Below are 144,179 nucleotides of genomic sequence, written 5' to 3'. Positions count from 1 at the left end.
AAGTATAACAAGACAGCCCCCACAATCATTTTATCATCAATTTCTCTCAGCCAATCATCAGCCATTTGTGTAAGTGCTGTGCTTGTTGAGTGTCCTTCTCTATATGCGTGCTGAAAGTCTGTTGTCAATTTGTTTACTATGAAATAGCATTGTATCTGGTCAAACACAATTTTTTCCAGAGGTTTACCAAGAGTTAGTAACAGGCTGATTGGTCAGCTATTTGAGCCAGTAAAGGGGGCTTTACTATTCTTGGGTAGCGGAATGACTTTAGCTTCCCTCCAGGCCTGAGGGCACACACTTTCTAGTAGGCTTAAATTGAAGATGTGGCAAATAGGAATGGCAATATCGTCCACTATTATCCTCAGTAATTTTCCATCCAGATTGTCAGACCCCGGTGGCTTGTCTTTAATGATAGACAACAACAAAAAAATGTCACCTCTTCCACACTAACTTTATGGAATTGAGAAGTACAATTCTTGTCTTTCATATTTTGGTCAGATATACTTGGATGTGTAGTGTCAGCGTTTGTTGCTGGCATTTCATCCCTAAGTTTGTTTATCTTGCCAGTGAAAAAGTAATTAAAGTAGTTGGCAATATCAGTGGGTTTTGTGATAAATGAGCCATCTGATTCAATGAATGATGGAGCTTTTTCCCCAGTGGTGCTCCAAAGCTTTTTACTATCATTCTTTATATAATTTATCTTTGTTTCATAGTATAGTTAAAAAAGTATAATATTTAGCTTAGTCACATGATTTCTTAATTTGCTGTACGTTTGCCAATCAGTTGGGCTGCCAGACGTATTTGCCATACCTTTTGCCTCATACCTCTCAACAATACATTTATTTAATTCCTCATCAATCCAAGGGGATTTAACAGTTGTTACAGTCATTTTATTAATGGGTGCGTGCTTATTAGTAACTGGACAAAGCAATTTCATAAATGTGTCAAGTGCAGCGTCTGGTGGCTCCTCATTACACACCACAGACCAGCAAATATTCTTTACATCATCAACATATGAATCACTACAAAACTTATTGTATGACCTTTTATACACTATATTAGGCCCAGCCTTTGGAACGTTGGTTTTCCTAGATATGGCTATTATATTGTGATCACTACATCCTATGGATTTGGATACTGCTTTAAAGCAAATTTCTGCAGCATTAGTAAAGTTGTGATCAATACATATTGATGATTTCATTCCTGTTGTCACGACTTCCGCCAATGTCGGCTCCTCTTCTTGTTCGGGCGGCGTTCGGCGGTCGATGTCACCGGCTTTCTAGCCATCGCCGCTCCATTTTTCATGTATCCATTTGTTTTGTCTTGTTCCCTGCACACCTGGTTTTCATTCTCCAATCAATCTACATGTATTTATTCCTCTGTTCCCCATCATGTCTTTGTGAAAGATTGCTTGTGTTACGTGTCTATTGTTGACGCACCAGACTAGTTTGTTTTTTCATGGTATTTTCACGTAGATGTTTATTGTTAAACATAATTCTTGTGACTGTTTTGCGTGTTTTGCACTTTTGCCTCAATAAAGTGTGCGCCTGTTCACAAATCTCTGCTCTCCTGCACCTGACTTCGCTACCAGTACGCACACACGACACCTGTGCTGTTTGTAAATACCTTGGTAGGTTGACTGACAACCTGAGCCAGGCTGCAAGCACTGATTACAGTTTGACGTTTTTTCTTGAGTGGGCAGCTTGATGAGAGCCAGTCAATATTTAAATCACCCCAAAAATATACTTCTCTGTTGTTATCACATACATTATCAAGCATTTCACACATATTATCCAGATACTGACTGTTAGTACATGGTGGTCTATAGCAGCTACCCACAAGAATGGCCTTTAGGTGAGGCAGATGAACCTGTAGCCATATTACTTCAACAGTATCAAACATTAGATTGTCTCTAAGCTTTACAGGAATGTGGTTCTTTATTTAGACCGCAACACCACCCCCGTTGGCATTTCTGTCTTTTCGGTAAATGTTATAACCATGTATTGCTACCACTGTATCATCAAAGGTATTATCTAAGTGAGTTTCAGAGATAGAATATGAATGTCATCTTTTACATGCAAGTTATTGACTTCATAGACCTTTTTCTCAGGCTGCATGTGTTAATATGGGCTATTTTTAGCACTTTTCTTGGTTGCTTGATTGTTTTCAATGCTTTATTGGGAAGCTTATCAGAAGTAGACTTGATAATGCAGGGTGAGCTGCACAAAGTGGTCTTCCTACAAAGGCACACCGCCTAAGTAACTCTGGTTCATACGCTCATGATTACTGCATCCAATAGCTGAATGATTAACAGAGGTATAAAGGGCAATTAGGGGGACATAAATTAGGTTACTTACATTGTGTCTGCCAACGCCCCTAGGATAATGTAAATTTGATGCAGCATTATGGCAACCCATTGTCACAATGGTAGGGATTAACTGAGCTGGTCTTGGGTCATTTATAAGTCATTGTTTCAACGCAGCCTTGAAATGTGTGCCAAGAAGGGCAATAGGGAGCACATTATCACAAAACATTATCCTAAACATAACCCATCAATTTAGTCAATAGGCCTACTGTTGCTGTTTAATATGAGTGTTTTAGCATGGAATATCCTTATATTTGTACATGACTTATAGTGTTTGAATTACAAATCACTTAATTAAGGCCTAATATATGTGTCACGTCCTGACCAGTATAGGGGTTATTTGTTATTGTAGTTTGGTCAGGACGTGGCAGGGGGTATTTGTTTTATGTGGTTCGGGGTGGTTGTGTGTTTAGTAGGGTGTTTGATTTAGTATTCCGGGTTTTGGGCACTGTTCTATGTTTACTTGATTGGGGTTGAACCCTCAATTGGAGGCAGGTGCTTTCTCGTTGCCTCTGATTGAGGGTTCTATAAATAGGTATGTGTTTGTTTTAGTATTTGTGGGAGATTGTGCTGTGTATAACTCGGTGCCTTACCGGCCTGTTATTAGTCGTTGTGTTTTTGTTGTGTACGTGTTTATTTTGGTTTACCTTCTTTGTCCGTTAAATAAAAAGAAGATGAGTGCACATTTCCCTGCTGCGTCTTGGTCCGCTTTACCCTACAGCAACCGTGACAATATGGCTAATAAGACATTATACAGATCTTATAAGCTACTTATATACATACTTATAAACTACAAATTAGTGGCTAATATGTGTACCTTTAAATAAAATGCTACCGTGCACTTTCGTACACATGAAGAGGAGAGTCTATTAATTGCAGGGCTCATGTCTGGCGTGCGGTGGTCTAAGGCCCAGAGATTGGCCTCAGAAAAAGGTTGGGAACCCCTTGCTAACACGGGCCTTAATGAGGTAGAGTAAAGTCCCATTTCGGATATTACTCCAACCAGAACCTTTAACTTTGAATGTTTATCACTGAGTACAGTATACTTTGGAGGAGAAGACAACCCAGCAAACCAAAATTGGTTCTGTGAAGGTTCCCAGAACATTTGTTAGGTCACGGCAAATGCTCTCACACAAAAAAAATCCAGTCGTAGTGATAGTTGTATCTCCATCTCTACATGCAAAGACTCAATCATGGACACTTACTGACACTTGTGGCTGCTTCACGTGATGTATTGTTGTCTCTACCTTTTGCCCTTTGTGCTGTTGTCTGTGCCTAACAATGTTTGTTTTCCAACATCCTCAGGACATGGATAGACTTCCAATTTCAACTTCAGTTTTAAACGACCTGGCTGCTCTCTTCCTCCTGCTGTAAGGTGGGTTTCACAACATGCTTTTAGAGAAAATCCTTTATTCTCTAAATCCATCCTTTGGACCCATTATCAAATCATCCACACATGGCTATTAATAGGACAGGAGCTGAGCAGCCTCATCAGGGCAGTCTGCTAGGGAATTAGGCTGGCTGGCGAGAGGAGTCCCTCACACTACCTAGCCAACCTGTTACTGTTATCAAAGACAAGGCAGCCGCAAAGATTTGTCTTTGTCCCCCAATCATCAAGACCAAGACCAGCACAGTCATATTCATGACACTTTATCTGCACTACAAAGTGCAACATGAACCAAAAATATAAACGCAGCAATCATGAATTTCAAAGATATTTCTGAGTTATAGTTAATATAAGGAAATCAGTCAATTGAAATTAATTAATTCGGCCCTGATCTATTGATTTCACATGACTGGGAATACAGATATGCATCTGTTGGTCACAGGAATCTTTAAAACAAAGTTAGGGTGTGGATCAGAAAACCAGTCAGTACCTGGTGTGATCACCATTTACCTCATGCAACACGACACATCTCCATCTAAAATATAGTTTATCAGGCTGTTGATTGTGGCCTGTGGAATGTTGTCCCACTCCTCTTCAATGGCTGTGTGAAGATGCTGGATATTGGAAGGAACTGGAACATGCTGTCATACACGTCGACCCAGAGCATCCCAAAGATGCTCAATGGGTTACATGTCTGGTGGGTATGTAGGCCATGGAAAAACTGGGACATGTTTAGCTTCCAGGAATTGTGTACATATCCTTGCGACATGGGTCTGTTCACAACGTTGACATCAGCTGGTTGTACGTACTGCCAAGTTCTCTAAAATGACGTTGGAGGTGGCTTATGGTAGAGAAATTAACATTTAATTATCTGGCACCAGCTCTGGTGGACATTCCTGCAGTCAGCATTCCAATTGCACACTCCCTCAAAACTTGAGACATCTGTTGCATAGTGTTGTGTGGCCTTTTATTGTCCCCACTACAAGGTGCACATGTGTACTGATCATGCTGTTTAATCAGTTTGATGGCTGAGAGGTAGTTTCCTGTGTCTCTACTTACTTGACCAGGTGGTATGGTAATGGAGTGAACACCCAGGCTGATCATCCTGGCAGATGGCCTCCGCTTGTTTGTTGACCTGGATGGTGTGTGAGTGTTCACTACTCCAAAAGGAGGTATCTGACAGAACCAATGCTGCTCCATCTCTTCTCGGTCTCTGGCTCACCTGACTCCCTCCTAATGTGGGCTCATCCCTGGGTGGTGAATAGTCATGACCTGGTCCTGGACAGTCATCAGTGATAATCAACGCAATAATATCAAACAAAAGGAGCTGTTGAAAAGGGTCACAGGTGTGTTTGTACAGTAGGTGCCTGTATTAAACAAATTAATGTACTCTCATTGAACTGTGAATGTATTGGTGGGGGCTGTTTCCATGGTTTAATCACAGCAGGTCAGACACCCCACTCCAACTCTCTAATCCCATGTCATAATGTCATGATGTCCCACTGGATGGCCAATCTTTGACATGACTGGCAAAGACTTGGGAATAAATGTATTTATTGGGTTGACTTTAACAGTACAAAATGTACATCTTAAAACTTTTAAAGATATTCCTCCGGTACTTTTGTATACTTTTAACCAGTAGTTCTGAAAGTAGCGCCCATGAGCCAAAAGTGGTCCCCAAAAATGGTGTACAAAAATGTGCAGATATGTGCACCACTTCATTGCTCTCTCTCTTTGCTGTGTGTGCATCTTCCTAGCTGGCACTCAAATGGTGAGGGGCTGAAGCTCATTGGCTGACACTCAAATTGTTGGGGGGGCTCGCCCACATGGGGGAATATGTAGGGAAAATGGCGCTGCACAGCTTTAAGAAAACAGTCGCTTTCAAAATAGGAATTTCATGGCTAATTGAGGTAAGACCGAAATTCATCTCATAGATTATGCATGTACAGACTACACATCCAGCCCAAAGTGGGAGGTTTAAAAAATACTTACTAGTCGCCTATGTATCGGAGCATGTCTTTAAGTAGCAGAGATTGTGTGTGTGTGTGTGTGTGTGTGTGTGTGTGTGTGTGTGTGTGTGTGTGTGTGTGTGGTGTGTGTGTGTGTGTGTGTGTGTGTGTGTGTGTGTGTGTGTGTGTGTGTGTGTGTGTGTGGTGGGGGCCCACTCACTGTTCAGAGCCAGTGTAATTAAATCATAAAGAACACTCCCTGGGACAGGCTCGTTAATCAAACCACAAGCTCCATCCCTCTGCTTTTATTCTCCAGGTCTGTTTCACTCATAATTTCTCCAAAAGGCTCTGCGAAAGCCACAAAACTCAATATTATCATTATGTCAAAGGCAGACGGACAGTGGCAAGAGCAAAGGGGCAAAATATTGTTTGTTTGTTCTTGTTTTCCAAGCCTCTTAAGTAGCCTCACACTGGCTTTAACTAGCACAACCGGAAAAATGTCCAAAAGCAAAGCTTCCCTTAATTAACAAAATTCTATGAACTTTCATATCCCAACAGGATTCTTCTTTGGAGTGTGTGTGCTCTTCTTTGATTGACTTTGAATCTTCCCTTGAGAAAGGGACAGGTCATTGATGAGATTGTGTATCCTGGCTATGAAAGGCAATGTGGTTCTGGAGAGATGGAAGGTTTCTGATTGTGTGCCTGTTCACTTTAATTAGCGTGTCACTGTGAATAAAACAAATCTATATTCATTAGGGCCAGAGTGGTGTGTGTGTGTTCATCAAGGCCAGAGTGGTAAAACTCAGCACAGGATCTAATAGGACACATCGTTAGATCACCTACTTCACCGCAACTTGACCCATATGGAAAATAATAATGAAAATCAAATAAGAATTTTATAGGGCAGAAGAAGATTATTTGTACAAAAATCTAATAATTACTCTAATAAGGATCTGGTAAGATTTGTATGTTTGCACTCCCCCTTTTGCCCTCAGAACAGCCTCAATTTGTCAGGGCATGGACTCTGCAAGGTGTCGAAAGCGTTCCACAGGGATGCTGACCATATTGACTCCAATGCTTCGCACAGTTGTCTCAAGTTGGCTGGATGTCCTTTGGGTGGTGGACCATTCTTGGTAAACACGGGAAACTATTGAGAGTGAAAAATCCAGCAGCGTTGCAGTTCTTGACACACTCAAATTGGTGTCCCTGGCACCTACTACCATACACCATTCAACGATACTTAAATCTTTTGTCTTGCCCATTTACCCTCTGAATGGCACACATACACAATCCATGTCTCAATTGTCTCAAGGCTTAAAAATCTGCAGTGGGCTAAATCAGGGCCACAGACTGATTCTTGGTAGTCTTAAACAAATCTACTTTAAAACAAAAGTATACACCTCACACATGGTTATGGGCTTAAAATAATTACAACTGTACCATGTCCGATATAGAGTTGAAATGTATTACATTTTGAGTTTGCATCCCAGTATTACACTTTATATAAATCACAGAAGACTGAAATATAACTAAACTGTTGACATTGAAACACTGGATTTTTGTCCATTTTTGTTAATTATGAAAAATATGAATAACATTCCACCCATGAGGCCAAAGAAGGAGCTTTTAGTCATGGACTGCAGGAAAGGGCTACCCTGTTTCCTCCCCTTCATCTACACTGATTGAAGTGGATTTAACAAGTGACATCAATAAGGGATCATAGCTTTCACCTGGATTCACCTGGTCAGTCTAAGTCATGGAAAGAGCAGGTGTTCCTGTTTTGTACACTCACTGTATGTCAGTGGTGTATTTGTATATGTCTTGACTTATATGCCTCATATGACGTACACAATTGAATACATTATTGTGGTGAATTACCTACAAAGATATGGTATGACATATTTGAGACAAAATATATTAATTATATGAGTCATCCTCTATGATATTATAAGAACAGTGTATGGTCTGAGAACGTAACCTCTTCAAAGTAAATGCTTTCCTTATAGGTTTCACATTCTTTTAGAGTTAGGATTAAGTCAACATATACAAAACCATGACAATTACTATGTATATACATTTTAATATATGTGTTTCTGTGGTTAAGGCTAAGCAGCACCTCCTACTGGCAGTGGCACCCCCAGAAATGTTCCATAGGTGTACGAGATGGGGCCACTGAAAATCTTGGGGCGGCGCACCAAAACCAAAAGCCATAACTGAATTTCAGGAATTCTATTATGCTGTTGTAGTATATAGGCTAGTTGAAAACTATGTCAATATGAAAGTTAAGGAATCGCATACTGATATACTTTGGTTTCTTATTTTACAGTTAATGTTACTAATTATCTGATGTGCATAGACTAATACCAGTACATTTAATGTTTTGAGTCCCACAACAATCCTGTTTTAATGTGTTATGTATCTGTATATACATGTGTTAGGCAATTCATTGTTCTTCAAATAGGCTAGTTGTCCTTTTGCTTAAATAGACAAATATACAGCTTTAATTTGAAGGAGTACATTGATTGTAAGGAACAAAACATTTACTGGGAACAAGCCTACTCATGTTTAAAAACACCACACATAGGCCTCCAATTATTTTTAATACAGCCTTATTCGGCTGTTGCTGTGTCTTTTTGTAAATGAAAATATTATATTATATATATCCAAAAATGGCAAGGGTCACAGTATTGTCCCAAATCTCATTAAAGAGAGAACCCTCTCTATAACTGTTCAATGTGTCAGAAAGGGAATCAACAAGGGTAACAGCCGTGCCCAAACTGAGTTGTGGGGACTGTAAAATATCTGACATGTTTTATCTCACCAAAAACATTGGTGAATGTTACGAGGCCAACAAACTTTAGATCTATTTGGGCTAATAGACCTCTTGCCTCTACAGCTCTGTCACCATTTCTCTCTTCAGATATTTCTTTCAGTTGACGTATGATGGCTGGCAGTCTGTCCCTCACTGTCTTGCAAGCATTGTACCTCCATGCCCACCATGTCTCTATCAGCCTTTGTAACTCTCTCGGGGCCCCCTGAAACATCTCCCTCTGCCACTAGCCACCTTTGGTGCACATATGACCCTGACACAAAGACATACAGTTTCTGCAAAAGAGAAAAGAAACAATAGGCTTCAGGGATGCATTTCACACTGTCAACTAATACTACATTTAAGCAATGTGCATTGCAGTGAACATAAAAAGCTAATGGGGCCTCTGATTTAATACGTGGTTGCACACCTGTGTTCATTCCACTCATGACAGAGGCACCATCATATGCTTGCCATACTAGGTGATTTCTGTAGTCAAGGCCATACTTTTGCAGTATTTGTACAATTTGTTGTGAAAGTGCTGCAGCATTCAGGCGCTCTGCTGCTTCAAAGGTGAGGAAACTTTCACATATTGACCCATTGTAATAGTATCGAATTACAAAGGACATCTGTTCCTTCTTGCTAATGTCTTTGGTCTCGTTGACCATAATGCTGAAAGCCTCACTTTGTTCAACTTCACTAGTTATGCGGACCATTTCAGACAAGCAATCAATTATTTTGTTTTGTGTGCTATGCCCAAGGTATGCTGCATTTCTTTGACTTGTCATTTTTCTTTTGACTGTGTGATCATGCTTGGCTAGCAGTTCCATAAAAGAGAGGACATTTACTTTATTCTGACCTTCCGTTTCTTTATGTGCTCTCTGTGCAACGTTTTGTGTAGCTGTGAGGAGCAGGGTTTCTCCAACGGCTTTAATGTACTCTCTATTTTCCCTCACTAATTTATTATATTCTGCATTTAAGGAGGCTGAGAGAGAGCATTTGCTTGCATTCAACTTTTCATATTCTGCCCATGCTAACCCAGCATTAGTATGTGATTCTGATTTGGCATGGCCTACAAAACCCCCATCTTTGTAAGTTGCTTTTTTCAAATTTAATTTATAATAACCCCTCTTCAGATGTAAACACTGAATCACCTGAGGAGGGAAGACTGAAGTGCCGGCAGGCATAGCAGTGGGCAGATTCTTTACTCAGAGTACTCCAGCCATTTATGCGTACTGTATCACTCTTTCATGAAGCTCCGTCTTCTATTCCCCTGAAGGGTCCGAGGGAAAAACTTCAGATGTGGCTGTTTGGGCCTCTCTGCTCTTGACTGGCATATATCTAGGATGAAACAATAATAACAATAATAATAATAATAATAACATGAGTAGTTAGCCACTGTCCATAGTAATTACCGATTCCATTTGTAATATTTGCCTATAGATAATTCTATTCAGACTATTCAAACTCAACTACCAATAAACATGAATCAGAAGACTTTATGTGATTATGTAATGACTCATAACTCAATGATGACACGCTATAACCATACATTTATCCAGATAACGTTAGTCTCTAGCCATCCATTTCATTATCAGGGGCACTGTCACACTGTCATAACTTCACCTGTTGGTCCAGGAACGGGTTGAATAGCTCTAGCTGAGTCCCTCCTCGCTTGGTTGTCAACCTCTGTGACTGTTGTTGCTGCCTTTTCCGCGCTTTCGTGCCATGCTGCTGTCTGTTGTTCTTCACTGTGCTCTGTCATTGATGCTGCCTGGGCCTGTTCATCGCTGTCATGTTCTGCCTCTGTTCTGTCATGCTCTCTTGCTGCCTCTGCCTGTTCATTGGCTTTGACTGCATCCTCACAAATGTTAACCCTCTGCTGCTGCTCCCCTGTCGGCTGCGTCTCCCCTGTACTACTTTTCTTCTTAAAGCAAGGAGATATCCGTGGACTTTCTCTTCATTGCCTGCAAATTGACATAGCTACCGTGACTAATCGTAGCTAGTAAGCTAACGCTATACCAGCTCATAATGTCAGCTAGCTAGATGCTCTGGCAGTCCTACGTTCATCAAGTGGTTTGAAAATCGTTCTAGAGAGCTACGATAACTAACTATGCTGCAGAGTAACCTTAAGGCATAAACGAGCTAGCAAAATCCCCCCAATGCCTAATTTAGCTATCTAACTTTGCTAGCTCGTTAACTAACGTAAGCCAGCTAGCTAGCTAGGTAATTCGACACCGTCAAAAAACTAACAGTTTACTGAATACATCTTTTTTTTTTACTATAAGTAGTAATGTATGACTTACTTACCCTTTAGCAGTCTGGTGGTCTCAACTCAACTCTGCAGGCAGCTGCTAGCTAAGCTAGCTTCCGATGATGCCACCAGAGACATGAGGCTGAGCTCAGCAGCAGCAGGTCGGGGGAGGGGTGACAGGGGTTGGAGTGTGACGCAATGACGGGTGGTCAAAAGCAGCTGGCTATGCATTTATTTTCTTTCAGATGAACTGTTATGAAAAATATGCATTATTGATTTAAATGAATAGTACCTAATGTAAAATATCAGATAGAAGCATATTATGCATACTCAAAAGCATATTATGCATATGCGACTCGCGAGGCCAGTGGCCCCCCCTGACCACCCCTTGGCAGCGCCACTGCCTACTGGACAGTTGATATAGCTATGCATCTGGTCTCTCATCCAGGGTTTTAAATAAAGCCCTGCTTTGCTTTGTTTTTCTCACTGACTACTACCAATGTGCTATCATGACAATGATTGTTGAGAAATCTGAAAGCAGATTCACTGCTGCTATCAAAGTCATTCCTCCTCCTCCTCTTCTCTCCTCCCGTCCTCCTCCTCTCCTCCTTCTGCTCTCCTCCTCCTGTCCCCCTCTCTTCTCTTCCTGTCCTCCTCTCCATTCCTCCTCCTCTTCCCCCCCTACCCCTCCTCCAGTCCACCTCCTCTCCTCCTTCTCCCCCTTCTTCTGCTTTTCCCTTACTCCTCCTGATCCTGCTCCTCCTTCCAGCGGACTTCGCTTATTTTTTTCAACATGTCACATTGTATGTTTCAATGTCATCAGACAGTGGTACGTAAGTGCTTTGAAATGTGGAAGTCCCATGTACATGAGACCTTAGAAGGCATACCTTAAATATCTCTTTTATGTTTTTTATATAATACATGCCACATTTCTATTATGCCTAAATGTTAACCACCCATATAATTTAGATATTACGAAATCTTCTATGAATCTTGTTAAGTGTATTTGCTGCCATATGTATTACTTACAAGTAACAGGTAGAACATACACAAATTCTTCTATATCTTTTCCATATTGGGAAACCATTTTGAAATGTATTGTGTCCATCATCCATCATCTTTCATTTGAACAACTCTCCTCCAATGGCCAATTTGGTTGAAGAGGATGGATGAGAAGATATTTGTTTAGCTGTGCAGTCGTTGTTTTCGGTATATGATAAATCCATTGTGTTGACAACACATGGTGAAGTCAACAATTACTCAAGTTCTTACATATCAAATCAACATGTTTTAAACCACAATGCTCAAAATCATATGAAAATATGTTAAGATCAGCTCAGAAATCTGGAATCAAATCTTCTCTCTGTCCATAACTTGAACTTTGTGCATGGTCCATAATATGACATTAATTGAAGTATTTTGATCTACTTCAGCTCATGTAAATTCCAGATAGACAGGGATAATATGAGATGCAAATTGGTGTCGATTGAACACCAAGGCAATCGTTTGTTTTAATGTGTATGTGCATGTGCGTATAGATGTAGAGAGTTTGTGTGTGCATAAAGGGAACTCTAATCCTAGGCTTAATAAGAGTTGTGTCTTATTTTATACCAGCACACTGTAATCCTAAAATGGAGCGTTACTCCCTCTGTGTGAGTACACATATGTGTGCGTGCACAGAGCTTGCTGGGATCCAGAGACAGAGCTTGCTGGTGTCCAGTGGTGAGTTTCCATCCTGAATACCATGCCTATCATTGTTAATTCTGGATACTCCATTTCTGTAAATGTTCTCCTGCAGAGGTGATAGTCATTTCAATATATTTGCACACCAAACAGCAGAGCACCATAATCTGGCACTGTGTTATCACGGTTTTAAGACTTTACAATATTTGGCCCTTGGGGCGGCAGGTAGCCTAATGGTTAGAGTGTTGGGCCAGTAACCAAAAGGTTGCTCGATCAAATCCCTGAGCTGACAACGTAAAAATCTGTTGTTCTGCCCCTGAAAAAGGCAGTTAACCCATTGTTCCTAAGCCGTCAATGTAAATAAGAACTTATTCTTAACTGACTTCCCTAGTTAAATAAAATGTTTAGCCTCAATAAAAAATACTCTGACCTTGTTCTTGTGTGTGTGTTCTGCAGGTGTTTGTGTTTGAATCTGTTTAGGATGCATTTCCTCTGTCTGGCTGTCACAAGCGAAAGTCTTGCACTGAATTCCCTCCAAACACCCAAGATGCTCCAACCTCCTGTCTTTCCTGGGAATTCCCATGGCAACCCAGCCAGCTGGCATGAATGGGCATAGCTGGACCAGGAACTGGAGCTCATTCATATACAATGTATCTAGCTATTCCACTAATCTGTTTATTTATCTATTTGTTTATCTATGTGTTCGCAGATTCACCTTTTCTTTTGAATCTGGGCCATGGGGACATGGAAGGCTTTTAAAAATGTAGTTCAGAATGTTCTTTTTGTGTTGATCACCCATGTCTGTCTCTATCCCATAATATTATCCCTTAAATCGAATCTCTCTCTGTGCTTTGTGGGAGTTATAGGTCAAAGTCGTCATTTCCCCTCATTTGACAGCTTAACTTGAACTGTAAACAGTTTTATATTTGCATTGCATAAAACACAATGGAAGGCTGTACTGTCATTTCATTGTATGTCAGTCGATAATCTATACACAACGTCTATGAATAGACATAATGGAACTAGTAATATAAATGATTTGTCTTTATTAACCTGTGGGTGCATAGAGAGCAATAGTAATGGCGTTTTTTGTTGTTGCAGGCAAAAACGGAGGCTAACTCTGCCATTGCTCATTGGTCAAAGCCTATGGTGAAATTAATGTTTTTTTTTTGGATAAACAACAAAGATAAGTTATCTTTTATACATTTTGTTCATCAGCTAATGTCCCTTTTTTCTATTTAGAAGCATTTATGTAATCAAAACAAGCACATACATGCTTCATAATTCATAAAAGTCATGTAACTGGCTGATATTATCTCATAGAACAAAACTTATAAGATGTCCTAAGCCTTTGTTAAACCTCATTCATTTCCCCATAGGCTTTGACCAATGAGCCATGGCTAACTCAGCTGGCGAGCTCTACACATGTGGAACAGGTATTAGAGATGACCACTTGAGAGCTGTTAAGCAATGGATTTTTTTCCTTATATATGAAGTAAAGGACTTGCTTTTCAGAACAACATAATCATAATTTCTTGCAAACAGCTCCTTCAGAAGTTTATTTGCAGAGTTAAAGCAAAAACAACTAGTCCATATAGAAAGAAATCCCCTTTGATACGGCAGTCTCTGCTATCACATGTAAAAGGTAGTCTATTGAATGCAACGCAACTTATGATAACATACACTGAGTGTACAAAACATTAGGAACACATTCCATGACATAGATTGACCAGGTGAATCCAGGTGAAAGCTAAGATACCTTATTGATGTCACTTATTCAATCCACTTCAGTCAGTATAGATAAATGGGATGAGACAGGTTAAAGAAGTATTTTTAAGCCTTGAGACAATTGGGACATGGAGTGTGTATGTGTGCCACTCCGAGGGTGAATAGGTAAGACAAAAAATTGAAGTGCCTTTGAGGTATTGTAGTAGGTGCCCGGTGCACCGGTTTGAGTGTGTCAAGAACTGCAACGCTTCTGGGTTTTTCATACTCAACAGTTTCCTGTGTGTATCAACTATGGTCCACCACCCAAAGGACATCCAGACAACTTGACCCAACTGTGGGATGCATTGGAGTCTTTGACACCTTGTTGAGTCCATGCCTCGACGAATTGAGGCTGTTCAGAGGGCAAAAATGGGTGCAACTCAATATTTGGAAGGTGTTTATAATGTTTTGTACACTTAGTGTATAATAACACATTGTTTTGTAAGAAACAAACTGTACATAGTTAAGAATATTGCAATTAAACCTCAACTGAGAACCAAATAGATAATTTAGCACATTTGATATTGTGTAATAGAAATAACTCAACTATTACACTTAGAGAGTGTTCAATGTTCACCGTATTGAACATGGAATAAATAATAAATAATCAAAGTTGTTCAGACAGTGGATGTATAATACAGTGTAAATAACATTATTCAAGTGTTAATTTGTATTGTCTCTCAACTCAAACATTGTACTTGTAGTAGTGGTAGTAGAATATACTAGTAGTAATATAGGTGATTGGAATGGTTGGTAGTAGAATTAGTCCCACTATTTGTGGTAGTTGTAGCAAGAAAGAACAAATAATAATTGAGACAGCTGTATTTTTCAGGACATAATGCACTTAAGGTATATGCTGGACTAATCTCAGAATGCAACAACATAATAAACTTAATCAAATTAATAAAATGGAAACATCAAAAGAAACACACTCTACTTGTAGTCCCTTCAAGTGCTGTCTCTGTGTGTTTCTTTTACCAATTTTTCTCCCCAATTGGTAGTTACAGTCCAGTCACTGCAACTCCCGTACGGAAGGTCGAGAGCGTCCTCCAAAACACAACCCAGCCAAGCTACACTGCTTCTTGACAGAACGCCTGCTTAACACGGAAGCCAGCCACACCAATGTGTCTGAGGAAACAACGTACACCTGGCAACCGTGTCAGCGTGCATTGCATCACTCCATGTGTCTTCTGGTCACAGCCAGCTGCAACAGAGCCTAGACTTGAACCAGGTTTTCTAGTGGCACAGCTAGCACTGCAATGCAGTGCCTTAGACCACTGCGCCACTCAGGATGCCTGTCTCTGTGTGTTTTAAGGGCAGTATGTAGGGGGCAGTACGGTTGCCCCACTGGACTGACGTTGATGTGGTCTCCCGCAGGGCACAGATGTCAGTACAACATCTAGTTTTGACTTACATTTAGTTAAGTTGTCAACTAATGTGAATTCAATGTGAAATTAACCAAAAATGCCACCCTGTCATTCATTGGACCAATCAGTTTTCCATGTTGATTCAACGTCATCACATTTAATATTTTGGTTGAAATGACGTGGAAACATTGTTGTTTCAGCCATATTTTGCCCAGTGGGCTAATAAAATCTGTTAGTGTTTTCTCCTATGGTCATTGTCAGGCATAACAATAGGAGTGTCAAGACAGCACAAACAGATCTGGGTCCGGGGCCTCGTTTCCCAGTTGCGATCTACTGTAACTTAAGCATTATGATGATCGTATCAAATGTATTGTTATTTACAAACCAACATTTTAATTGCGTTTCCTAAACAATCGCGTAAAGAGAACGTTCGCTATGTGCGTCGTTAGACCATGTGTCGATAGTGATAGGATCCAAAGAAAAGCAGCGCTGCTCTCGAACAGTGGCTGTTCTAGACCATTTCAAGTGGGGGGGCCAAGCTGGGGCCAGTTGTACTGTTAGAGGGACCAGTTACATTAGACGTTATTGTTGTCAAATCATTTTCTTCACTGCATTGCAGGCATTAGCAGGCAAAAGACCATGTTCCGCGTTGCCACTGTCTAATAACGGATGTAAAAAAAAGAACGATAGCAAAAATGTGTTATGTAAGAATTATTTCATACTCCACATATAGGGGGCCACAAGGGGGTCTAAAATTGTTGTCACAGGGGCACTGGCCCCCCCTGCCCCCCCCCCCCCCCCTAAATTGACCCCACTGGGCACACACTGATTGAATCAATGTTGTTTCCAAGGAATTTCAATTAAATTATGCTGAACCATCTGTGCCCAGTGGGATTGAACATGAAATTACTTCAATATGATTGAAATAGGCTATATGGGCCGATATAGGCTATGTATCTTTTAATGCAGTCATCTCGGTTTTCAATTGAAGCACCATTTTATCCTTCACTTGTTTGTAAAATGTGCTAATACTTTGGTAACTTTGTATCTGTAGTCAGAACTTCGTTCTGAAGTTATTGTCAGTCACAGTCAGACAGACAGCCTAAACATCTTGATCTTCTATGAATAAAGTGACGCGGAAGGGCAAAAAAGTATCTAACGATGCACTTTGGCTGCTCTACAAGTGGTCTGGATCCCTCGTAGATGTGCAAAGTTTTACTAATGAAGGCTCTGGGAAAAACCTTCGCTATTAATGATACATCGCAAGAAGGTTCTAATGATGATCTTAACGCTACTAAGGCTCTGGGAAATTACACCCAGGCTAATTTTGTTGCTCTAGGTCAGTAGTCCTGGGGAAGTTTGCACTTCCATTACAGCAGTCAACTACAGTAGGTACCAGTGGCATACGTATCTAAGAATATTGTTGATTAACTGAACTCCTCAGGTATCTGCCCTGGTATCCTGAACCCAGCTGTCTGCCCAGTCTTGTCCAGGCTGTTCCTGCTTCTAGTATTCCTGTGGTACAGCCATTACAGAAGTCAATAAAGTTCCAGTGGCCAGATATAAAGGTGTTTTAACTGTTTTAACTCAGCAGTCAGGTGCTTGTGTCCATACAGTAACAGTATATCACTGGGGTCCAGATTAGTATATCAGGGGCGTTTTAATTGAACTCCTCCGGTATCTGTCCAGGTATCCTGAAGTCAGCTGTCTGCTGCGCTGTCTGGTCCAGGGTGTTCCTGGGGCTGGATGTGCAGGCGAAGCTGGCTCTGGTCTCCACCGTACAGCTGGTTCTCTGGAGGAACTGCAGGAAGTTCTCGTGGGCCGAGCCCTCGTGGCCGCTGGACAGGGCCAGCTCGACGGGTCGGGTGGAGTAGCAGCGCCGCAGCTTACACAGCTCCTCCCTGATCTGGCGGTTCAGCAGCCCATAAAAGAATGGGTTGACGGTAAAGGAGGAGTACGCTAGCCAGGTGACCGCCTCCTCTAGGTCAGGTGGGACCTTGGGTGGGTTGTTGATAGTCAGGTGCAGGTGGAAGGCGAAGTAAGGCAACCAGCAGAGCAGGAACTGGCCCACAATGACCACCAGGGTGAAGGCGGCCTTGCCCCCACCAAAGGGCCTTTTTTGGTGGAGCCTCCTGGGGGCGTTGCGGGTGGTGATGATAGTGGTCTGGCTGCTGATGGAATCTGAGCGGTGTTTAAGATGGCTGGCCGTCCAGGACGGTAACGGTCCATGCTGTCTAGCCGCCACGCGGGCCACTTTATAGACGTTACAGTACACAGCGAAGATGACTGCAGCGGGCAGGCAGAAACAGGCCACTGTGAAGAGGACAGAGAAGGTCCGGCGGTGGCCGCTGTGGCTCCAGTGGAGAGAGCAGTGGGCGGCGCTGATGGAGCTCAGGCTGCCGTAGCTGGGCCAGCCGAACACAGTGGCCAGCCCCAGGAGGGCTGAGGCTACCCAGACCAGGACCATGACGGCTGTGGCCAGCTTCAGGGTCATCTTTACCTCGTAGCGCATGGGGTGGACAATGTAGTAGTAACGCTCCACGCTGATGGCCGTGATGGTGAAGATGGAGGCTGTAATTCATATCAAATCAAACGTTATAAATCGCTACACACAGTACAACAATCAAGTGAAAGTGATAAAAGGAAACAGAAGACAAAAAATGAGAGATTAATATTTGAACATAAAAAACACAAATCTAAATCAAACAATTGATTGCTTAAAGTCATCAGAAATGGCATCCACTGTATAGTGCACTACTTTTAACCAAAGTCCTGGTGAGTAGTAGTGCACTATATACAGAATAATGTGCCATTTAGGATGCAGCCCCTTGTACTTTACCTGAGATGAGGAACACATTGAGGAAGACGTACACCTGGCACTCCAGCACTGTGAACACCACGCTGGCGAAGTACGGCGAGCTGGACACAATTCCCAAGGGCATGAGCAGCACGGCACACAGCAGGTCCACCGCACACAGGTGGCACACAAAGGCAAACTTCCTGAATTGAATGATTTTAACTTTATTAATCCCCAGAGAAGAAACAATATACACCCCTGTCACGTCCTGACCAATATTTAGGTATTATTTCTATTATATTTGGTCAGGACGTGGCAGAGGTATATTTGTTTTGTATTATGGGGTTTTGTGTGTGGTGTAGTGGGGTGTATTAGTTTGGTATAGGTTCTAGGTTTGTTTTTCTATGTGTAGTTTTGGGTGCTGGACTCTCAATTGGAGGCAGGTGTTTCTAGTTGCCTCTGATTGGGAGTCCCATAAGTAGGTGTTTGTTTGGTTTTCGTGGGTAGTTGTTTTTGCACTGCGTGTTGTGTGCCTGCAAAACTGTTCCTGTCGTGTATATTGTTTTCCAGTGGATGCGTTACTCCTTTTTTGAATTAAAACATGAGCATCCACATTCCCGCTGCAGTTTGGTCTATTCAACACGGCTCTTTTTGTGACAACCCCAAGTCCCACTCAGGTAAATTATCAGCATTATCATCATACTGCAGGCCCGTAACAAGTAACCATCATTGATTCTTGTTTTAACCCATGCCCTCAATCTAAGCATCGTACAGTTCAATCTAAGCATGGTACAGTTCTAGACAATCTTGTATCTATGCCAATTCAAGTTAGCCCTATGGTATTTTCAAATCAGGGGTTACCAACTAAGCATAGTTCGAGGCATAGACCTAATGGTTCCGTTCCAGGCAATCTTGTATCTGTTACAATTCAAGCCAACCCCATGGTATTTTCTGGTAAGGGGTTACCTGTTGAACATGGCATGTTTGTAATAGAAATCCCGCAGCACCCTATCCACTGGACTGATTCATATAAATGCCAGAAGTTTGATTTCTAAAATGTATTTGATTGTAACTCTGGCTTCTCAAACATTCTGGTTAGAACTGAATCTTGGCTTCTCAAACATTCTGGTTAGAACTGAATCTTGGCTAAAGAAGTCCATGCCGGACTCTGATGTGTATCTGACAGGTTATAACATTTTTAGATCTGATAGAGTTGGCAGAGGGGGTGTCACCATATACATAAAGAGCAATTAAAATGTGTCTGTATCCATCACCACCTCTGTCCCTAAGCAATTTGAATGTCTAGTCCTAAATGTGGAACTCTGACATTAGTGGGAATTTATTGCTCTTCCTCGGCCTCCATATGTGCTCTTAGCAAATTGTCTGACCTGCTGTCTAGCTGTCCAACTGTTCAATCTGAATTACTGATAGTGATTGATCTTAATCTAGATTTGTTGATGCCAGTATGTGATGGGCTGAAATATATTTGTATTGAGATAAATCTAACTGAGCTGATTACTAAACCAACTCGCACCGTCTTTAAATACCTAGAAAAATTGACTCAATTAGATATTATTCTAACAAATGCCCCTCATTAATTTACAGCCAATGGGATATTTGCCAATGAGTAAACAATTTAAATCTCACTCACGCATTATTACAAAGATACATTTTAGGAATTTTAATGAGCTACATTTGTTGTCTGAGCTGGGGTTGAGTGACTGGGGGGTTGTGTCAACTATCACTGACTTGGATCAGGCCCTTCATTTTTGTATTACCCTGTTTAACAATGTTGCAGATAAATGTGTGCCGTACATAAAACTAAGGGTAAAAGACCGATGTAATCTTTGGTTTACTCATGAATTGTCTGAGGAATTACAGGAAAGAAATTTAGCTTGGGCTAAGACTAGACGGACTGATTCTACATCTGATTGGCAGTCCTGCAGACATTTCAGAAATATGTGTCTATCCCTGGTAAAAAAATAAGCTAAATCAACACATTTCTTGAATTGTGTATCAGAGTGGTGGTAATCCAGGCAATTTCTGAAAAGTGGTCAAATCTTTGAAACAAAACACCACCTCCTCGTTGCCCTAGCAGGTTTTGAAATGCCTCTGGTCCCATTCTAAACAATTTGTGATGCTTTTAATATTAACCATTGTGCTTCAGCTGGCCACGCATTTGAAAGGATAATCTCATCCCATAGAGGGAGTCTTTTAGTCACCTCAGACTCACATACTTTATTTTCATTTCAACCCTTTGATGTCTATGATGTACTAAGTGCTTTGCTGAAGATTGATGTTAAAAAAAACATTGGGTCTGATTCACTTAATCCCTTGTTACTGCAGCTCTTCTGCCCCACATATTGCAGAACCACTGACCTATATTTTTTACTTGACAATTGATTTTGGTGTTATCCCTAAGATCTGGAAAGTGGCACATCCTCCCCCTACATAAAGGAGGAGATCCTTCTAACTACTGTCCAATTTCCAAAATATCTTGCCTTTCCAAAGTTTTAGAATCCCTGAATAACTTTTAGCTAATAACTTTTTTAACTTCTCACTCTATTCTTAATGTGCACCAATATGGTTTTAGACCTGGACATATCACAGTTACAGCTGCTACACTTGTTTTAGATGATGTGGTAAATTGCTTGGATCAAAACATTTATTGTGCTGGCTTATTTATAGACCTTTCCCAGGCCTTTGATACCACTGACCATCACATTCTTATTCAAAGGTTGACTGAAATAGGCCTGAATCAGGCTTCTTGCAAGTAGTTTGGAAACAATCTGACAGACAGGACTCAATGTGTGACCTCTGGTGTTAAGTCTAGTTTTCTGGATATTACAAAAGGTGTACTGCAGGGGTCGGTACTAGGATCGGTTTTCTTTACTAGTTACAATTGAAGTCGGAAGTTTACGTACACTTAGGTTGTCATTAAAACTCGTTTTTCAACCAATCCACAAATGTCTTGTTAACAAACTATAGTTTTGGCAAGTTGGTTAGGACATCTACTTTGTGCATGACACAAGTCATTTTGGAAAATTCCAGGAAATTATGTCATGGCTTTAGAATCTTCTGATAGGCTAATTGACATAATTTGAGTCCATTTGGAGGTGTACCTGTGGATGTATTTCGAGGCCTACCTTCAAACTCAGTGCCTCTTTGCTTGACATCATGGGAAACCCAAAAGAAATCTGCCAAGACCTCAGAAAAAAAATTGTAGACCTCCACAAGTCTGGTTCATCCTTGGGAGCAGTTTCCAAACGCCTGAGGTACCACATTCATCTGTACAAACAATACTACACAAGTATAAACACCATGGGACCACGCAGCCATCGCACCGCTCAGGAAGGAGACTCGTTCTGTCTCCTAGAGATGAACATACTTTGGTGCGAAAAGTGCAAATCAATTCCAGAACAACAGCAAAGGACCTTGTGAAGATGCTGGAGGAAACAGGTACAAAAGTATCTATATCCACAGTAAAACGAGTCCTATAACGACATAACCTGAAAGGCCGCTCAGCAAGGAAGAAGCCACTGCTCCAAAACGTCATAAAAACGCCAGACTACGGCTTGCAACTGCACATGGGGACAAAGATCGTACTTTTTGGAGAAATATCCTCTGATTTGATGAAACAAAAATAGAACTGTTTGGCCATAAAGACCATTGTTATGTTTGGAGGAAAAAGGGGGATGCCTGCAAGCCGAAGAACACCATCCCAACCGTGAAGCACAGGGGTAGCAGCATCATGTTGTGGGGGTGCTTTGATGCAGGAGGGACTTGTGCACTTCACAAAATAGATGGCATCATGAGGCAGGAAAATGATGTGGATATATTGAAGCAAAATCTCAAGACATCAGTCAGGAAGTTAAAGCTTGGTCGCAAATGGATCTTCCAAATGGACAATGACCCCAAGCATACTTCCAAAGTTGTGGCAAAATGGCTTAAGGACAACAAAAGTCAAGGTATTGGAGTGGCCATCACAAAGCCCTGACCTCAATTACATAGACAATTTGTGGGCAGAACTGAAAAAGCGTGTGTGAGCAAGGAGGCCGACAAACCTGACTGAGTTACATCAGCTCTGACAGGAGAAATGGGCCAAAATTAACCCAACTTATTGTGGGAAGCTTGTGGAAGGCTATCTATTCTGACATTTCACATTCTTAAAATAAAGTGGTGATCATAACTGACCTAAGACAGGGAAGTTTTACTAGGATTAAATGTGAGGAATTATGAAAAACTGAGTTTAAATGTATTTGGCTAAGGTGTACATAAACTTCCAACTTCAACTGTAAATAATGTTGGTCTATCTGTTAAAACGTGTCATATTCATCTGCATGCTGATGACACGGTTATGTATGCCATTGCCCCAACTGTCGAACAGGCTATTTTAGAGCTGCCATTTGTTTTATAACTCGTGACAGTTTTAATACTCACCACTGTCACCTGCATCAAAAGGTTGGCTGGTCCTCATTAAAGTCCTGTAGATCAATTCATTACTCCCTTTTTGTTTACAAAGCCCTTCTACACAAGCTTCCAACTTACCTAACTTCATTGCTAACGTGTAAAAAAATGAGATACCAAACCCATTCACAGGGTTGGTTAACTCTTCAGATTCCTCGGGTATCCACGGAATTAGGTAAATCCTTTTTAATTTAATGCCCCACATTTTTGGGATCACTTACAAAATGCATTACATTTGGATTCCCTGGTGCCACTAGGGCGTTTTAAAACCCTGATGTTAAATTTGTTCACTAAGGTGGGCAATTGTTTTGATTTAGAAACTTGTTTATGATGGCTGTGATGTTCGTGATGTTCAAATGTAAGATACTTCTTGATGTATCTTGTTATATACAGTGGCAAGAAAAAGCATGTGAGGTCTTTGGAATTACCTGGATTTCTGCATAAATTTGACATAAAATTTGATTTTATCTTCATCTAAGTCACAACAATAGACAAACACAGTGTGTTTAAACTAATAACACACAAATTATTGTATTTTTCTTGTCTATATTAAATACATAATTTAAACATTCACAGTGTAGTTTGGAAAAAGTATATGAACCCCTAGGCTAATGACTTCTCCAAAAGCTAATTGGAGTCAGGAGTCAACTAACCTGGAGTTGAATCAATGACACGAGATTGTAGATTTTGGTTAGAGCTGCATTGCCCAATAAAAAACATTAACAAAATGTTTGTTTGCTATTCACAAGAAGCATTGCCTGATGTGAACCATGCCTTGAACAAAAGAGATCTCAGAAGACCTAAGATTAAGAATTGATTCCTTGCATAAAGCTGAAAAGGGTTACAAAAGTATCTCTAAAAGTCAGTGCAATGTAAGACAAATTGTCTATAAATGGAGAAAGTTCAGCACTGTTGCTACTCTCCGTAGGAGTGTACTCAATGCTCAATGAGGTTAAGAAGAATCCTAGAGGGTCAGCTAAAGACTTACAGAAATCTTTGGAAATTGCTAACTTCTCTGATGAGTCTACAATACGTAAAACACTAAGCAAGAATTGTGTTCATGGGAGGACACCATGGAAGAAGCCACTGCTGTCAAAAAAAACATCGCTGCACGTCTGAAGTTCGCAAAGAGCACCTGGATGTTCCACAGCGCTACTGGCAAAATATTCTGTGGACAGATGAAACTAAATTTGTGTTGTTTGAAAGGAACACACAACACTATGTGTGGAGAAAAAAAGGCACAGCATACCAACATCAAAACCTCATCCCAACTGTAAAGTATGGTGGTGGGAGTATCATTGTTTAGGGCTGCTTTGCTACCTCAGGGCCTGGACAGCTTGCTATCGTTGGCGGGAAAATGAATTCCCAAGTTTATCAAGACATTTTGCAGAAGAATGTAAGGCTATCTGTCCGCCAACTGAAGCTCAACAGAAGTTAGGTGATGCAACAGGACAACAACCCAGAAAACAGAAGTAAATCAACAGAATGGCTTCAACAGAAGAAAATATGCCTTTTGGAGTGGCCCAGTCAGTCCTGACCTCAACCCGATTGAGATGCTGTGGCCTGACCTCAAGAGAGCGGTTCACACCAGACATCCCAAGAATATTGTGGAACAGAAACAGTTTTGTAAAAAGGAATGGTCCAAAATTCCTCCTAACCTTCGTGCAGGTCTGTTCCGCAACTATAGAAAATGTTTGGTTGAAGTTATTGCTGCCAAAGGAGGGTTAACCTGTTATTAAATCCAAGGGTTCACATACTTGTTCCAACCTGCACTGTGAATGTCTACCTGGTGTGTTCAATAAAGACATAAAAAATTACAATTGTCTGTGAGTTATTAGTTTAAGCAGACTGTGTTTGTCAATTGTTGTGATTTAGATGAAGATCAGATAACATTTTATGTCCAATTTATGCAGAAATCCAGGTAATTCTAAAGGGTTCACATACTTTTTATTCCCACTGTATATATACAGTACCAGTCAAAAGTTTGGACACACCTACTCATTGAAGAGTTTTTCTTTATTTTTACTTTTACTTTTTTCTAGTGAAGAAATCAAAATATATTTCATATTTGAGATTCTTCACACTTTACCTTGATGACAGCTTTGCACACTCTTAGCATTCTCTCTACCAGCTTCACCTGGAATGCTTTTCCAACAATCTTTAAGGACTTCCCACAAATGCGGAGCATTTGTTGGCTGCTTTTCCTTCACTCTGAGGTTCAACTCCTCTCAAACCATCTCAATTTGGTTGAGGTCGGGGGATTGTGTTGGCCAGGTCATCTGATGCAGCACTCCATCACTCTCCTTCTTGGTCAAAAAGTCCTTAAACAGCCTGAGGGTGTGTTGGGTCATTGTCCTGTTGAATAACAAATGATAGTCCCACTAAGCGCAAAACAGATAGGCTGGCATTTTGCTGCAGAATGCTGTGTTAGCCATGCTGGTTAAGTGTTACCTTGAATTCTAAATAAATCACTGACAGTGTCACCAGTAAATCACCCTCACACCATCACATCTCCTCCTCCATGCTTCACGGTGGGAACCACACATGCAGAGATCATCCGTTCACCTACTCTGCATCTCACAAAGACACGGCGATTGGAACCAAAAATCTCAAATTTGGACTCATAAGACCAAAGGACAGATTTCCACCGGTCTAATATCCATTGCTCGTGTTTCTTCGCCCATCCAAGTCTCTTCTTCTTATTGGTGTCCTTTAGTAGTGGTTTCTTTGCAGCAATTCGACCATGAAGGCCTGATTCATGCAGTCTCTCTCTGAACAGTTGATGTTGAGATGTGTCTGTTACTTGAGCTCTGTGAAGCATTTATTTGGGCTGCAATTTCTGAGGCTGGTAACTCTAATGAATTTATCCTCTTCAGCAGAGGTAACACTGGGTCTTTCTTTCCTGTGGCAGTCCTCATGAGAGTCAGTTTCATCATAGGGCTTGATGGTTTTTAGTACCTCACTCAAAGACACTCAAAGTTCCTGAAATTTTACGCATTGACTGACCTTCAAGTCTTAAAGTAATGATGGACTGTCATTTCTCTTTGCTCATTTGAGCTGTTCTTACCATAATATGGACTTGGTATTTTACCAAATAGGGCTATATTCTGTATACCAACCCTAACTTTTCACAACACAACTGAAACACATTAATAGCTTCTACAGGATCATTGTCCCCTTGCGAAACGGTTGAGTTAACGTGCACTAATGTGATTAAGGCATAGACATATCTGATATGGGCAGAAAGCTTAAATTCTTGTTAATCTAACTGCACTGTCCAATTTACAGTAGCTATTACAGTGAAATAATACCATGCTATTGTATAAGGAGAGTGCACAGTTATGTACTTGAAAATGTATCAATAAACCAATTAGGCACATTTAGGCAGACGTGATACATTTTGAACTGTACATGGTCTGCACATACACTGGTTCCATCTGTTGGCCAAAATCTAAATTGCGCCTAAACTGCAATAATACATTGTAGCCTTTCTCTTGCGTTTTAAAGATGATGAGCAGATTAGATCTTTTACCAGATCTAATGTGTTATATTCTCCTACATTAATTTCACATTTCCACAAACTTCAAAGTGTTTCCTTTCAAATGGTATCAAGAATATGCATATATTTGCTTCAGGTCCTGACCTACTTGGAGTTATATTTGGGTATGCCATTTTAGGCAAAATTTGAAAAAATGGTCCGATCCTTGAGAGGTTTTTAATAGCCTGTTTAAATGTCAAACGTCAATTAGTGACAGACTCATTACTTCCAAAGCAAAGTACATTTTTTGGCTCCTCGTCCTCAGCTAAAGAAGGTTGTAGCGCAGCCTCTGAATGTCATAGAGACAAACCAAATATATCCCATATGCATCAGAGTTGTGACTTTCCCCTGCATCTTACAGCTTGTTTTTAGCGTAAAGCATTGCGAACTTAAGTGTTGTTATAAATCGCTTTATACAATCAGGTCCATTAAATTTGTTTTCAAAATCTTTCTTTAACAAAAGCCACAGTACCCTCAAATACCTCAATTCAAGCCCTGGTTTTAACTTAACACACCAAGCTCTTCACTGACACTGAGATATTTAAGGAGTGCATGATGACTGAAGGAATTGGCTGACCAAATCTATGGATAGTAGACTATAATTGAATTTATAATTAATTAGGTGTTCTCAAATTAGCCTACTTTCAGCACCCATGTACTGTCCATTGCCACGGCTGCCACTTCATAGTAATGTATGTAGATTACTCAAATATGGGTTATTGTGAGGTCAATAATAACTCTGATAAATTGCTTCATTATGAGCAATGAAACATTGTTTTTATTAAAATCAATTATAGCAATAGCAACCTTACCTCCGGTCCTCCTTTTCATTTTTACAGCTTAACAAGATATCAGTAGGCCTAGTCTGTGCGCACAGATATTGCATTTTTCGACAAATTGACTTGCCTCCTAAAGTGCCACCGTACAGAGCAGTCATTGTTTAGGCAGCACAAAAGGGTTTACATCAGCAAGAGCAGGGCAGGCTGGGGCTCATGATTGGGAATGCCTGTCCATTGCAGTGTGTGATATACTGTAGTCTAGTTTTATATACACCATCCCAGCAGGGCAAAATCTTAAAAATATAACTTTGCCATGTGCTTCTCCAAGTATGCTCTTTGAATAGCCTTGGCCTAAGCCTATTTTATAGGCTAGCCTTTCTCAAACTTTTTGTGCCAGGGACACAATAGAGGTGTCAAGGTGTTTTCAACAGCTAGTCTGTTGCGATATTTTGATTTTGTTGCAGCAAGAGAGGAGACACTGGTCTCACATAAGTAGGTAGAATGAAGGGGGATTTATGTCTTCACTGCCATCTTGTAGATTTGCGGGTATTCTCCGCTGCTGAACAGCCAGAATGTGGATAGACACATCTCATTAAAATGAGCATCCAGGCCTTGGTCACAGGACAGCTCCAATAGTTTATCATTAAGAACCGGTGATAAGCTGTGACATGCTGACTAGACCGGGCAAGCTCGTGCGTCGTAGCTTGATATTGCTAGCTAGTTTGTCCTGCGATAAAATGTATTTAATTTTATTTAACTAGGCAAGTCAGTTAAGAACAAATTCTTATTTACAATGACGGCCTACCCTGGCCAAACCATAACCCGGTTGATGCTGGGCCAATTGTGCACCGCCCTATGGGACTCCCAATCACGTCCGGTTGCGACACCGCCTGGAATCGAACCAGGGTCTGTAGTGACGCCTCTAGCACTGAGATTCAGTGCCTTAGAGCGCTTGTTCACTTGGGAGCCTCATATAAACATTGGGTTGTTATTTTACCCGAAATGCACAAGGTCCTTTTTTTCTGGATCTTTGTAGAATTTAGATCCAAAATCGTGTGTTCTCTACTCCGCCAATGAATCTACAGATATCAGTCTTTTTCCTTCTTGTTCTTCTTCTTCCGTGGACTTTATATGGCAACCAACTTTAAGGTACATTACCACCTCCAACTAGACTGGAGTGTGGACCTCAGTTCATCTTTCAATCCCCCATGTGGGTATATGGTCCTAAAAACCAATGATGAGATGGGAACGGTGAGACTTGCAGCTTGTCAAGCGTCTACATTTGTTTTGCAATGCTTGCGCATGCAACGCGGGCGGTGTGGTCAGCTTGTCCCTTCAGTACTGGTGAACAGATTACGCATCCACTGCTTTCCCGGGTGTGGATCAGATTGTGAGTGGAAGTAGTCCTCGAGTTTTGTTCCGATGTGTCCCCATCAATTTACGCATGTGATCCATATCCACATCACCCACGTCAGCCAGAGTTGAGAATAGGGGGAACATATAAAAAATGCCTCTATACACGGTCTCTCCAGACACAGTTTTTCTTGAAACCGGCAATTTTTTTATTTGCTTGGGAAATGTGACTTGCGTGTTCCTGCATGGATAGGTTGAGCAGCTGTCTCGTCGGTAGGCCTACAGATCCCGATACAATGGTCCCATTGTAATCCATGTCCCTTTATGTACTCATTCAGAAAATTGAATATTTCACCTGCAGTTGTATTTTGAGGCAACTCTTTGCAACAATGAAATGATTCATATATGTAGTGAATATATACAAGAAGCATGCATTTCAAATGTCAGTCATCTCATCTAATTGGATTGCAAAGTGTGGGCTCTGTCTAAAACCTGCATGTGATTCAATATCATCTGCCACTGGATTCTACGTGTGACAGTGTCATTGGAAAGTGGGATTACACTGATCTTTGTAGCAGCAGTTGGGTCTAAAACCTCTTGGCAAGGATCCACGACTGAGGGCATGACCATCTTTTCAATTATAGTGAAAGGAGCCTGGAAAATGTTATGAGAGAGTAAGTACGAAGCCTTCAGTAAACTCTCGTTGTCTGTGAAATTATTGTGCAGCGTTTTTGTTTGGTTGGGCTACTCTTTTTTTGTAAAAAATATATATATCTGGTTTATACTTGAGATGTGGATACTTTGTTTCTAAATGTCTGCAGATTTTCGCTAACTTCATAGCATTGTTACTTTGGCAAGTCTGATATATCACACAGACTGGTTTTGGCAGGCAGGTCTCATTTGAAAAAAATCCAGAGAGAAAGAGAGCATGCAGGCTGCACAGCAGGGTTAGCTTGTGTGTGTGTGTTTTTGGTGTAGCTATACTTAGTCAGGGCAACACAATTTGCTTACTGTGTCATGCATAGTTCAGCGCATTGGGCAAGTAGGCCTACGGCAAGTATTTATTTGAGTCAAATATGCTGCAGAACACAACAACACAAAATACATAATATTCAAGACAAATATGCTGCAGACCTGCAAGCATTCCTCCACAGAACTGCGCTGGGGTTTGAGAAAGGCTGGTATAGGCTATAGGTAAGGCAGAGAATCAGGGATGAGGGGGATCATTGGGCACACATTAAATAATATACTTCTAATAATAAGCAACTTAACTCTCAAACCCTGAGCAATATGACATTTCATCTATTACAAATGACATGACCCTCCCTTGGACAAAAAAAAAATACAAATACTAAACCCTCCCCCTGACTGACTGAAATTGAAAAAGCATGACCCTCCCCCATTTTCCTCAGGGTAACTATTGTGTCAATTTTACCTCTCCCTTAGCCTATTTAATTAGGCTGAGGAGATGCACCTACTGTACTATAGTCATATTTTTGTACCTCTTGAGATGGTAAAACGTGTGCTTTTTATAACGGAATGTTAAAATGAGGTGAAATCAAAAGTAGTTTTTTTACTCACCGTCACAATTTAAATTATATCACTGCCGATGTTTCGGCTTGGTGGCCCCAAAAATGATCTACAGTAATTTAAGAAGTCGAATTAGGAACCACTTTGGCCACCCTGTAGACTAGATGTCATAGCCATGGATTTCTGGAATATTGTCAGGCATTACATGCATATGAGCAAAGATACAAATGTATGTACATGTATTTGAAATACATTTTACGTGATGTTAAATATATTGAAATGTATTTTTTTCTGTATGTGTTCATTAGAACAAATTGAACTTTAGCACTGATGTCTGGTGAAACAACTACAATAGATATAGATATAAATTCCAGAAGATACCACTCAATGATTTAATAGTATATGCAATAGAAACAAGGAGATTGTGCATACATTATCAGTGCATTAGAAAGTCATAGGGGACCCAAGTTCATTTTATGATGTACAGTGTATCTGTTTTCATGTATTTATAATCTGGTGTATTTTTTACCAGCCTGCCGGCCAAAACAAGATAGCCACAATGGAAACAAGTTGCTAAACTGTTTTGTGTTATTCTTCTTGATTATGCATTGTATTCACTTGTGTGTTATCCTTGATGATTAGCAATTGCGGTTGAATTATGTTTTTAAATGGTCAAATAAAAAAAGTACCAAAATACCTGAGGTGCGGGGCTTTGACCACCACCACCAGCACGGCTGTGTTAGCCAGCAGCGCCACCACGTTCAGGGTCACCATGAAGAATATCCCTGACAGGTCCTTGAAGCGTGTCTGGGAGTTGGGCAAGGTGCCCAGCTGTCTGCTAGGGGCTGAAGGGAGGGGCGCCCCCAGCCCCCACAACAGGCTCTCATTGGCTGTCGTATCATTGAGGTCAGGGGTCAGAGGTGAACCAGAGTGTTCCATAGTTCACAATGAGAGTTCCAGAACAGACATAATGAGCGTTCTATTAGACCTAGACTCCCCCATCTTTCACTGGTGTGGTGAGCCAGAGGACTCCTTCTGCTTAACCGTTAAGAGTCAAACGGTTAAACTACGTTTCCCTGTTGGAAGAAAAAGGAAGACGTCATCAATGGACTGGGTGTGTTTTTGGGGATACTTTTGTATTGACAGTAAATCATAATAAGCCAAGTTCTGTAGGCCATTTCACCTTGAAATACACATTGGCAAAAACAACACAAACAATGACATCATAATTCACCATTGCAAGAGAATGATGAGATTATCTCTGCATGCTAAGCCCTGTTCCGTTTTCATTATTGCAATGTCCCACTTAATACTGTCAAGGGATAATAACAACTATTTAACATCAAATCCACAGCGGAAGTGAAATTTTTCTATTGTTTATGAATATAATTTGCTTTCATTTTGTTGACACTTCACTGTAGGCCAATCCCTTGTGTTCACAAATATCCATAGATTTAACCCCTCTGTGTTGATACTGCCCATTAGTTTCAACACAGTTGATTGACACAGGTGTCTACTACTATCTACCCTAAATCTATAGAAAAGGACATCTGTAAAATTTCCCTTTGGATTGTGGGACTATTTATAAAAGAAAGGATGCTCTCTCTCGCTCCACCCCCCACCCCCCTCTCTCTCTCTCTCTGTAAGAGGATAGGAGGATAGGGACCTGATCAATAGGAATAATTCATGGAGGAGAGGACACTCTCTCCCTTTCTTTTATCCTCCATCCTTCTATCGTTCCCTAACCTTTTGAAATGGAAGATAATGAGCTTGCTTGTTTTAGCCATGCAGCTGCGGGGGACTGGCACTGTTGATTAGTATGTGCCCAGTGTCACCCTGACTGCATAGGGCCTGCATAGGGCCATCAAAGACACACACAACCTCTTACCAGAACAGACTTGATCTCCATCTCTATCAAATGCAATATAGTTCAATGAACACTGTGTTCAGCTTTCGGTAACAACAATGCACAACATAGGCCTCATCACATTAACATTTCACTTGCCCCTGTTTATCAGAACCGTATGTGCGTATTGAGTGTCTTCTTATGTACTGTAGCTCTGCATCTAAACCTTTTTAAGGTGTGACATATGTCAGAGGGACAATGATATCAAGTGTGTGGGTGACTTCAAAGCAACTTTATCCCCACACACATGGCTCACATATTATGCGCTGCTCCCCTTCATGTGTGTGCCATGAAGATAAGAGGGACACAACCACAAAAACCCCAACGGTTAATGTATTTCCTGTTCCTGTTTGTTTCACCTACACACACACACACACACACTGTCACCTGAATCACGGCTGTGCTAGGAGCATCATCAGTTTCCCAGAACCTATGACTATGCATGCTGTTCTGTTGTGTCCTATTTCCATGTGCTTGCTGGTAGACTAGTGCTGCTCTACTGATGCTCTCTCCCTCTTTAATCGGCTCTGGTGGCCGTCCAGCGGATTGGCAAGCCATGTTAGTAATGAGATTTATCCACAGTACAAAAAGGACGAGTCAGTGCATGTACGTTCTTGTGTGCGTTATGTAAGGATGTCCCCGTTTTCATCCTGTCCTAGTATCAAGCCTACATACAGCATATGGCATCTCCTTTAAAGGCTAAGTTAGGCTTCTGAACTGGCCATTTTAAGCCATGCAATAGCATTTGTTTCAATGTCACTTCTTTCTCAGGAAGATTACTTTTATAAAAGTCTATTAGTATTTTTTTCGGCAAAATGTATGGTTTTCTTAAATGTCTAGCCCAGGACAATTGAAAAAGGACTGTCAGTTTCAGGAGACCAAGAGGGTATTATGTACTTGAATGAGTGATCTAGTACAATTTGATTGAAATGAAAACATCTGCCACAAATAAATCACACCTCTTTATGCGAGACATCCTCTTGATGATCAGCGTACAACAGCCTTTAAGAGGTTGTTGTGCATCGATTAACAACTGTTAGATTCTGGGTTATTCTTGGAACATTGTTATACTCAGAAGTATAGTATATGAGGAGTGATAGAGACTGGTTTTTACATCAGAAGTGAATGGTTATCTGTAGGAGCCAGGTGGCTTTGGAATATGTTGGGTGGAGCGGGTGAAGTCACAGGATTGCTATAGGGGATACGGGTGGACATCTTTGGATTAGGCATCAAGGGGGTTGAGGTCAGGTCAGATCCCCTTAAGGGAGAAACAATGGTTTATTACTCTATTACTTCGTCTTCCTGTCGAACCATAAAATATGTAAGGATTGGAGAGAAGGAGGCGTGCCTAAATTGGAGCATATATACTTGTGGTGATGGAAACATGTTTTGTCTAATGCAGCTGTATTGACCCTCTGGGAAGAATTAAACTTGGTTAAGCTTTCATAATGTCCGTTGAGTTTCTTACTCTGGGAATTAGAACCTAACACACCCAACACACTGAGCTCCAGCTAAATAATAGGCTACCCAAGCTTATTTCAACATGTACGCTATCTTATCTTATTTCAACGTGGATATCTAAAATCAAATCACACAATAAGTGTTATCAACATAGGCACCACTATAAAGTGACAATAGTATTTATTTCAGGCACCAAATCTAGTTGGTTAACCTGGACTTGCTTACACACACAGGAAAGAAACGTTTTTGTTTTAAATGATTCAAATCAATGTTTTTATTATTAAATCATAACTCACCTGACATGAATTGTGAATGGATGTTTATCATGAAAACATAAAATCCTCCCGTCCAACTTCCACTCCTCTTGAGTTATGTAGGGTTAACTACGTGGATGGTCCAGGGGGTTTTCTGTTCCCAGGTGGACTGGAATTCCGTTATGTATCTTATGTATCCAGGCCTGCCATAAGGCTCTGAAGTCTGGGTCGGTGCCAACAGATGCTAAGACAACAGGTGTACCCTTCCCTAACCCTCCAGACCTCTTTCAGTACCCATCAACCTCTAGCTCTGACACCAGGGATGGCTCACTAAAGCTGGGCACTCTGCTCCTTCTGCTCCCCCTGTTCCTGGTCCTTGATTGATAAGTATCCCTGATGGATGGATGTCCTGTGGGAAGGACTCCTGGGTAGGACTGGTGAAGGTGTCAGAGGACAGGAGCGATAGACTGATAAGTGATGTGCAGACTAAGGAACTCAGAAACAGCACAGCTGGCTGGCTAGATGGGGGAGGGGCTAGGCATCGGTCAACGTTAGAATCACATCATCAACAGAGGATCATCGGTGAGGATGCTTTTGTGAAACTACGCCCACCCTCATAGTCCCTCCCACACTCTGTTTCACTCTCTCTTTCTCTCATCTCTCAGTCAGTATATGGCTGTGACTGTCACACATTGAATGCTATGCATCAGCCTAAACACACACTTCTCTGTCCTCCTCCTGTCCCTCCAGGACTCCCCTGGGTCCTAAGAGTACACACACACTCACGCACACACGCGCACACGTGCACACACACACACAGTTAGGGGTTCAACATGTTTTATTTTATTTGGATAAACAGTTGCAAACTGCAGTCAGTTAATAGCATCAGTGAAGACCAGACTGAATATTATGAGATGAGTGGGAATTGGAAAGACATTTATTTAACAGGCACAATCATTATAGTACAATGTGTTTTTAAGGCTACTATGTGAGTGAATATATCACAAATATAATCTATAATATATATAATCTACAGTACTCTTAAATCATTCCTAAGACCATGCCTCAGGACTACCTGGCCTGATGACTCCTTGCTGTCCCCAGTCACCTGGCCGTGCTGCTGCTCCAGTTTCAACTATTTTGCCTGCGGCTATGGAACCCTGACCTGTTCACCGGGTGTGCTACCTGTCCCAGACCTGCTGTTTTCAACTCTCTAGAGACAGCAGGAGCGGTAGAGATACTCTGAATGATCGGCTATGAAAAGCCAACTGACATTTACTCCTGAGGTGCTGACCTGTTGCACCCTCGACAACCACTGTGATTATTATTATTTTGATTTTTGAACATCTTGGCTATGTTCTGTTATAATCTCCACCCGGCACAGCCAGAAGAGGACTGGCCACCCCTCATAGCCTGGTTCCTCTTTAGGTTTCTTCCTAGGTTTTGGCCTTTCTAGGGAGTTTTTCCTAGCCACCGTGCTTCTACACCTGCATTGCTTGCTGTTTGGGGTTTTAGACTGGGTTTCTGTAACAGCACTTTGTGACATCAGCTGATGTAAGAAGGGCTTTATAAATACATTTTATTGATTGATTGATTGAAATTTGCTCTTTAATTATTTGTTATTTAAAACAAAATATATATATATATTTTTTACTTCAGTTTATTTTAGTAAATAGTTTCTTAGTTGATGCACGGGCACAGGATTTTGTCCTTCTCCACAAAGAAGAACCCTGCGCCGGCGGGGGAGGCAGAAGGACGGATGAACCATGCAGCTAGGGAGTCCTCAATGTAGGTCTCCATAGCCTTGGTCTCCGGACCCGACTGAGTGGTGCCTGGGAGAAGGTCAATACCGCAGTCATAGGGTCGGTGCGGCGGAAGCGAAGTGGCCCGGGCCTTACTGAACACCTCCCGGAGGTCCTGGCAACTTCCGAGCCCCCAGGAAGACGTCCCGGGGCAGGCTGCGCTGACTTCAGGCAATGAGCGTGGCAGAACGGGCTCCACCCCATGATGTCACCAGCAGACCAGTCAACAAGGATGATTGTGTCACTGGAGCCAAGAGAATCTCAATACCACGGGAACCTGAAGTGACTTAATGAGCAGGAATTAGATTGTCTCGCTGTGGTTCCCTGACACACGTAGGTTGATGGGGGTGATATTGACCCGGGCCTATAGAGCGCCCGTCCAGCGCTCTAACGTCCATGGGAATGGAGAGGGGCTGAGTGGGGATGCCCAGCTCAGATGCCAGAGTAGTGTCCATAAAGCTCTCATCAGCCCCAGAGTCGATGAGTACCCGGAGAGATTTCGATTGGTTCCCCCATAGCAAAATGGCATGAAAAGGGGTGCGATTAAGGGGAGAGGAAAAGTTCTCCATATGGCCCACCAGAGTTCTCGCTCCTACCGGTAAGCTTAGTCTTTTAGTGGACAGGTGGAGACGAAATGACCAGTAGTCCCGCAATTCAGGCAACTCTTAGTGTGAAACCTGTATAGCCGTTTGGCTGGAGACAGCCTAGCTCTGCGTAGTTGCATTGGCTCGGGAAGAGGTGAATCGGCAGACTTCAGAGACTCAAGGGATCACAGGTAGCCGCTGGTTCTCTTGGCAAAGGAGCCGTTGGGGACTTCAAGGGATCCCTCGGAGGCGAGGTGGAACCTTGGGCTGGCGAGTGAAATCGAATCTACTCTCCTTCCTTTGTTCCCATAGTCGCCCATCGATCTGAATGGTCAAGGTGATGAGCGAGTGGAGATGATGAGGGAACACTAATTGAGAAATGCCCAACAGGTGCACGACTCTCCATCGAATCGTTCTGGGGGAGGTAAGTGGGGTTCTCGGGAAACCGGGGTGGCGGCGCTGCTAACAGCCGGGTTACTGAGGGGCTGGGAGGTTACTATCGTGGTAGGCTGCCTAACAGGCAACCAGCGGAATTGCTCCAGCAATGTGTTCAACGCTCGGTCATGGCGTTCTGCCAAGGTCTGGAACCCTTCCATCAGACCACGAAGCAACTAATCGAGCTTTCCAGTGGTGGCTCCTTGGGAGGAGATGGCATTGTGGAGCTGGTCCAAGTCTGCTGGGCCAGTCATGGCCAGTTCCTACTGTCAAGGCTCAGGAGAAGTCCCAGATCCAGACAGTGTCGAAGTAACAAAAGTTTATTACTAGAACAGGGGGCAGGCAAAATGACAGTTCAAGGGCAGGCAGAGGTCGATATTCCAGATCAGAGTCCAAAAGATACAGAACGGCAGGCAGTCTCAGGGTCAGGGCAGGCAGAGGTCAATAGTCCAGTGTGATGTGACAAGGTACAGAATGACAGGCAGGTTCAGGATCAGGGCAGGCAGAAATGGTCAAAACTGGGAAAACTAGAAAACAGGAACTTGAAACAGACAGGAGCAAGGGGAAAAACGCTGGTAGGCTTGACAAACAAAATGAACTGGCAACAGACAAACAGAGAACACAATACACTGGGGATAATTGGGAAGATGGGCGACACCTGGAGGGGGCTGGAGACAAGCACAAAGACAGGTGAAACAGATCAGGGTGTGACATACACCTGTTGTATTCGGTGCATGTTACAAATAAAATTTGATTTGATTTGATAGTCAAAATCCTTCTGATCAAAAGTGACATCCCACAACTAAACTGCTACATACTGACATCTGTTGGAGGAACAAAACACTGCATTTACAGTACTTGCAATGTCAACAATTGTGTGATTCTAACCTGGTATATGGTTATGTTTTAATGGATCCCAAGTCTGTTCTTCAACAGTTTGTCTTCATTATTCAACTTTGTTCTGACGGCAGCTCAGATCGCACTGTAATCCTCACCAAATGTTATCCTCACTTGCTGTGGAAAATAATTTAAACATGTATTATCAATATATTTTATAATTTGAAATGAAAATAGGCTTTAATATGCGGTCTCCGAAAGAGGTGCCAGTTTAGTACAACTGCCCCAGAGTCCCGGTAAGAGGACTGATAACGACCAGCAGGAGACGGGGATCAAATCCACACTTCATTTCACACCCAAGACAGGCACACACCACACACATTTACAGAGGAGGGAACTAATGGTAATGGATTATATGAAAGAAGATAATTAGGAGCATATTACACAGTGGTAATAAGGTGACAGTGATGTGCTATGGTAACAGTAGTGTACACATATTAGGTTTGGGCGGTATCCAGATTTGAAACCTTCATATTGTGCCTGTGCCATTCCGGGATGTTCAGTATTACACAGTGTACAGAAGGGGCACCAATTTTTTTTCAAACTGAAAAAAAAGCCCCAAAAAACGTAACTTACCAGAATGCTAACAAAATGCTAACAAGTACTAAATCATTTCTCATACCGAATGCTAGGTAAATGCTCATAAAGTTATACAAGTATCTCAAAACGCAGTTTGCGGCATGCACAAAACAAATATTATCTTAATCTAGGAGGGAATGATCTCTGCTGCTGTTACCAGGAAGCTTGATCTTGCAAGCTAACGTTAGCCACTTAGCTAACATTAGCAAGTTAGTAAAACCCAGCTGGAGAGAATTGATTTGGCACATCTTAGATAGTTAACATATTAGTTATAAGATATGTAGCTGGAAAGCATTAGCAGTGTAACTTGATCGCCTCACTTAAGTTGTGCTGCAGAAATTACTCACCTCACGAAGCTACCATTTTGCTCCTTGTGCCTCTTTGTAAACAAACACACGTGACTGGCTCAAACCTGTGAAGATCGAAGTTGGAGACGAGAAGCAGGTACAGAGAGAGCATTTAATGAACAACGGGCATGAAACAGGACAGGAACAGCATCTGGACAGGGGCAAAAAAATGACATCAATGCTCACACAGGGAATAACGTGAGGAGCAGACAGATAAAGAGGGGGAAATCAACAAAGTAATGGAGTCCAGGTGAGTCCAATATTGCGCAGTGGCGCGTAATGATGGCCCTCGAGCGCCAGAGAGGGGGAGCGGGTGCAGGCGTGACTGTATCCCCCCCCTCTAGGGGCACCACCCGGCATCCCACCTGTTCGAGCTTGACGGGCCAGCCGAGGCATGGGCACTGGACAAGCTGGCTGGGGCATAGAAGCCCGACGAACCAGCAGAGACGTGGGACCCCTCTCGATCCGGCTGAGACGTGGGAGCCTGATGGCCGGCTGAAGAATGACGTAGGGTATGTACCTGCCAAGCCCACGAGGGCAAGAAAAATCTCTCAAGCTAGCTAGGGTGTGGAAGCACAACGAACTAGCAGTGGCACCCCTGGTTCCATCGACAACGGCACCCGGACCCGACATCACCAACAAAAAACAAGGCCTCCCAGATGCTTCCAATTTTGGTGTCAGCATTCTGTGAGAATCGACGCTGGAGATGAGAAGCAGGTACAGGGAGAACATTTAATGAACAACGGACATGAAAAAGGATAGAAACAGCTTCTCGACAGGGGAAAAATAACGACATCAATTCTGACACAGGGAATAACGTGAGGAGCAGACAGATAAAGAGGGGGTAATCAACAAAGTATTGGAGTCCAGGTGAGTCCAATATTGTGCAGCTGCGAGTAATGATGGTGACAGGTGTGCGTAATGAAGGGCCGCAGGAGCAGGCAAGACACAAACCGCTGTTTTGGGAAACTAGTACCGGTAAGCTTCATAATGAAAAAACAGGTAAAATGATGAACGCGATCTGCTTTATCTATTACATAGTGCACAAGTTGACTGCAGGTATTTATTTATTAAAAGTATTAATATTCAAAGCCCAAAAAAGGTCACTTACTAGAACACTAACAAAATGCTAACAAGTACTACGGAAACCTCATAGATAATGCTAACTAAATGCTAACGAGCGCATTGCAAACATGTTGTACAGTTTCTGATGTAAACTATAAAAGTATACAAGTAACTCAAAACTGCTACTAACAGTTTGCTGCACACACAAAACGAATATTAGCCAACAAGGCTCTTGATACAGGAGGGAATTCTCTGCTGCTACCAAATGAATGCTTGATTTTGGAAGAAGCTAAACACTTAGCCAGATAGCTAACTAGCTACAAAATTACTGCAGAGCATTTAGTCGATTTTAGACAGTTAACGTAATAGTTATAAGATATCTACCTGGCAAACATTTAATTGTGAATTCCATACTGTAATTAGATCACCTGGCACATGCTGCTCTACAGTGAGTGACTCACAAGGCTCCAGTCTCTCATCGTTGAGTAATTGTAAACAAACACCTTGTGACGTGACTGGGGACTATTGTAAGCTACATAATAATGTGACAAGTGAAATGAAGAAAGCAATGTTCTTTATTTCCTAACGTATTGCACAAGTTGACTGCAGGTATTTACTTAAAAAGTAGCTACAAATATTAAAAAGTATTAAAAAACAATGGCTTACATACATAGCTACATTGCTAAAGGGCGGCATTAACATGCCAACAAGCTAAGCATAGCACACAGAGGAGACAATATATACAATAGCTAAGGCAGTAGCTATACATTGGAAATTGCCTAGCGCACTGGGCTAGGCAATGGGTTAGTTGGCTAAATACAGTGCACGGAATATACAAAGCAACTAGAATCCGCAAGGCTAGCAATGTTGGCTAGTATGGCTAACAGCACACAGTAATATATACAACAGCAGCTAGCATGCTAGGCTACACAGTGAGGCATAGCACAGTGATATAGGCAGTATAACTTTAGCGGCTAGCAAAGTGCTAGTATGCTAGGTCGCTATTCTAATATGTAAACAGTAGGCCTTTAGGATATGACCATGGTGGCAGTCATCTTAGGTTATGCAACAATGGGCCATAGACAGGTTGTTACATATTAATAACTAACAATCCAGCTATACATGTACAACATATATAAATGACTGTGCCCTGTCCCAGTAGAGTTCACTTACATAGGTCAGTGGCGCACTAACACTAGTGTGTTGGGAGAGTCCAGGGGTGTAGCTCCCTCCAGTAACCACGAGCACAACCGTTCCTTGATTTTAACTGGCGGCTTTATTCTGTAGTTTTAGTAAGAATTATCACCTTCCGTGAGAACTATAAAGTAAATGAAAATACAGTTAAGCACACTCTTACAACCTTCTTGTCTTACGAGTGACTTATTAGCTTGGTATAACTCTGAAGTGCTTACATACATAAACAGTTTAGCCGGAGTCATAACGGTATCAGATTAAACACATGAATAAAGGAAAAATACCTCATTGGCTGCTTATTACAGAAGGGAAGAAATCAAATACATCACACTTATTATTCCTGGCATGAATTCACGCTTCATCCTTAATTATTATAACGTTACCATCCAAACATTCACACTTCAACCTTTACGAACTACACCCGAAGACATGAAAACTTAACTAACACAGCGCGGGATTGCCTTCACTCCAAAGGTGTGTTGCTACAATAATGATCCCTGTTAGAACAGTTATTAGCCACGTAGTTCTGCTTGTCTTATCATTTCCCCCGCATAGCAAACACGTAAACAATTCAAACAAAAAAACAACGACATAGACTTACAGGTTAATTGTCAGTTACAAGGGGAAAAGGTACCTGGGCTGTGGCCCAGCTGTTGGTGTGCAGAGCAGAGGTTTATGAGAGAGCTCCTCATTCCGCCACTGCTTGCTGAAGACTAAGGCCAGACTGGGCTGGACCGTGCTCTTATACTTATCCCGGTCCCACCTGCCTGTTGGACGGCCTGTTGCAGGTGGGCAGGGTCAAAGGTAGTGATGGGTGGTCAAATGTCAGAATCAGAGGTCACTGGGTGTGGCAAGTAACTGGAGAGCTCCAGAGGTGCAAACAGAGTAGCCTGTCAACAATGGAGTTGGGGGCAGGTAGGCTACTTGTTTCAAGAGTTAGAGAGGGCAGGGAGTTAGTGTTCAAGAGAGAGAATGTAAGGGTTTTCTACATCCAGAACTTTATGAACTCCCCACAGAGCTATGACTCTGACCGCAATGAGACAACCTGATTAAATAATCGTTGAATAACATAGACAGGAAATATGAAAGATACTAGGTACAGTACTTAGAAGGCCTCTCAGGATGTCAGGGGGGAGTTGAGGTTTCTGGATCTACACCTTAGCAATGTTACACCTCCTGCCCTACAGACTGTGTGTGCCCAGAGTCTCCCTGTCAAACAGCACACTTAGCATGGCTGAGATGTAATTTTTGAAGTCCATGATCTCTGAGATCCCCTTGTACAGGTTCCTCTGCACTCTAAGACCCCAGGAGGAAGATGTAGTTAGCATCCTGATAAAGTTCAAGACAAAACAAAAGTGTCCATTCTCAGAGTACATTGCAAAGTTGTTGTGACAGAGACAGACCTTGTTTTATTTTAGAGAGACTTTATTTGCATTGCTGTATTTTATGACCAGCAACAATTGGATATTGTGTATCTCCTTTCATCATAAGTACCACTATCCTGGTTATACCAGACTGTGCTTGCCATTGTTTTAGCTGTGGGTGCAGCATTCATTTTACATTTTAGTCATTTAGCAGACACTCTTACAGTAGTGAAGGCATACATTTCATACATTTTTTTTTTCTTCCCGTACTGGTCCCCTGTGGGAATTGAACCCACAACCCTGGTGTTGCGAACACCATGCTCTACCAACTGAGCCACAAGGGACCATTTGGTTTGGTTTAACCAGGCTAAAGTAACCCTTAAGTAGCCCAAATTTCAGGTTGTCTGTCAGAACCCAGGCAAACTATATACATACATTGCTTGGGAGGATACGTTTAGTGTGCATGTAGCAGCAACTACAATGTGGAATGGCCTGATGTTGTGACCTCACCTCTACCTCCTGTGACACCATCTGTGACACATGAACTGGCAAGTTGGCATAAGAGATGCTCTGTCCCTCACAGCTCTGTGGGATGACAACTTTGTTCACATTGTTCCCCGGCTGCCCCCGGGAGTGGTCAGAACAGTCCTCAGATCATGGGCTGTTTTTCTCATTTGGGTCATCAAGTAGTTAATCTCTGTCAAAGTATTAGAGAAGAGAGTAATACTCGTGAACTTTTGCTTAGACCCGAGGTTCAGACCTTTAGTCTAAAATGGCTAGCTTTTCGCATAGGCAAACCTGACATAAATAGACCCTATGCTAAGTACGACCAGCTGAGCACCTTGATTATATCCGGTAACAAATTCCAAATCAGCCAATTAAAATTATCAACGTAGTTGGATGTGATCAAACACTTTTTCACGAAAGCATCCTTAAAGGAAAATTCCACCCAAAAACTATATTTTGGTATTTGTTTGATTAGTCCATTGCTGACATAGACCCAACATGTTTTGCTAGTCAGCAATCAAGTTTTCAAGTTGCCTTTTGAATTTTTGTGTAACATCAGTAGCCTAGTCAAGGAAGCATTATGCAATATTGGCACACTCCACTTGTTAGACCAAGGGTAACGACAAAGTATCAGATAATAATCAACAACACCCATTTGACCAATCAGAATTGAGTATTTAGTCAAGCCATGTTATAAAGATAGGAAATAGCTCATCAGCAATCCCCCTAATTGATTCATCTTTTTTAGTGCATCTTTGCAAGATAACTGAGTACAATGACCATGGTGTTTCAAATATTTTCAGTATCTGGCATGATGAGAAGTATTTTTTTTTTTTTAAAGTTTAACACTAAAAAAGTATAAAGTTGAATATATCTAGTAAACCCCCCAAAAAGTGTATATTTTGGGCAACTTTGAATACCTTATTGAATAGGATTCAGTACTTCAATTAGAATGAGTGTAGTTTTAAATGTACCTTTCATCTGTTTCAGTTCCCTCTCTGCCAGCTGTCTGCATCTGCACTCATATTTCAGTTCTGCTTGGAGATGATCAATTTTCATCAGGAGAGTTGTGGTGTCGGTTCTCATTCCAGGACTTTGATCATCTTCTTCCCAGAAGGTGATTGGTTCACCCTGAGAGAGAAACAAAGTACAACACCATGGTGTAAAATACAGTACAGTTGAACTAGTACAGTACAGACACAATTAAAGTACATCAGCCATAAAAGGTATTGCACATGGGCAATAATCCTTACTGATACTGCAGGGTGAAAAAGGGGTTAGGGATTCCGTGAAGCAAATTAAATGACATGACATGACTAGCCTAGATTGTAACAGGGTGGTCATCTGCAGTAACTGTTTGTAATTGATCATCAATAAGATAACCTTTCTGTCACGTCCTGACAATAGAAAGCTTTTATTTTCTATGATAGAGTAGGTCAGGGTGTGAGAGGGGGTTTTGTCTAGTTTATTTATGTCTATGTTGGTTCTAGTTAATTTTTTCTATGTTGAGGTTTTTGTTTAGTTTATGTATTTCTATGTGGGGTTCTAGTTTCTGTATTTCTATGTTTTTTTGGGGGGGATGATCACCAATTAGAGGTAGCTGGTCATCGTTGTCTCTAATTGGGGATCATATTTAAGTTGTTGTTTTTCCCACTAGGTTTTGTGGGAGATTATTTTGAGGTAGTATATGTTTCACCTCTTCGTCACGGTTTGTTATTTTGTTTAGTAGTTTATTTGTATGTCTTGCATAGTTTCACAGTTTAAATAAAATGTGGAACGATACCCACACTGCGCCTTGGTCTTCATCATCAGACAGCAGTGACAGAATCTCCCACCACAAAAAGACCAAGCAGCGTGCCCAGGAGAAGCAGGGATCCTGGGCCCGGGAGAAGAGAGTGGAGGACGTCCTGGACCTGGGAGGAGGTAATAGTGGATAGTGCCGGCTCAGCGCTCCTGGTCTCCAGTGCGCCTCCTTGGTCCAGGATATCCTGCGCCAGCTCTACGCAATGTGTCGCCAGTACGCCTTCACAGCCCAGTTCATCTTGTGCCAGCGCCCCGCACTTGCCGGGCTAAACTGAACATCCAGCCAGGACGGGTTGTGCTAGCCTTACGCTCCAGACCTCCAGTGCACCTCCATGGCCCAGTATATCCTGTGCCTGCTCTGCGCACCCGGCCTCCAGTGCGTCTCCCCAGTCCAGTGAGACCTGTTCTGGCTCCATGTAAGAAGCCTCCAGTGATGATCCATGGTCCGAAGCCTCCAGTGATGATCCATGGTCCGAAGCCTCCAGTGATGATCTATGGTCCGAAGCCTCCAGTGATGATCCATGGTTCCGAAGCCTCCAGTGATGATCCATGGTTCCGAAGCCTCCAGTGATGATCCATGGTTCCGAAGCCTCCAGTGATGATCCATGGTTCCGAAGCCTCCAGTGATGATCCATTGTTCCGAAGCCTGTAGTGATGATCCATGGCACGGAGCCTCCAGTGATGATCCATGGCCCGGAGCCTCCAGTGATAATCCATGGCCCGGAGCCTCCAGTGATGATCCATTGTTCCGAAGCCTGTAGTGATGATCCATGGCACGGAGCCTCCAGTGATGATCCATGGCCCGGAGCCTCCAGTGATAATCCATGGCCCGGAGCCTCCAGTGATAATCCATGGCCCGGAGCCTGTAGGGATGATCCATGGCGCGGAGCCTGCAGTGATGATCCATGGCACGGAGCCTCCGGCAGCGGCCGGCAGTCCGGAGCCCCCAGTGGCGGTCCGGAGCCTCCGGCGGCGGTCTGCAGTCCGGAGCCACCGGCAGTGGTCCGCAGTCCGGTGACACAAAAGCGGAGGGATCAGCTGGCGGAGGGGGGGCTACGCCCCGAACCGGAGCGGCCTCCTATGCTGGCGGATAAGCAGGATGAGAGGGTTCTTCGTCCCGCACCAGAACCGCCTCCGATGCAGGAGGATCCGCGGGATGTGAAGGTTCTTCGTCCTGCACCAGAGCCGCCACCGACATTAGACACCCACCCTAACCCTCCCTGTTTTTTGGTTTGTTTCAGGTTTTGGCATTCGGAGTAAATAAATATTGAAGCTGTACATTACTTTCTTCCATCACCTTTTAAATCCATTAGTTTTACATTGGGATTAAATTAAAATTGGTTATTACTACATTGATGATACTGCCTTCTCAGTAGCCATAATGAATAATCTTTGTGGACTCCATATCGTGGGTCGTAATCATGTGAACTCTGCGTTCGCGGTTTTTGGTATTTCCTAATAATTGGACAAATGTGCCTACCTCAAGCAACACATTAAAGATTTTAACACACCAGATTGCTGCTAAAGTTACCCACCCACCCGTATATAAAATGTTAAGACAGTGAGAATCGATACAAACATTTGTAAGTACATAGAAAAGTACTAGCTGGTACTAGCTAGTAGCTAGAGGAAGTGTGTATTTGGTCGCAGTAAGTATTTCAGTGTGTGTTTGATGGCAGTGAGAAAATGGGCTTCTTAAAATAAAACGAGAATTCCAATTATTCTAGGTTTGTGCTTAACATGTAACCTTCCTTTAAAAACATAATTATTTACTTGGTTTAACTGCGTTCTGCAAGAAAAATGTGTCAGGATCACAACTTTTTGAGGAAGGGGGATTTTGCCCCTGCACTGGTGATGGGTCGTTCGTGAACGAGTCAGAGCCGGCTCTTGTAGGTGAACGTTGGGAGCCGGCTCGCATATCAGAAGAGATGAATCTATTTATAAAAAAATAAATGTAAAAAATATATTAATAATTAAAAGATTTTAATGAATAGAATTAACTAATTCAAAGAACGAAAAAAGAAATAAAATAATATAGGCCTAAATGCTCAAGCGCACACATTCGTTCTGACTGTCTACTCAGACTAACAGCCTCACCTGTTGTTCCTGTCAATCAGACACGCGGTGTCAACCAATGAACCAAAGATGCGTGACGGAGGGCCCGAGCCAACTCAATCAGAGTCACACTCTCAGCAGCCAAAGAGAGAGGAAGGACAGCTGTGAAAACAACAGCTGGAAAATGAATTTGGATGCATTTTAATAATGCAGACCATGTTAGAGCACAGTGTAGAATTTGACAAACAAAATCTCATATAAAGCCGGTTCCACTCACAACCTACACCGGCATATGTGAACTGTGCACCCAACTGTGAAGCTAGCTGTAGCGGAGCTTCGAGAAACTAGCGGGCCTGCTAGTGATAGTGGTGGAGCCAGCACCTCCACACGTGGAGACTTATCCACTCCGTCAAGTAGGCCAACTCCGCGACCCACTGCAACGCAGTCTTCTATGGACCAGTTTATGCCAAAGTCTATGTCTGTAGCAAAACAAGGCCAAATTGATATTGCATTGGCTAAAATGATTGCAACCGATTTCCTGCCATTTTCGATCGTGGAGGACAGAGGTTTTATAAATTATTGCAATAGTCTAAATCCAATGTACACAATTGCAAGGAGGAAAACCCTTTCAAATCACTTATTCCACAACTGTACGAGAGCACACAGGCTTCAGTGCGGGAAAGAGTCCAAAAAGCTACTGCAGTTTGCCTTACCACTGACTGCTAGACATCTAGGGTAACCACTTCTTACATGTTGGTTACATGTCACTTCATTGAAGATTTGAAGATACCCACAGCTTACTAAAGTCATGACAGGGAGACTCTGCATAGTGGCCACATCCGTTCCCTCTGAGAGGGTCTTCTCGAAAACGGGACAAAAATAATTACTGAGAGAAGAAACGGCATCAGTCCCTTGAAAGTGAGGCAGCTTGCATTTCTGAATGCAAATCTCTCATAAAAGGAAAATATGGTCAGCATTGCTGTGTGCTGCTGGTTATAACATGGCAATAAAGAAGAGAGAGAAAAGAGGGACCAGTTTAATGTTTTAAGTGGGATGCTGCAGTTTTGCACATTGTTATTTATTTTTCTTTGATATGGTGCAATATTCTATTATTATGTTGTTCAGATTGTATTCTTTTTGAATGGTTACATTTATATGCACTTTGTTTATATACATTAACAAAGTTATACTTTAAATGCACATGTGTAATAGCGTCCTTCTTTTTTACAATTATTTCAATTTGTGGGATGCTGCAGTTTTGCAAATTGTTATTTATTTTTCTTTGATATGGTGCAATATTCTATTATGCTGTTCAGATTGTATTCGTTTTGAATGGTTAGATGTATGTGCATTTTGTTTATATACATTAAAAAGTTATACTTGTAATGCAAATGTTTAATAGCATTCTTTTTCATAACAAACCAATGCATTTTTAAATACATTGTGGTTAAGGTAGAGTATGATTTAATTTAATAATTTAATTAGAATTGTTTTAACACCAATCACAGTCAAACTATCGCAAACTTTTTGACTAGAAAAAATACAAAACATATTTTTTTAAAGAGCCGTTTGGGAGCCAAAAGAGCCGGCTCTTTTTTTATGAGCTGAGCCGAACGAGCCGGCTCACTGAAAAGTGTGTGCCCAGCCCTGCATTCTCAGCCAATGAAATCTGGATTTTAGTTCCTACTTGCTCGATAGTCCAATGAGAGCTCTGTACTTGTGGGCGGGACAAACCGATGCCTCAATATTATCCAATTAATACCTCTATTTTAAAACGTGGGTTTGTGGTATCCATAGTTCGGTTGAATTAGAAGAGCACATGTGGGTTCAATGTTGATTACCGTGGACGAAATGTGTGCCAACTAGTGTAAAGATTGTAACAGTGCCTCATAGTTAGTCAACCTATATAATCTTATCATGTCGTCTTTCTTTATAAAGAAAAAAGGACCGACAAAGGTGTTCAAAACGAAAGGTACGGAGATGACGTTGACTAGCTACACTTACCCTAGCACTTAGTTTGCGATCTATATATTACAATGCTATCTAACACGTAGCTTTCTTTTAATCGTTGATGTTTGTTTGTTTGTGTTGGTGCATTAGAATGATACAGACACAGGAAACAAAATCAAGAAAAAACTAAATTCAAAGCACAATGAAGAAATCTCCAGCGACTCTGAAACAGAAGGGTATGCTCACTTACTCGTAGTGTAGTTGGCTGGCTGGCTAGCTAACTAACTAGCTAAGTTGGCTAACAAACTGATTTCCTTTTAGGCGTATGCGTGGACAAACCATGAGTTGAATCAATCTCTTTATGTAGCCCTTCACTGCACAGAAAAAGGAGGGCCAATGTCGAAGAAGAGTTTGATGAGACCCCACAGGAGAAAAAACTACGATTAGCTAAACTTTACCTCGACCAATTGAGGGATGAGGGTAAGGGAAGAGCTACTGAAAACCTATTATCAATTTCAACAAAGCTCTCCTAAAATGGGTAACGTTAACATTTAATGACATTTCATGAATCTGATGCTTGACTGGTTTGTCTTCGTCATGTCTTATCAACAGAAGAAAAGAAGGCAGAGGAGGAGTCCTTTGAGATGGACCTGATTGCTGGAAGACTTCAAGAAGAAGTGGTAAGTGTAACTAGCTACATCATTGTGTTGCTTGTATAGCCCTAGTAAATGTCACATGAGTTTGAGATAAATAGCAGCAACCATAGTTAACATTTCATTTTTTCCCCCTCAGCTTGAGCAGAAAGGACAGCTCCAACGGATGGTTGCGAAAGATGTGAGCATCTTTGTTTTGGTGTCTCCCATAAAAGCACCCTGTGCATGCCCATCATTCACTCTTTTACTACTTCTAATGAAACTATGTATATATTGCATTCTAAGTGGTATATTATTATGGATATTGGAACATGGTGAGCTATGTGTTTTCTATGGCCCGTAGCGTAAGTTGTCAGTCCTCTTCATGTGTCCCTATGTTGTCATGTTCTCCAGCTCCTGCCACCAGATGTGTCAGAGATTCGTCTGTTGAGGGGCCACAAGCTGCCAGTCACCTGTCTGGTCATCTCTCCTGATGACCAACATGTATTTTCCGCTTCCAAAGACTGCTCCATCATCAAATGTGAGTCTGGAGAATATATTTGTTTACTCTCTAAGCCAAAATAATCAAAAATATGTTTGTTGTACTGAAATAGAATGTTCAAAATCAGTTGCATGTGACCTAGAATGCAACACAGTCAAAGTGAACTTACTCATGCATTCTCCCATTGTCTTCTCTAACTGCAGGGGATGTTGTGAGTGGTGAGAGACTTCATACAATAGCTGGTGGCAGGAAAGGAACAGAGGATCGCCATGTGGGACATACGGCCCATGTCATATGTATGTCTATATCATCGGACGGCATATACCTGGCTACTGGAGACATGAATAAGTTGATCATGATCTGGGAGGCAGCAACATGTAAACACCTGTACAAGTTCACAGGACATAGAGGCCCAGTATCGGTAAAATATACTCCCTTTCACACCTTCCCATATATTCATTTTTTCCATCTGCTTTTATTCTTGCTTTCTCATCCTTTCATATTTACCTTCACAAACGGTGCCATCTCTCCTCCACAGGGCCTATCCTTCAGGAGGGGCACCCATGACTTGTACAGTGCCTCTCATGACCGCTCCATCAAGGTGTGGAACGTGGACGAAAACGCCTATGTGGAAACACTGTAAGTAGCTGAATAGTAATGTCTATGTTTTGGCATGTGATTTGTGTTTGTTTTATTGACCATGTGTCTCCCTAGGTTTGGTCACCAGGATGTGATCACAGGGCTGGACAGTGGGAGTAGGGAGCGCTGTGTGACTGCAGGGGGGAGGGACCGCACTGTGAGGGTGTGGAAGATCGCTGAGGAGTCCCAGCTAGTGTTCCATGGCCATGAGTGAGTCCCCCTGGTCTCCTTCTCTGTGTTAGTCAGTCTCACAAGACTAGTCTTTGTAGGCCTAGTCTTTGTTGGTCTCTGAGAGTGCCTATTATCCTTGTGTGTTAACATACTGGTAATGCTCCTCCCACTCATTTTCGCTCTTTTCTCTCTCAGGTGCTCCATCGACTGTATCCAGCACATTAACGAGGAACACATGATAACAGGCGCTGATGATGGGTAAATGTGGATTTATACTCCACTAGGTGTCGTCGTACTCCACCTCTGTAGCAGTTCTGCAACCGCTTTGTGAGGGAATGGTTCCTTACAAATGTTTTCATTAGTCTAAAAAGCTTTCTCTCGCCCTCCCTCCAGCTCTGTCTCCCTGTGGAGTGTGAACAAGAAGAAGCCCCTTAGCACGGTGAAGGCAGCCCACGGTCGGCATGGCGACTCGGGACTGGAGCAGCCCTACTGGGTAGCGGCCGTGGCAGCTCTGCAGAACTCTGACACTGTAGCCTCAGGTACCAACGGCTGTGAGAGTCACCAGCTTTATAACACGGCTCTACACTGAGTTTACAAAACATTAACTCTTTCCTAATATTGAGTTGTCAGTTAAAACTGTTAGAATTAAATAAGGCCGTTTTTTATCGTTCTGACAGATATAGATATAACTTATATTCAACAGTCAATATACACTGAGTATACCAAACATTAGGAACACCTTCCTAATAGGTGTTACCCCTTTGCCCTCAGAACAAGCTCAATTTGTCGGGGCATGGACTCTACAAGGTGTCAAGCGTTCCACAGGGATGCTGACCCATGTTGACTCCAATACTTCCCACAGTTGTTCCAAGTTGGCTGCATGTCCTTTGGGTGGTGAACCATAGTTGATACACACAGGAAACTGTTGAGTGTAAAAAAATAAACAGCGTTGCAGTTCTTGACACAAACTGGTGCACCTGGCACCAACTTCCATTTGTCTAGCCCATTCACTCTCTGAATGGCACACATACACCATACCATCCATGTCTCAAGGCTTATACAGTTGAAGTCGGAAGTTTACATACACCTTAGCCAAATGCATTTAAACTCAGTTCTTCACAATTCCTGACATTAAATCATAGTAAAAATTCCCTGTCTTAGGTCAGTTAGGAGCACCACTTTTATTTTAAGAATGTGAAATGTCAGAATAATAGTAGCGAATGATTTATTTCAGCTTTATTTATTTCATCACATTCCCAGTGGGTCAGAAGTTTACATACACTCAATTAGTACTTGGTAGCATTGCCTTTAAATTGTTTAACTTGGGTCAAATGTTTTGGGTAGCCTTCCACAAGCTTCCCACAATACGTTTGGTGAATTTTGGCCCATTCCTCCTGACAGAGCTGGTGTAACTGAGTCAGGTTTGTAGGCCTCTTTGCTCGCACATGCTTTTTCTGTTCTGCCCACAAATTTTCTATAGGATTGAGGGTAGGGCTTTGTGATGGCCACTCCAATACCTTCACTTTGTTCTTGAGCCATTTTGCCACAACTTTGGAAGTATTCTTGGGGTCATTGTCCATTTGGAAGACCCATTTGCGACCAAGCTTTAACTTCCTGACTGATGTCTTGAGATGTTGCTTCAATATATCCACATCATTTTCCTGCCTCATGATGTTATCTATTTTGTGACGTGCACAAGTCCCTCCTGCAGCAAAGCACCCCCACAACATGATGCTGCCACCCCTCTGCTTCACGGTTGGGATGGTGTTCTTCGGCTTGCAAGCATCCCCCTTTTTCCTCCAAACATAACAATGGTCATTATGGGCAAACAGTTCTATTTTTGTTTCATCAGACCAATCTTTGTCCCCATGTGCAGTTGCAAACCGTAGTCTGGCTTTTTTATGGCGGTTTTGGAGCAGTGGTTTCTTCCTTGCTGAGCTGCCTTTCGGGTATGTTGATATAGGACTCGTTTTACTGTGGATAAAGATACTTTTTTCCTCCAGCCTCTTCAAGGTCCTTTGCTGTTGTTCTGGGATTGATTTGCACCTTTTGCACCAAAGTACATTCATCTCTAGGAGACAGAACGCGTCTCCTTTCTGAGCGGTATGACGGCTGTGTGATCCCATGGTGTTTATCCTTGCGTACTATTTTTTGTACAGATGAACGTGGTACCTTCAGGCGTTTGGAAATTGCTCCCAAGGATGAACCAGACTTGTGGAGGTGTACAATTTCTTTTTTCTTGAGGTCTTGGCTGATTTCTTTTGATTTTCACATGATGTCAAGCAAAGAGACACCTGAGTTTGAAGGTAGGCCTTGAAATGCATCCACAGGTACACCTCCAATTTACTCAAATGATGTCAATTAGCCTGTCAGACGCTTCTAAAGCCATGACAGTATTTTCTGGAATTTTCCAAGCTGTTTAAAGGCACAGTCAACTTAGTGTTTGCAAACTTCTGACCCACTGGAATTGTGATACAGTGAAATAATCTGTCTGTAAACAATTGTTGGAAAAATGTGTCATGCACAAAGTAGATGTCCTAACCGACTTGCCAAAACTATAGTTTGTTAACAAGAAATTTGTGGAGTGGTTGAAAAACAAGTTTTAATGACTCCAACCTAAGTGTATGTAAACTTCCGACTTCAACTGTAAGTCCTTTAACCTGTCTCCTCCCCTTCATCTACACTGATTTTGAAGTGGATTTAACAAGTGACTTCAGTCAGGGATCATAGCTTTCACCTGGTCAGTCTGTCATGGAAAGAGCCGATGTTCTTAATGTTTTCTACACTCAGTGTATACACCAAGCACTGCAGAACTATTGACACATTGCCTCGGCTGTGAGAGTCCTATTCACCAACCTTACTATACACTGTCATCTATACACACACCCTGTGAGTTATTTATCAACCCGAAACTTCCACCTCCTTGCTATAATGCGTACTGTAAATCTACGCAGTGTGCGTAGGAATATCAGCATGCTCTCTATTAGTGCACACACTCATAGCAGACTTGGACATATATTCGGAGTTGACCGCTAATATTTACTTGTCCAATTTGATGATTCTGTAGTTGATCAACGGTTGTCTCGTCACGCTGCAGGTTCCCACAACTCTAAGGTGCAGCTGTGGAAATGCGGTCAGGGGTTCCGTCATCTGGAGCCTCTTCAGCATCCCTGTGGTAAGCAAGTCCCAGCTACACTGCTCCATACCTAATACACCTTGCGTTGTGTAGCATAACAATATGTGGGTAGCACCATTGGCTATAATTCAAACATTAACCATTGGGCCTATTTATATACGCCTATATGTGTATGAGGAATTGCCTAGTAAGAGTGTTCTGCACTAAAACATCTGTCTTCTCAATACAGCATATTCATTTTCGTGTCTTGTAGAATGGTTTTGTCAACAGTCTAAAGTTCTCCAGTTCTGGGAAGTTCCTGGTGGCAGGAGTAGGACAGGAGCACAGGTAGGTACCCTCCTACTTGCCTGTCATACAGAGATGTAGACCAGAGCAAACTTACTAGCATTATAGACTGACTTGTTGATTGATCATAAACCACACTCTATTGATCATATACTCTAGTGTCTACCCTTTCTTTAAACAAGCCTGTTTTCAGTATTCTGTATGGAAGTAGTTGCAATGAGGACAGGTGTCCACATGGTGGCACTGTTATTTCATGCTCAAATCCTTAGACTGCTTCAGTGGCAGTGATGACATTACCTACTTTCCTTATTACAAGATGAAATGGCTTTTTATATACCGCATAATTTTCCTCAACTTTGTTCATGCATTAGCTCTGTTGTCAACCATCTTTGTTTTTGTTAAAGCGGTTGTTGTTTTCAGGCTTGGTCGATGGTGGAGACTGAAAGAAGCGAAGAACGGACTCTACATTATTCCTCTGAAACGACAACAGCCAGAGCAGGAAGAGGTGAATGGAGAAAATAATGGGGAGTAGCTGATCTGTGTATGCCTTAGAATATAATATGTATGACATTTGATTTTGTAAATGAAATTCTTTCCAGAAATACTATTTGTATTACTGCCTATCAGTTAACTACAGTAAATGGTTTCTGTTAAACAACTCATTCTAATTTAAAACTCACTGAAGTCTTGTGCTCTGTCTGCATCTAATATCAGTCTGTGCTGTTTGGTGCCTGTATTCTCTCAGCTACACAGCTTGTGGACTGTAGATCGAAAAATCCCCTGTGATTTGGTTTTTTGAAAACGAAATTATTTAACAACTTTTGTGTCACCAGAGGTTGAGTTAATACAGGATTCTATGTTCTTCATGCAAAAAAGATAAGCTAAAACACATCTTGCGGCATTTTTGTAATTGCAGATCTAAATTGCTTCAACTTTAGTCAGTTTGCTCCAACTCATGAATGTAAAAGGAGTAGTTTTGTGCTTCAGTTGCATTTCTCCACGGATGAAATTTGCTCTCATTGGATCACCAGCGGGTAATTTCCTCTGGTGTAGTTTTTCTCAGGTAGAAAATTAAAATGCAAGATTAACCACAAGCAAAACATTAAGAAATGTAGCTGGCTACATTCTATCATAAACATTAGACATTTATGGCCATTCATGATTTTTGAAAAAAAATACCTTGCCTTTTCATTGTAAGCTAATTTACTTGTGGCTGCTAACCAAACAGTGTTCCACTTCTGTCATCTGACAAACTATTTTTTGCCGACTGTTGCACTAATGTATTTTGTGTGAAAAACTAGTGGCATGCTCCTTCTCTATTTAATCAAACTCTTTACTTTAAATATAAAATGCAGATGAAATGGTTTAAAATGCATGTTTTGGCATTCTTCCAATCTTAAGTGAAAAGTTTGAACTCTGGAATATAGGTGGTGCACGGACCATAGCTTTGGTGGCCTAGCCGATAGTCCCCACTCCCACCATATGATTTGTTTTTTAAGCCCTTACCATAAAATGCTTACTAACCAACAATGCAGTTCAAGAAATGGTTTAAGAAAATATTTACTAAAAGTATAAAATAAAAGTAACACAAAATAGAGGCTATATACAGGGGGTACTGGTACCGAGTCAATGTGCGTGGATAAAGGTTAGTTGAGATATTTTGTACATGTAGATGGGGGGTAAAGTGACTATGCATAGATCAGCAGTGTAAAAACACAAGGGGGGGGTCAATGTAAATAGTCTGGGTGGCCATTTTGATTAATTGTTCATCGGTGTTGGGGGTAGAAGCTGTTAAGGAGCCTTTTGGACCCTGACTTTTATTTGTGTAAAAAAAAAAAAAAAGGTTTTACGTTTTATTTAACTAGGCATGTCTTGGCGCTCCGATACCGCTTGCTGTCCTGTAGCAGAGAGAAGTCTGACTTGGGTGACTGGTGTCCTTGACAATTTTTTGGGGGGAGCCTTCCTCTGATACCGCCTAGTATATAGGTCCTGGATGGCATGAAGCTTGGCCCCAGTGATATACTGGGCCGTACTCACTACCCTCTAGCGGCTTATGGTCGGATGCCGAGCAGTTGCCATACCAGGTGGTGAGGCAACCGGTCAGGATGTTCTTGATGGTGCGGCTGTCGGACTTTTTGGGGACCCAATCTTTTTGTTTCCTGATGGGGAAAGGTGTTGTCGTGCCCTCTTCACTACTGTTTTGTGTTTGGACCATGATAGTTTGTTGGTGATGTGGACACCAAGGAACTTGAAGCTCTCAACCTGCTCCACTACAGCCCTGTCGACGTGAATGGTGGTGGTGGGGGCATTCGGTCCTCCTTTTCCTGTAGTCCAGGATGATCACCTTTTGTCTTGCTCACGTTGAGGGAGAGGTTGTTGTGCTGGCAACACACTGCCAGGTATCTGACCTCATCCCTATAGGCTGTCTCATTTGTTTGTGATCAGGCCTTCAACTGTTGTTGTCAGCAAACGTAATGATGGTGTTGGAGTCGTGGGTGAACAGGGAGTACAGGAGGGGACTAGGCAAACACCCGTGAGGGGCCCCAGAGTTGAAGATCAGCGTGGCAGATGTGTTGTTGCCTAGCCTTACCACCTGGTGACGGCCTGTCAGGAAGTCCAGGATCCAGTTGCGGAGGGAGGTGTTTAATCCCAGGGTCCTTAGTTTAGTGATGGTCTTTGTGGGCACTATGGTGCAGAACGCTGAGATTTAGTCAATGAACAGCATTCTCACATAGGTGTTCCTTTTGTCCAGGTGGGAAGGGCATTGTGGAATGCAATAGAGCACATCATCTGTGGGGGTGGTATGCGAATTGGAGTGGGTCTAGGGTTTCTGGGATGATGGCAGTGTTGTGAGCCATGTCCAGCCGTTCAAGCACTGCATGGCTACAGATGTGAGTGCTACGGGGTGGTAGTCATTTAGGCAGGTTACCTTCGCTTTCTTGGGCACAGGGGACTATGGTGGTCTGCTTGAAACATGTAGGTATTACACTCTGTCTGGGAGAGGTTGAAAAATGTCAGTGAAGACACTTGCCAGGTGGTCAGCGCATGCTCGGAGTACACATTCTGCTAATCCCTCTGGACCCAAGGCCTTGTGAATGTTGACCTGTTTTAAAGGTCTCTTGCTCAAATCAGCTACGGAGAGTGTGATCAATCAGTTGTCCGGAACAGTTGGTGCGCTCATGCATGCTTCAGTGTTGCTTACCTCGACGTGAGCATAGATTTAGCTAGATTTTTAGGTGATGAAGGTGCTAATAGGTGTTCACACTGAGGTTTAGATGGATAATACCTTTTGGACTTTATGGCAAAATTTAGATTTCTACCTAAATAGACATACCCGAGATAACAATAACTAGTAATGCTGCATAGTTCTAGAAAGATCTGCAACTCACCTGGTGAAAATAGTAAAACAATTGCTGAGGTGTACTCACTTGAGGACACAAACTTTAGTACACAGTACAAATATGAAAAAATATATTTTATTTTCTAAAGTGCGGGAATAGAGCTTGAAATAACCTGAAATGTTTTTAAATATATTAACAATCAACTTATAAATGACTTACTATAAGATTTCACTGTATAGCTAACTGTAAAATAAATATGACCATATTTAGTGACAGCCCAAATTTGGCCCCATTTTCATATGGCTGACGACCGAGCATTATCTGCCAAGCATCCTCCGAGCGACGCAGAGACAACATGTAACAAGTCTGCAGACATTTAAAACTTCAGCCTTACGCACAACGTGTTTTCCTCCCTCTGTGACCAAGAGAAAATGGTTGTTTCAATTCTACAAAATGATTTAGTATTTTTATTCATGTTGAGAGCTCTAAATCCGGCGGAGAATGCCAGAGTGAGATGAAACCACAATTGCTGAAATTGCTCGACTGTCCCCTTTTTAATATATCTCCCAGGCTCTAGCGCCATTGCTCAGAGGGAGCCCAGAAAAGGATGAGCTGTAAAATGTGATACGTCACCTCCCTACGCGAATGGTGTGGAACTTGACACTTCAAGTCAACTCTGCTGACGGTGGTAGTGCAATGCAGACAGATGGTGTTTTCTGGCACTATAAGGTACTGGATACTGCGATGTTCACGGAGCGCTTTGTACACCAATGTCAGTCAGAACCGGTCCAGAACCGCTCAAAGTCCCCTAAATAGGGGACTTAATGTTTCTGGTTAGAGTACCTCTGTGCATATTTTAGCCATTGGAATATACAGACTCTATGCTGGGTAATAATCAGTGTTTTGCTCAGTATTGTTGGTCGATCCAGAATGCTGATACACCTGCAACATTTAAGGAGATTATATTTCTGAGGTTATTAAGGTGAGGTAGTGGCTCTTTACAGTTCATTGCTGGTGTCTCTGGAGTTTTGTGAACAAAATACACACTGACAATTTGTTTTAATAATAAAAAATAACACTTTATTTACATAAATTACAAGAAAGCACAAACTGGTTCACCAAAGTCTACGTTAAAACATTGTCCTTCATGCTGATAGTAACCTAGTTTTTAATCATCACTTTCACAATGGTTAATCTCATGTCATTCAAATGGTATACTGAACAAAAATATAAATGCCACAATGTCAAAGATTTTACTGAGTTACAGTTCATATGAGGAAATCAGTCAATTGAAATAAATAAATTAGGTTCTAATCTATGGATTTCACATGACTGGGAATACAGATCTGCATCTGTTGATCACAGATAGCTTAAAATATGGGCCTCGCAATTGTCCTCAGGATCTTGTCACTGTATTTTTGTCTGTTCAAATTGCCATCGATAAAATGCAATTGTGTTCATTGTTATAGTTTATGCTCATCCACACGAAGCCATATACGTGGTCTGCGGTTGGACATACTGCCAAATTCTCTAAAATTATGTTGTAAGTGGTTTATGGTAGAGACATTACATTATCTGGCAACAGCTATGGTGGACATTCCTGCAGTCTTATGCCAGTTGCACGCTCCCTCAACTTTAAACATCTGTGGCATTGTGTTGTGTGACAAAACTGCACATTTTAGTGGTCTTTTATTGTCCCAGCATAAGGTGCACCTGTGCAATGATCATGCTGTTGAATCAGCTTGATTTGCCACACCTGTCAGGTGGATGGATTAGCTTAGCATAGGAGAAAAGCTCACCAACAGGGACGTTAACAAATTTGTGCACCAAATTTAAATGAAATAAGCTTTTTGTGCTTATGGACAATTTCTGGGATCTTTTATTTCAGCTCATTAAACATGGGACCAACACTTTACATGTTGCGTTTATATTTTTTGTTCAGTGTAGTTTAAGAAGCAGGGGGAAAATGAATTCAATAAGTGTTTTGTGTTAATAATACTAACTCTAGTAGTTGAAGAGAAGTAAAACGTTTGGATATTGTATTCACATATTTGTGACACCATGAACCACCTTATTCACAACACGGATTCTCTGTACTGACAGTAAGGCATAGAGCTAGGGTTGCAAAGCTACCGGTAATTTACCAAAGCTACTGGAATTTTGGTAACTAACAATCTATTTCAATCTATAGCTAGGATTCCATCCAATTGCGACAGAATTTTATGCAAATATTCTAAAATCTCTATAAAAACAATATGCATATACAATATGGTCATATTTCCATCAAATTGACTTGTGGGAAAATGGATGTGCGCGATGACGTAGTGCACATAATTACTTTTGTGGTTGAATTTCTATTCCCATGTTAAATGGTTTTCCATCTTATTTTCAACTCTTCTGATGTTTTTGTCACCATATATTTTGCGTTATATAGCGAATGTGTCCACTCTGGTCTTGGCACATGCTCTAGCCAACAGCTGGCAGGTACAATGCAGGTATAGCCTACATGAGGGTTATTATGTACAAGAGTGAGATTATTTTTATTTGCCAAACAGCAGCCAAGCATTGATCATCGTGTCACCAGAATAAGTCCCTCGATATTTATTGGAAAGTAGCATCAAGCTCATGACTGTCCACTTTCACCACCTTGTGCATGCTTTCCTGAGTCGTAGTGGGAGGACCAACAACATATCATCGCGTGACTCCAAGTTTACAATATTTGTGCATAAAGGAGTTTCCATTACAATTCCTCGCATAATAAATTTTACACACACAAAGATTCCACCTCGTCTAGTGAGTTTTGTTGACATTTGGAAAGTTAACAAATCAGCCGTTTCCATCAGGACTGTAGTGCAATTTCTTTCCTACATGTACTTTACACACAAAAATTTGGGATGGAAAACTGATCTTTGTTAATTTATACTTGAATAACTTTTAAATTATATATTCATATATAGTATTCATTTTTTATATCTGTATGCATATTGTCCATGAGTTTCTAGTAGATAGACCATAAAGTTCAGGAAAATATAGCCTAATTAATGAAAAAAGCATCTAATCAACAATTGTTCTTCAAACTATTGACTTATTTCACAACTGCCACCAGTTTGATTCCAAAACATTTACAACATAGACATTGAAATAGTAAAATAAGTGTGTAAAACAAATATATATATATATATATATATATATATAGTGATATTTCATGCTGAAACCATCATATTAAACACCAATGGTGTTCACTTAGTTGTTGGTTTATATTTAGGATAATGTTTTACTGCTTTGTCTTTATTTTTTATTTTAAAATCAACTTATTGAATTATTTCATAATTACAGACACCTGTGATAATCTGAAGTACTAAAAAGGTCACTCGATGTCATTTTATAAAATTCCAAAAGAATCCTGAAAATGACCAGAATTCTGGTAGTTTACTGGTAAACTTAGAAAGTTTTCAGTAATATACCCTCCCTTTGCAACCCTTCATACAGCAGTGCATTCAACGACAAGTCTATCCTGAAACCAAGTAAAATCAATGCAATGTTGTTAAATCTATACTAAAAGGATTTACACTCATACATTACGTAATACTGGTATGTATAGTAACATAATTTAGCTTTCACAGTCCTCTGTCTGAATAGAGAGAGCCTCTACTTGTCTCTACTGTAAATGGGACTTGAGATATGACATGAGCGTTATGTCATCAGCAGCCTTGTTGGATGAGAGGGGATGATTTCAGATGGCACTGTAGCTTGTGTTTGGAGAACGGAGGAATGATACAAGCAGCTCGACCTTCTTCACAAAGAGGACGTAGTGGAGTCCACCACTTCACGACCGTTACACACCGTTGTTACCGCTGTTGGCACACAGGCAGAGAGAGGCTGATGCAACAATAATAATACAAAATAGAGGTAAAAATGTAAAATACTTTTTTTTTTTAAAGCAAATAAAAATAACTTGCTTGTTTTTCACATTGATTAAAGTTAATATCAGTAGACCTATGTATGTTTCAGTTGATGGCTCACTATTCTTGGAACCCATAACCAAAACTTGTGTGCTTTGGCCAGCAACATTTCTGTTATGAGATGTATGTCATGTTCACCAACAATGACTGAAATGTTCATATTTGCCAGTGATAGAGATGCTACCTTTCAAGGAGCTGGGGATGGAGGATGTTGTTGAGGTGACCGTAGCCCCGAAGCGGTTGGCAGGCACCCTTAAACTGGTCACATTCTTCTGGGGCTGGAATAGGATGATGTGGACCTTAGGAGCGAAGAGACAGCCTAGTACCACAGAGCCACTCAGACTGACAGAGATACACATGGTGGTGGTCTGAACCTGTATAGGGAGATAGACCGGGAGAGGAGACAGGTTGAATCATCAGGATTCACTGAATAGACTGATAGGGCTGGGGTCTTTTAGATGTTTCCTGACAGACATTCAGCTCTATTACAAGGCAAGTGACTGTAGTGGTCTTTTGCTATCTGCCATTTCTGCCAACCAGTTGAGCTGTTCTCAGCATCTCTGGTGGACCAAACTGATGGAAATCTCATTCAACTGTGCCCACTAATGACTGGCACTGCTGGCTGTCCTGGCAGAGTCTGGGCCCAGATTCACAAAACACTTCTTACGCAAAAATAAGAAGTTCATATGATTGTTTTTAAGTGAAATTCCTCATTTAATTAATTTCTTACGAACTTCTCCAATATCTTCTTACAAATCTTCTTAATCTTAAGATATTTGTTGCTAGGCAACTGTTTTAGCTACCTATCCAGCTAGCAATGGCAATAATGTTAGTATATTTCTTACTGAGATTACTGTTCTAAAATACATTCTTGGGTTTAAAATAATCAATACTGAAATTTTCAGATTAAGTTTGTGAGTGAATTAAACGTTCAATTGCTTTCATGAGCTTGTTCTCTCACTGCCTTGAGTTTAAGACAACGGTTTAGCTATCTTGGAATTAAGATGACTTTATTTTCAAGAATCTAATTTCTTCTTCACTTTTTGCCTAAGGAGAAACATAAGAAATAGTGCAAGCACATTTCCAAGAACCTTTTTAACTTCTCTAGGGTAGGGGGCAGTATTTTGACGTCCGGATGAAAGGCGTGCCCAAATAAAACTGCCTGCTACTCAGACTCAGAAGGTAGGATATGCATATTATTAGTAGATTTGGATAGAAAACACTCAGAAGTTTCTAAAACTGTTTGAATGATGTCTGTGAGTATAACAGAACTCATATGGCAGGCAAAACCCTGAGAAAAATCCAACCAGGAAGTTGAAAATCTGAGGCTTGTAGTTTTTTTAATTGATTCCCTATTCAAACTACAGTGACTTAGGGGTCATTTTGCAGTTCCTAAGGCTTCCACTGGATGTCAACAGTCTTTCGAACGTTGTTACAGGCTTCTACTGTGACCTGGAAGGGAATGACAGTCATTTCAACCAGAGTGCCATTAGATCATTCATGCGCGTGGCTGTCAGCGCGAGGTGCTTTCTTTTTCCTTTCTGAAGACAAAGGATTTGTCCAGTTGGAATATTATCGAAGATGTATGATAAAAACATCCTGAAGATTGATGCTATACATCGTTTGACATGTTTCTACAAACTGTAGTATAACTTTTTGGACTTTTCGTCTCAAGAAAATGCGCGAGCATGGCGCATTTGGATAACTTGACTGAACGCGAGAACAAAATGGAGGTATTTGGACATAAATATGGAGTTTAGCGAACAAAACAAACATTTCTTGTGGGAGTCCTGGGAGTGCATTCCGACGAAGATCAGCAAAGGTATGTGAAGATTTATAATACTATTTCTGACTTTTTTTTACTCCAGAACTTGGCGGGTAACTGTATAGCTTGCATTGATGGCTGAGCTCTGTACTCAGAATATTGAAAAATGTGCTTCCCCCGTAAAGCTATTTTGAAATCTGACAAAGCGGTTGCAATAAGGAGAAGTGTATCTATAATTCTTTCAATAACTGTTGTAAAGTTTATCAACATTTATGATGAGTATTTTTGTAAATTGATGTGCTCATTCACTGGATATTTTGGAGGCAATACATTTTCTGAACATCACGCGCCAATGTAAAATGGGGTTTTTTGGATACAAATATGAACTTGATCGAGCAAAACATACATGTATTGTGTAACATGAAGTCCTATGAGTGCCATCTGATGAAGATCATCAAAGGTTAGTGATTAATTTTAGCTGTATTTCTGGTTTTTGTGACGCCTCTCCTTGCTTGGAAAATGGCTGTGTGGTTTTTCTTGCCAAGGTGATGTGCTAACATAATCTAATATTATGCTTTCGCAGTAAAGCCTTTTTGAAATCGGACAATGTGGTTGGATTAATGAGAATCTTATCTTTAAAATGGGATATAATAGTTGTATGTTTGAGAAATTTGAATTATGAGATTTTTGTCGTTTTGAATTTGGCGCCTTGCTATTTCACTGGCTGTTGAATAGTGTGTCCCGCAGGTGGGACGGTCACGTCCCACCTACCCCAGAGAGGTTTAAAGGAATAGCAACTTTGCCTAACTTTCTTCTTAAGTCTATGGTTAAGGAAAACATGGCAGTTAAGAAGAAATGTCTTCTTAAAAAGATTCTGTGAATCTGGGCCCTGGTTTGTCATCATGAGCCAATCGTTATTCTGCTCTGACTCCTGACCTGTGATTACTCAGTCTCCCCAACCAATAGGCTGCCTCGTACCACTGCTGTTTCCGCATGCAAAGATCACCAGTTCGCACAACACTATGTTCTGACTCTGAGCATCAAAGCACATCTATGTAGTACATGTAGTACATTAACAGCATGCACAATCCTTAATAGTATGACGGAAGGCTTTCAGCTTTGTTTCTGTTGAATTTGAACTCCATTTCACCCTGATGAAATAACACTATGACAGTGTGACACTGCTTTTGTCCAGGTCACAGTTGAGTGCGAATTTCCAAGAGCTGTCTATGGCCCTTCGCTGACCTCAACAAGCATCAGGTTTGATAATATATATGCATGTATGTAAAGATAAATTAGGCATTTAGTTACCTAGGAGCTATTCAATGCATATTTTAACACAAGATCATTTAATGAACCATGCACAAGACTAGATCAATATCCTTGAGCTTTAGAGAGAGAGAGAAGGTGACTTAGAAAGCAGGAGAGAAAGAGAGAAAAAAGTCTGGCGTTTCACGGTTGCTGGAAGCACCGGCTGGAATTTTGAATGTCCATGTCCATATGAGACCCCAGGTTCATTGAAATTCAATGAGCAACACAGCTTGTCTTTCATGTGAGAACATCTCCAATGTTGAAATGCAGGAAGCTGAGCCCAACTGCTGTCATTATTAATGGCACACAAATAGAGAGCAAAGCGTTCTGTTGCATAGCCAAAACCTTTTCCTAGCTTAATTATTCTGTCTACCACAGCTCCAATATGAACACTCATCATCTATATTCAATATGTACACTCATAATACTGTTCATCCAGTCTCACTCCTTTTTCGCCTGCTTTCTCACCCCTTCTCTCAAACTTTTCTCTTCCAACTCAGAGGTGTTTTTTGCAAGTACATAGAACACCATAGAGATGAGGAGATAGCCTGGGGAAACTCATGATTCTGATGCAAGGCCAATATGAGACTCCCTCCTCCTCCCCCTCTCCTTTTTCCTCCCAGAGCCCAGTGGCACACCAACACCAAACGGACAGGCATTAGACTAGACTAGATTCAGCCTTGGGTCACAGTTATCATACACCCTGGACTGAACTTTTGTGTCAGTTGTATACATATTGTCTCTCTTTATCTTGCTTACATGCCAACAAAGACTGCATAGGTCTGAAACAGGGTGATGAAAGCACCTTTAAGCTATATTTTTATATAGATATAATATATACAGTAAGTCATCTATCCTGTTAGGCTATATTGTGGTGTCATATTGGGCTCGTCATTTGGGTTTTGAGAAGGGGCACACTGGGTCACTGGGTCTGGGTGTTCATTAGTTGATTAGTTGATTAGTCGATCAGTTAAGCAGATGGCTGTCTGTAGATGACTAAGACAATCTTAGCATCAGGCCCTCAGAAGCCCAGCTATTCCCTTGTTTGAACTGATCTCAGCTGAGAACTGGAAATGAAGCTGTGGCAATATTGTAGAGGAATGCTGGGAACAACCCACTGGGCACAGACATCAGTTTAACATCTACTTTTGATTTACATTTGGTTGAGTTGTCAACTAACGTGAATTCAATGTGAAATCAACAAAAAAGTCCGCCATGTCATTGGATTTAGGTTAAAAATACGAAATTCCCTTACGTTGATGACTTTTTTCAAATCCAATCAGTTTTTCACCTTGATTCAACGTTATCATATTGAATTTTTTGGTTGAAATGACGTGGAAACATCATTGATTCAACCAGTTTTTACCCAGTGGGAAGAGTCTTCCTATCTAAATGCCCTGGGGGAATCTCCTGCACATTTCACTGTTGATGTTAGAAGGGAGAAAAAAACACATACTTTTCAAATCATAATGTAATGTATATAAATGGCAATACTGGAGTTTTAGATTAGATAAGGAACGTCATTTGGAGAATGGCTATACGAGGAAGGTAATGATCAAAAGGAATTTATGTATGTCACCTAGATCCATTGGTACACTAAAGACACATTCAAGGACTTATAGATTTCTTTAATACTGAAAATATACCCACCTTGTCATTAATATCGTAATGGCCATAGTGTTGATAAGTACGATTTTCTCGTTCTACTTCGTCATTTCATTACAATATATTGGAGTTGGGGTTGCAAAATTCTTGTAACTTTCTCCAAATTCCCAGATTGTCCAGGAGTCCTGGTTAGAATATTCCCAGAATCAGAAGGGGAATAAGCAGGAAATCTGTAAACCTCCAACCAGGACTTCTGGAAAATCTGGACATTTTGGTAAAGTTACCAGCATTTTACAACCCTAATTGTTGTATATTTTTACCACTCACCCTGTAGTCGCTGGCTGTGACGTAGAAGATGGGTTGGAAGGCCAGCCAGATGATACAGGTGGTGTACATGGTGAACCCAATGAACTTGGCCTCGTTAAAGTTCTCTGGACACTTCCTGGTCTTAAAGGCGTAGACTGTGCAGAGGACGATTAGGACGCAGTTGTAGGCCAGAGCGGCCAGCATGCTGGAGTCCTTGCTGTTGCACTTCAGGGTGACTATATCCCTCCTTTCGGGGCTCACCTCCATATAATTAAATAGAACAGAACCATATTAGGAAATGGAGTAGTGTATACAGTATATTAATATAGAATATTATTATATATTTCTATGCTCATGTGATGGGCAATAATATCACTGTGCTTGCTTAACAGTATAGCTTTCTTCCCTGACCCTCACTGGGCTGGAACCAGGGATCATCTGCTCTGCAAACATACATGACCCCCCACTTGACAAAAGCTAATGAGTTGATAGCTTGTGTGGAAAAATTTCAGGCTAGGGAGTGATGTTAGGAATCCAACTCTGTTACGCCCACCTCCTTCCTGACGCCAGGCATCTCCACCAGGAGCCAGACCACAGCCACCAGGAGCTGACAGGAGATAAGTCCGCCGCAGATGGCCACCTGGGAGGCTGGGCTGATGAACCGTGGCCGTGTGGCCCCGTCCTTCACCCCGCTGAAGATCCTCGCGATGCGGTTGGTCTTAGTGAGCAGTGCCGAGTAGCACACAGCGAAGGAGGTTCCCAAGCCTAGTCGACGTAGGATACACACGGCCATCGAGGGCTTGGCAATGTAGATGAAGGTCATGCTGTAGCACATTAGGACTCCGAGTAGGAGGATATAGGACAGCTCCCGGCCGCTGGCTTTGACCACAGGGGTGTCATTGTGCTTGAAGAACAGGCCCACCACGGAAAGGGTACACAACATGCCCAGGCAGGAGATGGTGACTGGCCCAATGGCCCAGGCATCCTAAATCAAATGAAGGTTTATTTAAAGTGTTATTTCACATGTAAATGTCTCAAAACACACAAATATTTTAAAAAGAGGAGAAAAATAAGGTAAAACAGTGACAGTACCTCCCAGCGGATGTACTCCTCTGGGAGGTCGAAGCAGCCTGTCAGGTTGGCCTGGGGCCACTGTCCGAAGCTGCAGTCTGCACAGGTGAACTCATCCAGCAGGTACTGGTAGGGCTGGCAGGGGAAATAGATAGTTTGTAGATGTTCTGTAGATGTTTAACTATCAACAATATTTCAACTTACTATCCATTTACCCTAGCCCTAACCTTAACCTTCATCCTAACCCCCCCCCCCCCCCCCAAAAAGGTAGTGCATATTCAACCGGCAGAAATTAAAGGCACCGGGCGGAACACACCCTCAAAGTGAGCTGCTGACTATCGGAAGATAAACTACACAATGAAAAAATTAAGTCATCTCTCACACTCATCTCTCCTTGCTTGTGGATGTATTACCTGGCAGGGGATGCAGATCCAGCAGCACACATCTCCAGGCTGCATGCTCTTCACCTCGTTCTTCCTGCAAGGGTCACTGCACTGGGAGGTGGGGGGCTCTCCGGCTGGGCCCCTCCATGGCACCTGGCTGGTGTTCAGGATCAGGCCCTGGGCCCAGTAACCCACCTGAAGAGGAAAGGAGAGATTCTTTATTCTTCTTCCTTTTTCCCATCCCCACACACACAGGGTCAGCCGGGGTTCAGCAGTCCTGGATGAAGAGCTACATACCTTCCTATACACGTATTTATCGTCCTGTTTGTGGTAGTGGAAGATGTTGTAGCGGCCCAGACTGTCCCCGTAGGCGTCAAAGCGCACAATGTTCTCCGTGTCGGCGGGTCTGAAGGGAGCTGAGGGGAAACAGAAATAGTGTATACCAATGATGGCATTTCAGAAGAAAGAACAACTCTCCATTTTAGTTAGATATTGAGTTTTAATATGAGTCTCTAGTAATTTAGTTTTCTCACCAAAAAATCACAAATGAGATGTTATGTCAATGTTTCCTTTATCTTATCCATTTGCTTTTTAATTCATTTCTTTAATGCAACATCTATTCATGAGGCATCTTCTCAAAATAGTGCACACTGTTTGCTTACTCTAAGCATCTTACTCAGTCCCTATTTGTTACTGATCCCACTGCAAATTAAATCATCACCAAACCCTTTTCAACAGGGACACAATATAAACTGCGAAACCAATCTCACGGTCAATTCAGATCTGCATTTGTTTCAAATTGCCCCAATGTACCAATATTGATGATTATATAAAACACTATAATTAGACATCATTCTAGGACTAGCTCAGGTAATAACAGGATTACTATGTGATTCTGAGCTGCTTCCGGTCTGTTCTTACATGCTGTGTTATTACATTGAAAATAAGAAATGTAAGAATAGATGAAATGTATTACTTCTGATGACATGAGTGGTGCACCATATATACAAATGTATGTGGGCACTCCTTTAAATTACTGGATTCGGCTATTTCAGACAAACCTGTTGCTGACAGCTGTATAAAATCAAGCACACACCCATGCAATCTCCATACATAAACATTGGTAGTAGAATGGCCTTATTGAAGAGCTCAGTGACTATCAACGTGGCACCGTCATAGGATGCCACCTTTCCAACAAGTCAGTTCATCAAATTCCAGCCCTGCTAGAGCTGCCCCGGTCAACTGTAAGCTCTGTTATTGTGAAGTGGAAATATCTAGGAGCAACAATGGCTCAGCCGCAAAGTGGTAAGCCACACAAGCTCACAGAACGGGACCGCCGAGTGCAGAAGCGCGTAGCAACACTCACTACTGAGTTCCACACTGCCTCTGGAAGCAACGTCAGCACAATAACTGTTCGTTGGGAGCTTCATGAAATGGGTTTCCATGGCCAAGCAGCAGCACACAAGCCTAAGATCACCATGTGCAATGCCAAGCATCGGTTGGAGTGGGGTAAAGCTAGCCACCATTGGACTCTGGAGTGATGAATCACACTTCACCATCTAGCAGTCCGATGGACGAATCTGGGTTTGGCGGATGCCAGGAGAACGCTACCTGCCCGAATGCATAGTGCCAATTGTAAAGTTTGGTGGAGGATAAATAATGGTCTGGGGCTGTTTTTCATGGTTCGGGCTAGGCCCCTTAGTTTCAGTTGAGGGAAATCTTAACACTACAGCATACAATGATATTCTAGACGATTCTGTGCTTCCAACTTTGTGGCAACAGTTTGGGGAAGGCCCTTTCCGGTTTCAGCATGACAATGCCCCTGTGTACAAAGCAAGGTCCCTACAGAAATGGTTTGTCGAGATCGGTGTTGAAGAACTTGACTGCCCTACACAGAGCCCTGACCTCAATCCCATCTAACACCTTGGGATGAATTGAAACGCCAACTGCGAGGCAGGCCTAATCGCCCAACATCAGTACCCGACCTCATTAATGCTCTTGTGGCTGAATGGAAGCAAGTCCCCGCAGCAATGTTTCAACATCTAGTGGAATGCCTTCCCAGAAGAGTGGAGGCTGTTATAGCAGCAAAGGGGGGGGGGGGGGGGGGGGCAACTCCATATTAATGACCATGATTTTGGAATGCGATGTTTGATGAGCAAGTGTCCACATACATTTGTTCAAGTGGTGTACATATACAGTTTAACTATAAATTACAGTACAAGCCAAACGTTTGGACATGCCTACTCATTCAAGGGTTTTTCTTTATTTTTACTATTTTCTACATTGTAGAATAATAGTGAATACATCGAAACTATGAAATAACACATATGGAATCATGTGGTAACCAAAAAATATATTTTAGGTTCTTCAAAGTAGCCACCCTTTGCCTTGATGACAGCTTTGCACAGTCTTGGCATTCTCTCAATCAGCTTCACCTGGAATGCTTTTTCAACAGTCTTGAAAGAGTTTCCACGTATGCTGAGCTGCTTTTCCTTCCCTCTGCGGTCCAACTCATCCCAAACCATCTCAATTGGGTTGAGGTCAGGGGATTGTGGAAGCCAGGTCATCTGATACAGCACTCCATCACTCTCCTTCTTGGTCACAAAGCTCTTATACAGCTCAGAGGTGTGTTGGGTCATTGTACTGTTGAAAAACAAATGATAGTCCTACTAAGTGCAAATCAGATGGGATGACGTATCGCTGCAGAATGCTGTGGTAGCCCTGCTGGTTAAGTGTGCCTTGAATTCTAAATAAATCACAGACATTGTCACCTGCAAAGAAACCCCACACCATCACACCTCCACCTCCTCCATGCTTCACGGTGGGAACCACACTTGCGGAGATCATCCGTTCACCTACTCTGCCTCTCAAAAAGACACTCCGGTTGGAACCAAAAATCTCACATTTGGACTCATCAGACCAAAGGACAGATTTCCACCGGTCTAATGTCCATTGCTCGTGTTCCTTGGCCCAAGCTAGTCTCTTATTGGTGTCCTTTTGTAGCGGTTTCTTTGCAGCAATTCGACCATGAAGGCCTGATTTGCACCATCTCCTCTAAACAGTTGATGTTGAGATGTGTCTATTACTTGAACTCTGAAGCATTTATTTGGGTCGCAATCTGAGGTGAACTTGTCCTCTGCAGCAGAGGTAACTCTGGGTCTTCATTTCTTGTGGGAGTCCTCATGAGAGCCAATTTCATTATAGCGCTTGATGGTTTTTGCAACTGCACTTGAAGAAACTTGAAAAGTTCTTGAGATTTTCCGTATTGACTGACCTTCATGTCTTAAAGTAATGATGGACTGTCATTTCTCTTTACTTATTTGAGCTGTTCTTGCCATATTATGGACTTGGTCTTTTATCAAATAGGCCTACCTTCTGTATACCAATCCTACCTTGTCACAACACAACTGATTGGCTCAAATGCATTAAGAAGGAAATAAATTCCACAAATTAACTTTTAACAAGGCACACCTGTTAATTGAAATGCATTCCAGGTGACTACCTCATGAAGCTGGTTGAGAGAATGCCAAGAGTGTGCAAAGTTGTCATCAAAGCAAAGGTTGGCTACTTTGAAGAATCTCAAATATAAAATATATTTTGATTTGTTTAACACTTTTTTAGTTACTATATGTGTTCATATATGTTCTTTTTTTGTTTTGATGTCTTCATTATTATTCTACAATGTAGAAAATAGTAAAAATAAAGAAAAACCCTGGATGAGTAGGTGTGTCCAAACCTTTAACTGGTACTGTATATCTAAACCTGTGCAGTGACTGAAGGGTGCATTTAGGCTAACATTGTGATATAGCCCGTAATCATGTCACCTGACCTTATATGGCTGTTAAGGCCATACACATTTTATTACATTACCTACAGAATTGGATGCACTGCATATGGCCTCTGGTCCACCCATCATGGAACATTTCCTTAAATGGGGATTGCCCCTTCTGGGAGTTCTATTTCTATTGATAAGACAGCTTCACTCACCATCAAACTTGGCCTTGAGGATGAAATCCCTATAGAACCTCTTCCCGGTGCCTGGCTTCATGGCATCACAGACCTTGGTTGCATTGAGTGGGCAAACTGCCTGCCTCATATTATGTAGGGCATGAGCCATAGCATACACTGCGTTCACTACAAACATGATCTTGGACTCCTGCTCAAACTTGCCGTCCCGCAGACTGTGTTCGCTACAACCAGGCTCCGTGAGACTACAGTCGAAGCGGTGCTCCCAGAATTCTCTAAACCAGGGGTTCCGTGTGTTAGTGTAAGGGTTCAGCTTGGTGAAGTAGTTGGCAAACTCCCGGATGGGGTAGGAGGCCAGCTCGATGGTGAAGGCTCCCTCGGCTGCAGTCTCACTTCCCCGCACAACACTCTCCTGCAAATCATTCACATTTTCTCAGTAATTGGAATGAAAATACCCCCTTTATCAAAATCGCAAAACATTACATTTCATGGTAAACAAAGGTAAAATGACAGAAATCTATTCTTATAAAGGAATTTATTCCTTAATTGTGAAGGAGTCGATTTTGATTGTCAGGAAATCGGGAATCAACAATTTTTTAACGGAAGCCAATGCCCTACCTGCGCCCCCCAGCCGTCGCTGGCCACCCAGATGAAGGTGACGTTCATGCGGGCGGCAGCCACTAGCAGCTCCCTGGCATCCTCACTGCGTGTGAACAGAATGACCACCTTGGCATTGGACTTCTGCTGCAGCGAGCGGATCACCTGGTCGTAGCTGTACCGGTTCATCGAGCGGCTCACCTGTTAATTATGCACCAGTTTGAACCATCATGTGCTAGAATAAGACATAGTCTATAACAACAAGGCAGCAAAAGATACAACACTATTCTAAATGGAATCAACCAATGTCAGGATTTAATCTGATCGGGGGTTGTCGACAAATCAGCTTTTAAAGCCAATTTCCAATTGAGCTGCAGTGTTTACAGTGAATGCGATCTCTGCTAACGTGGTAAAATTGCCTTTAGAAACCCCATTGTCGTCAACCCGCGATCAAATAAAATGTAATACCATGCAATAGTATTGTAGCGATATTGGTGGGTAGCCCAGATTTGGATTCTAACCCAGGTCCAGAGACTCTTAAACCAACACCTTAACCGTTACGCCAAGATTTCTGAACCCCTTGACAAGGTCCGTAGGTGTTGGGTAAATGTCGCTACAGTATGAAACCTTTGTAATGATGAATTATTTTCACTGTGAAAGTGGAAACAACAACAAACAAACAACAACAACTGGCTGACCTTGGCCGAGGTGGCAATGCAGATCTGGCGGGCGCGGGCCTCCTGCTGGAAGGCATCGATGCCTGTCTCACCGTAATCGCCCTCGGATGCCACAGTGGACACGTAGGTCCAGTTGAAGTAACGCAGGATCTCAGCGATGGCCTTGGCCTGGTAGAAGTCTGGCGGCACAGTGCGGGCGAAGTAGTCATAGCGAGACTTGTCACTGAGCTTGGCGCTGGTGGAGGCGTAGCTGATCTGAGGGATCTGGAAGAGGCGCAGGAGGTTGGCCACCTGGGGTGGGAAGAAGGGAGGGAGAGAGGGAGAGTGATAAACCATGCCAGCTAGTCTCAGACATTTAACATAATGCAATCATCTCCCTTCTAATCTAAAATTCTAATCTAATAATAATTGAATGATCTTGCCATTTCCACAACTGGAAGAGGCAGAGGGGGGAGTTTGGCCACCTATACAGAGAGAGAGAGAGAGAGAGAGAGGGAGGGATGGCGAAACTATGTCAGCTAGTTCCAGACATTTACCACCTACACTTACTGTTGAAAAAGGCCTAGGAGAGCTTTATCCTCATCTAAAATTCAAATGGACTATAATCACCATATTTATCATGTAAATTATTCTCACAGTGACAACGGCTGCAGCATGTGTATGCTTGGAGGTGACAATACACAGTTCCCGCCTTGGGTTAGGTGATCTCAACCGGCACATCATTTATATATACAGTTGAATTCTGAAGTTTACATACACTTAGGTTGGAGTCATTAAAACTCGTTTTTATAACCACTCCACAAATTTCTTGTTAACAAACTATAGTTTTGGCAAGTTGGTTAGGACATCTACTTTGTGCATGACACAAGTAATATTTCCAACAATTGTTTACAGACAGATTACTTCACTTGTAAGTCACTTTATCACAATTCCAGTGGGTCAGAAGTTTACATACACTAAGTTGACTGTGCATTAAACAGCTTGGAACATTACAGAAAATGATGTCATGGCTTTAGAATCTTCTGATAGGCTAATTGACATAATTTAAGTCAGTCAGGAAGTCATTTGAGTCAGTCAGTCTGGAAGTTAAAGCTTGGTCACAAATGGGTCTTCCAAATGGACAATGACCCCAAGCGTACCTCCAAAGTTGCGGCAAAATGGCTTAAGGACAACAAAGTGAAGGTATTGGAGTGGCCATCACAAAGCCCTGACCTCAATCCTATAGACAATTTGTGGGCAGAACTGCAAAAGCATGTGCGAGAAAGGAGGCCTACAAACCTAACTCAGTTACACCAGCTCTGTCAGGAGGAATGGGCCAAAATCCCTCCAACTTATTGTGGGAAGCTTGTGGAAGGCTACCCGAAATGTTTGACCCAAGTTAAACAATTTAAAGGCAATGCTACCAAATATTAATTGAGTGTATTGTGGCATACAGCAGGTCAGCCACCAGGGGGAGACTCGTCGAGGCCTGGTGACAGATGGTGTATACATCACGAGGCTGGCTCCATCTGCTGGACGTGCCAGGTCTCGATGGGTTCTCCGGCCAGGACTAATTGGGTCTGATTGGGAGTTGGTGAGTAATCAAGGGCTGATTGCTCACCAGCTATGCAAGGCCCATAAAGCTGGCAGAAGGGCAGCACACAGGGAGAGTGGAGGGAAGAAAGGACTCACGTATAGTTGGGGACGGTTACAGAGGTAACAGGAGGGAGTGCAGTTTTGATCCCGACAGGATACAGCAAGACCCGGAGCCCAGAAGACGGTATCCTGGAGAGGGTCTCATGGGGGAGACCTATCCTATCCTTTTCTTTTTTATTTATTATTTAAATAAACACCCTTGAAACCAAGCTAATCCTACTCTGTCCGTGTCTGATCTGTGTAAATGTTTTGACCAAACCCCCTAGTCTGCCACAGTATGTAAACTTCTGACCCACTGGGAATGTGATGAAATAAAAAAAAGCTGAACTAAATCATTCTCTCTACTATTATTCTGACATTTCACGTTCTTAAAATAAAGTGGTGATCCTAACTGACCTAAGACAGGGAATTTTTTGTCGGATTAAATGTCAGGAATTGTGAAAAACTGAGTTTAAATGTATTTTGCTAAGGTGTATGTAAACATCGACTTCAACTGTATATATACGCGTATACTACCGTTCAAAAGTTTGGGGTCACTTAAAAATGTCCTTGTTTTCCATGAAAACATACATGAAATGAGTTGCAAAATGAATAGGAAATATAGTCAAGACATTGACAAGGTTATAAATAATGATTTTTAATTGAAATAATAATTGTGACTTTCAAACTTTGTTTTCGTCAAAGAATTCTCCATTTGCAGCAATTACAGCCTTGCAGACATTTGGCATTCTAGTTGTCAATTTGTTGAGGTAATCTGAAGAGATTTCACACCATGCTTCCTGAAGCACCTCCCACAAATAAGGTCAATAAGGTCAAGGTCAAGCTGCTCCCACAACAGCTCAATAGGGTTGACCACTCCATTATACAGTGTATACAATTTTATACAGTTATACAATTTGATGTTATTTTAATGTACAAAATATGAGCTTTTATTTCAAAAACAAGGACATTTCTAAGTGACCCCAAACTTTGAACGGTAGTATATATATATTAAAGTTGCACTATGCACAAATCGCTCCGCCATTTCCTGGTTGCTAATATTCTAAGAGTTCGCCTAATCTTCAGTTTATGTGAAAAATTCTTGCGTAGAGAATCATTGTAGTATCTAAATCGCTGTGAAATATTTTCCGTAACCAAAAATATTGTATTGTCAGCTGTTTAAAGCTGGTGTACAAAACTGAAAGTAAAAGACACATAAACCAAACTTAAGAATGGGAAGCATAGAATCAGAGCACATAGAACAGCTATTTCGCTTCTTAGACTTGTATTCAAAGCAAATGACAGATCTATAACTCGCATTTCAATGTAAATGTGATCGAATCGCCCAAAAAGTTACATATTATAGCTTTAAAGGAAATTAACAAAACCACTGCAGCACAACATGTGCTCTGTTTTCAGAGATAATTTATCAGGGGGTGATATCAACTGCACAGCCCCAGTCCAAATGTGGCTATAGTTGCGTCCAAATGACACCCTATTCCGTATATGATGGCTCTGGTCAAAAGTAGTGGACTATATAGGGAAAAGGGTGCAATTTGGGAAGCATGAATAAATAAATCTTCTGCTGTCCAAAAATGTCAATCTCTTTATCTTTGCAGCCTCAGTCCAAAAATGACTATTTCTACTGTATCAGTATTCCTCAGAGGAGCTTCTTTAAAACAGCTTCTGCTGTCTATCAGGAGCCTACCTTAGGATTTGACTTGCATTGGTGAGATGAGGAGGCCTCCAGCCAATGCCCATTTCACATATCTCCAACCCTGTCTACCATGTCAGCTATCCACATTACCTGGAGCAAGAGCCATAAGTGGATAACAACCATATCTGTTTACTTATATGATATCAACAACAAAACCATCATTGAGATAAGAACCTTAGACGCTTGTTTTGCCATTTGCCCAGCAGCTTAAAGCTGTCTAGTCCAGGGCCAGATACACTCAAGCCCCCAGAAAGACAGACTGAGGTGTGTGTGTGCGTGTGTATTGGAATCTACAGTCAATATTCTGACACCATAAGCTCATTATGCCCTAAATAACTTCAACAAGATCTATTGATCTACAGTGTGGGTGCTAGTGAAAGTGTATTCTGCTGAGAGCAACAAGGGACATTACTATGTGTGATTCACCCCTCTGAAAGCAGATCATGTTGAATGAGCATTAGAAATTGTAATCATTGACTAGCTCTTAGGAAACTTTGCAGTATTTTGTTTTTTAATGTGTTATTTCTTACATTATTAGCCCAGATTTGTTTTAGTGTTATTACATACAGCCGGGAAGTACTATTGGATATCAGAGAAGCAGTAACTCACCAACATTACCAGCATTACGACCAGGAATACGACTTTCCTGAATCAGATCCTTTGTTCGTACCCCCCAGGGCAATTGAACTGATTCCAGACGCTAATCCAAAACACTGCCGGTGGAGGAGAGGTACTCGGAGTGGTCTTCTAGTCCGACTCAGGAGGCGCGCACACTACCCACAGCTTCCAAGTACATTACTCGCTAATTTTCAGTCTCTGGATAATAAAGTTGACGAGCTCAGGGCGAAGATTTCCTTCCAAAGAGACAACAGGGATTGTAACATACTCTGTTTCACGGAAACATGGCTCTCTCGGGATATACTGTGAGTCCATACAGCCAGTTGGGTTCTCAGTTCATCAAGCAGACAGGAAAAAATATCTCTCCAGGAAGAAGAAGGGTGGGGTTGTATGTTTCATGATTAACTACTCTGGTGTGATTGTGTTAACATACTCAAGTCCTTTTGTTCACTCGACCTAGAATAACTCACAATCAAATGCTGACCGTATTACCTCCCAAGAGAATTATCTTCGGTTATAGTCGCAACCGTGTATATTCCCCCTCAAGCCGATACCACGACGGCCCTCAAAGAACTTCACTGGACTTTATGCAAACTGGAAACCACATATCCTGAGGCCGCATTTATTGTAGCTGGGGATTTTTAACAAAGTAAATTTGAGAAAAACGCTGCCGAAGTTCTATTAACACATTGACTGTAGTAATCGCACTGCTAAAACACTAGACCACTGCTACTCCAACTTCTGGGATGCCTACAAGGCCCTCCCCCGCCCTTCCTTCGGCAAATCTGATCATGACTGCATTTTGCTCCTCCCTTCCTGTAGGCAGAAACTAAAACAGGAAATAGACGTGCTAAGGACTATTCAACGCTGGTCTGACCAATCAGAATCCTCGCTTCAAGAGGGAAGCTTCCGAGGATAATATAGACGAATACACTGACACGGTGACTGAGTTTATCAGGACGTGTATAGGAGACGTTGTACCCACTGTGTCTATTAAAACCTACGCTAACCAGAAACCGTGATTAGATGGCAGCATTCACTCAAAATTGAAACCGTGAACCATCGCATTTAACCATGGCAAGATGACTGGGAATATGGTCGAATACAAACAGTGTAGTCATTCCCTCTGTAAGGAAATCTAACAGGCAAAACGTCAGTATAGAGACAAAGTGGAGTCACAATTCAATGTCTCAGACACAAGACGTCTGTGGCAGGGTCTACAGACAATAACAGAATACAAAGGGAAAACCAGCCACATCGTGGACACTGATGTCTTGCTTCCTGGACAAGCTTAACACCTTCTTCGCCCGCTTTGAGGTTAACACAGTGCCTCCAATGCTTCCCGCTACCAAGGACTGTGGGCTCTCCTTCTCCGTGGCTGACATGAGTAAGATATTTAAGCATGTTAACCACCGCAAAGCTGCCGGCCCAGACAGCATCCCTAGCCGTGTCCAAAGAGCATGCGCAGACCAGATGGCTGGAGTGTTTACCTACATATTCAATCTCTCCCTATCCCAGTCTGCTGTCCCCACATGCTTCAAGATGTCCAACATTGTTTCCCAAAAAAACAAAGGTAATGGAACTAAATGACTATCGCCGTGTAGAACTCACTTCTGTCATCATGAAGTGCTTTGAGAGACTAGTCAAGGATCATATCACCTCTATCTTACCTGACACCCTACACCCACTTCAATTTGCTTACCGCCTTAATAGATCCACAGATGATGCCATCGCCATCGCACTGCACACTGCCCTATCCCATCTGGACAAGAGGAATACCTATGTAAGAATGCTGTTCATTGACTATAGCTCAGCATTCAACACCAGGTGTTGAAGGTAGGAAGAAACACTTCCAATTCAGTGATCCTCAACACTGGGGCCCCACAAGGATGCGTGCACAGTCCCCTCCTGTACTTCCTGTTCACCCATGACTGTGTGGCCACGCACGCCTCCAACTCAATCATCAAGTTTGCAGACGACACAACAGTAGTAGGCCTGATTACTAACAATGACGAGACAGTCTACAGGGAGGAAGTGAGAGCCCTGGGAGTGTGGTGCCAGGAAATTAACTTGTCACCCAACGTTCAACAAAACAAAGGAGCTGATCGTGGACTTAAGAAAACAATAGAGGGAGCATCCCCCCTATCCACAATGACGGGACTGCAGTGGAGAAGGTAGAAAGCTTCAAGTTCCTCTGTGTACACATCACTGACAAACAGAAATGTTCCACCCACACAGACTTGGCACCTAAAACCCTCACAAACTTTTACAGATGCACAATTGAGAGCATCCTGTTGGGCTGTATCACCGCCTGTTGTAGCAACTGCACCGCCCCCAACCACAGGGCTCTCCAGAGGGTGGTGCAGTCTACCCAATGCATCACCGGGGGCAAACTACCTGTCCTCCAGGATACCTACAGCACCCGATGTCACAGAAAGGTCAAAAAGATCAACAAGGACAACAACAACCCGAGCCACTACCTTTTCACCCTGCTATCATCCAGAAGGCGAGGTCAGTACAGGTACATCAAAGCTGGGACCGATAGACTGAAAAACAACTTCTATCTCAAGGCCATCAGACTGTTAAATAGGCCACAAATGTGCATGTGTCTACTCAAACGGTCAGAAACAGACTTCATGAGGGTGGTATGAGGGCCCGACGTCCACAGGTGGGGGTTGTGTTTACAGCCCAACACCGTGCAGGACGTTTGGCATTTGCCAGAGAACACCAAGATTGGCAAATTCGCCACTGGCGCCCTGTGCTCTTCACAGATGAAGCAGGTTCACACTGAGCACATGTGACAGACGTGACAGAGTCTGGAGACGCCGTGGAGAACGTTCTGCTGCCTGCAACATCCTCCAGCATGACCAGTTTGGTGGTGGGTCATTCATGGTGTGGGGTGGCATTTCGTTGGGGGGCCGCACAGCCCTCCATGTGCTCGCCAGAGGTAGCCTGACTGCCATTAGGTACTGAGATGAGATCCTCAGACCCCTTGTGAGACCATATGCTGGTGCGGTTGGCCCTGGGTTCCTCCTAATGCAAACAATGCAAGACCTCATGTGGCTGGAGTGTGTCAGCAGTTCCTACAAGAGGAAGGCATTGATGCTATGGACTGGCCCGCCCGTTCCCCAGACCTGAATCCAATTGAGCACATCTGGGACATCATGTCTCGCTCCATCCACCAACGCCATGTTGCACCACAGACTGTCCAGGAGCACATTCAACTATGTAAAGAAAAAAGTATTTAATAAGATTATTTCTTTCATTCAGATCTAGGGTGTGTTATTTTAGTGTTCCCTTTATTTTTTTGAGCAGTATATATACACTGTATTCTATCCTATTCTACCTTATCTTAGTCTATGCCGCGCCGACATTGCTCGCCCAAATATTCATATATTCTTAATTTCCATTCCTTTACTTTAGATGTGTGTATTGTTGTGAAATTGTTAGATATTACTGCACTGTTAGAGCTAGAAACACAAGCATTTCGCTACACCCGCAATAACATCTGCTAAACACTTATATGAGACATTTTATTTTATGTTGTTCTCCATCTCTCCAGCTTTCCATGCTCGCCCAAAGGGTTTCTGAGTTTGTGCCAATGTGTGTTCTAACACTACTGTAACTAACTAGCACTGTCTCCCAGGCACTTCATGATGCCTAGAGGGTTCCACAGCCATACCATTCCCTTGGAGCTCATTTAACAATTCCTCTTCACACTAATCCACCTTTAGATTCCCATTCCTTCACCAGCCTTCATTCGCTTCCCAGTTTCCAGCTCATGGGAATTTAAGTAGCCAGATATTAATCTTTAAATAGGGAAATTAATCCAGTATTTGATACTTCATGCACATCATTACACAAACAGTGTTCTGTGGAACATAAAATACAAGTATTTGTATGCCCTGTTGCAGCTGTATGTTTTTCAAAGCACATATGTGGCCTTTTTTGTTCTCTAATTCTATACAACACTGACACTGATCACTTTTTCAGAGCACATATGTGGCCCCAATTGTAGTTTATGTGGTATGATATGATTGGACAATGTGCTGTCTTCAATCAGATGTACAGTATGAGATGCTAAAGAGTATGTTCCTACGGAAGTCTCGCCATTTGTGTCTAAAATAGAAAAATAAGACTTAACTTACAATAGATTCCAAATAAATGTACTGCTTATTGCCTAAACTGTAGACAACATTCCTTCAGTCCTATGGATGGCATCTGGGAGCTTACAGCTGATTGAGCGATTTTGTCCTAGACATATTTGGGGTATTTCATTTCAAGGACACTGTTGCATAAATAAACATCAGGGCATCAAAGTGGACGGACATTATTCAAGCTGGAGAGACCAAATAGACCAGTTAGTATGGTGAGTGCAACGCTAACATACTGTGGAGTGTGTCTCCCTAGAGCGTGCCTCTATAAACTGACCATAGAGTTGGATAGAGAGGACACACTTACCACGAAAACCTCAACGGGGCTGCCCATGCTGTCACAGAAGGGATCATGGCAAAGATAGGGGATGGGCTATCTTTCTAACTCAATGGAGTTAACTGAAATTAACCCTGATCTTAACCGACTCTGACAGTTCCATTTAAAGCACCCTGTAGACCACAGGCCTGGGGGAGCAGCAGGCACACTTTGGTCCTAGAGGAGAAATGATGAGTAAATATGATCTATTTAGACAGACGCAATGCAATGATCCCTCTGGACAACAGCGTAAGTCCATTCCATGTCCTCCTTCTAGCTGAATATAGAGCAGGAGCAGAGGGTCGACTGAAATATTAATCCTACTGAGAGAACTAAACTTTAACATATCATGATGGCCACCTGGGGCGGCAGGTAGCCTAGTGGTTAGAGCGTTGGGTCAGTAACTGAAAGGTTGCTAGATTGAATCCCTGAGCTAACAAGGTAAAATATCTGTCATTCTGCCCCTGAACAAGGCAGTTAACCCACTGTTGCTAGGCTGTCATTGTAAAAAAGAACTTGTTCTAAACTTACTTGCCTAGTTAAAAAAAGAAAGCACAAAATAAAACACATAATTGAAGTTAATGTGAATAAATTGATCTTGGTGTTCAAATGACAAACTCAATCAATACATTAGATATAGTAGCCAACATTCGTTAAACTAATCGGGGGGCTCCCGAGTGGCACAGCAGTCCAAGGCACTGCATCTCAGTGCCAGAGGCATCACTACAGACCCTGGTTCAATTCCAGGCTGTATCACAACTGGCCCGTGATTGGGAGTCCCATTGGGCATCGCACAATTGGCCCAGCGTCATCCGGGTTAGGGTTTGGCCGGGGTAGGCTGTCATTGTAAATAAGAATTTGTTCTTAACTGACTTGGCAAGTTAAATTAAGAAAATACTTGCTTTTATTGGTTCCCTGTCTTTGCAACCATTTTAACCCTTCCCTTATGTTCAATTCAGCCGACACCATTTATGTTCCGAGTAAATTAAGTACAGTAAGTACAGTAAGTACATCAAGATAATACATATATGATTTTAACCTCCCAAAATGTATTTTCCAGTAGATGAGAATGTTCTCTTTCATATATGTTTTTCCCCTGAGTTAATAGACCCAACTGTTCCAAATTTAGAGCCAAATGTTTGATTACTGTACCAAAGTCATATATCGTTCAAATTATGACATTTTATTAAATTTATGGAAATGTTTTGCTCATTTTTTGCCAAATTTTAGATCACTGTCCCTCGGGGTGTAACGAGTGCACTGAGAGTCGGGAAGCAAGCTCAGGGAGTGAGTGTTTTAATAAATAAAAGAAACAATGAACACGAAACACAAACAACGCACCGACATGAAAACAGAGTCAATCACACCGGAGGAAAGAACCAAGGGGAGTGACAGACATAGGGAAGATAATCAAGGAGGTGATGGAGTCCAGGTGAGTGTCATGAGGCGCAGGTGCGCGAGACGATGGTGACAGGTGTGCGGGATAATCAGCAGCCTGATTACCTAGAGGCCAGAGAGGGAGTATATGTGACACTCGGCCTCTGAACATCAAAATACTTATATCCTTGTGATCGTCATGGATAGACCTTTACTGCACATAATACCATTTGTCTCTAGCACAAAAATCAAGGTCAATTTGACTTCAAATTGACTTCAGAACAGTGTTGCTCAGCCTCTGAGCATCATCGGGACATCATTCGGTAACACTTTAAATTGGATAGTTAATCTGTAAATGCTCTACATACTATCTACAGACTATCAGTAACATTTCAACTAACTATCTACTATCCCTAACCTTAACCCTTATCCTAACCCTAAACGTAACCCTAGCACTAACCTTAAACCTTACCCTAACCCTTATTCTAACCCTAACTGTAACCTTAGCAAGCAGTTACCTATCAACAGATAGTTTGTTGATAGTATGACCTTCTGTAGAGCATCTATTGATGGAAAATCCAGACTGTACAAATAAAGTATGCCCCATCAGTATGCCCCCAAATAAAGTATGCCCCATCATCTTTGTGATCAGCATGGTTTCACCATTCTTGTGCAGGAAGCAGCTTGTTTTTAGGACACACAGTTCACAAGTTATATACAGTGGTTCATCTTTTAAAAGTTGCGTCATACTGCGGCACACCTTGCGTGCTGCCGCAGCATTCTGTGGCACGTCATTAAATTGTCAGCCATTTTTTCTGTTACTGCAAGTTAGTGCTAGTTTGACCACCAGAGGGCATCTTTGAGAAGCATTTGATAGTCTTCCATATTGGCATTACCAGAGATGGAGAGGGCACGTGACAGACCAGGGTTCAATTCCCCAACGGGGAGGAAGGAGTAGGCTGTACTTGTAAATAAGAATTAATTCTTAACTGATTCCATATGTGCTATTTCATAGTTGTGATGTCTTCACTATTATTCTACAATGTAGAATATAGTAAAAATATAGAAAAATCCTGGAATGAGTAGGTGTCCAAGCTTTTGACTAGTAATTTCTTAATTAATTTGATTAATATTATGGTGTTTCTATTCCATGAAAAATGAAAAACCCTCTGGGCTTTTGTTAGGATGGAACAGAAAATATGGTGCTGTACAATGTGATGGTGGGCAGTACAGTACTGGGCTATTTAGCTAAAGAATCCCTGTGTAGTGCGGCCGGAGACCGGGGTTCAATCCCCCAACGGGGAGGAAGGAGTAAATAAGAATTAATTCTTAACTGATTCCATATGTGCTATTTCATAGTTGTGATGTCTTCACTATTATTCTGCAATGTGGAAAATAGTAAAAATATAGAAAAATCCTGGAATAGTAGCTGTCTGAACTTTTGACTGGTACTTGCTTAATTAATTTGATTAATATTATGGTGTTTATATTCCATGAAAAACAAAAAAACCTGCTGGATTTCTGTTACGATGGAACGGAAAATTTGGCGCTGCACAATGTGACGCTGATGAATTCAAAGAGTTGTCAGATTGTCAGTTTGTAAATTCAGACCGTTTTGCTCTCACGTTGTAGGGTTGATTTGAGCGTTCTGGCCTTACGACGGCAGTCAAGCACCAAAGCTAACGTTGGTTAGCTTGCTAGCTACTTCCAGACACAAATGAGACCACTCTGAGCATTTTACTCGCCCTAGTAGAGCTGGTTAGGCAGTTTCCGTGTTAACCAGAGCGTTGGTGACTCTAACTGTGCTGCTGGAAACAATTTAATTATTCTTTTTTGCAGATGTTTACTGACACTGGCCGTATTCAACGGGTGTTGAGCGCTCGTAAATTCATTATTCTGTGCTCCGGTACTCAGACGAGAGTGCTCTGAAATCGGTGTAGATTGCCAGAGCGAATTTACGAAAGCACCCGAATGTCCATTGAGAATGCACAACAACTATACCATTTAGCCAAGCTAAGAATAATGGGAATAATCAAGTCAATAAATGTAGGGTAGTTAGATAGCCTATAGTTAATATACTGTCAAGTTTGACAGTATATTAACTACTACTAACTACTACTAACTACTACTAACTACTAACTACTACTAACCTTAGGTAGACAGCTAACATATTGGTACATATTGCTGTAATGATATGCTATGTGGTCCATAAGGACATCATAGCTAGCAAATTGTCAGCCAACATAACTTGTAAGGTAACTTATATGAAAAGTCATTACTTTATTACATTGAGTAGCAAGCTACTGCGAGGACACACTCTATCAACGCTGCGGCTTGAGCATGCTTTTGGTGCACAGTCTATAGCGCGGTGGACTTCGGGCAAGAAGGTTGAGGGTTTGAAACCTGCTCCCTACTTGATTCATTTGAAGTTGTGCACAATTATCAGTTTATTATTTGGTTTATACTGCCCATTCATTAACAGTTAGAGACACAGTAGTGCATTGGGACCCAAAAGCATAATCAGTGCTCTAACTCCCCCTCGGTCATTAGGGCAAATCTGGTGTGTGATAGGACTGGGGTTTTCGCATCTAGCTCGGCTATTAGACTATTCTTTAGTAAAAGTTGAATAGTCTATTGTTCAGCTATTAGTCCCCCTCCCCAGCTTGCAACAAATGGATGTCTTTTTGTCGAGAGCAAAACTTTTTTATTTTCAATCCAAATGTATTTTTCTGTAAGCAATTTATTCAATTTTCAATCAAAAATAAATGTTCTGAAAGCAAAAACGAGGCTTCAAAGTAAAAAAAGAAAATTGCAATCAAATATTTTGTAATAGAGCGCAAAACTTTATGCATTTTATTCCCCCAAAATATTTAGAGAACAAAAAATGTATTTGAAAACAAAACTGCAATTTTTTGAGTGTCAGTTTGGCTACAACCAATAGTGTTCAGCCTTTCTTTCCGACACAAAGGCGGACACCTACGAAGAAGGACTGTGTGATTATGGCATCTCAGGTAATCAGCACTGGGCGTTCTTCCGTCCAACCTTTACGCAGCTCTTAGTTAGGTCCTACAATTCAGTGTCGTTTCATAACATTGTACTATATTACATACATACATACATACATGCCATAGAATGATAAATCATGCAATTATTATTCTCAAGCTAACCAAAAGCATTTAGCTACGAATGCCTGTACACGCCATTTTCAGTTGAATTAATCTAACTTTCTTTCATGGAAACTCATAAGCAGGCCATGTCCTATTCGTTTCATAGTCGATATATAATCATATTTCATGACAGTGTAACGGTTAGCTTTTTTTACAGAGGGATGAAAGAACACAATATATCTGTCAGATGAAGAGTTAGACCAGAAAGTCAGTGCCATTAAGGCAAGGATGCCCCATGCGGGCTTTAGAATGGTCAAAGGAAGTCTCAGAGCAATGGGCCATTGTGTACAATGGCGAAGAGTTAGGGAGTCTTTGCAGCGTGTAGATGGTGCAGGTATCATTGCCAGAATGATCCAGCTTTATTGCATTGCTCGACAAAAAAATGATGTTCCTGCTCCCCTGTCTCTCGTCCACATTGATACAAATCATAAATTGATGAGGTACTAAGATGTCTAATGTCTCCATCAAATCTAAGAAGTTATTCTAACTTTTCTATTCTTACTTATTCATAGACAAATTTTCAATGATGTATGAAATTGGAGTTGTTCTTCATCAACTGGTAATACATAAATAATGAAGCAGGTTAATAGGTTAAAAACGTCTTAAGGATCGGTGTCCCGCTAGTGGGACAACTTCCGGTGAAACTGGAGGGTGCGCAATTCAAAGAAATAATCATAAATATTAGTGACTTTAAACATTTAGGTACATATAAGTGTCTTATATTGGCTGAAAGCTTAAATTCTTGTTAATCTAAATGCACTGTCCGATTTACAGTAGCTATTACAGCGAAAACATGCCATGCGATTATTTGAGGACATTGCCCCACATCAAAATATTTTTCCACTGGCACAGGTTTCATACGTTCACATATAACGATTAAATAATCACTTACTTTTTGAAAATCTTCCTTGTCATACGGGGGTCCCAGCTATAACATGTAGTGTCGTTTTGTTAGATAAAATCCTTCTTTATATCCCAAAAAGTCTGTTTAGTTGGCGCCATCGATTTGAGTAATCCACTTGTTCAACATGCAGAGAAAGGAATCCAAAAATCTACCCCTAAACTTTGTTTCAACAAGTGAAAATACATTTCTATTTACTTCTCAGATACCCTAAAATGTAATCAAACTATAATATTTATTTCGGAAAGTTCAATAGGAAACCAATTTTAGCAGGTGCATAATGTCTTCATGGCGCGCACAAACACAAATTTCCAAGACTGTGTCCTACTACTAAAACTGATATTTCTTATTCATTTTTTTAAGTTACAAGCCTGAAACCTTGAACATAGACTGCTGACACCCTGTGTAAGCCATGGGAATTGCATCCAGGGAGCTAATTTTCAATATGACCTTTCTCTTGCATTTCTAAGAGGATGGTCTCTCTCCCAAAAAAATACCGGTTGGTTTCTCTTTGGATTTTCTCCTACCATATCTATTGTGTTATATTCTCCTACATAATTTCAACAATTGTACAACCATCAAAGTGTTTTCTTTCCAATGGTACCATTTATATGCATATCCTGGTTTCAGGGCCTGAGCTGCAGGCAGTTTACTTTGGGCATGTCATTCAGACAGGAAGTGGAGAAAAAAAGGGGCCTATCCCTTTAACACCAGACTGGTGTTGTGGTTGTTCATTAGGTGATGGGAGATATGCAATATGTAGACAAAATAATATACTTACCTGTTGTATCTTGAAAAAAAGCATTGGAATTAAAGTGAAATGTTCAATAAGCTTTCTGTGCTGTATTGACGTATCCTGAAAATTACATTTGCTGTCATATCTCAGTTATTGTTTCCATATCTACAAAAAATAAGCTATTTTCTTTACTTTCAGAGTGCGAGCTGATCAAGGGGTCGAAAATGTAGATATTGCCAGATGTTCACTGTCCGAGGAACAGGCCGTGGAAGCTTTATTGCTGGCAAAAGTGTCCATAACCAGAGGTAATTAAACTGTTCTGTGTTCTTTTTCTCTCTTCCTCTCTGCCTGTCTTGTTGTCCATGGAACCTGTCTCACATGCACAGTTTGGAGGAAGAAGGATACCTTGACATGTCGAATTCTATCCACCTCTTCTGAGTGGGATATGTGTTCCTACCTCGTCTGCGGGCAGATCTGCAGCATTTCACAGAGAGTTGGAATAATCACCCTTTAAGTACAGAGGCAAACCTGACTCCTCACCAGCTGTGGCATATCGGAATGCTCCAAACACCTGCACACATTTTTGTTTTTGCCTTAGCACTACACAGCTGATTCAAATGATCAAGTCATCATCAAGCTTTAAGTGGTATTTAAGTCTAATAATGACATGATCTTCTATTGTTTGTCCTCATGTGTCTGTTTTTCAGCATAAAGTACTCTTTAGCCACTTAGTATGGACAACAGGTGAGACCACACACACACAATAACAGTCTCTCTCTTTCAATTCATCCCTTTCCCCGTTCTCCCTAAATCCTCTAGGTTGTATCAGCTGTGTTGGTGAACCCCTACCGCACCTGAACTGGCTGACACAGAGGGCACAGCATTATCATAGGTGAGAGGTCACTTGGTCGGGTCAACAGGAAGTATTATTAAAGAGATGCTTTACATTGAAATACAGATAGAGATGTAGTAGTCCCAGAGTTAATGATCCAAGGTCAGTTTTCCATTTCACCTCCTGATTATTATGATGACTGACTGTGTTAGAATATAAAAAAAGGCTTAACCTGTTGGGGCTAGGGGGCAGTATTTGCACGGCCGGATAAAAAACGTACCTGATTTTTAATCTGGTTACTACTCCTGCCCAGTAACTAGAATATGCATATAATTATTGGCTTTGGATAGAAAACACCCTAAAGTTTCTAAAACTGTTTGAATGGTGTCTGTGACTATAACAGAACTAATTTGGCAGGCCAAAACCTGAGAAGATTCCTTACAGGAAGTGGCCTGTCTGACCATTTCTTGCCCTCCTTGATCATCTCTAACAAATACAGGGGATCTCTGGCATGACGTGACACTTGCTACGGCTCCCATGGGCTCTCAGAAGGCGGGAAAAAGCTGAACGATGTAATTCCATCCCCAGGCTGAAACACATTAGCGCGTTTGGCAAGTGCTCTATCAGAGGGCCATTAGACTGAGGCTCGTGCATGAGGGGATAGCATGCTTTTACTTTCACTCTCTTTGTAATAAAAAACGATTTCCCGGTCGGAATATTATCGCTTTTTTACGAGAAAAATGGCATAAAATTGATTTTAAACAGCGGTTGACATGCTTCGAAGTACGGTAATGGAATATTTAGAATTTTTTTGTCACGAAATGCGCCGTGCTCGTAACCCTTCTTTACCCTTTCGGATAGTGTCTTGAACGCACGAACAAAACGCTGCAATTTGGATATAACAATGGATTATTTGGGACCATACCAACATTTGTTATTGAAGTAGAAGTCCTGGGAGTGCATTCTGACGAAGACAGCAAAGGTAATAACATTTTTCTTATAGTAAATCTGACTTTGGTGAATGCTAAACTTGCTGGGTGTCTAAATAGCTAGCCCTGTGATGCCGGGCTATCTACTTAGAATATTGCAAAATGTGCTTTCACCGAAAAGCTATTTTAAAATCGGACATAGCGAGTGCATAGAGGAGTTCTGTATGTTTAATTCTTAAAATAATTGTTATGTTTTTTGTGAACGTTTATCGTGAGTAATTTAGTAAATTCACCGGCAGTGTTCGGTGGGAATGCTAGTCACATGCTAGTCACATGCTAATGTAAAAAGCTGGTTTTTGATATAAATATTAACTTGATTGAACAAAACATGCATGTATTGTATAACATAATGTCCTAGGGTTGTCATCTGATGAAGATCATCAAAGGTTAGTGCTGCATTTAGCTGTGGTTTGGGTTTATGTGACATTATATGCTAGCTTGAAAAATGGGTGTCTGATTATTTCTGGCTGGGTACTCTGCTGACATAATCTAATGTTTTGCTTTCGTTGTAAAGCTTTTTTGAAATCGGACAGTGTGGTTAGATTAACGAGAGTCTTGTCTTTAAAATGGTGTAAAATAGTCATATGTTTGAAAAATTTAAGTTTTTGCATTTTTGAGGTATTTGAATATCGCGCCACGGGATTACACTGGCTGTTGACTAGGTGGGACGCAAGCGTCCCACCTAGCCCAGAGAGGTTAATCATGCTCTCTCTCTATCCATCTGTCTCTCATCTGCAGGTATATTTTCATGTGAGAGAGGAAGCCAGTCCCGTCAGCGCCAACTCACCCGCTCTTAAGATAACCTCAGGGCCAACTAGGGACCCAAATCTGGTTAGGAGACATCGCTAGAGACACTGTAAATGTGATGAACTGAGAGAATATTAGGGTAACACTGTAATCAGGAGTGGTAAACACTGTTGAAGTGTACAATTGTAATACGTACATGCAGACACAGCATCATTCAAAGAATGGAATGGAGTTGGAGTGGAGTACATGATCAATGAATATAGTCAATATACAGGCAACAATGTGGGGATCTCATTGGTGGTAATAACTACAGTACATGTATATAGGACTTGCATCCTTGGCACAATAAAGTTATTGTACTCTACTCAATCCATAGACTTCCTTAATGCCATTCAGACTTGAAGTCGATACAACAACTATGATAGCTGAGGTTCATAGATTGGTATGAATATTAGTTCAGAACCTAATGTTTTAGGGTCCATACACAGATCGGCTACATACTGTAGCTAGCTACACATCCATAGACATACAGTTATTTTTATCCTCCACTACACAATAAACAAGTAAATAGTTAGCTAGCTATGTTACTTCAGCTGCATTGCACGGCAATGCAAGCAAACACAATTGTACATTCAATTTGCAGTAAATGCTTTAGCTAGCTAGATTCTTTACATCCACTGTTTCCCAAGATGACAGCCTGGTTTTCTGGTTTTCTCAGGAGTCCCTAAAACATTAAACAACACGAATGTCAATGTCATACTCATGCCATTACACCAGCTAGCTAGCTGGCTAATGTTAGCTAGTCAGCTAACTTGCTATATAGCAATTTTTGTAAATTAGCTTCATGACAAAAAATATGCACAATCATTTGTCTCTACATTAACTAACATATTCCTCTCAATTGTATATTTTTAGCTTGACTCGTTATGACATTATAACTACTTACATTTGCTTCCCCGTAATGTTTTGTCAACCATCTTTACTGAAGGAAATCACCAGGGACGGGTGGCTCGCATCAAACTCGTCATTGGAACCACTCGATATGATTGGTCATATAAAAACCTTGGGACCCAAATGCATAATGAGTGCTCTAACTCCCCCTTGTGGTGGTCTGGAGCAATGAAGCCGTGACGCTGGGTACCTCTGAGTCCCCCGGTGTAAGCTCACAACTTTTAAAGGAGGAACCACTGTAGACCAAGATCAAATTGCGGGGGTCAAATTGCAGGGGTCAAATTGCGGGTCAAATTTACTTCAGATCTGTGCTGCTCAGTCTTTGAGAATCATAGCAAAATTATACGAATATCTATGTGACCAGCATGGTTGCACCATTCATGTGCAGAAAGCATTTGGTTTGTAGGACAAACTGTAAAAAAAATTATATAGACCAAGGTCTAATTGTGGGTCAAATTGACCAAAACATCATGGATGTCACTGTTCCGGTACAGGGGCACATTTTTTAAATATATTTTTTTACCTCTACGGGATCGGTGCCCCTCCAGCGGGATGGTTGAGCTAATGTGCACTAATGTGATAAGCGTGACGTTGTAAGTAACAAGAACATTTCCCAGGACATATACATATATACTGCTCAAAAAAATAAAGGGAACACTTAAACAACACAATGTAACTCCAAGTCAATCACACTTCTGTGAAATCAAACTGTCCACTTAGGAAGCAACACTGAATGACAATACATTTCACATGCTGTTGTGCAAATGGAATAGACAACAGGTGGAAATTATAGGCAATTAGCAAGACACCCCCAATAAAGGAGTGGTTGTGCAGGTGGTGACCACAGACCACTTCTCAGTTCCTATGCTTCCTGGCTGATGTTTTGGTCACTGTTGAATGCTGGCGGTGCTTTCACTCTAGTGGTAGCATGAGACAGAGTCTACAACCCACACAAGTGGCTCAGGTAGTGCAGCTCATCCAGGATGGCACATCAATGCGAGCTGTGGCAAGAAGGTTTGCTGTGTTTGTCAGCGTAGTGTCCAGAGCATGGAGGCGCTACCAGGAGACAGGCCAGTACATCAGGAGACTGGCCCGCCCGTTCCCCAGACCTGAATCCAATTGAGCACATCTGGGACATCATGTCTCACTCCATCCACCAACGCCACGTTGCACCACAGACTGTCCAGGAGTTGGCGGATGCTTTAGTCCAGGTCTGGGAGGAGATCCCTCAGGAGACCATCCGCCACCTCATCAGGAGCATGCCCAGGCGTTGTAGGGAGGTCACACAGGCACGTTGAGGCCACACACACTACTGATCCTCATTTTGACTTGTTTTAAGGACATTACATCAAAGTTGGATCAGCCTGTAGTGTGGTTTTCCACTTTAATTTTGAGTGTGACTCCAAATCCAGACCTCCATGGGTTGATAAATTGGATTTCCATTGATTATTTTTGTGTGATTTTGTTGTCAGCACATTCAACTATGTAAAGAATAAAGTATTTAATAAGATTATTTCATTCATTCAGATCTAGGATGTGTTATTTTAGTGTTCCCTTTATTTTTTGGAGCAGTGTATTTTATAGGCAGAAAGCTTAAATTCTTGTTAATCTAACTGCACTGTCCAATATACAGTAGCTATTACAGTGAAAAAATACCATGCTATTGTTTGAGGAGAGTGCACAACAAAAAACTTTTATCACTGCAACTGGGTTGATACATTCACTTCTGAAGGTAAATAATGTACTTGCATTCAGTAATCTTGCTCTGATTTGTCATCCTGAGGGTCCCAGAGATAAAATGTAGCATAGTTTTGTTTGATAAAAGCCATTATAATTTTCAAATGTAAGAACTGGGTTCTACAGTTCGAACCCCTGCTGTTTCTGGTCCCACCCCCACCCCGCCCGGCCATCTAGATGTGTGAAGGTTAGTGTATTTTCTGCAGAGAAGCAAATTTTCCATAATTTATTACCTTCCTGGGAGTGGTTAAACAATTTATTTTATTACCATATCATTTTTGTATGTTCTCTGTAGTTATGTACTTGAAAATGTATCAACTAACCAATTCGGCACATTTGGGCAGACATGATAAAACATTACTGATGTATTGCAATGCTTCACTCGATCAGTCTGAAACTGTGCACATATAGTGGTGCCATCTATTGGCCAAAATCTAAATTGCTCCTAAACTGCAATAGTATATTATGGCCTTTCTGTTGCATTTCAAAGATGATGTAACAAAAAATAAATAAATAAATGTTTTTTTGTTTGTATTATCTTTTACAAGATCTAATGTGTTATATTCGCCTACATTAATTTCACATATCCAAAATTTCAATGCGTTTCCTTTCAAATTGTATAGAAAACACTCTAAAGTTTCTAAAACTGTTAAAATAATGTCTGTGAGTATAACAGAACTGAAATGGCAGGCGAAACCCCGAGGACAAACCATTAACAAAAAATAAAATCAGCTTACCACTGATTTCAATTCCTGGCACTTTTATAATAGGGCGAAATCGTCCCCGATTGCAGTTCCTAGGGCTTCCACTAGATGTCAACAGTCTTTAGAAAGAGTTTCAGGCTGGTTTTTGGAAAAATGAGGGAGAAGTTGTAGTTTTTCTAAGTGGCTCAAACAATAGCATGGTATTTCTTCACTGTAATAGCAACTATAAATTGGACAGTGTAGTTAGATTAACAAGAATTTAAGCTTTCTGCCCATATAAGACATGTCTATGTCCTGGGACATAGACATAGATTCCCCCCCAGTTTAGACATAGACTCCCCCCCGGCTTAGAGAAGGCTTAGACAAGCATAAGTACAGGATGGAGAGGAAGGAGGGAAGAAAGCTGAGATACAGATCCACTATAGATGACGTGTAGAAGAGAGCAACTCAAGCCCTTATCTATTAGCCCATCCTCTCCATACTGTCATTCCCTGATTTTTCACCTGTTCCTGTGATTGTCTCCACCCCCTCCAGGTGTCACTTATTTTCACCAGTGTATTTATCCCTGTGTTTCCTGTCTCTCTGTGCCAGTTCGTCTTATATGTTAGTCAAGTCTACCAGCGTGTTTTTCCCATAATCCTTTTACTATTCTCTTGTTGATAGTCTTCCCGGTTTTGACCCCTGCCTGACTCTGGACTACTTTTCCGCCTGCCTGATCATCCTGCCTGCCCTGACCTTGATTCTGCCTGCCCTTCGGTACATTTTGGACTCTGAACTGGTTTTGACCCTTTTGCCTGTCTACGACTATTCTCTTGCCTACAATATTTATTAATCCAATAGGGTAAGACTCCAACCTTCTGCCTCCTGTGTCTGCATCTGGGTCTTGCCTTGTGTCATGATACATACGGCCTTCTACCATGGGAAAACACAAACTCAACTGTGTACTGTAAGTCAATGTCATGTCATATGACAATCATTTGATTGATAAGGAGATTATGTGAACCTTGTAGATAGTTACTTTTTTTCTTTATCTGAATCTTACTCTCTATAAGACAGTCTCTATGGCCAATATGGGCTGTGTATCCATTGTCTAAGGCCATGGTGCTCAGCTTTGCCTGGTTCATCATGTTCAAAACCACCCTATTATACAGTGCCTTCGGAAAGTATTCAGACCCCTTGACTTTTTCCACAGCCTTATTCTAAAATTGATTAAATCGTTTTTGTGCCTCATCAATCTACACACAATACACCATAATGACAAAGCAAAAAATGGTTTTTATAAATGTTTGCTAATTTATAAAAAACGGAAATATCACATTTCCATAAGTATTCAGACCCTTTACTCAGTACTTTGTTGAAGCACCTTTGGCAGCGATTACAGCATCGAGTCTTATTGGGTATGACGCTACAAGCTTGGCACACCTGTATTTGGGGAGTTTCTCCCATTCTTCTCTGCAGATCCTCTCAAGCTCTGTCAGGTTGGATGGGGAGCGATGCAGCACCAATATCTTCAGGTCTCTCCAGAGATATTTATCAGGTTCAAGTCCAGGCTCTGAATGGGCCACTCAAGGACATTCAGATGTTGTCCAGAAGCCACTCCTGAGTTGTTTTGGCTGTGTGCTTAAGGTCGTTATCCTGTTGGAAGGTGAACCTTCGCCTCAGTCTGAGGTCCTGGGCGCTGTGCAGCAGGTTTTCATCAAGCATCTCTTTGTACTTTGAGCGGTTCATCTTTGCCTCGATCCTGACTAGTCTCCCAGTCTCTGCTGCTGAAAAACATCCTCACAATATGATGCTGCCACCACCATGCTTCACCGTAGGGATGATGCCAGGTTTCCTCCAGACGTGACACTTGGCATTCAGGCCAAAGATTTCCATCATGGTTTCATCAGACCAGAGAATCTTGTTTCTCATGGTCTGAGAGTCTTTAGGTGCCTTTTGGCTTTTAATGAAGAGTGGCTTCCATCTGGCCACTCTACCATAAAGACCTGATTGGTGGAGTGCTGCAGAGATGGCTGTCCTTTTGGAAGGTTCTCCCAACTCCACCACCGGGTTCTTGGTCACCTCCATGACCAAGGCCTTTCTCCCACGATTGCTCAGTTTGACCGGGCGGCCGGGTCTTGGAAGAGTCTTGGCGGTTCCAAACTTCTTCCATTTAAGAATGATGGAGACCACTGTGTTCTTGAGGCCCTTCAATGCTGCAGAAATGATTTGGCACCCGTCCCCAGATCTGTGCCTCGACACAATCCAGTCTCGGAGCTCTACGGACAATTCCTTTGACCTCATGACTTGGTTTTTGCTCTGACATGTACTGTCAACCTTATAGAGACAGGTGTGTGCCTTTCCAAATTATGTCCAATTGATTGAATTTACCACAGGTGGACTCCAATGAAGTTGTAGAAACATCTCAAGGATAATCCATGGAAACAGGATGCACCTGAGCTCAATTTTGAGTCTCATAGGAAAGGGTCTGAATACTTATGTAAATAAGGTGTTTCTGTTTTTAATTTTGAATGCATTTGCAAAAATGTCAAAAAAACATTTTGTCAATATGATGTATTGTGTGTAGATTGATGAGGATTTGTTTTATTTAATCCATTTTAGAATAAGGCTTTAACGTAACAAAATGTGGAAAAAGTCAACGGGTCTGAATAATTTCCGAAGGCACTGTACACAATACATACTAGTGGAGTGAAAAACTCCAGTAAGTCAGTTGTATTGACTGAGAGAGGCTGCATGATGTCTGTCTCTCTATTGATGAAGCCGCATTGATCTGCATGTCAATGAACAGTAGACCTGCGCAGAAGGAATCGGTGGAGTGCTCAACACTTAAATAACAACTCCTCACAACCTCAGCATGAGATCAAGACTTGAGTAAATATTGAGCTGAGCAGAATATGCCCAGGTTGTTTTTATATTTTGGTTTTAGACCTAAGAGCACTGAGACTGAGATTCTCCTCCAGGTGTTGATGTGTCATTCCCGTTCCCTCATAATCAGACAATCATTGAGATCGTATTTCAATAATCTCACACATAATACGTTTGACTTGGATACAGAATGCATGAGGTTGGTTGAATAGTGCTTAAAATGTGAATGAAGGGAAGTAAATTAGGTAGTTTGATTAATCATAGCTCACGATTGCACACACAGATTGCACACACCTGCACTGACTCTTCACACCTTAGCAAACAGATCACCTTAGCACACATTCATTCACTCACGCACACACAGATATGCACTTATGATGGAGCCGACAGAGATGGTCATTTTTTTATGTATAATTTCTTACATTGTTAGCCCAATGTTACATACAGCTGGGGAGAACTATTGGATATAAAAGCGATGTCAATTTACCATCATTACGACCAGGAATACGTCTTTCCCGAAGCGGATCCTTTGTTCGGACCTCCACCCTGGACATGCGATGTTATCCCAGAGGCCGACACAAAACAACGCGGTCACCGCAGGAGAGGCAGACGGAGCAGCCTACTGGTCAGACTCAGAAGGCGAGCACACCATCCACCGCTTCCAAGCATATTACTCGCCTATGTCCAACCTCTAGATAACAAGGTGGATGAAATTAGGGCACGAGCTGCCTTCCAGAGAGACATCAGAGATTGTAACGTTCTCTGTTTCACGGAAACATGGCTCACTCGGGATATGTTGTCAGATTCGGTACAGCCACCCGGTTTCTTCACGCATCGCTCCGACAGAAACAAACATTTCTCTGGTAAGAAGAAGGGCGAGGGTGTATGCCTTATGATTAATGACTCATGGTGTAATCATAACAACATACAGGAACTCAAGTCCTGTTCACCTGACCTAGAATTCCTTACAATCAAATTCGGACCGCATTATCTTCAAAGAGAATTCTCTTCGATTATATTCACAGCCATGTATATCCCCCCAAAGCAGATCCCTTGTTGGCCCTGAAAGAACTCCACTGGACTCTATGTAAACTGGAAACCATACATCCTGAGGCTGCATTTATTGTAGCTGGGGATTTTAACAAAGCTAATCTCAGAACAATACTTCCTAAATTTTATCAGCATATCGAATGCATGACAAGAGCTGGTAGCATTCTGGATCATTGCTACTCGAACTTCTGCGATGCATACAAAGCCCTCCCCCGCCCTGCCTTCGGCAAATCTTGTCACATCTGCTCCCACTACGCCCTCTGGTTTCCATCCGGTGTCGTCCTAACCTGCAGTTCTCCCCCAGTATACTCTCTCTCTCTCTCTCTCTATCTTTGGTGTGATTGTGTGGTTGGAGACAGGTGTGCTGGAGTCAGAGCAAATCCCTATCAGCTGCAAATCGTCCCATAAATCAAGACCTCTACATATACTAATTCCTGCCACCTCCACTCTGCCAGATCGTAATCTCTGCTCAGTCAGTTGTTATCCTAGCCTTTTGTCAGTTCTCAAGATCCTGTTGCCCTGCTGTGCTTGTTTCCCTGCATTACACCGTTTTGTTCTCTCGTTGCAGTACCGCTCTGTCTCTGGCTCCTGGCTCCGGTACCACATCTCAACACCAATCACCTTGCTCTGGACTTCACTCACCACCACCACCTTGGATTCCCCTCAGTACCTGTTTACCCTGTTCAACTCAGTCAACTACAACCTTACTCTACACTTCGGGTTTTTCTGCAACTCATCTGAGCTAACCCGGTTCTGCACTCCATATCTCTCTGTGTACAATAAACATTTTGGTTCATGCATCTGAGTCCACTCTTGGGTTCCCCTGTGTTCGCTCCGCGTAACAAATCTGACCATGACTCCATTTTGTTGCTCCCAACCTATAGACAGAAACTTAATCAGGAAACACCCGTGCTCAGGTCAATACAATGCTGGTCTGACCAATCGGATTCCGCGCTTCAAGATAGCTTCGATCACGTGGACTGAGATATGTTCCAGATAGCCTCAGACAACAACATTGATGTATACGCTGACTCGGTGAGTGAGTTTATTAGCAAGTGTATCGGAGATGTCGTACCCTCTGTGACTATTAACACCTTCCTTAACCAGAAACCATGGAAACATGACAGAATACAAACAGTGCAGCAATTCCCTCCGCAAGGCAATCAAACAAGCAAAGCGTCAGTATAGAGACAAAGTAGAGATGCAATTCAACGGCTCAAACACGAGACGGATGTGGCAGGGTCTACAGTCAATCACGGATTACAAAAAGAAAACCAGCCCCGTCGCAGACATCGATGTCTTGCTCCCTGACAAATTAAACAACTTCTTTGCTCGCTTTGAGGACAATACAGTGCCACTGACACGGCCCACTACCAAAGCCTGTGGGCTCTCCTTCTCGGTGGCTAATGTGAGTAAAACATTTAAACATTTAAAACATAATCAGAGCATGTGCAGACCAGCTGGCTGGTGTGTTCATGGACATATTCAAATAATCTCTATCCCAGTCTGTTGTCCCCACATTCTTCAAGATGGTCACCATTGTTCCTGTTCCCAAGAAAGCTAAAGTAACTGAACTAAATGACTATCGCCCCATTGCACTCACTTTTGTCATCATGAAGTGCTTTGAAAGACTAGTCAAGGATCATATCACCTCCACCCTACCTGACAGCCTAGACCCAATCCAATTTTCTTACCGCCCCAATAGGTCCACTGACGATGCAATCGCCACACTGCACACTGCCCTATCCCATCTGGACAAGAGGAATACATATGTAAGAATGCTGCTCATTGACTAAAGCTCAGAATTTAATACCATAGTATCCTCCAAACTCGTCATTAAGCTCGAGACCCTTGGTCTCGACCCCGCCCTGTGCAACTGGGTCCTGGACTTTCTGACGGGCCGCCCCCAGCTGGTGAAGGTAGGAAACAACATCTCCACCCCGCTGATCCTCAACACTGGGGCCCCACAAGGGTGTGTTCTCAGCCCTCTCCTGTTCTCCCTGTTCACCCATGACTGCGTGGCCATGCACGCTTCCAACTCAATCATCAAGTTTGCAGACGACTCTACAGTGGTAGGCCTGATTACCAACAATGACGAGACAGCCTACATGGAGGAGGTGAGAGCCCTTGGAGTGTGTTGTCAGGAAAATAACCTCTCACTCAACGTCAACAAAATGGAGCAGATGATCGTGGACTTCAGGAAACAGCAGAGGGAGCACCCCCCATCACCATCGTCGGGACTGTAGTGGAGAAGGTGAAATGTTTTAAGTTCCTCGGCATACACATCACGGAGAAACTGAAATGGTCCACCCACACAGACAGAGTGGTGAAAAAGGTGCAACAGCGCCTCTTCAACCTCAGGAGGCTGAAGAAATGTGGCTTGTCATCTAAAACACTGCACAATCAAGAGCATCCTGTTGGGCTGTATCACCGCCTGGTATGGCAATTGCACCGCCCTCAACCGCAAGGCTCTCCAGAGGGTAGTGCGATCTGCACAACGCATCACCGGGGGCAGACTACCTGCCCTCCAGGACACCTACAGCACCCGATGTCACAGGAAGACCAAAAAGATCAAGGACAACAACCACCTGAGCCACAGCCTGTTCACCCGCTATCATCCAGAAGGCGAATGTCAAGGTTGTGCGCTACTGGTATGTAGTCAGGTGCAGGAGAGCAGTGAGTTGTGATCAGGCGCACTTTATTTGGCAAAGGCATAAAATACAGACACAACTGCGTCCAAAAACCTTCAGCCACAGGTAAAAGTAAACAAACGCGAAAACACGCACTAATATACAAATGTATGACAAATACATAACGGGTCAAAATAAGATACCCGGGGGAAAACCAGTCTAGCGCATCACACTAAACACGTAACCAAACAATTCCACACAAAGACATGGGGTGGGAACAGAGGAATAAATACATGCAGTGTGATTAGGGAATGTAAACCAGGTGTGCAGGGAACAAGACAAAACAAATGGAACAATGAAATGTGGAGCGGCGATGGCTAGAAAGCCGGTGACGCCGCCCGAACAAGGAGAGGAGCCAACTTCGGTGGAAGTCGTGACAGCGAGGTCAGTACAGTTGCAACAAAGCTGGGACCCGAGCGACTGAAAAACAGCTTCTATCTCAAGGCCATCAGACTGTTAAACAGCCATCACTAACATAAAGAAGCTGCTGCCAACATACAGACTCAAATCTCTGGCCAGTTAAATGAAAGGACTTAACAAAGGTATCACTAGTCACTTTAAATAACGCCACTTTAATAATGTTTACATATCCTACATTACTCATCTCATATGTATATAATGTATTCTACACCAGCTACTGCATCTTGCCTATTCCACACCCATCGCTCATCCATATATTTATATGTACATATTCTTATTTACCCCTTTACATTTGTGTGTATTTGTGTGCATAGGGTAGTTGTTGTGAATTTGTTAGATTACTTGTTAGATATTACTGCATAGTCAGAACTAGAAGCACAAGCATTTCGCTACACTCGCATTAACATCTGCTAACCATGTGTATGTGACCAATAAAATTTGATTTGATTTGACTCATCCACACACACACACACACACACAAACCAGTGTTAATTTTGTCAACTAAAATAGTGACAAAAATACGTATTAAACACCTATTTTTCAGTGTCAATTGATGAGATGCTAACTGATTAAATAGACCCAGAAAAAAACTATAACTAAACAAAAATTATTTTTCATTTCGGTTGACAAAAACAGGACGAGGCTACATTATCTCTGACTAAAATTGGATTAGCAAGTGGACTGGACAATACTTTTTGGAGAGATTGAGAGCTTTTCAATGTTATTTGTTTATTCCAATCAAAAGCACGCATGACATTTGCAGATTGTTAAGGCTTTCTCAATGGAATATTGCAATACGGTGGAAAATAAATACCATGCCCAGGTCATTCACTAGTCACCTCTCTACCCGGCATCTGTTCTCCAATTTGGTGGCAACAAATCATTACTCTTCAGGTAGTATAAGCTCCCGGTAGAAAAAGGGCCAATGTTTTGGAGCCACTTTACTCATTGTGTTGATTCAAACAAGACCGAATGCAACGTTTCCACTGAGAAGTTTCGTTTATTACTGCATTTTCACCCACAAGTTGACGGAAAAATATACCAACCTCAAGAGACATCTGAAAGCGCATACTTCCAATATATACGCTCAGGTAATAACAGATTGATAATGCTGGCTAGTTAGCTTGCTGCAACCTATCAGACCACTACTTATGACAAAACTTTAATTACAATATACCTACAGTATGTCAAGGGGCAGGGCTCCAGACTGCAACCATTTAGTCACATTTTGCGATCCTTTGACTTGGCTCTGCGAGTTACATTTTAATTGGTCGCATCAGTGCTGGTAAACCTTCATTGTATGGCCACCTCACTCAAAAGTGAGTGCATTATCCTAATGATTTCTGTAATGAAAGTGTCTTCCCAGACCCTGGGCCTGTTTCGCTGAGGCATGTCTTGCTGGGGCCTGCTGCTGTGTTGAATGAGCCACTTGATGTGTGCTCCGGGAGAGAGAAAAAAGCCTTCTAATTGTATAACATTTCTAGATCCAATTATGGGAAATACATAGCTTTGGATGCAACTACTGTTGGTCTGTGGGTATAATTTTGATTTGTCATCTTAATATTGAGCTCAATAGAAACTGTTCAACAACTGAGATATTTGATATTGCTTTAAATGTTGACTTTAGGCATGAAAAATTGTCATTTCCGCCCCTTTCAAGATTTTCCAACAGAAATGTGGTGTGCCTTTGGTGGTTGTTCGATGTATCATTCTGGTCATGCGCACCGTGACCAACATTTAGTTTGTGAGCTAGTTTGTTAGCTAAGCTAGCCACTTTAGCTAGCCAGTAACTCCTCCAGTATGTGTTGACATCATTTTAAAGGACTTGTTTTTGGACCGAAGCTGTAGAGATCCATAAGAAATGACACTTCTGTAACCAACTATCGTATTCATCCCTTTTTTTTTACGCATTAAATTACCTGGTATGATGGTGCATTGATCAGTTATACAGTTTAAAGCCGTTCTTTTTGCGTTTTTGCCCAAAGTCGACCGTTAATTACGATACGAAGCGTACGAAATGGGCAATTGCGCATCAGCCATTGCAAGTGCATAGGGTAGCAGGCTCCAACAACAAAGTCGTTTTAGGAAATACATTTACTGTTAGATTAATACATGATTACAAGCAGTGGGTATTAATATTTAATGTTAGCGATCTAGCAAATGTGTTTTGAGTTTTCACTTCCTCATGGTGGTGAATTAGCCCGAAAATAAATGTGCCTATGATATTAGTGCACATAAAGATGTAGGAAAATTCAACAACACAATTCAGAAAAATCTGGAGTCCTATTTTGACATTAAAATATAACCCTAATAATACCCTATTGTCAACCTACAATCCATGGCAATCACTGGATTAGGTTGTACATCAAAATATCTTGAATCATGCATTCCTGCAAGGACAGATGAAACAACTTATTTATTGAATAGCTTACCATCTCAGTAGTCTATTACACAGTGTCAGGCACCGTGGACGACTTTATAAGGTGATAAAAAAATATATTATATTGTGTGGCACCGCAGAAAGAAATTGTTGCAACCAAATCATGAGCTGGTGCCACCAACTGAAAAAGTTAATCTGGAGCATTGTCAAGGGGTGTGATTTTTATCAGCTGCAGAATAATGTGTTCTTCTGCCAATTTGGCTGTTGGGAAGAGAATCATGCGATAGGATGTTATGCCGAAACATATGCTGGTAAGACAAGGCTATGTATGTTTGTGCACATGGAAGTCAGTGATTTATGTTCACTATAGATTAATGAGGCAAGAAAAAGGTGATGTGACTAAAATGAGACTAAACTAAAAGGGCATTTAGTTGACTAAAATGACCCACTATCTTTGTCATTTTGACAATAACTAGACTAAAACATTATTTAAAAATGTGACAAAAACTTTGTGATATATTAGTTAAAATAACTAAGACTAGACTAAATCTAAGAGTGGCAAACACACAAACACATTGTTCTGCATCATTTGTTTGCAGAGCCTGTGTAATGCTATTTTCTCCCCAGTCTCCCGCATTGCATTTGTAATAACGTCTGAAATGATTCCAGGTATTTTTTTATTTCATCATAGTTGATACCAGAGGATATAAGCTTGTCATGCATATTTATGCATATAATTACATTCAAAATGCAGTGTGGAACACCCAGAGGTTCTGAACAGAAAATATGAACATTTATTTAATGTCACCTTGTGAGAGAGAAGGAAAGAAAGAAAACAACAGTTCTCTGGGAAATGGGAGGAATAAAAGGTGTGTGTGTGTGCATGCGTGCGTGCGAGTTTGTGTGAGCGCACGTGGATATAGATTGTCTGGCATTAACAACGCCTATCTCTGTGTGGTACGCATGGGCTTCTTGAATCCCACTCCTTTCAACCTCCACTGTTTCCCCTCACTTCTATACGACATTCTGCCGCACTAATTAGCGTGCCTCACCGCAGTTTGCAAAAATGTACAGTTTTAAAATCACAGGTTCATGGAGGAGGGAGGGAGGGAGGGAGATGGCAATGATACCGCACATGATAAACAAGACCCGTTTGAAGTTCACACCAAAGGAGAAGTATTTTTTACCCTGCATTGCAATCTCTGTGTGATGCTCAGCTCAGTTTGAAACACAAACACACACAGTGAGAGATTCGTCCACCTTCCTAGCTACTCTGACACATAATCAACACTTGTACAATACTATAGCACACTCTAAACCTAGGGCTCGATTCAATCCGTATAGAGCTGAAGATCAGCGCTGTAGTGCGATTGAAATTGAAAGGTAATTTCAGATTTAGCTGACATATGCAGCGTTTACCGTGAATGCATTCTCTGCAAACGCAGGAACATTGTATTTAAATGTATATCAGGCTACAACACAGAACTTCAGCACTACGGAGTGATTCGAGCCCCTACACTCCAACATCTACCTCATAATTACTATTATCCACCTTGAGATAACAACACCCCAAATCACAGTGGACCTCCTTCCTCAAACAACTCATATTGCCTCAAGTTATGAGAGTTCTAAAATAGATTTTAGTAATGTGATTGGGTGTGCCGAGTCTTTTTCTAATTTGCTGAATTTATGGATTGATATTTAACACCTGCTCTAAGACATTGAATGTTCATATGCAATATTTTCCTATTTTGATCTACAGGACACCATGCAGATATGGGGCTGGTATATATGAGGTTTATTTAAGGTGACAAATAGAGAGACTTTCTAGAATATTCACATGGAGTGAGGTGTTGTTTTGTGAGTTCACACAAAGACTGGTAAACAAACACACCATCTTAGGAGACATGTCTGTCAGGTAGAAAGAGTGTGATGAACATGTAGAAATACAAGTCTGACCACAAGCATCACGCGTACATATTCTATTTCTAGTTGTGGTGGGTAAACAGTAGCAGCATAGCTAATATAAAGAGCATCATTTTTGATACACTATGAAATGTATAGGGTATATCCTTATCATTTGCACCATGCATAAGTAAATTCCACACGGATTCAGTTTCTACTTGTGGTGGTTGGTTAGCAACAGCACAATTCATAAAGCCTAAAGAGCATAATTTCCAGTATGCAATGAAACTTGTCAGCTACCTATCATTTGGCACCTGAACTAAGTGTAATTTAGTCATCAGTGATGCTTCGCCCCCAGCCTCATCCCAGATGGCGATAAAGCGTTTTCACATCAATGAGAGAAAAAACAGCTAATCTAAACGGGGAGGATGCCGTCCCATGTGCTCTCTGTCTGAGATTCCTGTTATAGCCTATGGATGTGTCCCAAATGGCACCATGCGGAGGCTGTGAATAACTGGTTCTGACGCCCATGCATACATGCACCACCAGATGGCCAGCACATCACACAACCCCCTCACAGGCAGCCCTTGGCCCCAATGACGGGCATCTAGGCTGGGGCAGTGTCGCTGCGTCTTTCCCCCACCGCAGTCAGGTGGAGAGGTCCGTGCCAAGATTCTCTGTGGCCCTGTTGCACCCCACAGATGGGAAAAGCAAAGCAGCTCCTCTGAAGGATGCAGTCAGCATCACAGAATTGAATAGATTTCCATATGAGTGTTATATTGTATCTCTAAGGCCATAGCTCTCCAGTGGCGTCATTCCACTGGTCCTGGTGGTGCCCTTCCTCTAATACAGTAAACTCTGCTTTTGAGTCTGAAGCACAGTGGGACAGAGTACGTCAGCATAAACACACACACAACTCTGCCTCTGAGACACAGTGGGACTGAGTGCGTAAGCAGCCGCCCTCCTTCGGACAAACCTCACCACAGGCTCCTCAGTCCTCACTACTCACAAAGGAGTGAGTCAATGAAGGGGACCTGGAACTATAGGTCACTGCCAACAGAACCTTGAACCACTATGGCATTATGACAGTACTGTTATCATGTATTCTAATTGGAACCAACAGGACCTTGAACAGCTTCTACCCCCAAGCCATAAGATTGCTAAATACTTAGTGCGGGTTGCTATTTGGTTAACTATTTAACTATCTGCATTGACCGTTTGTAACGATCGTCGTATGAAATGGACCAACGCGCAGCAGGTTGAGTGCTCATTTTAACTTTTAATAAGAACACAAACAAAACAAAACGCACAGTAAATGCAGGCTACACACAGCAATGCACAAACAACTTCCCACAAAGGGACATGTAAATGTAAATGGACAGGTGAAACAGGGCTACCTAAGTATGACTCTCAATCAGCAACAACGATGTACAGCTGTTCCTAATTGAGAGCCATACCAGGCCAACACAAAGAAATACACAACATAGAAAACCATAGAAATAAAAAAACAAGAACATTACCCAAAAACCCCGGAACACATAAATCAAACACCCCTCTTACATAAATACATATACCATTAAACCCCGAACCACATAAAACAAATACCCCCTGCCACGTCCTGACCAAACTACAATAAACAATAACCCCTTATACTGCTCAGGACGTGACACCGTTTTTGCGCTAACTTTTTTGACTCATCACATACGCTGCTGCTACTTTATTTTATTATTCTGTTGACTAGTCACTCTATTCCCATTTATATGTATCTACCTCAATTATTCATACCCCTGCACTTCAACTCGGTACTGGTACCCCATGTATATAGCCAAGTTATTGTTACTCATTGTGTATTTATTATTACTTTGACATGTTATTACTTTTCTATTATTTCTCTATTTTCTTTATCTCTGCATTGTTGGGAAAGGCCCGTAAGTAAGCATTTTGCTCTTAGTCTACACCTGTTATTTACGAAGCATGTGACAAATAAACATTATCCAAACATTATCCCTGCCTGGCTCTTTTTCCCAATCACGGTGAAGTATCCAGTCCCTTTCAGCTTTCCTGTCACTGACTGTCATTGACCACAAAAGGGGCCACAGATGGCCACACAGATCCATAAAGCTCTACTCTCTCAGTAGGGAGGCCTTGTGTTTGCTGCGGTCTCAACTGACTCAACTGAAGTGTATAATACAATCCCTGCTGTGTTGTCTGGTGTTTTTCTACCAGACAAAGATCTACAGGTGTACTATTTTCATTTGATCACTATGTGGCAGGACATGCAAATTGTAGTGTATTTGAGGTTTAAAAAGCCTTCTAAAGTTTGTAATTTCCACTTTAAAATGCCAGAGTTGAATTATCTTAACAAAAAATGTATCAACCTCTACAAAAATGTACATTAATTATAACCCACATAAAAATGCACATTTCCTGTTGCTGCAAAATACTTTTTGTGCTGTGAGAAACTGGTCAAATTAATATAGAATATCTGTATAGACCTTCCCCAGAAATGTATTTTATGCAAGCTCTGAACAAAAGTATTAATTAGACCTTAAAAGTTCAATCGACTTCAACACAGAATGCAGAATCGGAAAAAAAGATGCAGATCCACTGGAAACATGCTTACTGAATGATCCAAAGGAACAGTAATTTTACGCTGTTTGTATTATTTATGGAGGGATGACATTATAAATTATCCTTTTCTGGATTCTTTAAGAAGGGAACAGAACTCTCTCTGTTAGATCCCACCTCTATAGACCATATAGTTGAATTGTCCTAGTTACAATCTCATTGATCAACTATTGATTGACTCAATATCCTCAGTCTTCGTCAAGCATAAACTGTACAATACAATTTAACTTCATGACTTAATGAGCAGAAGCTTAATCATCAAGCATCCACAAGCTACTGTGCCTCACATCTGACAGAGAGAGCCATCTAATCAAGTGATTTGTCATAACACCGAGTTGCTATAACATGTGTGTTCTGTTCCTTCATCATTTTGAACGCTTTAACTCACTTGCTAGGAAGCATGGCAAAAGTGAATACTGCACTTGATAAATCATTCCAGATTGATGCATCAATGTGAACTATGTCTGTGTCCCCTATGGCCCCTGGTCAAAGGTAGTGCACTACATTGGGAAAAGGGTACCATTTGAGATGCAAACTATATTTCACCAATGATTGGCACTTAACAAAGGCATAGTAAAGTCACAGGTCATATGATGTGTGATCATATTCTGATCTTATTCACATCCTTACATGTCTTGACTAGCATGGTACTAATGGATTCTGAAGCAGACATGCTGTAACACTCCATGATGACATGTTCTGTCTGTGTGATCACTTCATCATCAGCAACACACACACACACACACACACACACACACACACACACACACACACACACACACACACACACACACACACACACACACACACACACACACACACACACACACACACACACACACACACACACACACACACACACACACACACACACACACACACACACACACACACACACACACACTATCAGGTCCATCGTTCACATGATCCTTACCTAACAACATCCCTCCCAGTGTAATGTCCTGTCTCTGAATTATTAAATTATTCACACAGGCCTCCTCTCCTTTACGCCTAGTGCATCATGGGTAATTACAGTTAGCCCTGGGAGTGGAGAACATGTTAATTAAGTAGCTATGTATTGGACGTAGGGGCCTCTCTTCATAGGTTTCAAGAAAAGACAGAGTTCTCCGTGTGGCGTACAGAAGTTATCGCACTGACAAAGTGAAAGAGGTCTCTGTGAACAAACGTCATAGAGGAGCAGAGCTTCAAACAGCTAATGTGGGCAGCTACTGCAAGCCTCCCAGGCGGATAATTATTCCAGCCCGACCAAAGCCAAACGAAATGTACAGAACTGGAACTAGAGGCAAGTGGAGGTAGGTGGGGATGGGATGCAACCCATTTCCGGTAACTGTTGTCTTCTCTTTTTTTAAAGTGTTTTTCCCCCCTGTATATTACACTTCCTATCCAACATGACGCCATCTTAAAGACATAGTGTAGACACTTACAGACATAGCAACCCACTCATAAACAAATACACACACATGTACACACATGTACACACAAACACACACAAACACAGTATTTGGAGTACTAACCCATGAAACAGGAATAGGACATCATCTCAGCTGGGACCAATTAGTTACAGAGAGATTTGAATCGTCAGCTAAAGCCGAGAACTGAATTTCATCTCCCTCCATCTTAGCTCTATCTCTTTCTGCCGCTCGTTAAACCTGAATACTGATATCACGTTAACAGCACGTCTCTACCAGCACGTCTCACATCTATCTACCAGCAGGTATATGCAAGCATAGGCGCAGAAAAAATACAAATTCAACACCTGATACCTAATGTGCAAAGTGAATAATACTGTGTGGCAAATAGCAAGAAAGACTGCATAGCTGCATCCACCAAGGCTCGTTTTGGAACCTGCGATGAGTGAAAGAAACTGACCAAAACTAAGTTGTCCTATTTGCTGGTGGGTAATGGTAGCCTACCTTACTCTCAACTGTTTGTCATGTGTAATATATTAGACATAATCAAATATCACATTGTATGAGGATTCATTCATAGTATTTTATTTTTATTACACATGGAGGGGTGGGGGCTTAGACTCCTATGGGTGGGGTGTGAGATGACGAGGTGCAAAGGTACCTGTATGGACCATAGACTGTATAGAAATACCTGGACACAGTCATAACCAGTTAATGAATGGATTTCTATGAGAAACGTACCTGGATGGAAACGTCACTGTAGGAGCCCCCGATGACTCCAGAAATGGCCAGAGGGACATCATCCTGGATGGGGTTGGATCCGTCTGGACAGATGAACCCCGGCTCGTGCACCTTAGTGAGGGAGGCTCGTACAAACTCCAGGCTCTGCTCCAGAGCGTAGGTGTCCTTAGAGCAGGTGTCCAGGATGTGGGCTCCCAGCCTGAGGCCCGGCAGCAGCCTCTCGTCTGCGTTGATCTCATCCAGCGCTAAAAGCATCGCCTCCAGTCTCTGGATCCCTCTCTGCTCGTTGATCTTCCCACAGTCCTCCACCCCCTCACCCTTCTCGTGCACCGGGAACAGTCCGCCGATCACCAGGTCACCGTCGATGGTGATCTCCCTCTTGGTGGAAGGGGGGAATCTGTTGTTAGGGCTGGCCAGGGCCTCAGAGATAAGCAGGTCAAAGAGGAGCAGATGAAGGGACCACCAAGGGGCAGCCTTGGCCCAGAGCCCAGGGCAGAGGAGGCCGGTGGTGGGCATGGTCAGGTCGGGTAGCTGGGGTCAGTGTAGTGGGTCGTGGGTAGGTGGGTGTAGAAGTGGGACACAGAAGGGTCTTACAGGGGCTGAGGATGGGCGAGGTGGATCACTCTAGAGCCCACTCTTGACACATGATATCTTGGTTAGTCACTGCAAGTGGAAAAGAGGAAAATTAATAATATATCATTGTTCATGTTACAATTCCAGTAATGTTATGGTACTTCAGTTAAAAAAGTGACTGATACAAATTTGTAATTCAAAGAGCATTTTTGCCCCCTCCAAAATAAAAGCTTGGAATTTATTCCAAACAATACAAATTGATGTTCACAGACGCTATTTGCTCCTACTCATGGTAGGAAGGTGTGAAAATCCAGACTTTCCTCACTACTTCCAGTCCAGTTTAAAGGGAAACTTCACAATTTTGTCAACAAGGCTCTTTATCTACTTCCCCAGAGTCAGAAGTTAGAGTTAGTTGCGCTTACGCTATGGCTGGACGTCTATGGGTATCATAGACTTCCAGACATTGCGCTAACGCTAGTTAGCATTGGCTTTTGAAACTACCTCTAACTTCATGGCCTCGTTGCCAAAATCCCAAAGTATCCCTTTAAGGTGTAAAGGGAATAGATTACTTCCTTTTTCCCATCCATCTTTGAACAACCTCTACATGTTGATTTATAGCGCTTCTATAAGAGCACTCTATCTTAAAGACTGGCTGCAGGTGGTTGTGACTCTCGGCACATTCCTCAAGATGCACTTCACCCCAACAACTTATCTTGTGCCACATAACCAGACTGTCAGCCATCTCAACAGATGAGTGAGTATGTTGCCCATCCTCAGCAAGCCACTGTGTGTGTGTGTCTGTGTGTGTGTGTGTGTGTGTGTGTGTATTTGTTACCCGTTTCAGGAAGCTAGGCGTATGTCGCTCATCACTACTTCACAGAAGAGGAATTTGAATGTAATTTATTTATCAAAATGTGTTTTTTGGCAGAAATGCCTTCTGAAACATGCAAACTTTCATCTGCCTTAATAAAAAATGAGGATGCCATCTGTAAATACAAATAAAATTGTTAAATTACGAGCTTAGTTGGTTTACCCACGAAAAAAGACAGGAACCTTCCCGCTAGCCATGATTGGCTGAGATAATGGATGGGCTGAACGTGCCGAGAGATGAGTTCCGATTGGTCTGCCATTTAGCATGCTTCTGTCTATAACGTGAGCTCCGCAGTATGTGTAGATAATCCTTGCTACCACTACTTTTTTTAAAGATATAATGTTAGCCATGGAGAACTGCAAAAGTGTTGCGACTCCTCTCAACATCATTGCTGCCCTGAGTTTAGCAGGCACTATCGACAAAGATTAGTGGGAAAAAGTTTTGATGGACTACTTTCTGCACACAGTCAGTGTGAACCGGAGTGACTTGACACAACGCAGGCCAAACAAGCTGTACAAACAAAACGGAGTTAAAGAGGTTCCAGTCTGCCGTAAAGCATTCATCCATGTACACGGGTAATTATAAGTTCCTAATTTTGTCAGAAAGTAATTTTCATTGCAAGTTAAAGTGTACTGTTAGCTAGCTAGCTAACATTGAACCTAGTTTGTTAGCTTTAACTACCTGTAGATTCATAATAGAGCATTTCATGCATGTTGGCTAGCTATGACAATCAGTTTTGTATTGCTAGTAGTATGGGTTGGGATTATGGTTCTAGCTACACGTCTTAAGAAAAGACTCCACTTTGCCAGATGATTACATGACCCATCAAGTTAGCCAGGTGTGTCTGTGGGTGATTACGGCCATATATTGTATTTCATGAACATGTGTATGTGTCTACACAATAGTGACCCATCCACTTAGCTAAATGTGGCTGGGGGGTGGTTATCACATTTCTTTCACGTCCCATCAATTTAGACAAGTGTGTCTGGTAGGGGTGTGCTGATATGGCCATACTCATATTCGTAATCGTATCTGTAAATTGACACGTGACAGTTTGATAGGATGATACACGTGATCGGAAAAAACTGAAGTGTTTTAATATGCCTAAATAGTTGTTGGTAATTTACCTCCCTGCACGTTCTCACTGCAAAAAAAGATGCCGATTAGGAGCAGCGCGCGGAGGCGTCAGTGCGTATGTGTGTCTGTGTGTCTGTCTGTCCTCATTTTGTTGCAGGCAGCCAAGTTCGCTGTCAATCAGTCAGAATGTGCATTAGCATTTTAGCTTTTTGCCCTACCCTTGCCCAACTTGTTAGATATTATGCACATTGATAGCTTGATAGCAAATGTCCTCACAATGTGATCTATCATAGTAGCAGGCAGCAACAATCTAAACGATCAGACCGAAAACATGCAAAGAAAAGTGATCCTGAAATTATGAGGAGAAATAGATCTTCACTCTATCCAATCAGAGCAGCAGTATCAACAGCAGCAGTATCAAGTATCAAGCCAGTTGAGTTATTTAGACCACGCAAAAGAGTGACTCAAAGACAGTACAGTATGGTTCAGAAACTCTCTGACTAACACATGAGAAACATGCTTGCTGGCACCCGAAAAAATCCTCAGATCATAATTGTATCCAGAAAATTGCCCATATCCGTTATTATACTTGTTTTGTCCGACTACTCGGCACACCCCTAGTGTCTTGGTAAGCATCATCTAATAATTATAAAATATTTATACAATATTTTTATCCTGACACTTTCTATTTTTTCTATTGCTACTATGCAAATATAGAAGTAACCATTTCACTGTGACAAATAAATGTTGATTTTATTTGTGTGTTTACCAGAGATGGTAATGTGAAGAACAACATGACCTGCACCAAAGTCAGATTAGGATATAGGCCAAGGGCTAGATAAAGTGTATTTTAACCTGGAGTTTTTCCTTATTGTAGGCTAGTACTTTCACAATTTTTAGTTTTGAAATCTTTGATAGTGTAGTAAACAATCTTACTCATTCTGTTTAGCACATGGCCTCACATGTGAATCCTTAAAGAGATGGGTGGGGCTAAGGCTTAAGAGGGTGTAAACGCTGCTGAATAGGTGTAGGCAAAGAAGATCTCTCCAGTAGGTGTACCAAAACATTCAAGGGCCATTTTCTCAAAAGTGAGGTTACAAGTTCATCAACTTTCAAAGCAGAATTACTTTCCAATTGTTCCTCAACTGCAGTGTATGATATACAATTTGTAGCTCTGATTCTCTACTTTTATCCAATGTAAAAAACACAATTTCAAATGTTGCTACATAAGACCGAATCAAGGTGACTGGTCACGTTTCACTCCTCTGCCTGGATTTCCCAGCACCCATCTACTGCCCTCTAGACATTTAAATACCTATATTCTCCCATTTTTTCCTAATCTCTTTTTCTCTGTCTTTCTCTCTCTCCCACAGCCACACAGACTCTACCTCTGAGTTTCTCTCCCACCCTTCCTCTTTCTACCATTTTGAGCAGAATTTAAAAAAATAATAAATAACAATGCTTCAGTTAAAGGACCACTTGTTCATGTGGTTCCTGTTAGCCTGATAGTCTTGTCTGCATCCTAAATGGAACCATATTCCCTATAGTGCACTACTTTTGAACAGGACCCATATGGCTCGTGGCAAAATAAGTGGACTAGGTAGGGAATATGGTGCCATTTTGGATGCACAACTTGTAATCTGTCAATTATAATGCTCCCTGAGTATGTTAACCTTTCCATGTGTTTGTGCTCTTCATCGAAACATGATAGAAAGTCAAATTCTGGGCAGTCCAATCTATCATCTGTGTGCATGTCACGTGTCACTTGTTGATAGATATCACATTCCTAAAGTTAGCATTTTACACCTTGGCAAGTTTATTGACTGTATTTGTAGCAATAGCAGTGGGAAAGGCTTCCACATAAAACATGAAAAAAAGGGCAGCACATGTTTCATACTAGTGTAGAAAGTGATGTACTGTTAATGTCTCCTCGCCATGAGAGGGCGTAATCACTATGGAATACTTGACCTGGGAAAAGATTATTGGGGTTCATGCATGTTCTCAGGTGGTCTTTTGAACTAGCCTTTGATGTATTACTTGTTCTATGTAAAGCTAGCAGTTGGATATTAAATATTAATCATCTAAGTGAGAAGCTATTAGGCTCATCTTCATATCCACACCTTACGTAATAGGTGACAGAGGCTGGGGAACAGAACTTTTCAGTGTCTGTTAGGAATTACAGACTTTATATGCTGTTTTGCATGACGGCGCTACCGACCACAGCACTGAACTAGCTAGCATGCAAACTGTGAATGAATGAGCCTCTGCTGTGAAGCTTACTATTCAAGACCCAGAACTGCGGTTGAAAATTAGCCGGCTGGCTAAAACCAGTAACTTTTACTAAAACGTTGATTAATGTGCACTGTCCCTGTAAAAATACAAATAAATTCAAACTATGCAACTGTTACGTCCATCTGAAGGATGAGGTATGGTAGGCAAACATTTTTTCCTTTATTAAATGAACACCATCAAAACAACAAAATACAAAAGAAACAAACGTAAAGTTCTGCAGGCTTCAAAGCAGCTATACAAAAACAAGATCCCACAAAAACCCAGTGGGAAAAGCCTGCCTAAATATGATCCCCAATCAGAGACAACGAAAGACAGCTGGTTCTGATTGGGAACCATATCAGGCCAACATAGAAATAAAAAAATAGATATACATAATCTAGAATACCCACCCCAATCACACCCTGACCTAACCAAATAGAGAAATAAAAAGGATCTCTACGGTCAGGGCTAGGGACAGTACCCCCCCCAAAGGTGCGGACTCTGGCCGCAAAACCTGACTCAATAGGGGAAGGTCCAAGTGGGCATCTAGCCTCGGTGGCGGCTCCGGTGCGGGACGTAGACACCGCTCTGCTCGCGGATCCACCATCCTCGGTGGCGACTCCCTTTCGGGGGTCGTTGCCGAAAGCTCCGGACCGTGGATCGTCGCCGGAGGACCCGGACTGTGGATTGTCGCCGGAGGACCCGGACCGTGGATCGTCGCCGGAGGGACCGGACCGTAGATCATCGCCGGAGGCTCCGAACTGCCGACCGCCGCTGGAGGCTCCGAACTGCCGACCGCCGCTGGAGGCTCCGGACCGGGGACCGTCGCTGGAGGCTCTGGCCCGGGGACCCTCGCTGCAGGCTCCAGACCGGGGACCCACGCTGCAGGCTCCGTGCCATGGATCATCGCTACAGGCTCCGGGCCATGGATCATCGCTGGAGGCTTCGTGCCATGGATCGTCACTGGCGGCTCCGGGCCATGGATCGTCACTGGAGGCTGGGTGCGTGGAGCAGGCACAACACATCCTGGTTGGATACCCACGTTTAGCTTGGTAAGTGTGGAGAGCTGGCACAGGACGCACTGGGTTGTGAAGGCACACTGGAGGCATAGTGCATAGAGCCGGCGCGGGATACCCTGGGCCGTGGAGGTGGACTGGAGGTCTGGAGCGTAGAGCTGGCACAATGCATCCTGGCTGAATACCCCCTGTCGCACGGCAAGTGCGGGGAGCTGGCACAGGCCGCATTGGGTTGTGCTGGCAAACTGGGGATACCGTGCGTAGAGCTGGCGCAGGATATCCTGGGCCGAAGAGATGCACCGAAGACCAGGAGCGCTGAGCCAGCGCAATCCGTCCTGGCTGAATGCCCACTCTAGCACGGCAAATGCGGGGTGCAGGCACAGAGCGCACCGGGCTATGAATGCGCACTGGAGATACAGTGCGCATCACCGCATAACCCGGTGCCTGACTGGTCACACGCTCCCCACGGTAAGCACGGGGAGTTGGCTCAGGTCTAAACCCTGTCTCCGCCAATCACCCCGTGTGCCCCCCCCCCCCCCCCCCATTTTTGGGGGAGCTGCCTCTTGGGCTTCTGTCGTTGCCGTGACTCCCGATCTTGTCGCCGTTCCTCCCTCGCTGCTTCCACCTGTTCCCATGGGAGGCGATCCCATCCGGCCTGGATCTCCTCCCACGTCCAGGATCCTTTGCCGTCCAGGATGTCCTCCCATGTCCACTCCTCCTGGCCACGCTGCTTGGACCGTTTTTGGTGGGATCTTCTGTTACGTCCGTCTGAAGGATGAGACCAAGGTGCAGCATGGTAGGCGAACATTCTTTCCTTTATTAAATGAACACCGTCAAAACAACAAAATACAAACAAAATGAACGTAAAGTTCTGCAGGCTTCAAAGCAGCTATACAAAAACAAGATCCCACAAAAACCCAGTGGGAAAAGGCTGCCTAAATATGATCCCCAATCAGAGACAACGAAAGACAGCTGCCTCTGATTGGGAACCATATCAGGCCAACATAGAAATAAAAAAAACATAGATATACATAATCTAGAATGCCCACCCAAATCACACCCTGACCTAACCAAAAAGGCTCTACGGTCAGGGCGTGACAGCAACCAAACAGACTTACGAAAGGACTATACAATTACAAGTGAGTGGAATAACAAACGGACTAAACAGCTAAAATGTGAGTGGAATTAAATGTGATATCTGATTCAAGATATATCAATAATTCAAGAATGTCAGACTCGGAGGAGGATAGGAGAGGCAAGAGGAAAGGCGAGACCTTGCTGCTGTTAACAAAGTGATATATTATAAAGTGGATCTGCTCCAAACATTTCATGGTGATGGAAAGGACAAGGAGAGTTTTACTCTAAGGATTTTTGGGGGGGAATTAGCTGTCGAAGCTTGTGCTGACACAACAGACAATAATTTAGCCACAATCCTTCCAACCAAACTGGATTTCTCTGCTACAAGCAACTCAATTTTATATTGGAAAACTATTGGAAAGTTGAGTGATGTTTTCGGTGGAAAGAAATACTTCGCTCTTTTTCAGAGTTAATGCTAGGCCCAGACTCCCATGAGAAACATTAGACGTTTATGCAGCTGAAATCACAAGCTTTTCCAGGCTACAATGATGCTGCCATCCAAATGGAACATTTTAGACATTTTGTAGCTGGATTGTATCTGGTGCTCAGGCTAAGTGCCATGAACATGGGGCTGCTACTCTGGAACAGACACTTGTAATTGCTAGCCAGAGAGTACAGGATGAAATTAATTTTAGCTCCACAAGTCTAATGGTTAACATGCCTGTCACATCTAACCCCTCCTGCCAGGCTTCACATGGTGAAACCACACCCACCGCTTCATGTGATGAACGGCTAATCAAAATAATAGAGGCCCTTACAACCGACATCAAAGCACTGCAAAGTGATTTTTCAGGACTACGTGAAGAACAACAGGTGATGAAACTGGTTTTGTCAATGCAACAACAGAGGCAGGATGACACACAACAGGATTCAAGAGGCCGTCCCAGTCGACGGTAGCTCACCTACTCCAGACTACAGCTCGTCTCATCAGAGGAAACGCTCACCTAGCTGCCTTAGGTACACAGAGCAACGTTACTCACACCAACCGTAAGGGCAACGTGATAGCTATGGTGGACAGCATGATGGCTATGGTAAACCTTCCCAAGACTACAGACAGCGCTCTACAGACGTAACAATGTTGGACGTCATGAACAGGGCTACAGCAGCTCTGGCTACAACAGACCTCCAAGCCCTGGCCACACCCATCAGTATGTATCTACAGACAGGGATAGGGACACACAGTCACAACGACCACAATAACAACAATAGGAGATGGCCCAAAAATGAGAGCATCCGTTTGATAATTCACACACTCAAGACCAGGGAAAAGAGTACTAGTTGGTACTGTGGGTCAAGTGCCAGCTCATCCCTCAAACAAGGCCCAAATTCTGCCTTCAGCTTTCAGTCAGGGTAAATCTAACACATCAACTGCTTACATACAGACAATACTCGAAGCCCATGAGACACATGTTTTTTTAGACACGGTGTCAGCCATCTCTCATCAGTGAGGAACTCCGTATGTCTATCTCCACACTGAGAATTAAACCATTAACTAAAAATGTTGTCACTGTTAAGTCTATGACAGGGGACTATTTAGACACATTAAGCACCCTTAGCATTTCCATGACAATCGGCAAAGAGACAGTTCAGCATGAAGTCCATGTTGTGTGCTATTCCCACCAACACCTACTGGAGTGATGACACTCTTGAGCCGCTCGGAAACACGTCTGTTCAGTACGGTTGACCTATCCAGTGGTTACTGGCAGGTTCCAATGGCTTCTACAGACAGCGACAAGACAGCCTATAGCAGAGGAAGTGGGCTCTACCAGTTTAAAGTCATGCCGATGGGCTTGTCCAACACACCGCCGGCGTTACAACGCCTAATGGAACTTGTCTTCTGTGGTTGTCACTGGAACCACTGCCTCATTTACCTGGATGACGTCATTGTGTTCAGCAGGAACTGTAAAGAACACAAGTTTTCTAGAGATTCAGGTCAGCAGGTTTGAAACTGAAGCCGTCAAAACGCACCTTTGCTCAGAGCCAAGTGAACATTCTAGGTCATGTTGTGTCTAGAATGTACCTCTCCCATCCTTTCCCACTGATGTCAGGGTATTTGTGGGTTTGTGCACTTACTACATGAGGTTTGGAACTTTGCCCAAATCACAGCCCCACTGCACAAGCTCACACTCAAGGATGTTCCTTTTGTGTAGTCAAGGGAGGCAGATGAGGCTTTCAAATACTTGAGACAGACCCTCTGTGCCACCTATCGTGTCATTCCCTGACTTTTCCCGAGCCCTTCCTCATTCACTGTGATGCATCCAAGATGGCAGTTGGTGCTGTTCTCAGTCAAGTGCAGAATGGCAGAGAATCAGTGATCGCCTATGCTAGTCACATGTTCAAACAATCTGAGAAAAACTGGTCCACATATGACAAGGAACTCTACGCTATAGTGTGGTCCATCTGATATTTCATACACTATCTGGGAGGCAATCCGTTCAAGGTCGTAACTGATCACATACCACACGTGTGGCTCAGGATGATCCCACTGGACAATGACCCTACAGGGCGGAGAGCACAATGGGCACTGGAACTCAATGTTTACAACTACGTGGTCCAACACAGGGAAGGAAGAAACATGCCAATGCCACTGAGTTGTCACGCCGCCCAGCCCGTCTGACATCTCCTCAAAGTCCCCATCACAGTACTCCTCCTCTGTAACATCCAGACTACTTTTGGCCTTTGCTGATGCCAACTCCCAGTTACAGCTGGCTTGGGGGGAAAAAACATAAGGAGCAATACGACAAGGGAACTGTTTTCAAACCATATGAAGTTGGTGATCTGGTTTTCATGACCGATCCAGCCAAGCTGCACTGCAAACTATCCCTATGCTGGAAGAGCCCATCCAAAATCCTACATCTATTCTACACAGATGGACAGCCTGGTGTAACATGCAGGGTACTGGTTTTGAAATCACCTCAAACTACCCCAAAAGTTATCCATCACAATAGACTGAAACCACTCTATGGTGATGTTGCAGAGAATGTCCCAGCCCTTAGGCAGCAACAAGTGTTAGCAAGGTTTTGTACCTTCAGCCCAATCCCATACCCCCCACTCACTGCCCTCTAAGCAGCATTACCTTTCCGTCACCCACTATCTTATGGGCATGGTTTGAGACAGGCAGCCCCACTGCCAGCTACTCCCGAGACTCCAAGCACTCCACCAGGGTCCCCCCAGGGCACCAGACTTTCCCTTTGTCCCCTGATACTCCTGCCTGTTCCCCTTTGAATCAGGCTGCAACCCCTGTGGACATTGCTCAGGATAGTCCCTCACCAGGAGCGGACATAACCACTCTATGGAATACTTGACCTCGGAAAAGGTTATTGGTATTCATGCACGTTCCCAGGTGGTCTTTTGAACTATCCTTTGTATGACTTGTTCTATGGGAAGCTAGCAGTTGGATATGAAATATGAATCTTCTAAGAGAGGTTGTTTGGCTAATCTTTATATTGATGCCTTATACTACAATTTAACATGAAAACTCCATGAGATCTTACAGTAAACTCCATGAGACATAAGATGGGAGACTGGACACACGCAAGGCATACGAGATTGGGGAGGAAGTCTGGCCACCCTTCATCTATCCAAGAAGATCCAATCCAGCTATCAAACAGCTTTGCCTCGCTTGAGACGGACCTACCAGCATGGATCCTGGGTGTATACCAACAGGCCGCCCAGTGGCATCCTCTCCAACGGCCACCACAGTTCAGCAGGTCGCTTACCCATTGGATTGCATCACGACCACCATCAATGTAGGAAGCCCTATGGTGAGAGATTTTGGCCTGCCTACGATCTGTGGACCGACCAAGGTCCACTGTCACCCAGGAGCCCATGTCCATGACATCAACTCCCTTCTGCCCACGGTTCTGGCCAACTACTCCATTGACACCATCATCACTCACGTAGGTTTTAACGAACTTCATTTTAGGCGATCATTTTACACTAGCACAGGAAAGATAATAATTATCTCTTGCCCCCTCCCGTGCTATCAAAGGTGTCCGTAACATTTCAGCCGACTCTTTGCCCTGAACAAGTACCTGAAGAAACTTTGCAACAACAGGAATCTCTTTCTGTGACAACTTTCATTTGTCATACCGCTCAGGAAGGACACGTTCTGTCTCCTAGAGATGAACGGACTTTGGTGCAAAAAGTGCAAATCAATCCCAGAACAACAGCAAAGGACCTTGTGAAGATGCTGGAGGAAACAGGTACAAAAGTATGTGTATCGACAGTAAAACGAGTCCTATATCGACATAACCTGAAAGGCCGCTCAGCAAGGAAGAAGCCACTGCTCCAAAACCGCCATAAACAAGGCAGACTACGGTTTGCAACTGCACATGGGGACAAAGATTGTACTTTTTGGAGAAATTGATTAAACAGAAATATAACTTTTTGGCCATAATGACCATCGTTATGTTTGGAGGAAAAAGAGGGAGGCTTGCAAGCCGAAGAACATCATCCCAACCGTGAAGCACGGGGGTGGCAGCATCATGTTGTGGGGGTGCTTTGCTGCAGGAGGGACTGGTGCACTTCACAAAATAGATGGCATCATGAGGTAGGAAAATTATGTGGATATATTGAAGCAACATCTCAAGACATCAGTCAGGAAGTTAAAGCTTGGTCACAAATGGGTCTTCCAAATGGACAATGACCCCAAGCATACTTCCAACGTTGTGGCAAAATGGCTTAAGGACAACAAAGTCAAGGTATTGGAGTGGCCATCACAAAGCCCTGACTTCAATCCTTTTTCAGTTCTGTGGGCAGAACTTTTTCAGTTCTGTCAGGAATTGTGAAAAACTGAGTTTAAATGTATTCAGCTAAGGTGTATGTAAACTTCCGACTTCAACTGTATGTGTAAATGTATTTTGCAACGCTTGTGCACGTAACGCGAGAGGTGTGGTCAGCATGTAAGCAACACAGAGCTTGGAAAGCATAAGCAACTCCTATTGAAATGGCACTATGGTTGTTGTGAGTAACCTAATTTATGTTACTTTAACTCCACGTTCAAATTTTGGTCTTTTGAGCATCATGCTGTACTGTTTAAATGTCAGCATCCAGTGCTGGACATAACCCTGTATAGGCCACCAAAGTCCTGCCTCACTTTATTTAATGATTTATCTGAATTATGTCCTTGAGAACAATGATAAAATCATTGTGTTGGGCGATTTTACTATTCATGCTGAGAAAGAGACTGACTAAAAGGCCGTTAAATGTATGAATCTTTTGAGCTCTATGGACTTTTCCCAACATGTTACTGGGCCCACCCATAACCACGGCCATACTCTGGACCTGTTTATTACCAAGGGGCTTTCTATTGACATATCCTCTATTGTTGATGTTGCTTTATCTGATCACCATTGTATTTTGTACTACCTTGTTGCCCATAGCACAGGGTAATACTGAACACATTATTAAGAAACACTATCCTACCTCTGAAGTTGCTACAGATTTTATTGAATGTATGAACAATTCTCCACCACCTATTCTGCCTTCCTCTTGTGATAATTTTCTATTAAAGTTATCAACTAAATCAAGGGCAACCATTGATGCCATAGCTCCATTAAAGTTGAAAAGGCCAAATCCAAACAGAGAGACCCTTGGATGAGTGAGGAAATTAATCAATTAAAGAGAAATTACAGAAAGACAGAGCGGAAGTGGAGAAAGTCAAAGTTGCAGGTCTGTTATGATATTCTGAGAGAGCAACTTGGCATATATAACAAGGCAATTAGAAATGCCAGACAGGCTCATTTTTCTAACTTGATCACTATTAATCAGAAAAATTTGAGAGTGCTCTTCTCGACCATTGATGGCCTGATAAATCCTACCCTTTCAAACCTATTTGAACTTCCCTCCACATCTAAATGTGATGACTTTGCGGCATATTTAATAAGAGATAAGATAATCAACATTAGGCTTGGTATCAGTCAAGCAAAACCTGGTGAGAAGTTTGAGGATTTGTTCCCTAGCCTACCACACAAAGGCACTATGGATTTATTTTCCAGGGTTGACACAGACATGCTCAGGAAAGTGATATTACAACTTAAGACTTCTACCGGCCTTCTTGATCCTATCCCCACCACCTTCTTCAAAACAGTTTTTAATAGCATATCTGAAGAAGGCAGCCTTAGTTAAAGTGGGAGATTATCTTAGAGCCAACCGAGATGCCAAACAGCTCTCTGTCCTTGTACTCTTGGATTTAAGTGCTGCATTCGACACTGTTGGCCATGATGTCCTTCTGGACAGACTGGAGAGGTGGATTAGTTTTGGTCCGGTACTGTTCAGTTTATATATGTTACAAGGGGTTACATATGTAAACTGAACAGTACCGGATCCAAAATGTGGAACATCACATGTGATATGTATTTTCTCTGAGTTATGTTCACCGTATACGGTGACAGAGAACTCTTGACCGAATAAATAGGTCCTAAACCAATTTAGATCTGAACAGCATTATCAGAAAGCACAGCATTGATTTTCACTGCTACACAGACGATATACAACTTTATATTTCTGTGTCACCAGAGAATTTTGGAGATAAATGATTAGACTCTATTAGTGATTTAAATACTTGGGTGGCTTACAACTTCCTCCAACTATATCAAGACAAGACCAAGGTACTTTTTGTTGGTGCCGAAGCACAGAGCGCAAATCTGGCCACACATATTAATTAATGGGCAATAAAGATAAAACACCAGGTAAAAAACCTTGGTGTGAGTTTTTGATTCAGAACAAAATTTGGAATCACACATTAGGAATGTGACCAAAATAGTTTTTTTACCACCTGAGGAACATTGCCAAAGTGCGCAGTTTCTCTCTCAGGCTAGGACAGAGAGACTCATCCATGGTTTTATTACAAGCATGCTTGACTACTGTAATGCTCTCCTGTCTGTTCTACCCAAGAAAGCCATTGGTCAACTGCAAAACATACAGAATGCTGCAGCACGGGTACCAACATTCTTCTATTGGTTTTTAAACCAATCCACGATTGTGCACACCAATACATGTCAGACATGCTTTTAAGTTATGTACACAGTAGGTCCCTCAGGTCCTCTGGCACTGGCCTTTTAACTATCCCAAAACCTAGGATCAAGAAGCATGAAGAGGAAGCCTTTAGTTATTATGCCCCCAGCCTCTGGAATAGCCTGCCAGAGAACCTGAGGGGGGCCAAAACTGTGGACATATTTAAAAGAGATCTTAAAATGAATATTTTTAGCTTTTCTTAGGGTGCTTTTTAGTCGTTCAGTTTTTGTCATTCTTTTGTTTTTTTATCTTAAGTTTGTTGTGTAGTAAATATTTCTGCTTTTATTTTCATTGTTTTTTATATATTATTTCCTATGAAGCACATTGTGTTGCATTCCATGTCTGAAATGTGCAGTATAAATAAAGCTTGATTTGATAAGATACATTTAATCTTATGACACATTTGACTTCTCTGAAACATGAAACACTCACCCACTTGCACCCACTCACATACTGTACATCTACGGTATATACATACTTCCTCTGTTTTCACTTGACTGACTTCACAGTACATACACAGCACATGCACATGGGTACATAATACATTTATTGGGTGAATATACTGTATCATGTGTTGCCCTCTGTTTCTGTCGAGTGCGTCCAGCACTTGACACGAGTTGTTCTAACTAATTCCATCACTGGGAGATTAAGAATATAAACAGTGAACACTGACTTGAGGAGAAAGAAAGTTACAACAGAGATAAAGGGCTCTATTTTTGGCTGGCGCTAAGGAAGCACAAGCGTCAAATTCACGTTCGTTTTCTATTTCGTCATGTAATAACTGTCTCACTGGCATTCTCCAGTCATAACACGAGGTTTGTCAATTTACCTGTCTAACACCAGCTCACTTGAACTGAGGTGGGAGTGGTGTCAATATTTGAGGTGTGTCCTTGAAAACAAGTGCAAAAGTGACCATTTCATGCAGTGCTAATGGGAAGTTTCAAGACCCACAAAAAGTGGGTTTTAAGGCTATAACCTTTTCTGTGCTAAATATAACCTTTTTTTAATGCTTCTTTATAGAACCTTAGGAAAGGTTATTTATAGCACCATACAGGTTCCATTTAGAACCTCATGAGCATGGTTATTTTTTTTACCTTCAAGAAAGGGTTCTATTTACAGTAGCACCAAAAAATAGTTCCGCTATGGTTACAAGCTAAAGAACCCCTATTTGGTACTATTAAGCACACTTTTTTTGTGTGTGTACTGGGAGCTAGTTCAGTGAAGAACAATCTCCAAGGACCACATGCAAGGAGAAACAGTGTGGAAAACCACAGTGGGATCACTTTTTGAATGGAAGGTAGAAGTGAATGAATACTGTATAAAGGAGCTCTGTCCTTGGACAGTGGTTATAGCATACTTCAAGTTATTCTAATCGAAGACAAATCCATACTGAAAAACCTATTCAATATTTACAGTATAGCATCATGGAGTGTGAACCATACCACCACCATACCATACAAGAAGTATAATCAGAGATATTCTCACACTTGGAAGGGCTCTCTTCTTCGCTAACTGGGGTTGCCATGGAAACATGGTGGGCAAAAAAAGAGGGTGGTGGTGGGTGGGCAGGGAGGGGTAGTGGGCAGTATGACAAGAGTTTTGCTGATATAAATTCGGATCATGTTGAGGTCATATATCTGGTATATTAGGGGTTGAAAATATCTGTTTGACTGGAGAGAGAGAGAAATAGAGAGAGCGGCATGGGTTTGTCAAACAAAGCAATGGGGGTCTTTGTAATGAATGGGAAAATACAGTACATTCAGACAGTATTCAGACCCCTTCCCTTTTTTCACATTTTGTTACTTATTCTAAAATTGATTAAATATTTTTCTTCTCCTCATCAATCTACACAAAATAATACCGAAGCGAAAACAGAATACCTTATTTACATAAGTATTCAGACCCATTGCTATGAAACTCGAAATTGAGCTCAGGTGCATCCTGTTTCAATTAATCATCCTTGAGATGTTTCTACAACTTGATTCGAGTCCACCTGTGGTAAATTCAATTGATTGGACAACATTTGGAAAGGCCTATCTATATAAAATTCCACAGTTTACAGTGCATGTCAGAGCAAAAACCAAGCAATGAGGTCGAAAGGAATTGTCCGTAGAGCTCCGAGACAGGATTTTGTTGAGGCACAGATCTGGGGAAGGGTACCACAGTCATCTCCATCATTCTTAAATGGAAGAGGTTTGGAACCACCAAGAGGTGACCAAGAACCCAATGGTCACTCTGAGTTCCAGAGTTCCTCTGTGGAGATGGGATAACCTTCCAGAAGGACAACCATCTCTGCAGCACTCAACCAATCAGGCCTTAATGGTAGAGTGGCCAGACGGAAGCCACTCCTCAGTAAAAGGCATATGACAGCCCGCTTGGAGTTTGCCAAAAGAAACCTAAAGGACTCTCTCTGGTCCAATGAAACCAAGATTGAAGTCTTTGGCCTGAATGCCAAACGTCACATATGGAGGAAACCTGGCACTATACCTACCGCGAAGCATGGTGGTGGCAGCATCATGCTGTGGGGATGTTTTTCTGCGGCAGGGGCTGGGAAACTAGTCAGGATCGAGGGGAAAATGAATGGAGCAAAGTACAGAGAGATCCTTGATGAAAACCTGCTCCAGAGCGCTCAGGACCTCAGACTGGGGCAAAGGTTCACCTTCCAACAGGACAATGACCCTAAGCACACAGCCAAGACAACCCAGGAGTGGCTTCAGGACAAGTCTCTGAATGTCCTTGAGTGGCCCAGCCAGAGCCCGGGCTTGAACCCGATCGAATATCTCTGGAGAGACCTGGAAATAGCAGTGCAGCGATGCTCCCCATCCAACCTGACAGATCTTGAGAGGATCTGCAGAGAAGAATGGGAGAAACTCCCCAAATACAGGTGTGCCAAGCTTGTATGCTGATTTCAAAGCTGATTGCCACAAAAACTTTATTCATTCACTTATTCGGTCTTTGTCTCACGTCTCTCCCAAAGATGATCTATTGCCTAAGCGAACTGGCTGTGTTCCGACAGGCCGCCCCCCTCCTGCCTTGTGAATGACAATATTACTGGTTAAAGAGACAGCACACATTTATATAAAATAGGCTATTTGTATGCAAATGTACAATAAGGAAGGGAAACAGATTGTTTGTTATCTGTAGCCCCATGGAATCAGCCAAAACAAGCTCAGTAACTCAATGCAGGCACACACACTCCTACTGAATGTGCATTCACCTGTATTGTGGATAGGCCTAGGCTTCATCTTGATTTAGCCAGTATATGAATAGAGATTTTTAATTCAAATAAATGATTACCATGTTATGTAGATTGGTAAATACAAAGTAAAATTGATTGTATGATTGTATAATTGATTCATTAATGCATACATGGCATCTGAAAAATGTTTAGGTAAAAAAATTTGTAATGTAATGATAACTCAAAAGATGCCCAGCGATTGAACAGAGCAGTAGCTGAGCTTAACTGTCTGGATCAAGTGCCATTCTGTGACTTTGGCTAATATGCCTTCTTTTTTTGCAGTGATATTGTTTTGGTATTGAGTATCGTAATGGTATCGAGTATTGTGATACTATACCTGGTATCGGTATCGAAGGAAAAATTCTGGCATCGTGACAACACTACTTTCTTGTGATTTTTATTTCACAATCGACATTCAAATTCAAGCACTTTGTTAAGGAAAGCTGAGGTAATCAGTCCCATTAGCTGCTGGACACACCACCTCATCACTGATGGGAGATAGTAGCTATAGCTGTTAGTTGAAGGTGTGGCTGGGTTGCCCGTTGCAAAACTGGTTGAAAATACATAATTTCAACCAGTTTTGGGATACGGCAAGATGTTGATAATAGAGGAGTTCATGTAATACTATTTGTCTAGATAAATGTCTTAATCTTAAACGTTTTCTACCTACAGGTACCTTATCGCAGTAAACTGTGCAATGTTAAACATACTTCATAAAGTTAGTACAGAAGGAATGTGTACATCTACATCTCTCAGCTCCCATGACTGGAGTTAGTAATAACTTGTGGTCATAGTATGCCACCTATAGCATGTCCTGTCACTCTTCCTGTGGGTTGGCCCCTGGTGAGAAAGAGGCTAGTCGGTTCAGTCTTTGGCCAAAGAAAGTTGGTCTGTGTGATTCGGTTCACTCGGCTCTCAGCAGTACGACATACATTATCACTTTGTACACCGGGAGTGTCCGTATAGCCTCTCCCCCCTGGTGTGTGTGTGTGCGTGCGTGATAGTGTTCCGGGAGATATTGTTCAGTCACACCCCAGCAACAGACAAGGAAGCAAATGAGCAGGAACAAGTGCAATGATTGCTGCTGAATCTGCCATCTCTACAGAAACTAAACCCCTGCATTACTGTAGGAGAAATTGTTGGGACTGAGCCACAGTCTGTTGTTTGTGGCTCAGGAGCTACGGGGAACAGGTGACCCAAAACTGTTTAATTGATGTTAGCTATCGAATCCTCCCACTCGACTTTCCCTTGTACCAGGTGGGCTTTGTAGGGACTCTCCATTTGCAGAGCCTGAGTTTAATGGACGAATCAGGGCCAACCAAGAAGACCAAGAAGGGGGCCAACAGGAACTAGGCCAAGGTATGGTCTAAGGACTGACTGTCATAGTCGCCCCAAAAAATCCTAAAGATATAGAACACGGACACGATGGCATCACCACATACATTTAATTAGGCTTAGTTATACAACATTTTGATCCAAGAGTGGATCTTAGTCTGGTGGTAGCAAATAAAGTCCTACTACAAGTTCCCCAGATGTGTGTTGGAGAGATATGGGGATACACAAGCTTGAAGTATGGGAGGTAGGTAGATATCAAATGATATCTCTGCCAATATTAGGAAAACATTTCCCACTTAGTAGAGCCCATAATACTTTTCCCTTAAACAGGAGACAGCAAATAACCAAGGGGACCAAGAGTAATTTGACATGAGTTGGAGCTGCTACTACAACTGTCAACTCTTGCTCAGCCTCCTCTTAGTTCTGAGGAATTTTCTATCAGGCCGTGGTCACATCATTAAATCTGTCTCGCGGTGGAATCGACTGTCACAATAGCACTTGGCAGCCAAGAGAGCTGCTTCCTCCCTACCCAGCTGTCTCTGCACAATTATTCCCAGTGAAACAGGAGTTCAAAAGAGAAGACAGTGTGCATAATTGCTCCACTTTGAACCCTCAGGTAGCTAGCTAACACACACATACAGTACCAAATCCACACCAGCGTCCCATCACGTGCATTGAAAAGCTGTAGGTCTCTCCAACGCAGATCACTCTAGCAACATACAGTACAGTAGTCAACCGCCTCCAATACAATGTGCCTCTCTCTCTTGGATTCAAATTATTGAGTGACTAAGTACAAATGTTGCTTTGAGCACATGTTTCAACCAAGCACAGGTCCTTAAGATCCATTGGTACAGTACAGTTCACTGGCTTTTACTGTACAAAGACTCCCGATTTAAGCTTCTGTTTGCATCAACTGTGGGCAGCAGACACTTGTGAATATATTGGTGTAGAAGAGTCTAGAATAGGTCCTACTGAGCTAGACTTTCAGATCAAATAGTTTGCAGTTAGTCCTCTTGGTAAGTGGTACATGATGGCACTTTCATATGGACGGTAATATTGTTAGTTGGTAGATGTCCCCATGCTGTGTTAAGTGGCACCCTGATCAGGTGGTGAGATGTCAGACAGCACAGCCAGTGACCCTCCCTAACATACCTGAACACCATCACACAACACATGGTGGAGCCAGAAGGAGCCTATGCCCTGTTTGCCCTCAGACAGAGCCCAGCTGCTCAAGGCACTGCTCAAATACAGCCTCCATAGATTAAACATGTCTGATTGTGTCTATCATAACATTAGCATTATAATGGGTATCACCATTGGTATGAGTATGAATGGCTGGTATGAATATAATGAGTACTATATAATGTCATTGGTATAAGTATGATTGATGCTCAGTCTAATATTTAAAATAATGGCTTTGGTTCTTAACTTGTTTTAACATTTCAATAAATAAACAATTAAACAATGCTTGCTAAGATGGATATAAATATTTAACACATAACACATAAGTAGCAAGGACTTACCCCCTAAGGCAACACTAACAGTAGACACCTTGTGTTGATGAATGGGAATAACACCTGTAATCATAAAGGGATAACACGTCTTATTCTAGACAGATATACCTAAAGGTGGTTTCTATTTGTGACTGTGAAATTATCATGATTTAGATTAACCCATGTGATATAGTACCTTTCCCGCTTTTCTATCACTCCAAGTCACTATTGTGTTTCAGTGATCCATTTCATCTCTCAATCCAAACACACGGACACACACACACCACAACATGCTGGTCAATTCCCTTTCTCCTCACTTGAACCAAAAATGTTAACTTCAAGACCTTCCCCCGGCCCTCATCTCTGCGTTGCTATGGAATATTCATCAGTAAAGCGTGAGAATGCCCAGGACTCAATGGGCTTCAAAATGACCTCAAAAAGTTCCATAGCTGAATCTAACTCTGATAGGTCCTTCAGATTTCAAGTAGTTCTCACAGGGGGACATTCAGAAGGCCAACTGGTGTTCTTTTGTGATGTATCGAAAAAGTGCACTCAGTAAACGGAATCCTATTCAAACTAGAAGGTTTCACTGAATAGCCATTGTATGCTACAATATAGAGCATTAGTGACTGAGTGTCAAATTCTCACAGGAGGGTTTTGGGCTCAATCCCCAAAAAAGTAATCCAACTACGATCTACTTTTTGTGGGGTGATAAGAGGCTTTTGACTCCTTTCTACATGAGATGAATGGGGTTATTGGTCCTGTAAAGTGAGCAGAGAAACAACACACAATGGGTGTGACATCAAAACAGGAAGGAAGGTGGTTTTGATGGTGTTTCATGAAGAAGGATAGAGCTTAATTAGATGAATCTCTATTCCCAGTTAAATGTGTTAGCCTATAGAGGAACTGCGTCTGTTTCTGGTGCTGTATGGCTCAGTTGGTAGAGCACGGCACTTGCAATGCCAGGATTGTGGGTTTGAATCCTTGGGCCACCTATATGCAGTGGTGTACAGTCCTTAAGTAAAAATACTATTTAAAGCACTACTTATGTCGTTTTTGGGGGTATCTGTACTTTACTTTACTATTTATATTTGTGACAACTTTTACTTCACAACGCAGAATTAACAATGAGGACAGACTGTAGTAGCGTATGCTATAGGTAGAGAGGACAGACAAAAGTTGCCTCAGTACCTGTTCACCACATAATGTGATCTAACAATACATTAATATAGCGCCTGGTAGGGCCTACTGTAGCCTACACTACATGCTGCAATAGTCAGCTTTAAATCTTAGGACAGAAATCTGATGTCTCATGGAGGATGGTCATGCTTGTTTGGCACAGGCAGTTTTTTTGGTGAGTTGATTGATTAGAATATTTCACTTTTCGTAGGCTAGCACCTGCATCGCCAGCTCTGCACTGTCAATAAAATCTATCCTATCCCCGCTCCTAAGACCAAGTTATCATCATGACTTTTCAATAGGCTACTGCTCCTGTAAATCGCTCTGGATAAGAACATTTTCTAAATGACTAAATGTTCCTGATAAAATGTCTATATAGCCTACCAGTGAGCAACACATAGCCCCTAGGATATAATTTAGTAATATGCACAGTATGATCTAGGAATAGTTCATTTTAAAACATAGACAATACTGTGTCATATTCTTCTTGACCTGTCAAACTTTGCTTAAGATTGATAATGTGCAGAACAATAGAGCATGGACTACAGATGAAGTGGGAGTGGTGACAACTTGTGCATGTGCTTATAAACAACTGATTCAAGATTATATTTATTTGTAATAATAATAAGCCTAGTCTTCCAGCATGTAATATAGCCTGCTATTGTATGCAATAGATCTTCTAAATTCAACATATTTCTTCAAATGGAAAATAATCTATTTGTAGGCTATTTCCATAAACTGCATAATTTATCCATATAGCATAGAAGACTACAATGTTAAAACCTACATCGATATGGCGGTAAAATTGTATTATACAGTTACTATAGACCTGTAGGAAAGGCACTATTAAACAATGTGAATAACGCTTTAGCTAATGCTATATGGATACACAAGTATTTCTGATAAAACTGGCATGCTGTGACAGTGAGTAGCCTAGCCTAAAACAGCAGAGTTAATTTCTTACCTGGTTGCATTGTTAAAATCGGGAAGTGAGGAAACGTTGCGCGTCGGTCTCCCAGGTGGAGCAGGTGTGAACTGTCCTTGGTTCTGAAATCTAGATCAGATTGGCAGGAGTGGGAAATTCCTCGACATTCTTGACCACATAGTTGTGCTCGAAATTCCAAGGCGCTGAGTGTAGGATATAGTTGGCTATTATGACTTTAAACGGACACACTGACCAGAGTAGATAGTCAAGTATAAAGTTATGTAATTCAAAATGGTCCTAAATGTCTCGATCTGCAAGCGCTCTTCAAAACCAGATTGAGTGGACTGTGTAAAATATTCTGAACGTTAAGAGTTAATTCTCATTAGTAAATTTAAACATCACGTGCCATTTAATAACGCGATTATAACATTCTTGGTTCATGTATTTCCAATGAAATGCCTTCAATGGCAGAGAGAGAGAGAGAGCGATAGAGATATCCTTCTCTGTACGCGAGTTCATCAGGTCAACTTCGAAACAGACGCACCCCCTGACTGATATGCTCTGTTGTCTCGCGCGCAAATTGCTTGCTGTGTAGCAGTTGTTCTTGGAATGTAGCCTGCACTGGGTTATTGTTATGCACAAAGTACTATTTGAAATTTGACATAATAATCTACTTGTCTTGGATCTATACAACTGTAAATATTAATTAATGTCCTTTATGGAATACCTTTCCAATAAAATAATATCTAGACATATTCCCCTCTCAGGAAATCCGATATCCACCAAATGCCTTTGATGGTCTTTACTGATGGCTACTCTTGTAACTTTACACTGTTAATAACCCAAATGCATTCTTGGCAGGAACTTTATTTCAATTGCTCAATTTAATTTCCCCATCAAGCTACAGAGACATATCAAGCTTCAGTAGCCTATGTAAACTCACATTATTTCAAGAATCTTGCCTGGCTTGGTTACTATGTAGACTGGACTTCCATTCCCGTTTGGTTATGGGACTGTAGACTAGGACTGCTGCCTTCTGTTAGTGTGGAGAAGTTCAGTTGGCTGTGTTTAAGGAGTGCCTGTCCAGTGCACTGACATAGGCTACCAACTACTATCAGGGCCCCCTGCCCACCTCTGCTTTTGCTCTACCATCTTCCCATCTACATTTAGTGGATTAAATAACAGGAGGAGTCACCATGCATAGGAACAATAGCCTTCACTGTAATGGAAAACTGTAATGTACCTGGTCATTTTAGATATTATCACGAGAAACCTTTATTTAACCTTTATTTAACCTTTATTTAACCAAATGATGATGCATTTGGTGAAAATTGCTGTATTTCTAATGGTACTGTAACTCCACACCACAGAGTACAGTGCCGTACCGTATCTTTGGAGCACCAAAAACCTTTTGATTACTAGTGGGTGCATGGTAATGTTGTTTCTGTCTCATTAACATATTTTGAGGTGTGCCTTGTAAGAGGCTACATTTGTTACACCCGTGAGTGAGAATGCAGTACCAACTTCACTCGTATGTCGTTATAGTGCCCAATCAATTTAGAATGTACAGTATAGGGTACAGATTAGAGTGGCAGCAAGTCTTAAACCTTAAATTATTTACTATTTTGCGATGTCTGTTTTGCCCTGTAGTTGCTGCCAGTTTGTAAACTTTTGTTAAGCTCTCAAGAAGTGCAAGTGATGTAAAACACCAAATATTCATATGCTGTAATGTGTAAACACTTTATCAAACAGCCAACCTGCTTGCATCAATCCCTTGTAATTACAGTAAAATAGCCTACTGGGAAATACAAACTCCTCCCTTCAATGAATGTAATTCATTCATCCATTCATTCCGATTATGGTAGCATTTACTTTTTTACAGTATAGTATACAGTATTGTACAGTGTGTCATCAAATCGATTTGTAATGTCACATGCACTTTGCTTCCAAGCCCTACCCAATGATGCAGAGTTAAAAAATAATAATGAAAAGAAAATGTACATAAAAGCAAGGTAAAGTGACTAGGCATCAGGATAGATATTAATAAGAGTAAAATGAAGAACAGCAGCAGCAGCAAATGATGAAGGTAAACGTGTAAGTGTATGTGTGTGTATGTGTGTTTGCGTTGTGTCTGTAGGCGTGTTTGTGTTGTCGGTATGCATATGTGTGCGTGTGTATGTAGTGTATGTGAATGTGTGTGGGTTTGTGTGAGAGTGTCAGTGTAGTGTACAGTCATGGCCAAAAGTTGTGAGAATGACACAAATATTAATTTTCACAAAGTCTGCTGCCTCAGTTTGTATGATGGCAATTTGCAAATACTCCAGAATGTTATGAAGAGTGATCAGATGAATTGCAATTAATTGCAAAGTCCCTCTTTTCCATGCAAATGAACTGAATCCCCCAAAAACTTTTCCACAGCATTTCAGCCCTGCCACAAAAGGACCAGCTGACATCATATCAGTGATTCTCTCGTTAACACGGGTGTGAGTGTTGACGAGGACAAGGCTGGAGATCACTCTGACAGGCTGATTGAGCTCGAATAACAGACTGGAAGCTTCAAAAGGAAGGTGGTGCTTGGAATCATTGTTCTTCCTCTGTCAACCATGGTTTCCTGCAAGGAAACACGTGCCGTCATCATTGCGTTGCACAAAAAGGGCTTCACAGGCAAGGATGTTGCTGCCAGTAAGATTGCACCTAAATCAGCCATTTATCGGATCATCAAGAACTTCAAGGAGAGCGGTTCAATTGTTGAGAAGAAGGCTTCAGGGCGCCCAAGAAAGTCTAGCAGGCGCCAGGACCGTCTTCTAAAGTTGATTCAGCTGCGGGATCGGGGCACCACCAGTACAGAGCTTGCTCAGGAAAGGCAGCAGGCAGGTGTGAGTGCATCTGCACGCACAGTGAGGCAAAGACTTTTGGAGGATGGCCTGGTGTCAAGAAGGGCAGCAAAGAAGCCACTTCTCTCCAGGAAAAAACATCAGTGACAGACTGATATTCTGCAAAAGGTACAGGGATTGGACTGCTGAGGACTGGAGTAAAGTCATTTTCTCTGATGAATGCCCTTTCCGATTGTTTGGGGCATCCGGAAAAAAGATTGTCCGGAGAAGACAAGGTGAGCGCTACCATCAGTCCTGTGTCATGCCAACAGTGAAGCATCCTGAGACCATTCATGTGTAGGGTTGCTTCTCAGCCAAGGGAGTGGGCTCACTCACAATTTTGCCTAAGAACACACCCATGAATAAAGAATAGTACCAACAATCCTCCGAGAGCAACTTCTCCCAACCATCCAGGAACAGTTTGGAGACGAACAATGCCTTTTCCAGCATGATGGAGCACCTTGCCATAAGGAAAAGTGATAATTAAGTGGCTCGGGGAACAAAACATCGATATTTTAGGTCCCCAGACCTTAATCCCATTGAGAACTTGTGATCAATCCTCAAGAGGCCGGTGGAAAAACAAAAACCCACAAATGCTGACAAACTCCAAGCATTAATTATGCAAGAATGGGCTGCCATCAGTCAGGATGTGGCCCAGAAGTTAATTGACAGCATGCCAGGGCGGATTGCAGAGGTCTTGAAAAAGAAGGGTCAACACTGCAAATATTTACTCGTTGCATCAACTTCATGTAATTGTCAATAAAAGCCTTTGACACTTATGAAATGCTTGTAATTATACCTCAGTATTCCATAGTAACATCTGACAAAAATATCTAAAGACACTGAGGCAGCAGACTTTGTGAAAATTAGTATTTGTGAGTGTGAAGATAGTCTTGTGAGCGTGTATAGAGTTAGTGCAAGATAGGATCGGCGCAGAAAGGCCAGGTAACCATTAATTATGTAACTATTTAGCGGTCTTATGTCTATTTATCAGTCTTATGGCTTGGGGGTAGAAGCTGTCTCAGAGCCTGTTGGTCTGAGAGCCAGTGCTCTGGTACCATTTGCCGGGTGGTAGCAGAGTGAACACTCTATGGCTTGGGTGGCTGGAATGTTTGACACATTTTCAGGGCTTCCTTTGACACCGCCTGATATGGAGGTCCTGAATAGCAGGGAGCTCGGCCCCAGTGACGTATTTGGCTGTCCGCACCACCCTCTGTAGCGCTTTGTGATAAAAAGGTGGTGCGTTTGCCATACCAAGCGGTAATGCAATGAGTCCATATGCTCTCTATGGTGCAGCTGTAGAAGTTTTTGATAATCCGAGGGCCCATGCCAAATATTTTCAGCCTCCTTAGGGGGAAGAGGTGCTGTCGTGCCTTCTTCAAGACTATGCACATGTTTGTGGACCATGTTAAGTCCTTAGTGATGTGGATGCCAAGGAACTTGAAGGTATCAACCAGCTCCACGACAGTGGATGGGGCGTACTTTCCCCTCTTTCTCTTGTAGTCCACGATCAGCTCCTCCCTGTAGGCTGTCTCATCGCCATTGGTGATCAGACCTAGCACCGTTCTGTCATCAGCAAACTTAATGATGGTGTTGGAGTCGTGCGTGGCAATGCAATCGTGGGTGAACAGGGAGTACAGGAGGGGACTAAGCACACACCCTTGAGGGGCCCCAGTGTTAATGGTCAGCGTGGCGGAGGTGTTGTTGCCTACCCTCATCATCTGGGACCGTCCAATCAGGAAGTCCAGTTAGAGGGATGTGTTCATTCCCAGGGCCCTCAGCTTGGTGATAAGCTTGGAGGGGACTGTGGTGTTGAACACTGCCCACTGGGAAAAAACTGTTTGAATAAATGTTGTTTCCACATAATTTCAAAAACATTCAATGTGATGATGTTTAAACAACATGAAACTGATTGGATTTGAGAAAAGTCATCAACGTAAGGGAATTTCATAGTTTTTTCATTTCATTATTAGAATTATTTTACCTAAATCCAATAACATGGCGATTTATTTTTTTGCATTGAATTCACGTTAGTTGACAGCTCAACCAAATGCAAATCAAAAACTACAATTTACGTCTGTGCCTAGTGTGTGAGCTGTAATCTATGAACAGTATTCTCACATAGTTATTTCCCCTCATAGGCCAGGTGGAAGAGGGCAGTGTGAAGTGCAATTGCGATTCTGTCATCTGTGGATCTGTTGGGGTGGTATGCGAATTGGAGGGGGTCCAGAGTGTCTGGGATGATGGTGTTGATGTGTGTCATGACCAGCCTTTCAATGCACTTCATAATTACAGCTGTGAGTACCACAGGGTGATAGTAATTTCAAATCAAATCAAATTGTATTTGTCACATGTGTGTTGAATTGCAATGCTTTATCTTGGCCAGGTCGCAGTTGCAAATGAGAACTTGTTCTCAACTAACCTACCTGGTTAAATAAAGGTGAAATAAAAAGTAAAACATGTGCCCAATACAACAGGTGTAGGCCTTACAGTGAAATGCTTACTTACAAGCCCTTAACCAGCAATGCAGTTAAGAAAAATAAGTAAAAAACAGATAAGTAACAAATGTAAATTAATTTAACAAATAATTAAAGAGCAGCAGTAAAATAACAGTAGCGAGGCTATATACAGGGGGTACCGGTACACAGTCAATGTGCAGGGGCACAGGTTAGTCTAGGTAATTGTGATAAAATGTACATGTAGGTAGAGTTAAAGTGACTACCGGAGGCAGCTGTTCTATCTTGCCGATGCAGCGTAAACCCCGCCAGCTGTATTTTGTCTGTGTCATCATTCAGCCACGACTCAGTGAAACATTAGATATTACAGTTTTTAATGTCCCGTTGGTAGGATATTCGTGATCGTATCTCGTCTATTTTGCTATCCAATGATTGAATGTTGGCTAATAGGACTGATGGTGGAGGGAGAATACCCACTCGCCGTCAGATCCTTACAAGGCACCCCGACCTACGTCCCTGATATCTGTCTCTTTCTCATGCAAATGACGGGGATGTGGGCCTTCATCCAGTACGATGTGAGTAATCGTTGTCCTGATATCCAGTAGCTCTTTAAGTTGTAAGAGACGGTGGCAGAAACATTATGTACAAAATAAGTACAATTAACTCTAAAAAACACACACAATATCACAATTGGTTAAGAGCCCGTAAAACGGCAGCCATCTCCTCCGGCGCCATTGACAATCTAGTCAGGTTACATTGGAGTTCCTGGGAATAGGGACAATGGTGGTCAGCTTGAAACATGTTGTGATTACCGATTGGGAAAAGGGGAGATTGAAAATGTCCCTGAACACACTTGCCAGCTGGTCTGCACATGCTTTGACAATGCGCCCTAGTATTCCGCCTGCCTTGCGAATATTAACCTGTTTAACATTTTTACTCACATCGACCACAGAGAGCAAGATTACACAGTCATCCCGAAAACAGGGGCTTTCATGCAAGACTCGGTGTTGTATTCCTTGAAGCAAGCATAAAAGGCATTTAGCCAATTTGGGAGTTCTGCATCACTGGGCTTGTTTTCGCTTTGTAATTCATTATCGTCTGCAAGCCCTGCCACATATGATGAGCGTCGGAGCCGGTGTATTAGGATTCCACATTCCTCCTATATTGTCCTTTTACATGTTTTATGTCTCGTTGGAGGTCGTAGTGGGCTTTCTTGTATTCGTCCATATCCGCGTTCCATCTTTTTCTAATGGGTAGCTCTATTCTTTAGCCCAGCACGGAATAACGGCAATAATATATAAATCACATTCTATTTTATGGTTGTGAGTAGGGGCGTTATGTCATCCATTTTTCACACACCACACACACACACACAATTAATATACAACAAGTGCATTAGTTTGTCTAAGTGAGTGCACTTGTCAAGTAACTGCACATTATGGTCAGAAAGCTGAGAGGGGAGTATTACTGATCTTTGTAAACTGTGGTCATTCTCAACAACAAACGATCTATTTGACTGTACTACTGAGAGGATAGTTTTTTTTCTGTGTGACAAATTAGGTTGGTTGTTTTGAGCTACAATAACCCTCTACTTCAGAAATAGCAGAGAGGGAGAGAAGGAGTTAGGCCTACAGCTTGTAGGTGGCGGATGGACAGAGGACTGTTTGGGCCATTCAATGGTGTGGCTGTTTGGATGAGCTATCCATGTGGAACTCGATGAGGTGTGATGGATTCCCACAGGAATCTCCTGAACACAGTCAGGAGAAGAGTGTTTATGTGTGTGTGTGTGTGTGTAGGCTGCTATAGAAGCCAGAAAAGGAAATGCACACCAATTGTTCTCTGAACCAAAATACATAACTAGTTTAATGACGTGAAAGTAAGTGCACCACCCTTTGACAAGTTTACCACTCCCTATTAGAATTGTTCATAGACAACAGACTTTGACCTTATAAACTTCATGATATTGTCTCAACCGGTCCAGAGCCCGCAGGCTATTTTGTAGCACTTTTGTTGAATTATTTGGCTGATGTATGTAACATCAGCCAGATAACTGTTGCATAATCTGTCACAGAGGAAGTGTTCATGAAGTCCTCATCCCCTCTCTCTCCTTCCGTCTTCCTTTCCCCTCTTCAGTCGTCTTTTGTTGGCAGATCGTCTGAATGAGCACACAACCAATTAAGAGCAAATCTGGAAACAAGGACAGGAAGTAACATATGAAAACAAAGATCATTCTATCTCAAATTAACATACCTCTCTCTATCTCTTTACTTTTTCACCTCCGGACAAACAGAACAGTTTATTTTCAGTGGGAGAGAGAGAGGTAATTAAAATGACTAGCAGTTAGTCCATGTTCGTTGCATAATTCCCCCTCTGACAACACAAAGGGACCAATTTCCTCCTGAAATAGACTTTTAGTTAACATTACAATGGCAGGGATCTCTGGGGAGGAGGAGGGAGAGTAGGGACATTAGATAGGAGCATGCCAATTAATGTAGTGGGGAATTATAGAGAACAGTCTGTTATCAAAGACTTCCTGTACAGTGGTCACTCAGTCTCTGATGAAACATCTAGATGTTGTATTAGCCTACAAACCAAAAGACACGCACCAACTGTGTGTGTGAGTGCGTGCGTGAGTGTTTGCGGGCTTTTTTAAGTCTCTCTGTTGTTCCATCATTTGGTGAAGGATGAATGACTCTTGTGGTATGTGGGTCATAAAAATTGTAAGTAAATGTTTTATGCAAAACAGATCTCTGCTTGTACTCATTTATTTACCGAAACATCCATCTAGCATGTCATATGTGTTCTTTCATATCAATGTAAAATTACAGTATAATTGAGCTGGCAATGGCAGTACCAAGCGCAGCCTCAGTGGGGTGCTTGTAAAGTCTGCCCCTGGACCCTGCGCTTGGGTCCCTGCTCCTCATGTCCCAAATGGCACCCTATTCCTGTTTTTCCACATTACTTTGGACCAGAGCCCATAGGCTTCTGGTCAAAAGTAATGCAGTACATAGGATATGGGGTAACGTTTGGAAAACAACACTCCTGAGTTCATCAATGAAATCAAATAGTTCAGAGATTTACAACAATCAATCAGTTCTCTAACTCTCTTTTTTTATGGAAAAGATCAGACCTCGTGCAGACTAACTGGTTTAAATCCAAAATGTCTACTAGCCTTGAGTTTTTGGATCATGTGAAACAGGGGCTGTGACTTTGGACAGCAGGGTCGTATTGGGGCCGGCATGGGGTTGCTGATGGGCAGCGATGCTCCACAGGCCAGCGACCCTGCTGATGACGACAATGTTGGTGATGGATTCCACACCACTGTGATCTGGTCTCTTAAGAGTGTTGCACGCTTTCCAGTCGAAACAGCTTGTGCATATATTACGAAGACATTTTGTGACTTTGTTTAGTGGTTTTCAACTGGGGTTTTCCAGTGACTGTTATTGCACAAAAAAAATGTTTTTCTTGAGGCAAGTAGAAGTTTGTTAGTCGAAGTCTACGCCCCTTTGTTGTTGATTGGTCAACAGTACTAGTCCAATTAAGGGTTGGTTATCATTCAACGAGAGACGACTAGATTTTATGTACATTTTTTCACTTGAGAAATACAGCACAAAACATTTGATACGAGTTAAATTGTGCGACTAAGACTTCCTCAGCAAAAAAGGTAAACAACGATTACAGATTTCTTTATTTATCTTAGATGATTTATGACTATTCTGATGAAAGTGCAGACTGTGTATATGTTGTCTTTCTAGGAATGTTTTAACTTGTTTTGGGGCACTATATATGGGTTCATGGGTCACTGGTATATAGGTAGCACGTGACCAGGAAGTGTTAGCACAAGTGAGAGGAGACAGCATACGGTTCTTACCGTATCACATGCTCATAGATTTGACTTCTGCTCCTTTTATAGTGTAATATTTTGTATTGGAACTATGTATCTTTTTATAAGCAATAAATGTGAACATCATCCAAATAAATATCTATGTTTGGAAAGCTGAATTGATAGCAAAACCTATTGATAGCAATATACCATAGGGCCAATTAACATAATACAACATTTATCTTGAGGCTAAAAACAATTGGGATGTTTGACACACCTTATGAACAGATTTAATTCATTATTAAACAGTGATGATGCAAGCCTGTGAAAAAACATATGTCTTGGAGGTCTATTAAACAAACCAAAAAAGGAGGAAATATTCACTCTATATCGGATAAAGTATGCACCCACTCTGTAAGTGGTTGGGGAGAAAAAGCAACAACCAAGCACGTGACTGCAAATATAAGGGAAGATGAACATACAGAATGGAGGTCCTCGCACACAGGCACGCACACACACATTTCTCCCAGAGCAGTATTTTAGCATAATGACGATACACACAATCGCAGGCCTTTGCTTACAACCTAATTTGTCTCATTTACCTACAGTAGTACAATATACCCTCATGGGCTGCACTGTTCCAAATTTTGAAAATAATTATTAGCATTTAGATTATAAATGCAAATACACACCATCAGTCTCTGTCCCAAATGGCACCCCTGTCCCTATTGTCAAAAGTAGTGCATGATATAGGGACTAGGGTGCCATTCGTATCATTGGATTAGTACAACTTGTACCAGATCAGATGTTTTATTTCAGGCCCCGTACACACTCAGGTTGTACAACTAATCTACAACCCATTTGACGTCATGGTTATGATACACAACTGATATTCTTGGGATGAAATATTTACACAACCATTATGCGGTATCTCCAAACCACTTGTGCAATTATTTTTGTGCAGATAAACTCTCCATTGTATTAAAACAGCCGTGTCAAATGCGTTGTACATCAGTTATACAACTTGAGTGTGTATGGGGCTTCTCATTCTGCCTTACCAGGTCTTACTTTTGAGTCTTGCTCTCCGAGGCTGATAAGTGAATACTGGGCAATTAAGTGAATAGTACAAATGACCTACGTATGTTGTGACCCTTAGAGAATTTGTATAACTGGGTTGTTCCACGAAATGGGTGCCTTTACATTTTTTTGACTTTAAAAGATTTGTTCTTTCAACAATTAATTGCATGGAGGATATGTTTACCCTACGGAAAAACACATTTCCCATCTCAGGCATTAAAATCCTATGAACTAAGAGCATTTTATCTGCACTTGTACCACACAGTCTGTCAACTATGTTACAGACGCTTGTGCAACTGCCTAACTGTCACACAATCCTTTGTTGTGTTGCAGGGAAGACCAAAATGCAGCGGAGTTGTGGATACTCATATTTTAATTAACAAAAAAAAAGAGTAAAGCATCCACTTGACAAAACAATAAATGATAACCACAACACTAAACAGTTTTGCAGGCTCACCAACGCAGTGCAAAAACAACTACCCACAAAACCAAGTGACAAACATACTCCTACATATATGACTCCCAATCAGGAACAACGATCCCCAGCTGTTCCTGATCAGGAGTCACAAGACCAACACAGAACAATCACACACACACACGACTGCCACGTCCTGACCCCAAAACTACTACAACAGCTACATCTGCTGGTCAGGACGTGACACTAACCTAACTATTATATAAAAGCACGTTCGAGATAAATCTATTTCTCATTGATTAAGTATCCCTTGATCAAATAAACACATATAATATCAAACTGATAAAGTTACTGTTGGGTTGACGATGACAGGGTTGAGGTTTTAGGTGAAGATCAGCAATTACTTATGTGGTGAAGAGCATGGGACCACATGTGTTCATGAAATTAGGAATTATACATATGTTCCACACATAATAAAAGTTTAATCAAATTTAAGTTTTCCTGACATTAATTGAGCGAACAGGGTTGAGGTTTTATAAATAGACCAAAAAGAGAGAGAAGACTTACTTATCTTTCCACCATGCTGTTCAGAAGACAAACTATGTCACCTGCTGTGAATCATTTAACTTGGTGGAATGGTCCATTATTTTAAAATGGGTGAATTGTTCGCATAAGGGTTGGCCTTAAAATATGTAAATGCATCACTATACAAATTAATATAAATAATAATCTTCATTAAATGACTTTGTCAAAGCGGCACAATAACTAGGCTTTTACAATGATGGTGAATCTTGGAGACATTTTTGGAATAAGTGGGTTGAAATCTTTCTAGAAGTAACACAGGGTTGATGGAGGGACATGTAAAAAATCTGAATTTTGGAACTTTAGCAAACCATATTCATATACAAATCAGATTTATTGAATTCTCCATGTGGTCTATATTAAAGTGCACTTTAATTAACAGGTTTTAAAAATGCAATATTGGTGCATAATTTCTACATTAAATATCAAAGGGACTCAAAAGGCACCTATTTCGTAGAACGACCCAATTGTGTTTTGCTCAGTATTTTTATTCATTTTGTTTACTAACACAGTTCCAACAAAACTCTCAGGAGAAACATATTGTTGCAGAGCAGCAAAAATGTCCAAATCAGTTTCATATTTCATATTATCAGCCTTCAGGCCCTTAAAATGGCATCTCCCACTGGATCAGTGTCAACCTTGTTATCATGGTCTGCGTCCCAAATGGCACTCTATCCCCTACGTAGTACTACATAGGAAGTAGGGTTCCATTTGGGGCACAGTTTTGGTCATCACATCACAAGCCAAAATAGACAACATCAGTACACTTACCCAGGGGTGGAAATGAAAACAGTCCCTCTGGGAACCCACTTGTGGTAAATCCTTAAATTAATCTTAAAAAGCTATGTCAAAATGGAACTATGGAAAAACCATGTATAACTAAGTGCACCGATCTTAGATGTAAAAGCATTGGCAGCAACATATTACAAATGAAGATAGATCTGGTTGGGTATAGCTTGCAACCAGGGCTTGTATCAGTATCAGAGTGGGTGGTTGTAGCACTTTGAAGTTTGACTCAAAACAAATACACCCACCAACTTGCCTTGATTTCACTGAGGAGAGGTAAAGCAACTCAACCGAACAAGCTACAGGAAGCGTGTGATGGTAAAAACAATGGGTGGATCAAACTTTTGAGATGGCTGCTTGATGATCTTTTGAGTGTCTGAGGGGGAGGTATACAATATGTATTATATTCTCAGACTATCCTTTCAAGAATAAAGACATAAAAAATATGATACAGTTCATCCATGGATATGTCTATTGTTACTGTATATATACACCTTCATAGACCTTTTCATTACTGAATTTTACAAGGTGCAGTGAGGGAAAAAAGTATTTGATCCCCTGCTGATTTAGTAGGTTTGCCCACTGACAAAGAAATGATCAGTCTATAATTTTAATGGTAGGTTTATTTGAACAGTGAGAGACAGAATAACAACAAAATAATCCAGAAAAATGCATGTCAAAAATGTTATAAAAGGATTTGCATTTTAATGAGGGAAATAAGTATTTGACCCCTCTGCAAAACATAACTTACTACTTGGTGGCAAAACCC

General features: G+C 42.0%; 3 protein-coding genes and 1 non-coding gene across 5 annotated transcripts; 1 reads left to right on the top strand and 3 right to left on the bottom strand.

Annotated features, from left to right (window-relative positions):
• Nucleotides 1–16,417: 16,417 nt before the first annotated feature.
• On the bottom strand, nucleotides 16,418–19,848 carry LOC106565328 (putative G-protein coupled receptor). The gene is made up of 2 exons (XM_014132302.3): nucleotides 18,421–19,848; nucleotides 16,418–18,152 (listed from the first exon to the last, which is right to left on the bottom strand). Exons 1-2 carry the CDS (start codon nucleotides 18,521–18,523, stop codon nucleotides 17,242–17,244), a joined length of 1,014 nt encoding a protein of 337 aa, XP_013987777.2. The 5' UTR covers nucleotides 18,524–19,848; the 3' UTR covers nucleotides 16,418–17,241.
• Nucleotides 19,849–42,204: 22,356 nt separating this feature from the next.
• Nucleotides 42,205–42,278, bottom strand: trnaa-cgc (transfer RNA alanine (anticodon CGC)). The gene has a single exon. It is a non-coding gene; the product is annotated as a tRNA-Ala (tRNA).
• A 2,863-nt stretch (nucleotides 42,279–45,141) lies between these two features.
• LOC106565481 (U3 small nucleolar RNA-interacting protein 2-like) lies at nucleotides 45,142–54,288 on the top strand. Its single transcript, XM_045691518.2, is given in 16 exon segments — nucleotides 45,142–45,257; nucleotides 48,237–48,270; nucleotides 48,399–48,484; nucleotides 48,616–48,728; nucleotides 48,861–48,928; nucleotides 49,041–49,082; nucleotides 49,295–49,421; nucleotides 49,586–49,803; nucleotides 49,921–50,021; nucleotides 50,097–50,231; nucleotides 50,388–50,450; nucleotides 50,586–50,731; nucleotides 53,290–53,347; nucleotides 53,349–53,367; nucleotides 53,582–53,655; nucleotides 54,034–54,288. Coding segments are annotated over 16 exon segments (1,512 nt in total). The 3' UTR covers nucleotides 54,146–54,288.
• A 5,895-nt stretch (nucleotides 54,289–60,183) lies between these two features.
• Nucleotides 60,184–131,958, bottom strand: LOC106565327 (metabotropic glutamate receptor 2). Of its 2 annotated transcripts, XM_045691517.2 has the most exons (13): nucleotides 131,438–131,958; nucleotides 129,325–129,378; nucleotides 109,267–109,929; nucleotides 72,619–72,888; nucleotides 71,942–72,121; nucleotides 71,345–71,735; nucleotides 67,655–67,773; nucleotides 67,388–67,552; nucleotides 66,996–67,109; nucleotides 66,457–66,888; nucleotides 65,925–66,164; nucleotides 61,101–61,290; nucleotides 60,184–60,808 (listed from the first exon to the last, which is right to left on the bottom strand). In XM_045691517.2, the coding sequence occupies exons 3-13, from the start codon at nucleotides 109,780–109,782 to the stop codon at nucleotides 60,750–60,752; spliced, it is 2,676 nt and encodes an 891-aa protein (XP_045547473.1). In that variant the 5' UTR covers nucleotides 109,783–109,929; nucleotides 129,325–129,378; nucleotides 131,438–131,958; the 3' UTR covers nucleotides 60,184–60,749. The 2 variants fall into 2 exon arrangements, with proteins under 2 accessions (XP_045547473.1, XP_013987776.2); XM_014132301.3 differs by lacking the exon at nucleotides 129,325–129,378.
• Between the last annotated feature and the right edge of the window lie 12,221 nt (nucleotides 131,959–144,179).

The sequence above is a fragment of the Salmo salar genome, chromosome 12 (assembly GCF_965601325.2).
Source record: "Salmo salar chromosome 12, fSalSal1, whole genome shotgun sequence".
In the NCBI taxonomy this organism is placed as follows: domain Eukaryota; kingdom Metazoa; phylum Chordata; class Actinopteri; order Salmoniformes; family Salmonidae; genus Salmo; species Salmo salar.
Note: the sequence above shows the minus strand (reverse complement) of the source record. Positions and strands in the feature narration are given on the sequence as shown.

What these genes read in the sequence shown, in the direction of transcription:
- LOC106565327 (XM_045691517.2), bottom strand. Translation starts at nt 109,782, where the DNA reads ATGCCCACCACCGGCCTCCTCTGCCCTGGGCTCTGGGCCAAGGCTGCC. An exon ending in ATAAATACGTGTATAGGAAG is followed by an intron (nt 67,553 to 67,654) that starts GTATGTAGCTCT and finishes TTTCCTCTTCAG; the next exon opens with GTGGGTTACTGGGCCCAGGG. An exon ending in GGATCTGCATCCCCTGCCAG is followed by an intron (nt 67,110 to 67,387) that starts GTAATACATCCA and finishes TTCCCCTGCCAG; the next exon opens with CCCTACCAGTACCTGCTGGA.
- LOC106565328 (XM_014132302.3), bottom strand. Translation starts at nt 18,523, where the DNA reads ATGCCCTTGGGAATTGTGTCCAGCTCGCCGTACTTCGCCAGCGTGGTG. An exon ending in CAATGTGTTCCTCATCTCAG is followed by an intron (nt 18,153 to 18,420) that starts GTAAAGTACAAG and finishes TATGAATTACAG; the next exon opens with CCTCCATCTTCACCATCACG.